Raw genomic sequence first — 119,063 nt, forward strand, 5'->3', positions numbered from 1 at the left:
CAGAAGAGACAGCAGTTCACTGGCGTCACTCTCTCAGAGTCCAACCTCCATGGCCAGCTACTGGTCCAGAAGAGTTGCTAGTGTTTTCTTAGAAGCATTGATGAGCAGCGAAAGACTGAGACTGCCCTACTGGAGCAAGTTAGATGCGGAAATGAGAGAGAGAGAATGTGAGTAGGAGTAGAGGAAATTTGGTGTATTATCCTCTTAATACTATGTTTAACAGTGTCATTTCGTATTTACGGTTCCGACCCTTTATTTATAATCATTGTTTAGGGCATGTTATGAAGATGATGATGCACAAAGGTAAAAAAAGTGGGATAGGTGAGAGAGAAGGAGGAAGATTGTGCATGGGAATCCGGCTGTTCTCGAGGAACTGGTCTAGGTTTTTGAATGCAACTCGCAACGCAGCGCGAGTGAAAGTTTGAAAATGGGGCCTCTCCTTGAGCTCAAAATTCCACTTTACTGTCATTGTAAGTTCTGAGGGAATTGAATGCACGCACCAATGAAGGGTAGGTACCATTTTCCTGGCCAGTATCGCCTTTTGACTTTTGGATCCCTATACCCTGAATTCAACCTCTCCTTGCTATCCATTAAAATGATCAAGGACAAGAAATAAGTTCCAGGGGTAATTCAAACAAGTAATTTTTTTCTTCTCTCTCTTTTGTTTTTCAGCAGACCCGTGACAATGATGTTCTCAACCGGGGGAAAAAAAGAGTGTGTATATAAATATAAACAACACAGCATTATATATAACGGACTTAATTCGGTTGCTTTAAGCTGAATTGACGTATTGGCGGATACACTTTTATAGCAGCCGTGAATTAACAGAGCGGAAACTTTGCTGTGTTTTTGGGTGAGCTTTTCGAATGAGCTCTCCGTTCGGATTCGCTTTGGCCGCCATCAATGTCTACCTTCTAATTAGTGCATATGTCGCTATTTAATGCTAATATGATACTGAAAATTTTTCACGATAAACCGTAAGGGAAGGCAGTTTGCAACGACACTCGGATACGTGGATATTGTGTTCTTTAACTGTTCCGCTAGTAGATCCTCCGACATCCCTTCCCATGCGCCGAAGCTGGCCATTGGAGTGACCAGGACGTTACAAGATTGTTTGAAAATAGGCGAAAATATTCATGTTTTGCTTATTCATGCCATAAATCGCTGCTTGGTTGGAATGTTCTGGAGAAAAGGGAGTGGTTGATGAAGGAAAAACAGTATTAACGACGAAGGTGATGAATGGAGTGTCGCGGGCACAGCCAAAAGGCTTAAAAGGTCCGAATGATGGTGTCAGTTGTTAGCGCAGGGGACGACACGGAGCTTATTCACCTACAGACTGCCCAGATAGGAAGGGCGAGTAGTTACCAATCACCCAATATTCGGTTGTTTCTTTTCATGAACACCGGGACGGGACCCCATGACAAAAGAAAAAGGATAGAAGAAAATGTTAAAAAAATCATAAATATGAATCTGCAAAAGAGCCTTGCAATGATACGGTTGCCTCTAAAGTCGTTATCTTTATTGATACTCGGCACTCACTTTTTCAAGAAAAATAATACTCCTTCCATTCTTTATTATAAGAGACATTTGATGCTTATGACATGTTTCTATATATAAGAGACACTTAAAAGTTGTCTCTACTTTTTTATGTTGATTTTCTATTTTACCCATATTTATTGTCTCCAACTCACACTCTCTCTCTCCTTCCCATTTCTCTTTCTTTTAAAAATTTACTATTGTTCTCTCTCATGCTCTCTCTCCTTATTAATGAGGGCATTTTTGAGAAAAAAATTATATTTTTTACATATTAATTGTTCGTAACTAATTTTAACTGTTTTTTTATCGACGTAATTCGGTTATTCGTCTCTTATAATAAGGAACGGAGGGAGTAATAATTAGAGCTCACTAGTTTTTTCCTCCCCCGAGTATTTGGCTTGTGACTTGTGAGTAAAGCCAATATTTTGGGCACAAATAAGGGTGAATCACGGAGGAGTTTTTTGGGTTGTGAATTATTGTATTATGTCGTAAATTGAGGAAAGAAATGAAATGTTGGTAAAATGGTCAGTGTCACCGGGATGGCCGCCACATAAAGAATAAAGATGGATCTGGGAACGTTGCATGATATATATAAAAGGATAACTCATCGCAGTGTGCATGGACATTTTTAGCGGAGCGTTCATACTCTTTTCGTCTGCAACATGTAAAGTGCAGCTCTGCAACCAATCTAGTTTGAAGTATTTGGTAGGATAACAGGAAGGAAGTTAGGAAGGGCCCACTTTAAATGAGTGAATTTTTCTGGCATGACCAAACTTGGACTTGATGTGTATGTTGTGAACTGAACTTTTGAGAGGGTGGAGGCGAATATGCCCGCCATAAATTATGTTGACAGAATCGCACAACCTTCACCAACAAGGAGAGGTTGTTCTTCTATTTGGATCCCGCTCTCTCTCTCTCTTTCGTCTTTGCCTCGTCGGACGTGGTTGGTTATTTGCAGCGGGGGCTCGCCTGGAGCCGTGAACCATCATCAGAGACTGTGCAGACACACTGATGTGTGCGACCGTATTGGGATTCTGGGGAGACGTTACGACACAGTGATCGAGGCCAACTGTGGGTGCCATGACTGCCGAGCATTAAGACTTGTTGGCGCACATGCCACTGTGATGGCCTTTTTGACTATGTGACTCCTTGGTGGGGCCCCCAGTTTGACTGTTCTCCACCTCCGCTCATTTTTTCTCGGCTTTGGCAGGGTCTGCTATCCAGTACTGATTCATTAATGAGTATACAAGGCCAGGCTTAGCACATTTCAATATACGCATCGCACTCGGGACAATATTATTATTATGATCATTAGAGAATAAAATATTCGCCCCCATTATATTAAGTTCATGCGCGGTCCCCAAACTTGTCCCCACTGTTCTCGCCCCTCCTGCTCACTTTATCAATTATAACCAGAGGTAATATATATACATAAGGATTAATGGCTTAAGATTGCTCTCATTTTGTTTAGTCACTCAAATTTTAAACTATAAATTTTAGCCTCTCATGATACAAAACTGTATAGGTTTTTATTGCATTTAAGGAACCATGTGTTTTAAATGAAATGAAATTTAAGGAATTAAAAACTATAATTTTAAATTTAAAAGACTAAAACTAAAATAAAAAGAATCAAAATGTGTATTAATCTTCTATTTAAAATTAAACCAGTACAACATTTTTAGAATGTATGTTTTACCAAGAGCGAGGGGCATGCACTTGAACATGATTATCGATCAGAAGTTTCGCCATTTATAAATGATCAGCAATATAACTTATAGAGACCATACAATGCGCGGGCCCCGTACAGAGTCAATTTGTGCGGTCTTAATTTTTCTTACCGAATAAACACAGCATGTTAGAAATTTTCAACTTTATGTTGGATTAATACTTCTGACACTTGATATTTTAAATATTTTTTATTTATTCTTTTTTTTTTGTGAATATTTTATTAATTTATTCAATATCATCTATTGTCTTCAACTTTTAAAATGACAAACAAGTACTTCACCAAAAAAATAAATAAATAAAATGACAAACAAGTAGAAATAATTTTTGATTTGCACAGGTTTTTTTTTTTCCCCGTTAACGTCTCTAGATAAGAGCGCCGTTAGTTATGAAACAGGCATTCAACAGATTGGGCGGACGCCAAGGAACCAACAAACAACCCATACGCACACCTCGCGTTCAATCGCTTTCCACCTATTTTTTTCACCTGACGTTTGTTCTTCTTGGGAGGATACCAGGGGCAAAATTGGAATCTCAAAGGAGGTGTTTATATTTTTTTTTTAGTAGGATGGTATCGCTGCCTCAGGGTATCCCAGCACAACCGGACAAACTAATTCCAGGTGCACTCGCAGGTATCGAGCCCGTGACATGGTAGGGAAGGCGCCTTGCGTTCCCGTTTGCGACCAGTCGGACCCGACCCTTACAGGCAGGAGGTGTTTATATTTAGTGTGAAACAATGTTTCAAACAGGACTGTCTCTGATAAAAAAAATTCATGTACATAGAAAAAAACAAAAAATTGTTCACGCATTTCCTTCTTGTTTTTACGAAGAGCGCAATTCAAAATGGAATTAATATATAAAAATTAATTCTAGGGTGGGATTTTCACAAGTTTGAATTTTCTGGAATTTTTAAAAAATAACATGTCAGAAAAATGATTTAATAAGGAGAAGAAAAAGTAAGTGAATACTATGTATACTTTCATCTTTTTGTGTATTTTTTTTTTCAAGAAAAAAATCTTCGAGATTTTGAATGTCAGTTAATTAGGAGTTTTAGTAGCTACAGGTAACGCAATATTTTGCTATTCAGAGCACCATTATTGTAGATTTATTTTTAGATAGTAGAGATTCGTCTTATATTACAAATGAAAGGCCAGCCGAAACTGTTAGAGAGGGGATCATCAATTTCAGAATAAAGAACAAAGAATAGTGGGGTATTATTTGAAAGGGGACGGTGAAAGTACAGAATAGAGGTGAAACGCAGGCCCTCATGAAATGACTGTTCGTCCATCCCGGATCGTTGCCATTTCATTATTTATTTATGAGAAAATGGTAATTAGGTCCCAAGAGAATTAAATACAAAAAAGTCTTTTGAAATTATGAAATTATTTTAGAGTCTCAAAAATTTTTTTGCATTAATTTTATTTGTTTACTTACCAAATTAACCTTTTTTTTTTTTTAAGTTTACATTGACAACTGAAAGAGCAGTGGTTGACAACTCAGGGTGCAAGGATTGACAACCATCGCGGCTAGTTTGACAACTTATGGTGTGATATGCTGAGAAAATGTGTTGTCAAACCAGCCGCGATGGTTGTCAATCCTTGCACCCTGAGTTGTCAACCACTGCTCTTTCAGTTGTCAATACAAAGTTTAAAAAAAAAGGATAATTTGGTAATTAAACAAATAAAATTTATTGCAAAAAGGTCCCTTGGGATTTAGAATAATTTATGATTTTAAGGGATTTTTTTACATTTAATTCCTTTAAGTGGAACCTAATTGCAATTCTCCCTTTATTTATTCGTGCTTACATGAATCGTTCATACACGCCTCAAAAAGACAAAAGCTGACAATAATTAAATTATTATATTTTTCAATTCTTTGGGGTCTTAGATTCAGTCGCATATGAGTCATGACCAGCTCCAATGTTCAAATCTATACGTTTTCGGAGCCCACATGCTGCATGATTTGGTAATACGCAGTAAATACAGTTTTTATTTTTGAAAACAAATGGACAAATACGCACAGTACTACACCAAATTAAATGTGGAGAACGCAACATATCTTCTGTGAATCATGCTCTCTCTCTCTCTCCCTCTCTGAAGGCAGAAGCTAGTTAATAAGATTGTGTTGATCAGGATAAATATAATATCTCAATTTTATTTGTGCATTATATTTACCTTATAGTGCATGATTAATAGGAGTGGTTTTTAATATAAATAACTAAAAAAAGACATTTTTTTGAATATCAATACACATACTTTTAGAAATTATTAAATCAACTGGTTTTTTTTAAGCCATGTATGAATTAATTAATTAGCTAGTTTTTACATTTATGATAAGAGGAAATAACATGCATGTTTTAACAAGTTATCCAAACACTCCCTGCAATCCCTTTCATTAAGCCGTATTAATTACTGCTATCGTGTTAAAGAAACAAGTTAAATAAATTAAAAATAATAAGTTTGGATTACTAGTGACTGAGTATTATAATGTGGAGTCATTATTTATACGCAATCAGAGGTTATGTCAACTTTTAAACCTCGGAGGGTTGAGGTTGATTCACGACTGATTCCGCTGCGAAGGACGGGGCCAAATAGGAAGGAACAAAAATGGACGATAATTGCTACTTTTCCGATTCTAATTATAAGACCCAATTGACTTATTTGAGTAGATTAAAGAAGCAAGTTAAGTTGGTTATTTATAATAAATAAGTGTTGTTATTCCTAAAATATCTTTGCTAATTAAGTATATTGGCTAAAACTACCATTATTAGAAGGATTGTCTTGGAAAAAAAATGCATAAATATAAGAGAGAAAATGGATTGGGTCTTATAATAAAGACCGGAGGAGTAGTAATTAAGGGAGCTGAAATTATTTCACTTTGTTCTGTTCTCCCATTTCGATGTATGAATATTTCTATATTACTCCCTCGTACCTGCCAAATCCATCTTTAGAAGCCGACATTATCACTTGAGTTTAATTTTACGGGCTGGCCAGATGAGTTCATGACAGTGGGGAGCCAGCCACATCAAGGAAGCCTCACAATGCACAACTATGTTGTGACCCTTGAAAAAGAAAGCATTAGGCATAAAATAATCGCCTCAACGGCCATCCGTTGTTTCTTTTAATAATTAAATCACTATTCGTCGTCTTCTTCTGGAATTGTTCAAATCAGTCCAAAGGCAACATAACCTCCTCTGATCCTTTCAATTAATCATACCAAGTCATCACATATAATCTCCTTAATTAATCTAACCACATGCTGAAATCAAATCTCTTATACATAAATATTTACATATATATATATATATATATATATTGCTTGCTGACGTCGACAGATAACCAGAGGCGGCCTCTGTCAGACCCTGTCTTTTAACCAGATTCACACTTGCACCGTAAAAATGGAAAACGGCGGCACTAAATATTTTTAAAAAGGAGACAAAATTTAAGTAAAACACTAGAAATTTTCTTCGTAGAAAGTTTCCCTCTGTTCATTCACTCCGACCAAATCCAAGGCCACTTCATCACGTGCCTTGGCTCTCTATAAATACCCTTCCGCCATACAGAATCTGTCGCACCATCACATCTGAGAATTTCATACAGTTCCTGACATCTGAAACACTTTCATTAAAATCTGTTCTGCAAGACACAATCCCTTTGTGCCGAACCATGAAGCGACAAACGAGGACGTTCATCCCATGTCTGCTGATATTAGCAACAATCATGTTACAATACTCAACGTCAACCAAAGCTGATCATGAAGTTGGTAATTAATGATCATGCATATATATATATACACACACACCATTAAATCTCCCTCTGATCTTCCCAATTCTTGGGTTAAGCTCCAATTACGTCGTCCATGCATATATGCATGCCTGGATAATGTTTGTAATAAGAGTTTATGTAAATGATGGAACAGAGTTCAGTTACATAGAAGGGAGCGCGAAGGGGCCATCACGATGGGGAGATTTGAAACCAGAATGGGCAGCCTGTAAGCACGGAACAATTCAGTCTCCTATTGATTTGTTGAGTCGCAGAGTGAAAGTGGTGTCCGCCGGCTCAGAGGGCCTCAACAAGGCCTATAAGCCTGCCGCTGCTTCAATCCTCAACAGGGGCCATGATGTAACGGTAAACACATTCATCACAAATCCAAACTCTATTTATTACACTCACTTTAATTTTCTCAAACACACACACACACACATATACCTACGCGCACGCATTGCATGGAAACCTATACACGAGCATCTAATAATTATATTGCTATTCGGGAAATTGCAGGTGAATTGGGAGGCTGATGCCGGTTCAATAGCAATCAATGGGACCCATTTCTTTCTCCAAGGAGCCCATTGGCACTGGCCTTCCGAACACCTCATCAACGGCAAGAGGTAGGCTCCCCTTCTCTCTCTCTCTCTCTCTCTCTCTCTCTCTCATATGTTCTTAATTCAACCTAATAATTACCTAACTTCTGTTTTGCTTTTTAACTGATTAATTTCCAATGTGGATTTTCCAATGATTAGGTTTGACTTGGAGCTGCACATGGTTCATCAGTTCACACAGCCAGATGGCACAAACAAGACCGCTGTGGTTACTGTTCTCTACAAGCTTGGTCGTCCCGATCCTTTTCTATCCAAGGTATATAATATACATGAGTACCAATATAACGTGTCAATATGTCAGTATATATGTATATCTTACGATCGTGTTGAAATGCAAATGAATATTGTAGTTGGAAGAATACATAAAGGCGATCGGAGAAGAAGGAGAAGAGAAATCCTTGGGGGTGATTGATCCGTCAGAGATAGAAGTGGGCCGAGACCACTTGTACTACAGATACATTGGATCACTCACCGCCCCTCCTTGCACTGAAGGTGTCATTTGGACTATTTCTAACAAGGTATTTCTATTCATATCCTATCAATTGTTCCCATTTATTTCAATGCATATATTATCCTTCTCTTCATCATATATTGCTATCGATCGTCTCTTAGTCTCACCACTTGAAATTGCTTGTCTCCCCATGATCAGATCGGGACTTTTTCGAGAGAGCAACTAAATTTACTCGTCAATTCAGTCCAATATGTAAGTATATACACATATGCTACGTATTGCATTAAGTTACTGACTAGTAGTTATTTGACACTATAACAATCATGTACTGATTACGTCCTGCGTGTGTTCTGTGACAGTACGCGAAGAGGAACGCAAGGCCATTGCAGCCTCTTAACAATCGAGAAGTACAATTTTATGTCCCCGGCTACAAATATTAATAAATCTCATTATTGATTTCCCGTATTCCTTACATTGTTCTTGTACTTGTACTATACATTCATGTATTTTCCGCTTTCAAAGCAATAAGTGCTGTAAAACCCTTTGTTGCGAAGCACATTACTGATTCTTTATTAATATTTCCGGGTGTAAGTTTATTATTGTGTTTCATTATTATTTTTTTTATGAATAATACAAAATTCCCTTCATATTATTTTTCCCCATTTACATTTATCCGTATTTTATATATTAAAAATCAAGCCTCCCCCATTATAGATGAAGAACGCCGAGTTAACAAGCGTCTAACCTTTCTGCAGCGAGTCCTTTGTTTGGATGAGCCGTGATACACAAGTAATTAGCCTGGGTGTATTTTTTTTTTAAAATTAAAAGCAAAACAATTCCCTACATGCATACTAACAAATAAAAAAATATATTATACAGTCCACAAGTGAATTAGAAAATTAATCATTTCCTACGCTTTGGTAAATTTCTGCACCTATTTTTTCTCACGCTCAATCTTGCACATCCAGATAAAAAAAGCTGTGAATTACTCTTTTTAAATGGTACTAACGCAACCAAGACATTGAATTTTGCAGCAATTAATAAGGAGCAATACTAACATTCAGAAACACTAAAAGTAAAATATATAAAGCCCTTTAAGTGATTTCAGTGATTGTGGAAAGCGCATCCAGAGCCCTTTTTCGTTGTATGGGCTTCCGTTTGAATAAGGATCGGAGTCCAATTATGATACGCAATCAATGCTCATACACCCACCAAAACAACCCTCGGCTATGCATACAGATTCCAAACTACAACAAGGGAGGATTGCAATGCCACGAGCCAAGTCGGGTGGCGTAACAAGTGAGGATGTGGGGTGTGGCGTTGGTCGTTATAATTTGCATTGTCTCCAAAATCTTCTGTATACCATGCTCCTTCGCATCGTTTTTAAAAGCCTTGCTAAACTAACAGGGTTAGATATAACCGAAAAAGCTAATCCCTTAAACATGACAAATTAATATTCAAATCTTCACTACGATATTTACGTGCAACCAAAACAAAAGCCTCGTTGACTATTGTCATTAACAAACTTCATTGAAAAGATGTTCTGATTTTTTATGACAAATAAAATAAAAGGTGACATTTTTAATGAAGCTGGGAACGTTGCTTGGTGTATAAAGGATAACTCATAGCAAAGGAAAATGCAGTATTCTCATGCACATGTTTAATGGAGCGTTCATATTCTTTTCGTCTGCAACATGTGAAGTGCAACACTGCAACCAATCTCCATTAGTCTTTTAGTTTGAAGTATTTGGTAGGGTAACGGGAAGGAAGGGCCCACTTTAAACGAGTGAATTTCTCTTGCTTGACCAAGCTTGGATGTGTATGTTTGTTGTGAACTTAGCTTTTGAGAGGGTGAAGGAGAATATGCCGGCCAAAAATTAAGTTGACAGAAAGGCGCAGCCTTCACCAACAAGGAAGGAGAGGTTGCTCTTCTATTTGGATCCCTCTCCCTCTCTCTCGTCTTTGCCTTGTCGGAGGTGGTTGGTTATTTGCAGTGAAGGGCTTGCTTGGAGCCTCGAACCATCATCAGAGACTGTGCAGAGACACTGATGCGGGCGACCGTTTTGAAATTCTGGGGAGACGTTAGGACACAGTGATCGAGGCCAACTGTGGGAGCCATGACTTCCGAGAGAGCATTGAGTCTTGTTGTCGCACATGCATCGCTTTTTTGACCGCGTCGCTCCATGGTGGGCCCCCCACCTTGACTGTTTCACTCCTCCTCTCATTTTTTCTCGGCTCAGGGAGGGTCTTCTCTCCACTTTCCAGTACTGATTCATTAGCCCCCTGACTTTTATAAGTAACAACTGTTATCTCTCTCTTATTTTTAAATATAAATAACATTTACAAATTATTTTAAATTTTTGTAGTAAATTTTTTATTTTGTTCCTATTAATTATTTATTTTAATATTTAATATATTTATTGTCTCATTTTTCAGACCATTATCTCTCTCTATCACACGTTCTCTCTCTTTTATAATTCTTTTTATTATAATAATAATTTTTTTTTAATACTTTCTTCCCCTTATAGATAAGGATATTTTGAAAAAAAAATTTCTAATTTTTATTTATTTATTATTTTTAACTAATTTTTTTTTATCTCTGTCTGGAGTCCTATATTGTCTATACTAAGCGACCGAGGGCGTAGTGTATATGGCCAGGCCTGACCCGTTTCAATGTACGAATCACCCTTGGGATAATATTATTACCATGATCATTAGGGAATAAAATATTCGCCCCATTATATTAAGTTCATGCGCGGTCCCCAAACTCGTCCCCACTGTTCTCGCCCCTCTTACTCTCTTCGTCAACATATCTATAGGGTTTCTACTCAAATACACACTCACACACACACATATATATATATAAGGATTAATAGCTCAGGATTGCTCCTATTTTTATTTTAGTCATTCAAATTTCAAATTATAAATTTTAGCCCCTCATGACCCAAAATTGTGTAAGTTTTTATTACATTATAGGAATCATATGTTTTAAATGGAATGAAACCTGAGAAATAAAAAATTATAATTTTAAATTTAAAGGATCAAAATTAAGGGATCAAACTGTGTATTGATCTTCTATTTAAAATTAAACCAAAAAAACCTTTTTAGAATGTATGTTTTACCGAGAGTTAGGGGCATGCACAGGAACATGATTGTCGATAAGAAGTTTCGCTATTTATAAATGATCAACAATACAACTTATAGAGATCATACAATGCGCAGGTCCCGTGCAGCTTCAATTTGTACTGTCTTAATTTTTCTTACACAATGTTTGGTTCAATTTAGGCGATTTTATCAGGGGCAACAAAAATTATGGTTTTTTTTCTTTGTTTTCCCCGCTTCTGAAGACGCTTCCTCCCTCTCTGTTTTTTTTTTAAGAAAAGAAGCCCAATAAAAGATGGGAACGCAATATTTCATCATCTTTCCAAACCCTTTCAACCAAACACGCCATTTACAAGTTCAATCACCCTGTATAGCTAGTAGCAAAATGGACCCTGCTCATCAGCGTAAAGCTTTGACATGCGGCTTAATAAAAAAAATAAACACGGCATCTTAGAAATTTTCAACTTTTATATACATGAATTTCTTAATATTTTAAATATTTTATTGATTTATTCTTTCTTTTTTTGTGAACATTTTATTACTTCCTTCGATATCATCTATTGTCTTCAACTTTTAAAATGACGAACAAGTAGAAATAATTTTTGAGAAAAGTAACCAGAAGAGACTAATGGCTTATTTGATTTGGTTGTTAGATCCTGTTTGCACAGGTTTGTTTTCTGTTATCGTCGTTAGTTATGAAACAGGTATTCGACAGATTGGGCGGACGCCAAGGAACCAACAAACAACCAATGGGCACACCTCACGTTCGATCGCTTTCCACCTATTTTTTTCACCTGACGTTTGTTCTTCTTAGGAGGATACCAGGGCGAAATCGGAATTTCAAAGGGAGACGTTTACATTTAGTGTCAAACAATATTTTAAATAAGAATGTCTCTAATAAAAAAATACATATACATAGGAAAAAAATAGACAAAACAAAAAATTATTCATGCATTCCCTTATTGTTCTGACCAAAATGGAATTAATACATAAATATTAATTCTAGGTCGGGATTTTCACAAGTTTGAATTTTCTAGGATTTTTAAAAAAATAACATGTCAGAAAAATGATTTAATAAGGAGAAGAAAGTAAGTGAATACTACATGTACTTTTATCTTTTTTATGTCATTTTTTTCCCAAAAAAAAATCGTCGACATTCCTATGGTAATAAATTCTCTGTTGAATGCTAGTTAATTCAGAGTTTAGTGGTTACAGGGTAAATGCAATATTTTGCCATTCAAAGCACCATTATTGTAGATTTAGTTTTAATTAGCAGAGATTCGTCTTATATTACAAATGAAAGGCCAGCCGAAACTGTTAGGGAGAGGATCATCAATTCAAGAATAAAGAATAAGGAATAGTGGTTTTATTTGACGGGGGACGGTGAAACCCTCGCTCTCATGAAATGACTGTTCGCCCATCCCGTATATATCTTTGCCATTAGCACTACGCAATCACTTGATTACTTCATTATTCATTTATTTGTGCTTACATGAACGGTTCATACACACCTCAAAAAGACAAGAGCTTGCGATAATTAAATTATTATATTTTTCACCTTTTTTGGGTCTTATTAGATCAGGTCGCACATGACCAGCTCCAATGTTCATATTTATAACTTTTCAGACCCCACATACTGCATGATTTGGTAATACGCAGTAATTAAAAAAAATAAAACTGCCAAATACGCACAGTAGCACACCATACTTCCCATTACCCCAAAAAAAAAAACGTGGTCAAATTAGATGGGGAGAGCACGAGACATCTTCAATCAATAATGTACTCTTTCTCTAGGGTAGAAGCTAGTTAAAAAGGTTGTGTTGATGATAAATATAATATTTCAATTTCACTTGTGAATTATATTTATATTCCATTGTACGATTAATAGGAAGAGTTTTTAATATAAATAACTAGAAAAGAGATATTTTATTAAAATCAAAATACATTAAATCAACTGGTTTTTTAAGCCATGTGTGAATTGATTAGCTAGTTTTTTATATCTATGATAAGAGGAAATAACATGTTTTAACAGGTTATCCAAATAGTCCCTCCAATCCCTGTTACTAAGCCAGATTAATTATTGTTATCATGTTAAAGAAACTAGTTAAATAAAAAGAACAAGTCTGGATAACTAATGACTGAGTATTAGTATAATAATAATGTGGAGTCATTATTTATACGCAATCAGATATTATGTCAACTTTAATTTTAAACCTCGGAGTGTTGTCGGTTGCTTATTGACGACTGATTCCGCTGCGAACGAAGGGGCCAAATACGAAGGAACAAAAATAGACTTTGTAACGTAACTCAACAAAGCGCCCATAATTACTTCACTACTTCGATGTGTGAATATTTCTATTGCTCTCTGGTACCTTCCTGATCCATCTTTAAAAGCCGACGTCACCCCTGAGTTTAATTTTAGGGAGAATTATAATAATATCCAAAAAAAATTAATTACTAAAAAATCCTAATAACAGTTTAAGCAGCTTATAATGATAAGTTTTGAAATAAAAAATAACAATTTATAGGACTTGTTTTATAATTATTTTTTTCTTAAAATCTTATTATAATTCTTTCTTAATTTTATGGGCTGACCATATGAGTTCATGGCGGGGAACAAGCCACACCAAGGAAGCCTCACATTGCTCAACTATGTTGTGACCCACCAATAGGAGTTGGCTTTAGCGGAATGGGTTAGTCCCTCACAACGTGGAGAACTAAAGTTCAAATCCCCGTTGAAAAAGATACTCACATTTAGTATCCGACAGTGCCTCGAATAGGATTGTCTCTACTAAAAAGATGACTATACTTTAACAAAAAAAACTAGGTTGTGACCCTGCACCAGAAAAAAAAAACACACACACACACTCTATGTTGTGACCGTTGCGAGAAAAAAGTATTAGGTATAAATTGATCTCCTCAGTACTGTTCGTCGTTTTCTTCTGGAATTTTTCAAATTAGTCCAAAGGCACATAGCCTCCTCCTTCCAGTTAATCATACCAAGTCATCATATATAGTCTCCTAATTAATCTAACCACATGGCCCAAATCAATTAACTTATATATATACTCCTCCGGTCCTTATTATAAGACCCAATTTGACTTTTTATTTGGTCCTAATTATAAGACCCAATCCATTTTGTCTCTTATATTTATGCATTTTTTTCCAAGATAATCCTTCTAATAATGATAGTTTTAGCCAATATACTTAATTAGCAAGGATATTTTAGGAATGACAACACTTATTTATTATAAATAACCAACTTAACTCACTTCCTTAATCTCCTCAAATAAGTCAATTGGGTCTTATAATTAGGACCGGAAGAGTATATATATATATATATGTATGTATGTATATTGCTTGCTGACGTCGATCGATAACCAGAATGAGCACAAGACAGCCTCTGTCAGACCCTTTCTTTTAACCAGATTCACACTTGCACCGTAAAAATGGAAAACGGCGGCACTAAATATTTTTAAAAAGGAGACAAAGTTTAACTAAAACACTAGAAATTTTCTTCGTAGAAAGTTTCCCTCTGTTCATTCACCCCGACCAAATCCAAGGCCACTTCATCACGTGCCTTGGCTCTCTATAAATACCCTTCCGCCATACAAAATCTGTCTCACCATCACATCTGAGAATTTCATACAGTTCCTGACATCTGAAACATTCCTTTCAAATCTGTTCTGCAAGACACAATCCCTTTTTGCCGAAGCATGAAGCGACAAACGAGGACGTTCATCCCATGTCTGCTGATGTTAGCAACAATCTTGTTACAATACTCAGCGTCAACCAAAGTTGATCATGAAGTTGGTAATTAATGATCATGAACATATACATACACACACCATTAAATCTCCCTCTGATCTTCCCAATTCTTGGGTTAAGCTCCAATTACGTCGTCCATGCATATATGCATGCCTGGATAATGTTTGTAACAAGAGTTTATGTAAATGATGGAACAGAGTTCAGTTACATAGAAGGGAGCGCGAAGGGGCCATCACGATGGGGAGATCTGAAACCAGAATGGGCAACCTGTAAGCACGGAACAATTCAGTCTCCTATTGATCTGTTGAGTCGCAGAGTGAAAGTGGTGTCCGCCGGCTCAGAGGGCCTCAACAAGGCCTATAAGCCTGCCGCTGCCTCAATCCTCAACAGGGGCCATGATGTAACGGTAAACACATTCATCACAAATCCAAACTCTATTTATTACACTCACTTTAATTTTCTCAAACACAAACACACATATATATTGCTACGCGCACGCATTGTATTTGCATTGCATGGAAACCTATACACGAGCATCTAATAATTATATTGCTATTCGGGAAATTGCAGGTGAATTGGGAGGCTGATGCTGGTTCAATAACAATCAACGGGACCCATTTCCTTCTCCAAGGAGCCCATTGGCACTGGCCTTCCGAACACCTTATCAATGGCAAGAGGTATAGATTCCCCCCCCCCCCCATATATTCCTAACTCAGCCTAATTACCTAACTTATGTTTTTTTTAACTGATTAATTTTCAATGTGGATTTTCCAATGATTAGGTTTGACTTGGAGCTGCACATGGTTCATCAGTTCACACAGCCAGATGGCACAAACAAGACCGCTGTGGTTACTGTTCTCTACAAGCTTGGTCGTCCCGATCCTTTTCTATCCAAGGTATATAATATACATGAGTACCAATATAACGTGTCAATATGTCAGTATATATGTATATCTCACGATCGTGTTGAAATGCAAATGAATATTGTAGTTGGAAGAATACATAAAGGCGATCGGAGAAGAAGGAGAAGAGAAATCCTTGGGGGTGATTGATCCGTCAGAGATAGAAGTGGGTCGAGACCACTTGTACTACAGATACATTGGATCACTCACCGCCCCTCCTTGCACTGAAGGTGTCATTTGGACTATTTCTAACAAGGTATTTCTATTTATATCCTATCAATTATTCCCATCTATTCCTATGTATTATCCTTCTCTTCATCATATATTGCTATCGATAGTCTCTTAGTCTCACCACTTGAAATTACTTATCTCCTCAGATCAGGACTTTTTCGAGAAAGCAACTAAATTTACTCGTCAATTCAGTCCAATATGTAAGTATATATACATATGCTACGTATTGCATTAAGTTACTGACTAGCAGTCATTTGACACTTTAAAAATCATGCACTGATTATGTCCTGCGGGTGTTCTGTGACAGTACGCGAAGAGGAACGCAAGGCCATTGCAGCCTCTTAACAATCGAGAAGTACAATTTTACGTCCCAAGCTACAGATATTAATAAATCTCATTATTGATTTCCCGTATTCCTTACATTGTTCTTGTACTTGTACTATACATTCATGTCTTTTCCGCTTTCAAAGCAATAAGTGCCGTAAAACCCTTTGTTTCGAAGCACATTACTGATTCTTTATTAATATTTCCGGGTGTAAGTTTATTATTGTGTTTCATTATTATTTTTTTAGTGAATAATACAAAATCCCTTTCATATTATTTTTTTCGATTTACATTTATCAGCATTTGATATTAAAAATCAAGCCTCCCCCGTTATAGATGTAAAACGCCGAGTTAACAAGCGGCTAACCTTTCTGCGGCGATGCCTTTGTTTGGATGAGCCGTGATATACAAGTAATTAGCCTGGGTGTAGGTTTTTTTTTTTAATTAAAAGAAAAACAATTCCTTACATGCATACTAACAAATAAAAAAATACTATACAGTTCACAAATAAATTAGAAAATTAATCATTTCCTACGCTTTGGTAAATTTCTGCATCTGTTTTTTCTCACTAGTTTTCTTCAATTTTTTCTCACCCTCAATCCTGCACATCCAGATAAAAAAAAAAACTGTCAATTACTCTTCTTAAATGGTACTAACTCAACCAAGTCATTAAATTTGCAGCAATTAATAAGTAGTAATACTAACATTTAGAAACACTAAAAGTAAAATATATAAAGCCATTAATTGATTTCATTGATTGCGAAAAGCATATCCAGAGCTGTTTTCCGTTGTATGGGCTTCTGTTTGAATAAGGATGGGAGTCCAATTACCATGTGCAATCAATGCTCCCCCGTCCACCAAAACCACTCTCGCCTTTGCATATGGATTCCAAACTACAACAGGAGAGGAATGCAGTGCCACGAGCCAAGTTGGGTGGTGTAACAAGTGAGGATGGGGGGTGTGGCGTTGGTCCTTATAATTTTTATTGTCTCCCAAATCTTCTGTATGTCATGCTCCTTCGCATCTTTTTTAAAAGCCTTGCTAAACCAACAGGGTTAGATATAATAAGAGAAGCCAATCCCTCCAACATGATAAATTAATATTCGAATCTCCACTAAGATATTTATGTGCAACAAAAAAAAAACTCGTCTATTATCCTGAGATTAACAAACTTCATTGTGAAGATGTTCTGATTTATTATGACAAATAAAATAAAAGGTAGCAAAAACTTTTTTTAAAAAATTCTGATTTATTTAGACAAATTTAACTTTCGGGTTTTCAAGACAACCGAAAATACAATTTTAAACATTTTTTCTTATTCAAAACAAACAAACAAAAATACTGTCTTGACATACTCTGCGTATCAGGGAAAACAGAACAAGTTTACTCCCCTCTGCCTATAATTTTCTCAAAAAAAGAGAGAGAGAGAGAAACTCCCGATCGCCCGGTCAACAGGCTTTCAAAACCGAAGAGGAGAATTAATGAAATTCATAACCAGCAAGACCAACGAAGAGGAGATTCTCCAACAATTTTTTGCTAAAATAATCGTTCACAGGCCAAATTCAGTGCCCAAGTCATGAGAAATGGCGCGCAAGTCCCTTATTTTGTCCACATTGATGGGTTAAGCAACATTGAGTTTTGCCGGATCAATTTTAATGTGACTTATCTCGAGATTCATGCAAACACGCGATCAACTCTAGTTAAATTGACAGATTTTATCTTTGAAGAGCAAATTAAAAAGAGAGCGAAATTATGATAAGTTGCACTTACGTAACTTGATCAAGGAATTTAAGTTAGTGAGCGGAGCATCAGTCCAACTACTCTTAAGAACTAAATCATGGCTTTGTCATCACTAGCACAAGAACATTAACTAAGCCACTTATTTTTATGTTATTCCGGGCTCACAGTAAACATAACAGCCCTAAACTATTTGAAATGAGCAACCAGATCGTGATGTAATCACTGCAGCACGTCTTCAACGTTGGATGAACATGATGAAGCAGGTCCACCTTGCGTCAGTCTGGTGTTGTAGGATTTACATTTTAGACACTTATGCGCCAAAACGTGAAAGCTCACCTCTGATGTTTCCCCACAATCATTGCACAGAATCCAGACCTAGCCATACCCATCAGAAATTTCAGAATGTTAGGTGATAACACCGTTGCAACTAAACAGAGGCGCAAAAAAATACGAATGCTTACCATCTTATTTTGATATATATCTGGCATAGGTGTTGATGCAACCTGAATAAGTTGAAACGTTCAGAAAGTATATGGCTCTTTCCAGAAAAACTGTAAGCATATACATATCAGGATATATAATTCTGACAACATTATAGGTACCTCATGATCCAGTCTCTCCCACACGCGCGACATGTCACAAAAAGATTTTGAGCAAACAGGACAAGAATACCTGCCAAGAATTTTTGTCAGGATGAAGCAACAGTGCTTAAACATATATACAACTACCACTGTATTCTATATATCATTTCGGTTGCAGAACTCACTGGAAATGCCGCGCCATTTCTTTCACACATTCCAGATGGATAGAGTGACAACATCGCAATACAGTAATGTCTTTTGTGGTGTCAAAAAGAAACTGCACGTTGGAAAAACGGGTGACCAAATGATTGGTGTTAATGTACCATACAGGATAAAGGAATATATCCATCCAAGATATCGGGGCCCTGCCCTTCTAGGTTCTAATTTTACCTCAAAGCAAACAGGACAATTCTGATGCATGGCTTTTTCCACACAACGGTGTGAGTCCTTTAACAGTGTTGAATAGCAACATCCTATGGACAAATAAAGATCATGATAACGCACTTAACAGTCATTTTGACTATGAATATGAATATCGAAAAGAAACAAAAAGGGCTCATCTCTCCAAGGGAAGTAATTTCGAGACGTATTCAGACACTGACCACATTTGTTGCAGTGGAAAAAATTCTCCTCGCCCCCAATTCTGTGCATATAAATAGAATGTCAAGTAAACAACTGATTAATTGGAGATGAAACTTTAGGCAAGAAACCGTGGAAAGTAAAGAATCAGGGCTTGGCATTGCTTGGACCTGCAGATGCCACATTCATCGCAATGGTACTGATTCTTTGATACCTAGAGTAAACAAATAATACTTCAGTTATTATTAAAGGTCTTGAAAGGAGACCCAGGATTTCAGAAATAAAATGAGGCAAGAAACTAACATCGTCATCAAAAAACTTGCACTTGGAGCAGAAGTAGTTCCCCATGCAAACACCGCACTGAATGCACATCTGTTGAACCTGCAAAGTGAAAAAATATGTCGTGAAAGAGGGTTAATGAATTTATACCAACAGTCTCTGAGATGATGTATCTTTCAGATAGACTCTTACATCTTGCTCGGTGCTACACAAGGAGCAGATAACCTGAAAATAATGGCACAAACACTATTTCCAGTCAGTGCTTCTTTCTCGAGGTTCAAAGATTAGGGATAATTAATTAAAAGTGGTAGGAAAGTAAAAAGGGGGAAAAAACGAGCTAGCATTACTTTTATTTTCGTCCTCTATCTTTTAAAAAAAAAATCCCAGCATTTAATATTCTTAAAAATAGTTAATGTTATTAACCTTGCCAATAGGGTCAGATTAGCTGAACAGAATATATCCAAGTTAAAACCTCATCAATTGCGTTTCTGTATTTCCAAATTGAACTCCTTAGCGACCATTAACAAAGATCATGATTCATGCATTGAAGATTAAAGCGCATGCGGCATACAGCACGGACCCAAAATGGAAAGCTCAAAGTCTTCGCTTCAACTTTTCTATCACGGCCGTACAAATATTAGGAGTATATTTATTATTGGAACCAGTTTCAATGCTTTGATGATTGGCACCCTAAACTCAGATTTGAAACAGATTTAAAATTTTTAATTAATTATTTTTAAATTAAAAAAATTATTTTTTGAAAAAAAGATAGTTAATAAATTACCATTCCATACATATTAACATAATTATTTTAAATAAATACAACAAAAAAATCAAATCTGGAGCATTCAAAGAAGATATGAACGACCCAAATCTATAAGCAAAATTTATTATTTCATCTAATACATGGAGTATATGGAGCATTAATAGCAGAAAAAAAGAATAATATAAGATGCGAAGCTTAGAGCTGCGTACTCTCTTTAAATCGTGACGAGGAAGGTCATGGCGCTCAACAGGGTCCAGTTCAATCGAATTCTGTTGAAAAAGCGGAGGAAGCGTATATTCGAACATTCATCGAGGAAAACAAGAGTTATAATTAGTTTCAGGAAATATAAAATCAACATTAGATAGCGATAGTTCAACAACATCATATACAAAAGCAAATAATTCGAGAGCTGGGATGGAACCTTAGATTCATTATGGCAATGTCTGCAATCGAATATTTCATTGCAACAGGGTGCTATTATCTTGCATCTCCTTCTATAGTGCGAACACCTTCAAATTCCAACGCCGGTGGAACCTTAATTAGTTTTTACCAGCGATTTTCTCGAAAAGGAATCAGAACTCTTCAATGCATGGGAAAAGTTGTAAATAAGGGAGGGGGAAAAAAAGATACCCGTGACGGCCACGTCCTATGTCAGAAAGAGAGCCGTCATCTAGTTGAGAAATCCCCCGGGCTGACTTCTGCGGCTCCACGATGCACTCCATCATCCCAGACTCTGCTCTTGCTTTCCGCTGAATCCCTTAAAAATGAATCATGAGTAAGATTAGACGGACGAAGACAACACGACACTGATGAGAATGGAAGAAAATAAAAAGAAAAGGGATGGACCCTAAACCGGAAGTGAAAGGACAATTCAGACGGAAATGAGAGTTGCGGGGGAGGCTGAAGGCAGAGTTGACAGGCGCCAAGGGAGGTGTCTCTCCAGAGGGGAGAGAGGGGAGAAGGGAAGGAAAATGCTGGTTGCGGGAAAATATCATAGGCGGGAGGTAGTGAAATACCGAAAGAGCCCCTACGTTCCTTTCTAGCCCCCCACTTTCCTTCCTTGCAAGTGAGGACGAGACACGCTAGCGCTTTAGCCGGCCAACTTAATCATTAATGTCAAATACATCAATTATTAAACATGACTTGCTATCATTAAACGCTCGCTTACGAAGCGTGACGATGCCAGAACGAAACAATGACCACTCACGTCCTTTTTAATTTTTGAATTGGAGCACTTGCGGTATTTTGCCTGCGCAAGCTTAATTTAAAATCAGTGAAGGCCCAAACTTCGTATCATGATAGTTCCTCTAATACCTATTCCTTTTAATTTTAAAAAACACAAATCAACACGAGGAAATCTTTATAGCTTAATGTTGAGAAAATTATATATATTTTTTATAATATTCTTAATATTATTGAGATGTGTTTTTATTTGTTTAAGTATTTGTTTGATAATGCTGTTCAAAAGTATTCGTTTGATAATGCTCTTAGATGTTTTAAATTTCGGAATTGCGAATTCTCTGACTCTTGAATACAACATGGAAAGATCTTTGAAGAGGATTGTTATCTTGTGAGCAATAATATTTATTAAAATCATGCCATTCAAATCTCCAACAATAACAAGCTAAATTTAAAATTGAAATGTACTTAAAACTTACGAGCATCTATTATCAAGACTGGTAAATGGTTCATGCTTTTTCAAATACAGTATATAATTAACTATTGAGAGTATTTTGTAATTTACAAAAACTAAAAGCCACGAATTTGGGTTGAATACGGCAAAAGTACGCTACATGTAGATGCCCGGGAACCTTGTTTTACTCCTTAAATTTTTAACACGCCGCCATACAGATCGACAAAACACATGTAAATAGCATGTTTAAAAAAAATGACCATGTGAGTCAACCAAAAAAAAAAAATCAATAATGAAGTTTGGAAGGAAGGAAAATGGCCATATAAATGGAATCAATTGAGAAATGCATGAATGATTGGCCACATCAAGAAAGATCTTCAGTAGCACTCGTATCAGGCCAACTACTGTTCATTTATTTTTAAAAATCACAGATAACTAGTTTTTAAGTTATGTAATTTACATGGCTGTATATTAAATTTTTATATGAATTTTACACCTATACATTGAGCCTCATGTGATGATTATATTGATTTTTATTTTCTAAATTAAATTACATCTATTAATTAATTAATTTTCTAACTTTTACTAACATGTTCATGTTCACAATTCATTGTAAGGAAAACCTTTATCATTTACTTCCAGAACTCTTTTAGGGGAAATTATGCTCTGCTGCTGATAAGTTACTGTCTTTGTGTGTTTAAAAAAAAAAAAAAAGGAGGCAAGAGACAATTTTATTGTGAATAATACAAAAAAGTCCCCAAACCCTAAAAGCAAAAAGGATTAGAATAAAGGGCGGTGTTGCTGTTAACAAGACGTTAATGAGGCGGGGAGCAATAATTGATGAAAGAAAAGACGGGTCCAGCACAAGAAGTGGATAATGAGAAAAGAAACCAAAAAGTCGGTGGACGGCGGTACATCAAGGGGAGATGTTGTGGGCCCAGCTGGGGACGTGGCAGATGATGGGAGCATGAGGATCAGGAAAACCTTTTCCAGATTCGCCGTACAGTTTTTGTTGCCAGTCTGGATCACAGCACTGCCAATAATAGTTTGACACGTGCACATTCACATGCACTCCTCTCTCCTCTTTCCGTCTTCGATTTCCCCTCTGTCGCTCTCCCTGCGTTCTTCCTCGGACAATTGTGAGGTCTCAAACAAGCGCAGGGATCTTGAGTCCAAAAAAAAAAAAAACAAGCGCAGGGATCAAACTTGCTGAATTACAGATTTTTAATTTCGTTTTGCCCCCAAATATCATCCTCATTTAGTTCTTTTTTAAGCCCTCACAATTTCACCTTCTTCTTGAGCCTTTCCTATTAGCCGATGGCGAGCCTCGGGCAGACGATTTTCACACAAAAAATTAAACTAAAATAAAAAACGATTATAAAATGGATTCAAAATGAGACCGACCAGCAATTTTATACATCTTTTTCCTAAATTATTTCGCATTTACAATGCGTTTTGTGCTTTTTTCTTTGTTTATGCGCGTCTAATTTATCGCTGCTGTTCTGGAAAATCTGGCACCCACAAATAAAATATCATCGTTGTGTTACTTCTAGATTTAAGTACCATGTGATTGATTTGTGCAAACGAAATCTTTGCACCTGGCTGCAAATCAGTGAAAATGAAAAATTTTAGCGAAGCCTGGTCCAATACCAAAAGGAAAAGGATGGGAGACGACGTCGCTCCATGGCATTGGTGAGCCCACCTAGTAGGCTTTCAGGGTCCAGTAATAAAGGCCGATCAGCCCATACGAACGTGCGGAATCATTGCATAATCGTGGAAGAGCATTACACTTAAACTAGGCCCGTTATTTTGTTTTGAAAAGGCCCATAATCCATCTTGATTTTGGATCCTTGTAGCAATGTCGTCCATTATTATTGCTCTGAGTATGTTTGCTTAAAAACTAAGAAATTATTGAAGATGACGTGGATTCGGTGGCATCGAATTATGAAACCATAATTATGTTTTTTTTATGAGTGATTTTGAGAAAAAAGAAGGAAGAAGAGGAGAAAGATGTGAGGTGCATGTGAGGAGGTAGGATCAGCCAGACCAGAGAGCATGGGCGTGAAATAGGAAGGGGCCACCGTGATAGTCACACAGCGCTCCTATATTTTTCAACAACAAAATTAGTATGAATTAAAGGCAAGAGATACGAACACAGCAATACAATCACGCACAATTAGCCCCTATCTTTTTCGCTATTTTCTTATTCGTGCGGACCTAACCCACATGCTCTCTCTCCTTTCAGTCCCTACTCCAGACGAAAGCGAGTTTGGTAACGCCATCGATATGTTTATCTGTGGTTCTCAACAACTCCTTTATCATAATAATCTTCTCCTATTGCCCCTCAAACGCTTGCCTTTTTTAATTCCCCATTTTTTGTCCTCTATTCTGATTGATTCACCTAATTCTTAATTTATCCCCCATTCCTTCATCTGTTGCCCTGCATACCAATGCCGTCACTCAACGCTGCACCTATATGAGGAGGTTAGGCCGGTTTGGAGTGTTTGGCAGTAGTTGTCTTCCTGGTCACAGGCCATGGATGCATCATTCTGGCTCCACGATAATGAAGTGGCCTCAGTGGTCACTGTAAAACAACTATTCTCACACATGAGGAGTTGGAGTTAGGAGTTCTGTTTTTTTGTTGTAAAGGTCTGAAATCAGGAGGGGGAGGCGTGCGTAGCGGGAGGTGGCAGTTGGGAGAGAGTTATCATAATAATTAAGGGATTCAAGACAAACATACGCTTCAGTTATGGTACTGGCAGGGAATCTGAGGTATTTGGATGATGTGGGTGAAATCCAATAGCTAAAAAGCAAAGGTGGACCCGAGCAAGCACCAGCACAAGAGACAGGACAGCAAGGCTCGTCCAAATCATAAAAGCGAAAGAGGTCTTTGATTAGTTGGGGTGCTGTAATTCAGAGTTGTTTCACGTGCTCTCTGTTCCTTAGCCCTCTCAAGTCTCAGCCGCTCATCGTTTATCCTCACCAATAATGACACAAACTCCCTCTGAAGCCATCCACCGTGCCCATGGATCAGGCTTCCGAGAGGAGCCGACGAGCACGAAGCGACGATCAGCAGGCTGAGGATTTCAGATTTATGTGTCTATTTTGTTTACCTGATCAAATGGATATTTTAATCCAATGAAATTGTTTCTAATTACAGTAAAGGGCCTCGTCTTTTTATGAGATTTTAGAAAGTGAACGCGGGCGATGCCATTAATTCTATTATGGGGTCTGTGATTGTTATTTTACCTCATCATTATAAGCACGGAAATGTTCCCACCAGTTTTGGCTTTCTTCCCCTGCCTTCTTTAATATGGCTATCAGACAGGGCTCAATATCTAAAGGTGGTGATGTTTTATTGTACTAACTACTGAGCACTCAAGTCTCACCCTCTTTCTCTGAAGTCCCCACTATCGGAATCCAATTTGTCATATTTGTTGGTAGAATATTTAAGGTTGGAGCATGGCAACTGGACATATATGTTGTTGTTTAACGGATTTGAAGATTGATGCATTGCGCTGTGTCATTTAATTAAGATGTTTTTGTTCTAGCATCTTCGCAGTTTTTGCTAACAACTGCGAAGATGCTAGAACATGCTCTCATGAAACTGCCCCACACTCCACCCACCCTGTCAGCTTCGGGACTCATCATTCTCCTCTGCATTTTTTTTCTTGCCTGTCCCCATTTTATTCTTAGAAATCCCTTTATTACTCGTGGTTCCTTTAAACCCTCATTTTGACCCCACTAGAGTGTTTTGTTCCTCTATCCTTTTCCTTTTCAGGCGTTGTGGGCTCATTCTCAATTTTTAACGACACCCTCCTTTAACCCTTCTAATTTCACTCTTTTATTGACCCGGTTCCCACTTCCCACCCATATTTAGGTCCTGCGTTAGAAATTTCTTGTAAATATGCATGTTATATTTATATCTATAAGCTATCCTAAACAGACTCTTGTCCCCATTTGAAGAAAAACATTTACAATTTTTAAACGAGGCGTTCTGTCACATACATCAAACTTCTTTTTCTTTGGACCTGTAGCGGAAATTCTGGTCCCCATTTGAAGAACAACGTTTACTCTCAAATTCTTAATTCTATTACAAATATCAAACTTCTTTTTGTTAGGATTTTGAGATTCATACGCTGGTTTCCGAATGCTTAACGAGAAATCATAAGTTATATTTCCCCTATAAAAATTACAAGTCTAGTTTGAGGAATTAATAAATTCAGTTTCTTTCTTTCCCAAAACGAAGAGAAGATTTGAGAAGGGGGTGAAAAGGAGGTGATATCATACACGCAGACCTGCGTTACAGTACATCATCAGTGCTGCACAATAAGAGAGAACCAAATCCTTCCCCGTCATCACGATTCAATCAAGATCAACGCCCACCAATTCAACGCATAATTTAAAAAGAAGAAGATGAACAAAGATACACAAGTTTCAGATACAAAGGGAATAAAAACCACCCCCCTCTAATCAGATATTCGAACTCGTCCGCGAGTTTAGTAGTCTGTGGTGGGGAGCTGCTCGTGGCTGTGGGAGATGAACACAACCTCGTAGATGAGGCCAGCGAGGCCACCGCCGATAAGTGGCCCCACCCAGTAGACCCAGTGGTTGTCCCAGCTCCAGCTCACCAACGCTGGCCCGAATGAAACTGCCGGGTTCATGGATGCCCCATCGAAGGCCCCACCCGCCAGAATGTTCGCTCCCACGATGAAACCGATCGCGATGGGTGCGATTACTCCCAAGTTGCCCTTCTTCGGATCAACGGCGGTCGCGTACACTGTGTACACCAATCCGAATGTCATCACTATCTCGAACACCACCGCGTTCCATACTCCAACTCCAGCCGACAGTGCAAAAGCTGGTGTGCTCTGCCATGCAGCACAGCAAACCCAAACAAAACCGTTATTCTTGATCATATGAACTATAAAATTAAATTAAATAACGTGTAGTCCATCTCCTGTTAGTTACTATAACCGACCCTCACAAGACAAGTACTGATGGATGGTCTTACCAGTCCCCCGGTAACGAACTTGAGGAGCAAGCAAGCAATGGTCGAACCGAGAAGCTGAGCGATCCAGTAGACGATGCCACGCAACAAGGTGATGTTGCCTCCGATGAAGGCTCCGAAGGTGACAGCGGGGTTGACGTGGCCACCGGAGATGTTTGCACCAACGGAGACCGCAACGAACAGAGCGAAGGCGTGAGCGATGGAGGCGGAGATGAGCCCGGCAGGGGTGGTGGCGCCGTCGCTGGTGAGCTTGTTGAAGGCCATGCCGGCGCCTTCGCCGGCGAAGACGAAGATGAGGGTGGAGATAAACTCAGCCAACCCGGCCTTCAAGGTATCGGGATGAGTGGCCTCCTGGGGCCTACCGACGGCGATGTTTCGGATCGGCATGATACGGGGCGTGTTGAGAAATCGGACAGTTTGGGAATAGCAAGTGCTGGTTGCCACTTCTCAGCCGGGGGGGTTTGAGGGACGACTCTTTATATTGAGAGTGTCCAGGGTCAGAAAACAGGCGATAGCAGGTTCCGGTAAACCAAGAAACAGGAAATGGAAAACGAATTATAGTGTTGGGGAGATATTGTTATTTGGCGACAGGCTGGGAGCTGCTAAATTTGTAATACTGATGAGTATTAGTTGTAAGCTTGTGATTATTCGGGACTTTTTTTTTTTTTTTTGCCCTATTTCTTTGGGTGTGAGGGAATGCGGACTGGGAGTGAGTCCCCCAGTCGTTGCTGTTGATGCCGCGAAGCAATTCGGCGGAAGGCATCGAGAGGGCGACACGTGCCCAACATGGATAAGAGGCACGTAGTAGAGAGGGATTGAGGGCCGGGGTTGGAAGTTTTGTCCGGTTTTGGCAAATTGCTGGGGCCTGGAAACATCGAAAGAGGCGGGATCGCATGATCCCTTTGGGATGGATGGTGAATGGTGCGGAATGCAAGGACCAAATGGAATGCGTCCATTTAATATTTTTGTGCATCTTTCCATTCAATTTTCGTTCATGAACATTTCACAATAGGAAAAAAATGATATAAATAGAAGTTAGGATAAAAAATTTCAGAACAAAAAATGATGTTTAATCTAGTATTTTATAAATATTATCAGATGATTAAAATGTTTTAGTGTCAGATTTTAAAAAAAAAATATCAAACTTGTTATTGTTAGCATGTTTCTTATCATTGATTGTTCAACACTTGTCAAATAAATAATGTGTCATTGCTAATATATTTTTTATTATTTGTTATTCAATACTAGTTATTACCAATTCACAACTTGTTAGTAAGGTTTTTTGATATAAGGATATTTTTTGTATTTAACTATATTTTCAAAATACCATATTAGATATTATTTTCTCCTCTTAAATTATGCTTAAATTTAAATATTGCAATTCTCAGCTTGTTTTTATCTCATTTTCCCTTCACAGTAATCTGTTCTTATCTACTACCAATGAATCAATTTTCATTAAAATAAAGGGCATTAATGTTATTGAATAGACAGATACCTGAAATATGAGATCTTGTTTAATTTGTGAGTTATATATATTATTTTTCTTCAAACCAATTTATCCAAATTTATAAGATATTTTGAATAGATTTTTTTTACTACAATATTTTTAATAGATCATATCAATGAAATAATTTATATGAATTAGTTAAACAGTTTTTATATCAGTAATGGAAGAGTGTTTAAATTGCTTACAAAATACAATGTATAACGGGAAGTGTAAATGAGATGAGGGGAGAAACGGGTCAGTCCTTTTGGAAGTGACCCACAGGAAAAGCGGCTATCATTAAGCAAAGCCGGACGGTCACGTGGGTGCTTTTTTAAAAATATTTAACTTCCGCCTCAAGTTTACACTCACGTCAAAGCAGTCCTTGTGGATTTCTCGCAATATACACGCGCTTGGTCAGTTCGTAATTTCGATATATAAATTCTAATTGTGAATATTCACAATTCTCTGAATTCTGAAGATTTACACAGGCAACTAGCTCGTTAACTTTAAAAAATGCCAAACTATATAAAACCAGAAATCTTGTGCCTCCCAAATATTCATATGACCTTTTTCCCCACGGATGAAATAAGGTAAAAGGATCAATTTTTGTCAGTAAAATATAAAGCAGAGATGGAAGTAAAACGATAAGGATTGGCGTGTCACATGGACATAAATACTTGATAAAAATACCTCTGGCTACTTTTGAAAAGTTTTCATGTTTGTATCACACGTCGGTTGTCATTTTTTATTATTTTGACCGTGTTGGCATGATGACCAGAGGATTGGCCTTGGATGCTTTTTGGTTTTACAGGGTAAAACAATGAAAGGCAACAGGAGCAATCAATGATTAAAGAAGCGGACCGAACCGGACGGTTGGACCTGTTGAACCGTCACCCGGACTCGTTAACGGCTCGGTTTGGACCAAAAAACCGTTCACATAGTTGAGCCGGATTGGACCGGAGTTGAGCCGTTATTAAGCCGGAAACCGGAGTTGGACCGGAAATCGGAACGGTTTTCGGAAAACCGGACGGTTTTTTAGCCTGACTGAAAAATACTAAAAAAATTTTAAAAAATAGAAGAAAAATAAAAAATTGATCCCCTTAAATATCCTAATATATTTTTAGACTATTTATAACCATAAGTATTATTTCATTGAAAATTTCATATATTGTGGTGTTAAAATCGTGAGTCGCTAGTCTTTTTATTTCGATATTTGGTCTATCTTTTAAAAAAATATTTTGATTTGAATGAATTGATAATTTGTAATATCATTAAATATTTTAAACATACATAAATTTAAATATATAAGGTTTTAGTCCATTTTCAATGATTTCATTATAATTTTAGATTATTTAAATGCATTTCTAAATTATTTAATAATTTGATATTTTTCATATATACTAATTATATGTATATAATATTGTTTTAAATTAATGATTGCGTCACCGGTCTAACCGAACGGTCCAACCGATCCGACCGGTTGAACCATGACCCGTTGATCTTTCCGGTTTGATTTCCGGTCCGGCTTTTAAAACATTGGGAGCAATCAATTTCGTGATATTACAATTAGTGCCGATTCGGGTTAGTTCAGTTGAGGCGGGTGCTTCCTTTCCTGCAAATTTAAAATAAAGACAACATTCGTCCATGAAAAGAAAGCACAATTAGAAGTTTGTCGGGGGAAAAAAATTGTGGCGACGATATGGTTGATTAGGTAGAAAAGCTCTGTCTCAGGCCAAAACAAAAAAAAAAAAAAAACAGAGAGGAAAGAGACGGAAACAGAAGAAGAGAAAAAGCTGTCAAGCTAATTAATATAATGATGAGTGGTGGATAATGATTAGGGCACGATCAAATTAACTAAATTATCATTATGGTGTATTTAATACTACTCTCTTTAATAGCCAGCTTATCTACATTTTTTAATTCGTTTCCATTGATATTGGCCCGGACGTGGCATCACACAACTCTCTTCTCGTTAAATCGTGGGAACAATTGAGTATCTAATGATTACCGGAGAGTTGCCATGCATGGCCCTTCCTCCTGGCTGGGAAATTCTATTCTAGCATTGGATGATTGCTATTTAATCACCTTATCTTTTTTCATAAACCCATTTATTTAATACAAGGCCAATTATTTGTGGTGTGTAACATGCTATAACATGGGTTTTATGTTGAGAATTTGAAAAATATTAGATTTTACAAGTAAACTTTATTAACATCTCACTCTTTGATCCATATAAATATATAAAGACAAAATTATTCATAAATCTGAGATATGAAAATTAAACTGAAAAGAAATCTCAAAAAATCCATATTTGCAGGTTAAGCTATATCATGTTTTAAAATTGATGAGTTGCATCATTAACAAGCTGAACTTCCAAAACTTAATCCTCGAGGACCTTTTTTTTATATTTAATGTTTTTTTACTTGAGACCTGTAGCTAGATACATTCACATACATATGAAGGCACATAGGGTTGGATTACATTTTTATATCTAATCATGAATCATGCGAATAAGACGCACCCTTCTTTTTATACTAATTTCGATAATAACGTATCATAGACTGACTTTAAAATTCGAGGAATCAGCAGATTATTTTCCACTGGTTATATGCTGTCCCTACCGAAGTTTGTTGATAGTTCAATTATCGGGAGGAGGAGGCGTTTTCAGGCTCTTCAGTCTTCATCATGAAATGTCTTTGTTTCAGATTAAAAACCATCAACTTGGGGAAAACAATAAAAATTACAAAACGTGATCGTTACCGGATGATGCTCTATAAAACGTAACAAAACAAATATTTATGGAAAGTGAGAGTGACAAGAGGGATATCCGCCAGCATATGCTTGCTCTTCCTCTTCTCGTCTTTTTTTATCTAATTAAAAATAAAATGGAGATTGTGTAGTGCCAGGTCAATGAAAATTATCCACTCGACAGCTCCAACAATGCATCACGGTGATGGCTTCTCTGGTATGTGATTTTGGCATTTTGCATGACCTGCTCAAATTAAAAGATCAACTTAATCATATATAGTTTATTAGTTAAAAAAAAAAAAATGCCGTTGAACATAGTATTGGGGAGAAGTGGAAGAAACCACCATTTCCGCGCTGTCATACGTGAGCCAAAGGGCGATTAGACGTATAGTTTATTTTGTGGTTGATTTAAGTGACTTGTAAGATGCTGATTGAGATAATATAAATAATTGAAAACTATGTAATAACAATATTAAGAAAGGGATTTGTGTGCGCCCATAAACATAATAGAGGAGGAAACAAAGGCAAGAGGGGACTGTGCGTAATAATGGCAGGGGAGGGGAGAGGACCACGACGACGGGGCTGCCTTTTACTTAATGCGGCACAGGTAGAGTTTGTCTTTATGCGTAGACATGATGCACAAAATTCTGTCTCACAAGTCACAGGCCAGGCCACATGTTAAGATTCCATGAACCCCCATTTTTAAATTCTATTCAAGAAAATGAAGAACAATTGCTCATCAAGGGTTAAAAAAAAAAAGCGACAGCCAAATTTTGTGGCTGCTGGGATTCGAGCCCAGGTCTCCACGGCCACAACGTGGAATTCTTACCACTAAACTACAGCCACATCTTGAGAGATGCCTGAAGCAACACTTTAATCTTGCTTTTATGTTTCCCAATCAGCTAACAAAAATAGCTCGGGGCGCCCTTACTACGTCCAGAAGTTTCTTAAATGAAGCAACGGAATCTTCCGATCGGTGGATGGTAAGGATATGATGGCTCCATGTTGTTTGCCATCACATTTAAAATAACTTATAAAACTCTTTTCACATGCTTACATTATATTCTATAAATTATAATTAAAAAAATATTTATGAGTTATCCTAAATGAGCCCTATATTGTTCGGTTCTTCGGATTATTTCCAATCTTTGTTGGAACAAATTTGGACTGTAGAGGATTTGCAACTCCGTGTTGATCAGCTTCATCTTCACTCGACAGTAAAATATTTTCATTTTTGACCCATCGCTGATCCAATAAGTAGGAGAATTAAGGAGAAATTACTTACTTTTTTTTAATCATGTTACCATTTTTAAATTATGGTTAGAATCACGCTTGGTTTTGACGTAATAGTTTATGAATATTCAGTTTCTACGTTTTATTAATAGAAAATATGCAATTTATAAAGAGTCCTAATATTTACCCTTTGGAAAATCTAATTGCCGACGCCGCTTGAGCAGCAGGGGATCAGAAGGAGGGAAGGAAGAAGATAAGCACGTAATCCTGAGGCAGTAGTCGGCCACGCCTCACATTAAAAATAGAAAATCTGGTGAACGTTAGCTTATTATTGTTGTAAATTCTGCTCAGAGTCTGATTGGTCAATGCCCCAACACAATGCAATGCCTATCTGACAGCTGTACGAAGCCCGTCGCCACATGGGTAGTGGGGAGCGGGCCACCACGTGATAAGTGGGGTCCATCCCCTTCGCTTTCACCGCATCATTAGGGATCCTCAATCCTCCTCCCTCCATCCCTCCCACATCTAGACTGCATGTGCACGGGTCGCATACGATCACTTTCCCACCGGCCTCACCTAAGCAACGCCGCTCTATCCTCAGTCCTCGCTAGTCTGTTGGCATGACATCTCAATTTTTTATTATTAACTTTTTATTCTTAATATAAAAACTAATTTATATTTAATTTAATTTTAAATATAAAATTTTAATTTATTTTATCTCTCATATTTATTTTTTTTGCAAAGATCATTTTTATAGCGGTTACGTATGTTAAATATTTTATTAAATAATAGTTTTAGTTAATACATATTATTAGTAAGAGTCTTTGAGAAAATATAATATTTAGTTATTACAAATAATTAATTTTATTAATATACTCAAATTAATTAACTAGTTTTTATATTGAGTATAAAAAGTAATATTGATTTTTTGAACCTCATATTTTTGTTATTATTTGATAGAAAAGGCTTTATTTTATTTATGATGTGAAATGAATCCACTACTGTTGTTGGTCAACGGTGAAAATGTGAAGTTCCCATGTGCTGGGTAGGAAACAAAAGGCAAAAGTAGAACCAACATGGAGCGGTAATAGGGACATGGCTTCCCATTAATTGATAGCTACCGGCATTGGAGTGCCCATCCTCGACGAAGGGAAACTATAATCTTTGCTAGAATAGCTGTGGTGGGAAAATGAGTGTTTCCTTCATAAAATTGCATGTTCAACAGGTGATCGTGTCTTTATCCATTTAGAATTTAAAAACTACGCCGTCCTTACCGGCTCAAGATGTTTGGGTTGGATTTTGATATTTTTAAAAACTCATCACGAAACATGCTCTGGATGTGGACCCGATCAATCCAGATGGATAAAGAAAAGCCCCGAAGGCACTCAAGTACAGGAAGGCACAGCCAACATCAACCCATGATAACTGTTCCATTTTCTCCACTCTCACCTGGAAACTCATCCAGGGAGGAGTTTTGGACGATGAATTTTTGTTAGTTTCTTTTAAAATCTTCATTACATTATCCTGTCTCCCAATATTAATTTTTTTTATGCACTGCATGTTTTGTTAACTAGTTAATATTATTTTTAGCTCCTGAAGTTTGATTTTCAATTTTTAAAATTTAAAATCAGTAACTAATTAGTCCCTAAAGATTTGATTTCATTTTGGTTTATCTAAAATTTTACGGTCCTTAAAATAATATTCAAAGGAACAAAACTATGTTTTTTTTCAAATTTCAGCCATCAAAACTAAAATGAGACCAAACTTTAGAACCTGGAAATAATATGAACCCTTTATTCAAATCATATATTCCCCAAAGAATACACAACATCATCACCCAAGTCACCCGATATCATGACTTATTTTTGCGATACTACATATTGGAGAGTGGACAACTCGCGAGGCGAGTCCCCCCTCTCAGGGACCAGCGTGAGGTTCGGTTCGGTTCGATTCGATTCCCACTTGGGTGAATATCAAAGAATTCTTCTAATTTTCTCTTAATCTCGATCTTGTACGCTGCTCTTGACTTCCTTCATTCTTCCTTTCTCTTTCTTTCATTTACTCTCTTTTCATTTGAAGACAATTACAATCAAATCAACGCCCACTACGCACACCAAGCAGGAATTAAACTCATAGCTAACTTTCAGTCGAAAAAGATTTGATGACGCTAATGGCATCAGGCCAACGGCATGTGCGTGTGTGCCTACGTGTATGAGCGATGCATTATATTAATATACTACCCCTGTATCTAATATAAAAATTAATTAACTAATTTAAATAAATCATTCGTCACGTATATGAGTTGATTTTTCCAACTTACATTTAAATATTGCTGTTTTTGAGTGAAAACCCCTTTAATACATGTAATCAATAACAATATTTTAGCGAGTAAGTTATAAATTTGGAGAGAAAAACAAATTAAAAATTTATATTTAGTATCAAATTAAATTCTCAACTAGTTTTTATATTAGGCATCTAAGGTGGTAATATATTTTTTGGCAAAGGTGCATTATCATGTACTATTGATATTATCTTTTAATTTAATTTCGTTTAGATTCGGCCGGCTACCAAACTATGTTTAGATTTAGACGTCTCTCCCAATATCTCCACATCTCCTTCTTCGTGTTCGGTTGTTTCTCTCGTTTTGCTTTCCCATGTTGTCTAATAGAGGAGTGAAGGAGTCCAAATGAGAACAAAGAAAACAACACTTCTCCCAATCCCAACGACCGAGTCCTCAAAATAAAATAGTTCGCTTTTTTTTTTTTGGCCTGAAAGTATTCAACCTAATATGTAGTCCTTTTCAGTATTATATTTAGTATCAACTAGTTTTTAATGTATGTAAAATTTTGGAGCATTTTTCTAATAATACTCCATATTCTAAGTTTAGATTGCTAATTACTATTAAGCAAATAAAATTACACCAAACGTTATATCAGAATACATAGTATTATTAAAAAAAAACTTTATAATACTGAATACACTAAAAATTAGTTCCAAATATTGAGCACCACTGAAAAAATAGTGTTAGATGTAAATTCTATTTGTTTGACAATCAGATTGACAGGGTCTTCCCCGTTTAAAAGAATGGATTGTTTGAATATCATATCAAAATTTCCCATTCAGTACGTTTTATAAGAAATATATTTGATACTATGGGAGATTATATGATTATTTTTGTCCGTAAGAATAATAAGAGCCAAAATTTGTGTATTTAATGAACAGCGGCGTTAAAGGGTGAACGGGATAAAGAAGTGGGGTTTGTACTGTAAGTGGTCAAGAATTGCTGCTTGAATGAGGGCGGGAAGGGTGATGATGGAGAACCGTCCAAAAGGGGGTTTGCTTTCGGCTGGGGAAATCAGATGGGCGACGCATCGTCTGGAAAAGGATGGAAGCTTAAGGAAACGTGCATTTTGGACGCAGCAGTCTATTCCCCGGGCCTAACCATAGATATCTCTCCGCATGGGCCCATTTTCACTGCCGCAATATCAAGCTTAGCCACACAAGTTCCATCAACCCCTCCCCCTCCCTCTTAATATTAAAATTAGAGCGATTTCTTTTTTCTCTCTCTGATTTTCTTTTCAATAATGCACATGATGTCTTGAGCTAATGACAGAAAGCAGTTTGGCGGCATTCGTTTTCTGGATTGTTGAAACTAAAACGGCAGCGAAGGCAAGGGTGAAATACTTGTTTCCTGCGAGTGAATTCTGGAGTCGTAAAGTGGAGCAGTGAAGCACGAGGCCCTGCCAATTGAAGATATTGTTCCGATTTGTGGGCCTCCCCTTAAGCCATACTAACATAATCTTCAACCCATACCTTCCCATCCACGTCATAACCATCCTCTCAATGTCTCTGTGATGGATATGAAGAGGGTCTTACGTCCAATACCAATACTGAAAAAGTCTCAATGTGAAGGGATTAATTACTATTATTAGCAGTGGATACTTCTTAAGAAAAAGGTTAAATCTCATACGGTGTATGAGCGTATGTAGGCAATACGCATATCTAGTCCAACGTGCATGCATCTTATCAATCATAGCAGGCGTATGCGGTTTAACACATGGTTATTTTAAAAAACTATTACTTGCAGAGCTTTACGCCTATAAGATACCGCTCGATTTAATTCATATCAGTTAGACGTCTATGCAGCTTTCAAAACTAGGGTAATGAAATACTACCTCTGTTTTAGAATATAAAATTTTATTTGATTTTTATTTTGATCTTAAATATAAGATACCAATTCATTTGGTCTCTCATATTTATATATATATTTTTTCCTAAAATAGTTCTTCTAATAGTGATAGTTCTAGCAAGCATAGTTGATTAGCAAGGATATTTTAGAAAAGATAACACCTATTTATTACAAATAACTAAGTTAACTTTTTTCCTTAATGTCCTCAAAATTAGTCAACTAGCTCTCATAATTAGGACAGGAGGTAGTACCAAAAACACAAAGCGGAGGTGAGAGTTTTATATTCCTAATTGTGTACCGGCACACTGGAACAGACAGTAGAGCTTTTCTTTTTTATATAACCACATAATTCTTTTTTTTTTTTTCCAAGCAAAGAATAAAGCGTTTTTTGATAAAAAGTGCAATTTGGATCTGAAGCCGTCGGCCTTAAAAAGTTTGGACGTGAAGCCCGGCGTTGGGTTATTTAGCGCAGACCGTGTGGATAACCGAGATATCATATAAGAGGAGAGTATTCAGATAAACGAGGCCCTTGGGGCTTATTGGGCCCTGAGTCCTGTACCAAAACAACACTGGGAGTCTCTTCCTCCCTAGCGCGGCTCTCGCAAATGCCTCCATGCATTCCCTGCTCCTTCCAATTTTGTTCTTGCCAACGCTCGTTTCAATTATTTGACTTAGTTTACTTAATTTTGAAAAAAAAAAAAACAAGAAGAAGAAGTTACTCGTTATTGTTTCCTGTTAAAATGATCCATTTTTACTCCGTTGACAAAAAGAAAAAAGGTTATGTTAAATGAGACGTTGTAGAACCCAGAGTATCAAGTTTGGGTGCAGGACCATGAGCGTCGGCGGATAAATAAATAGCGATAACTACAAATTTACGTTTTGCCTGAAGTTTTGGATGAATTACATAGAATATATGTATATCTTAAGATCAAAACAAGTGGGTGACATTCGGAAGTGCCATATCACATGTTTGTTTCACCTGGCTACGGCAAACAGGGACAAATAGACCAAACCTGAAATATGGGTGGAGTTGGCACAGGGTCGTTATCCTTGGAGGACTATCCCTATGCGGCCCTCCCACTCTAAATTTTTCCTCTCATCACTGACGCAATAATGGAGATGCACGTTCATTCTTTTCTCACGAGTAGAATATTCGTCTGCTTCCTCTAAATCCCATTTTAAAATTAATTTAATTTCAATTCATAAATATCACATTTGTTAAAACAGTACATGGGTGATTTTATATGTCCGAATAATAATAAGTGGACAGACATGTAAACATCCAAAGTTTAAATAAAATATCCTGACCTGAGATCTCAGCCTGCGACATTGGATTAGATCTGCAGAGGTTGGAAAAACCACTGCAAGAGAGTAAGGAAGAAACCTCAGAAGTTGTTCTGAACATACAATTGCAGTGTATATATGGAGGAGACAGATGGTAATGTTGGTGTGGGAAGGCTGTGAATATATTATAAGGACCGACAGGAAACAGTACTATGCGGTCTTGTCATGTGAAGAAGGAAATTAAAGCCATATATGTGTTGTCGCTCCATGATCACGTTTCATCTGGTGGCCTCCCTTCTGCATATATTTTCTATCCATATGAATAATTAATTAGCTAGCTAGCTAGCTTGCGCTAGGTTTTGCATTTTTCACGGAGCTCCCAACTGCAGCAACGGAGTGTGGAGGTTACAATATGGTATGTTTTTTCACGCTTCATGTGAGTATGTCTGCTTCATGCTCCTACCTTAAGCAACACTACTGTTAGATGCCGCCGCCACGCTTGTTCGTTTACTGTCTGTCACTTCTAGAAGAAAGCGATGGCAGTTTACATACACACAGCGAGTAGTTTAATTCTCATTTCTGAAAACCACGTTAAACCTACTGCCTCATCACCTAAAAGTGCGTCATTATATATATTTTTTCCAACGCATTGACTGTTATCCATCATGCCCTCAACAACGTCTCCATTTAATAATTACTGTATTTTGCATGGTCATACGTATAAAAAGTTAAAACTGATCCAAGTTCGATCGGTTCCATTTAAACTGTATAAATTAAACGTCATCATGACGTTCTAAAGTTGCTGTTGAAACACGTACTTTAATTTGAAACATGGGTATCCCTTTCTAAAGCTTCAAAATTTTAGTGCTGCTCCACCACTTTAGCTTGTGGCGAATTATGATTCACAGTGCATGCCTTTGCACATTCATATATATATATGTGTGTGTGTGTGTGTGTGTGTTGCGAATCTTCATCTTGACCTTCCTAATGTATATCCAGATACACACACACACACACACACACACACACCATCTTTTCTAATTATGAAAGAAAAGCAAAGAAAGGGTTGCTGTGTTATTAAAAGAGTGGCACCCTGCATGTGATGAAGTGTGAAAGTGGATTATTGTGGGAAGCTAAAATAATGGAATGCATGTTATGTGCAAAACATAAGGTGTTATTCGCACCGGCCAACTCGCTTTGTGTCTTGTCTAAGCTTAAGCAACATTATTTCTCGCATAATGATTGACCACTACATATAATATTAGAAGGTGGAGAGGTAGTAGTAGTGCAGGGAATTAATTCTTGCGTTAGTGATGTATATACATAGTAATTAACAATAAATCAAGTAGAATCGCCAATAATTGAAAGAACAAGAACAGAGAGAGAGAGAGAGAGAGAAGTGAAGTAGATGCTTTGCTTTGAGCGAGTAACAGCAGGTAACCTACATGTATAACTGATGCTGGCGTTTCAAGTTACGTGCCCCTCACAACCCCTAACACATATAGAACTCCTTACGCTAAGAATCTCTCTTCCCCTCTAGTCCTCACATACTCTATACCTTACACCACCAAACCCGCTACGTACCACACTCCACCACCATCCAATTCCATCCCTATATCTCTCTTCCTTCCTTTTATTTTATTCTTTTCATTTCTTCTCCTACGTATATATTATATTATATTTAACGTAGCCTCAACCCTAGCTAATAATTACTTGGGCCTCTATATACGAAACGAGTAGTTTCACGCGGTATTAATTTTTATTTTAATTTTATGAACAACAAGTTGACCATTATAGTAGAAAATACTCTTTTAGTGTGAGAGCCTGCACACAGTTCGATCCAGTTCAGATTTCCGTGATGGAGGCAAAATTGTAAAGGCTAGAGTCTGTGTTGGATGAGGAAGACAGAGTCGTAGTCTCAATATGGTGCATTTACCGACACCTAATGATTGGTTATAAGATCTTGATAGAGATCATAATAATCAAATAATTAGCGTGATTATTGGGTTTGTATATATTGTCCAGTGAGGACAATCACAAGTGGTTGGGTCAACCGCACATGAACTGCCTGATTAAGTGTGTCTAGTAGCGTACTCCATTTATAAATTATACACATGTTCATCAAGCCATGGAGGCAATTAATATTAATAATATCTTAATTAATGCTAGACAAATCTCCTATCACAAGTCACGGAGGATCTCTTCTCCAACTTAAAATTTCAACACTACTTACTCTAGGAGGTTGTTGGTGATTTGCTTTTTAAAACTGGTTAATTTAGTTGAATAAGCTGTACTAAAATCACCAATAGGAGCGACGAAGAAAGGCAAAAAGGTGTACACAAAGGAGAATTAAGAGGAACACCAGCAAGAAAAGCAAACAAAGGAGATAAAAAAAGAAGCATATGATGAGGAGGGTGAAAGTTGCGAAATTCTGTGGTTCCAGGCTTGCAAACCAATCCTCCGTGAAAGGAATCGTTGGGAAAAAGTAATGGGTTTGCTTCAAAGCCAACCGAATCTCACTCGTTTCCTCGCCTCATCATACTTAACATTGCATCTCTCTCTCTCTCTCTCTCTCTCCTCTCATTACACACCTGTATCATTTTCCTTATATATAACTTCCAAGGTTGGAAACGCAACTCTGGCATGCCTAAACACGCTCATACTGTTCACGCCACCCATTAGTATATATCTCTATATTATTCAGTTATTAAGTCCCACTCTTATCCTTTGCTTCTTCCATCATCCACACCTGACCCCAGAAGAAGAAGAAGATCTAGGAGAAGAAGAAGGAGAGACGAGCCTTAATTATGGAGGTCACAGGCCAAGAACTTGTGGTGTGGAAGAAGGATCAAGCCGGCCAAGTCATGAAGGGCAAGCGCACCAAGCGTTCGAGGCTACCTTCTCCACTCAGGCTATCCATGGCTTCTTCTTCCTCCAGCGCCGGCAGAACCAGCACCGACGACAATTCCGGTGGATCATCATCAGTAGTAGATATGGCTACAACTTCAACTGATCAATTAAGGGTTAGCACAGAAGAAGAAGACATGGCTAACTGTTTGATCCTTCTGGCTCAAGGCCATACCCGTGACGAGCCCTCTTCCCACCACAACAACAACAACGATAAGGCTTCCTCCGGGCTATACGTTTATCAGTGCAAGACCTGTGATCGATGCTTCCCTTCGTTCCAAGCACTTGGCGGACACAGAGCCAGCCACAAGAAACCAAAGCCGAACAATTCTGAAGAAAAGCTGCAATCAGTTGCATTTGCGAACGAAGAGGGTCATGATCCTTATGACCCCACCGGCCCAAGCTTCGTCCTTTCCTTGCAGATATCAAATAGGGCTTCGCACAGCAGCAATAGTAACACTAATAAGTCGAAAGTTCATGAGTGTTCTATATGTGGGGCTGAATTCACCTCTGGGCAGGCTTTGGGGGGTCATATGAGGCGCCACAGAACGTTGGTGAACAATTCTGCGACGTGTACGACCAGCACCGGGAATAATAATTCTCAGCTCCAGGAAGCCAACAAGCCCAAGAATGTCTTGAAGTTGGATTTGAATCTTCCGGCACCAGAAGATGATCACAGAGAATCCAAGTTACCTTTTCAATCTAAAGAAAATGTTCTTGTTTTCTCTGCATCTTCTTTGGTGGATTGCCATTATTGAATTTCATCTCTGTCTCTGTGATTTAGTTAATTAACCTCGCCAAGAGAGGATCTATTATTGTCATTACATACCTTATTATCATTTTTTATTCGCTGATCAACTTTGCATACAGTTGTTGGTTCTTTCCATTCTTTAATGCTTAATTGATTTGATTCCCATAGCACAGAACTGACAATGTTTACTTGCTGGGTCTGTGGCTTATAACACTGTAGATGTACAATTCTTTTTTCATTCCTCTCCCAATTGATAATTGTGCCTGGGGGGCTCGCGGCCTGTCATTAATTGGTTCTGCTTCCAGACATATTTACGGTAAATTAAACGAATATTCTTAATCAAATCCATATATTTCCGATCCGGGAGACCTGTCACATATAATCAGCCCAATGTTCGAGACATCTTTTCCGTAATTTGCATGCTTCAAGCCTTCAACTTACTATATATGGTTTTCAATTTAACATCTATGGTAATAAAGGCATGGGTTTAAACCATCCAAGTTTTTTTTTTTTTGGTTCAAAAAACCATCCAAGTTTGATAAATGAGTCAGAGTAAGTTGGGTTGGACCAAATCAAAGTAAAAGAACTTGCAGCTTAGAGACCAACTTTAAAATCTCATCAACTCGTCTGACGCAAGATTGGTAACGTTTCACAGTTGAAATATATACATGAAACCAGTTAAATCAACCAAGATGAGGTGACCCCGCAAACACTCTTGATGCTGCTTGCAGACCATGGAACTGGCAGTAATTTCCACCTAATCAGAAAAGGATAAAATTATTAATTGCGCCAGGTTCTGGTTCTAAAAGTAATTTTGTGAGGCTCCCCAGCCACTATTTGGTTCTCTTTTTAGGTATGCAACTTATAGTTTCATGCTTCTAAGGGGTAACGAACCCCCGTTTTCATATTCAGTTGTTTTCTGATCGATGTGGTATTTAAATATTAACGTCCTTCTCACAGCAGTTCTTTTTGAGAGATGCAATTATTTATAAATTAATCTGATAAATGAAAATCAGTAAAAATGAAGGAACTACATAAATAATACTCTTCTGGTTCTAAATATAAGATTCTTTTTGTAGTGTAAAGGAGTCCTAAATACGAAAGAGGTTTTATATTTAGGATCAGAGGAGTAATACTATGTACCCTCCTCAATTTTTGTCATCTCTCTTTGAAAAAGAAAAACCCATGTCGCCAACTGCTGTTAAGGGACTTCCTCAAGAAAAGGTACAGGATGATTCATCTCTTTTTATAATGTTTGAGGCATACTATTATGGACAGCAAATATTCATGATGAAAATTTTAGATATCAGCATGTATAAATTTAAATACACGCCAAGTACTTATACCCATTTTCATTCTATGGAGATGAACCAGATTTTACAGTAATTTTTAGTAAATAGTTGAGGCTACAGATTGGGAAAAAACGCCATGCTTTTCTTGAGGATAATCCGTCATGACTTGTATTATAATTTAATTAAGTACATGTCTTTTCGTATATATAACGTCTGTCAGCGAATGATACTTTTTATAACTTGTGAAGAACATATTAGCTCTGCTCTTTTTGATACAAGAACTAGTTGATTAATTTAAATGGATTAAGAAAATAAGTTAAGTTAGTTGTTTGTAATAAATAGGTATTATTTATAATTTCTAAAATATCATTATTAATCAAGTATCATTTGATAAAATATTTAATATATGCAACTAATATGAGGACTATCTTGAAAAAAAATGGATAAATATAAAAGACAGAATGAATTAGGGTTTTATATTTAGAACCAGATTAAAAGTCAAACAAGCTTTTATATTAAAGATAGGAGGTAGTACTCCTCCAGTTCTTAATATAGGACCCAATTCTTAAGTTGGTTTTGATCCTAAATATAAGACCCATTTCTCATATTTATCAGTTTTCTCTAAATTACCCCTATAGATACTCCCTCAGTCATAATCAAGTAAAAGAGGAAGAAAGGGTATTAAGAAAGATAATTATGGTGTTTTAGAAAAAATGTCACTTTTCTTATAATTAACTAACTTACCTAATTTCTTTAATATAATCAAATTAGTTAAATGGGTCTTATATTAAGGACCGGAAGAGTACTTTATTATAAATTTTACATTGTGCATCGATCCCGATTCTTTAATCATATATATAGATTCGTCAAATACAGACTTAATTGCTTTGATGAAATTTTGCGCCTACCCAATTAAATATCTATTTTGAGTTTTGACCGACTAAATTAGTTTAGAATATCTGTATATAGTATAAATTATAAATTTAATAATCACCCTAAACAAAAATTTATAAATATTACATGCAATATGATATAATTACGTTTGAAAATTATAATTTCACCCATTACTTTAGAACATTAACTCGATAATTTGTCCTTTAAAATATTAATTATGCGTTATCTTATCTTACATGTGGTATGGACAGTGAAATAGATGTAATTTTGTGAATAAAAATATTATTGGACCTTTAAATAAAGAAGTTATAAAAATAATTATTATAATTATTGTCAAGCGATGACTTGAAAAATATAATAAATATTCTAGATATTTCACCAAAAGAATATTTTTTTTAAAATTTTTTGGTACAGTACCTGATTATTAGATTTTTCTGGAGCTGAATGTACCTGATTATTAGATTGAATTTAATTATTACGCCGGAAAAACAACTGTAGCCCCCTAATGTGATATTGGCATGGCTCATGAACATGAAGTGAAAGGGACTTTCCCCGGGGCTGTGGCCGTCAGCCTAAACGGTAAAACGACATATTGTTAACACCGTTTCATTCTGAAAGCGTAATTCCACTTGTGCTTGGTGGGGATGTTCAAATAGGAGCGCCGGCCCCGAGGATCCCCCGTAGGCAGGTAAAGAGTGGCCGGGCAGAATGGCGGTTCCGGGTAGGCGCAATGGCCTAAACGACGACGACGACGACAACTTCGAAGATGACAATGCCCTCTTTGAAGAAAATGGCCTATTGGAGCTTGATGAAATTGATACGCCTCCTCATCTCCGCGACCTAGCTGTCGCCTCTCAGTTTGGTGACCTCGATAACCTCCGCCTTGCTCTAGGTTCCCACTTCTTGCCTTAATCTCCTCTGCTGAACTCTGACCCCCTCTCACCTGTATTTTTCCTTCAATTTTTTAAAGTGATGTTTCAACCTCTTCTAATTTCTGTTGCTTGTTCAAGGTGCAAACTAATCCTCACGTTCCGCTCTCCAATAACTGAGTTATAGCTATTTCGATTGTGCTTCTTTTGGCTGCTTTTTTCAGTCTGCGAATTCCTCTGGACTCCGTTTTATGCTTTTATCATTCTTTTTTTTTGAACTTTTTTTTTACGTGTGGTTCGTTTAACTTATTGATGTTTGAAATATGCTGGCGGCTGATGCAATATGATAGCTATTTAGCGATTCTGATTGTTCAGGCGAATATATTTCTTCATGACCGAAATGCGTGCCCCTATATACTGCTGAGTGCCTAGCGACATAAAATTTTCTCGAATAGTATTTAATGGGTTTAAACTGCATGAGCATAAGTTTCTTGGGCGGATATATTTGGTGTGGGCGGTTCGTTATCTTCCATGTTGGTCGACACAATATTGGCAACGAGGAAAAGTAGGGGGGGGGGGGTTTGATTATTAGCTTAGTATGGTTATGCCTTTTCATATGTTATAATTTGAAGGTGTTGGAGTGTAAGCCTTTAGGCATCAGAGTTGAGTGGAGCGAAATAGTTGAGTCTGTTAAGAGTTGTCTATAATATACTTATTGTTAAAGGACTTAGTGTTCTTAACTGATGATCCTTTATATAGTTGTATATCAGATGATGGAGAACATCTATTATTGGAAATGAAGTTCTTAATTCTAAAGTCTCTCTCTGCTCTTCTATTCTTTCTATTCAAATTCTCTCTCGACCAATCGGTGGTATCTATTGACCCACTGACCCAAGGCTGAAGCCGTCCATTCCTAAGTCTACCTGACGGCTGCATGACATGGATGATAAATTGAGATTATCGTCAGAACAGAACATGTCGACTATGGTAGATGGTTGAATGTTTACCATAGAGTGCATAGGATTTCGTGAGAGGCATGCAACAGCTCTGAGAAGATTTGTCAGGCCTATCTATGAAGGCTTAATGTAAGAATTGAGGCAATTAAGGCAGAATGGAAGTGCTATAGAGCATTAAATAGGTTTTTTATGATCTTTCATTCAAAATAAAGTTGTATAAATATTAATTGATCATTTGTTTTATAGCTAGATTGTAGGAGGACAGTTCAAGATGTGAGATAATTTAAGCTAAGAACATTATTGGACACCATGAGAACGGCAAATTACAAGAATTCAGTCGTGAGTCAACAAATAGAAATGGAGGAAGGAAGAGTGCAGCAAAGTTACTATTGAGGAGTGGCGACACTTTCGGCAGCCAGGAAAAACAAGCTGTTGATATTGGAGAACACAGGGCAAACCTGTTTTATTTCTGTCATGAGAAGTTTCCTTTAGGACATGAACGTGTTCAATATAAGATGCTATTGTGTTTGATGGAGATAAGAGAAGATACAGAAATGGAAGAACAAGCAACTATAAAATAGAATGACAGTGGGAGGCGCAACTGTATTGGATGCTACTTAGGTCTAATGTTATGGTTTTCAAAGGATGTATCCTTTTTGTAGTAATGATGGTTGTCCTTGAGGACTAGGCTTTCAAGGGGAGGGAATATTGATAGGAATCAGAGTAGATAGGAATAGTTAAGTCTGTTAATACTTATAAATGAAAGACTTATTGTTAAAGGAGTTAGTTATGGTTAATGAACTATTCTTGTCTTACAGATGAAGGAGAATAGGTTACGATTGTTAATGAAAGTTCTGAATTCTTGGTGTAGCTCTTTTATTTCTTACTCTTTCCACTTCTCATCTCTTTCTACCTATCATCAAGATGCTCATTCACAGAAAGAACAAATTCCATTGAAAGTAGATGTGAAATACGGAGATTTGATTTAGCAGGGGTATCCTATTTTTTCTTTAGTGATTGAAATCAGAATTAGATATCTCATTCTGCCTCGACTGAAGAAAGAGTTGAGCTTATAGGTTAATTGGTCGCTGCAGCCAATAGAAATTGCAGAGTTATTTTTTTTATTTCTATGACATCTATAAATCCAGTAGAATGTTGGATCATATTTATGCTGGTGCTTACACTCATTCTGCATAATTGCAGATAACTTGACTGGAAGTATTGATGAACCTGTAGAAGATGGGGATACCGCTCTACATCTGACCTGCTTATATGGCCATTTATCGTGTGTTCAGGTTTGTCAACCTTGCTTATTCCTTTTTCGATATGTCATTGCAAAAACTTTAATGGATAACTGATAAATGTTTCAATTAAATGCAGCTACTTCTGGAAAGAGGAGCGAACATGGAATGTAAGGATGAAGATGGTGCTATTCCATTACATGATGCTTGTGCAGGAGGTAATATGCAATTGTCTTCAAGTGTTAATCTGACTCACTTCACTGGAATGTTATTATTATTATTTTTATAAAACTCTTTTAACGACCATTTCAGGGTATGCTGAGATAGTCCAACTGCTACTTAACAGAGGTGATAATGGCAATGCAGAGCATATAAGGAGGATGCTTGAATCAGTTGATTCAGAGGGTGATACGGTGAGTATTTTTTCCAAAAGCTCGCATTTAAGCTTCTAACTATCAGCAGTATAGTTGAATCAACTATAAAATTGTGTAGTCTTGATCCTCTACATTTATAAAGATTGCAAATATTTTATGTACTAAGAGATAGAAAAGATATGATGGTAGTCAAAATGAGATGTTAGATGATTGTAGGGCACCCAATTTTAAAAGTGTATTATTATGATTGTTGTTGTTATTATTATTGGGTGCTTCTCACCATAGAATGGAGGGCGAGGGTGAAATTCCTCGCTTTCGGCGGTTTGGATAAAATAGATGGGTCTCAGTCCTCACTTCACCTGCGATATAATATTGCATCGGTTTCTGATTTGCTCTTCATCATTATCTTGTAATTGTTTCTGCAGCCTCTCCATCACGCTGCTAGAGGCGAGCATGTTGATGTCATTAGGTTATTGCTGTCTCATGGTGCATCTCCCACAAAGACCAACTTATATGGAAAGGTAAAGGTTAGGAGAGTACAAGAAATTTCCTTTTCTACCCTGCATCATATTCTGAATATTATTGTTGTTGGCCCCCAAAAAAAAAAAAAAAAAACTGGATTAATTTTCGCTTGGCAGACCCCAGCAGAATTGCCTGACCACGGCACAGACGCAAGGAGATTGCTGGAAGCCGCGGCTGCTAGTTCCATACCATCTCACTAGCAGTGTGATTGGTGTGACGCGTTGAGATTCATGTAAACAGATATTCTAGTTTTGATGTCGATCCGTTAAGCTATTGCTTGGATAGTGCTGGAAATTCAAAAGTGATACTACAGAGAACACGTCAGTTCCTTTTTAGTTTTTACCTTTATGCTGATTTCAGACGATGATCGTATTTAGGCCAGATTAGGAAAACTTAGATGCGTGAGCTTAATATTTCAGGTTAGCTTATTCAATCATAAGAATATGTGAACTTTTTGTTCCATCTCAATAATTCAGCCGCTCACTCCCTTCGCTGACGCCGTTGAAAAATCGTGAAAAAATTTAGGACGGACTGAGTTTTTCTCCCTTAATCTCATTTTGGGACTTGGATTCTTTTATCGATGCATTGAACGGCTTAATCATTGAGACTCGGAAAGGGACAAAATTTCACCCGCAATTTATTTTCAAACCAGATTTTGGGGCGGGTGCTTTATATAAATCTGGAAGCAAGTTATCGTAGTTGGACATCTTGTATGGTTCCTGATCAGGCCATGCAGTATAGTTCCTGATTGGTCCGGCCTTTGAATCCACCGACTTCATTTAGCACTAGATCTCCCGTCACCGCTATTACCCGAACTGTGGAACACGCATCGCGATCACAGGTATGAAGTATCCTGGGGTTTTCCATCACTTCCTCTTCTGCTAGACAAATGAAATAGAGTGAACCAATCTCTTGTCTCGAGAGCCGTGTCCTGTGAATCGGGGAATGGAAGAATCGAGATGCTTGTCCGTAGGCTGAAGAAAAATGCAAATTTGATGAGATTGATATTGTAGATTCAGCAAATCGGGTAAATTTTTTAAGAATAATATAATGAGAACAGTTATGAAAGTTCTCTGAAATTTAATTAATCTATAGACAAAAATGCAGCTTCAAGAAAATTTTCATAATAAACATAAACGTCACCTCCAGTATTTGAAAAGAAAGTCGAGACAAGTTAAATTTATAATTTGTTATAGGACGTAAATGATACGTGAATGAAAATTTTTATTTAGCAAAGAAATCAATATTATATATTGGTTAAAATATAAGTTTAAAAGAAGAACAGTACGCAGTTATGCACTGGAGCGTAAGAAATTACGAAAGTACTTTGTGCGAGACCGTGGTATACACTGTTGCGATTATGACTAACGTCTGGCATTAGGCTCTGAATCTCATATATTGTGCAGCCCTTTAAAGAAAACCAGAGACTGCCGTCGTGACCTGAGCTTGTAGGAGTAGGAGCAAACGCGGCCTGTGGGTAAAGTCAGTTTCTTTGTGCGAAACCCAAAGCGGGGTGTCTGCGTGTGAACTGGTGTCCCTATTCCCTTGGGGACAGAATAAACCCGACAAATGTGAATGCATTTTGACACAAGTACAGTAGGGACAACGTCGGACAATGAAAGCCACCCTGTCACTGTCCCGTTGCCAGCCTCATTCGTCAGTGTCCCCACCCCCTCTTCAAAAAAAAAAAAAAAAATCTCTTCACCTTTTTAGTCTCGGTCTCCCATTATGCTCTCTGTTCTCTTCCATGTTCTTCCTCAGGCCACCTTCCTTTGTTTATCAACTTTTCTTTCCTTTGCAGGCCAAAGAGGCGCTGTTGATGGCAATATAGAAACCAACTCCAGTTATCGATTGCTCTGTTTGGACCATCAGGATATTTCCCGAATCATCCACATTGATACCCTTTTGATCTCAGAGACGGGCAAAAGTTGGCTTTGTTTGGGCCCAAGAATTCAATGGTCTGTATCATCGATACAGACATGAACATTCAAAGGACAGCTATTTTTGAGGTCATTTGTCTTTTTTTAGGTATTACGTTCAAATGTTGGGACGAAAAACGCCGAGATATATATCTTAGGAAAAGATGTTGCTGTTACCGCATGAGATCATGGGCTGTTTCTTCTCCCAGATTCAAAACAAATCCTCACTGGAGAGCAATATGCCTGTCACTATTATGATATCTTTATAAAATGTTGATTATTTTATTCATAGGTCAATTACTATATAATAGCGACTTCTTTATTTCAAGGTATATTGACCCAGAGTTGTTTGTTATAACTGATTATAAATCCTCATATTCACTTCTGAAGTTGGAAACAGTTAATTAGTGATCTCTCAATAATACCTTGAAAGAAGACAAGGAAATGTTTGGGAAGCACAAAGAATGTAAATTAAACAATAAAAAAGCGAACAGCTGTCATGAAGGCACCAATAGAAAGCATCGTAGAAATGAGGACAAGGACAAGGCCATTGGGACCTTTTCTGCCTTATCCCAGGTTTGGCCACCACAGTCTGTCACGCTCTGTCTTCCTTTTCTTTCGTTTTTGTTTTGCATCAGATTTTGGTCGCTGTGATATAACGTAAGCTTAGTATTAAGCTCTCATTTGCTCTCTCCCTCCTCTCCCTCCCTCTAGAGTTGTGACTTTCGAGTTGTGTGAGAGTTCAGCCTCACGGTAAAACGACTTTGATAATGGCAGTAGCAAGATCACGCAACGATTACGACTGCCTTATCAAGCTCCTTCTCATCGGTGATAGCGGCAAGTTATTCTTTTTTTTTTTTTTTGTTTTATCCTTCTTTTCGATTTTTGGGTTAAGCTATGCACTCTAGTTTAAAAAGTTTTAGCTCGTAATCGTTTGTTAACTTGTGGGTTAGCTGCTGATTGTTATAATTTTGTGTAATGATTTGGTTCGTTGTGGTGGTGAAAAATTTAAGATAAATTGTTTGGGTTTTGGTCTCTGTTTCATACAAGAATCAAATGGAGCTCGTGTCTGTTTTTCGGTATTCTTTGCCTAATTGACTTATCGGAAAAGTTTAGATTAAAAATCCAGCAAGATGGAACCACCGCAGAATTTGCCAAATGTTATCTGTAAATGTTTTGTCTGTTATTTGTGGTCCTTTGACTCAACAGGACCATCCACATGAACTTCGCTGTTTTCTTCGCTCCTTGTCCAAATCCAATGATTTGAATAAGAGCACCAGAGCATGCTTAATCAACGGCTTTTTTCTTAATACAGTAATTATATTTCAATTAAGTACGACGACGAGAGAGAGCCCTGTATATATAATAATTATTTATTGTTGCGCGAGATTTGCTATTTCCACCATTTATGCAGTTTTATCTTTGTGCTTTGAGCTAAAGCTATGCAAGTTTCCTCGTTTCCTTCAGCAGTGAGTGATGTTTGAGGCCATTTGAATTGCAGGAGTAGGAAAAAGCTGCTTATTGTTACGTTTTACCGATGATTCTTTCACTACTAGTTTCATCACTACTATCGGGTACGTATGCAAAACTTTCCCAGAAGGAATTTCTTTCAGGGGATTTCGGAAAATCACAAAACATGCATATATGCTTCATGGTCTCCTGAGTTATCAGTGCCTGTTTCAGGATTGACTTTAAGATTAGGACAGTTGAGCTTGATGGGAAACGCATTAAAATGCAAATATGGGACACTGCTGGTCAAGAACGTTTCCGAACAATAACCACTGGTACTTCTTTTAAATGACATTATTGAAGCTTTCTATCGTTGCTCCACAAAAAAGGATGAAAATTCGGGTTAAATTATTTCAATTTGTTTCTATAAGCATGATCAATTAGCTGATATTGTTCATTGCTTCTTATAGCTTATTACAGGGGCGCCATGGGAATATTGCTGGTCTACGATGTAACAGATGAAACATCCTTTAACAGTATTAACCTAACTAGCTCCACCTGATTTCCTTTCACTTGAAGTTTAGTTGGCTCGAATTACTGAAAAGGATTAAATAATGATGATTTTTTTTTTAATTATGATATGTGTAGACATCAGGAACTGGATCGTGAACATCGAGCAGCATGCATCTGATAATGTTAACAAAATTTTGGTCGGAAACAAAGCTGACATGGATGAGAGCAAAAGGGTACTGATTGGAGCATGTTTAGACGTGGGCTCTGTTATTATATCATAACTTACGTTATAATGTCCTTTGTAGGTAGTCCCAACATCCAGGGGCAAGGCATTGGCTGATGAATACGGCATCAGATTTTTTGAGACCGTGAGTAGAATGTGTACTAATTTAACTCACCATTTGTACAATTTGCGTCTTGCTAACATTTAATTTGCATAGATTTTGATTAAGCACTAGTTCTGGCTATTGGGCATTGCTTTCTCAGTACTTGTTATTAATAAAACATTCGTAAGCAGAGTGCCAAGACCAACTTGAACGTGGAGCAGGTCTTTTTTTCTATAGCAAGAGACATAAAGCAGAGACTTTCAGAGGGTGATTCAAGAGCGGAGGTGCATTTTATTGGTTTCCTTAATCTTCCCAGGAAAGTTATGGATTGTTTTTCCCAAAATTACTTTTGACTCGTCATTTTATTATGTAGCCTCAATCCATCAAAATCAGCAAAGTTGAGGCGGTCAAAGGCTCATCTGCTTCTACAGCTTTGTTACAGAAATCAGCATGTTGCGGCACATGATTTCTCCGATGTATCAGCACTTTCTCGAATACCTTATATCCCCAGCAGTGAGCTATGGGATGCTAAGCAAGTTCATAGTTTATAACGTTGTGATTCCCTCCTAAAATACAAGGAGGAAAATTTTCAACGCTTCAAGATTTGGTGTGACTGAACTGTAGTTTAGAATTGATCACAGTATTTTTTTCCCCCGTCCAGCGGACTGATTTGACGTGCTCATATTTGATGCTGTGGGGACCATCTGATTAAGTTTCGAGATGCGTAGTAGGATTTCTATTACATTGTAAGGTTTGTAATTTCGCATGACTTTGTGAAGGCAGAAATTGTGCAAGTGCCTCGTAATTTAATTTTTCCTGTCGGTGTTTGGACCACAGCTCGTTATGCAGCCAAACGTTCTGTTTCTTGAACAAAGTTGCATGCAACAGAAACTGTGAACTTGAAGGTGACATTGAAACTGAGAGATCAATCGTATTTGCACTGGCTTTATTGATCTCGACAAAATACAGGCAAGAAAACAAAGAACGAAAGAGCAAACAAATTTACACCAGGCTAAACAGGTGTAATTTGAGTGGCAGTTTCCACATTTCGGCGGTACAAGAATAAAGCAACTGAAAGACAACGGCAACAGTAAGAAACTAGAGAAGAAGCTTACATATACATTATATGTCCAAGATGCGCTTGTCAAGACTCAAAGTCCACAATGCTGCATTTTAGGAGCAACAACTACCATGTTGCTGTGCTTGGGGTTCCTGTTTCTGCTTTAATACATTCCTTTTTACGGTTGATCCTTCTTCCAAAAGACTAGGAACTTCCATAATCTACGAAAATTTTCCAAACTCGACGTTTTTGAACAGGGCAAAAAATGATATGCAGTATAAAAAATTTAAAGAATTATGTCAATTCTCAGGACAAATGGCTAATTATTAAAAACCATGCACATATGCATCCGTTTATTTCTGTTTCAAATATCATGTCTATTATCTTATAACTATCAACAAGCTTAGCACGTTCAAACATCAGTTATATGAGGTAAAACACCCCCCCCCCCAAAAAAAAAAAGGCAAAAGGCACAAGGGCATCTAAAACTGTACCTTTAGAGCAAGTTCTTCAAAGCATTGATCCACCTTTTCTCGAGTTTTAGCACTGCATTCGAGAAACAAACTCCCCAACTCTTTGGCAAGAGCTAAGCCCTCTTCCTTGCTAACAGCCCTTTCAGAATCCTAAACAGAGAGAACCCATAAAAGAAAGTAAGAAACAGAACACATCAGAATCCTTTCAGACTTTTCATAAGTATGTACACCGTTTAGTCTCATAAATGCAAACTTACTCTATCAACTTTATTTCCAACTAGCATTTTCATGCAATCCTGGTTAGTGGAATAGAGTTCCACTTCTTTAGACCATACTTCAGATAAGTTTGTGAAGGTATCTCTCCTTGTGACATCGTAAACTGAGTGAAAATTGGAACACTCGTTAAAAAGCACTGACTAAGAAATTCCAAGTACGTAAATAAATCTTAAACAGGACATGAAAGGCAATGGCGATAAATCTGAGAATGTAACTGTTAGAAAGATAACGCACATCTGACCTCAATGTCAAAAGCAGAAAACAGCATAAATTTTTTTTAAAAAAAGCGAATATTATAAATTTATAATCCTTTATAGTGCGTAAGAGTCAAGACAGAGTTCAACAGTAGTTGCGACAAGCAAATTTTCCGTAAAGAAATTATAGAGAAGCCTTTAATGCAAAAGAACAAGCATACCGAGAATAATTCCTTGCGCTCCTCTATAATAGGAACTTGTTAGAGTTCTGAACTTTTCCTGCCCAGCTGTAACAGATGAAATCTTATTTTGTGAGTCGATACAGCATACAGCTAATGGAGTTATATATGCTAAAGAGAAAGTGATTTATCAGAAGACCCAGGCTATGTTATGAACTGAAGAAAGGGACACACTCCAGTCTATCCGTTTGCATCCAATTCGCTTGGAGCCAGAAATTCCAATGCAGAGCTAGAAGGTATAAATTTGTGAATCTGAAGCAGAGGAATTGACTATACCAGTGTCCCAAATTGTCAGTTTCAATCTCTTCCCACCTACTGTGAACACCTTGATCTTGAAATCAACACCTACACGCGATGAAGAACGAGGCAAACATCATAACAGTTTTAACACGAGATCAGACAAGAAGTCATTCTGATGACAAAAAGCAAAATCAGAGCGAAAGCGTCATTATATGCGAATTCCGTGGGATACGGAGTGATAAAGTACTGGAAGAATAGTTAATTTATAGAGACAAAAAACGTCAGATGGCCAGAATATTAAAGCAAATTCAATATCAAGAGCCATTCTGAGTTATTGCAGCAAAAATAAAATGTAGAAATCAGTGAAATTCGACGGATGAAATAGTGAATTGCAAAGAGCGGCTTCCTAAACTCATATAAATGGTCAGCAACTCTGCAAGTGAAACCGATTTGAAAATATGCCAGTTCAATAGTAGTTTGCAAATCATAGATCAGCAACCATCAGATATCATATAACTTGACAAGAATAATCTGTGAGAAATCCAGTGCTAGCATCGCATTATGTCGGATGGAACACGAATGAAAAGTAATAATACGCTTCCTCTTGTTTAGGTAAAAAGAATTTGCCGGGAACCAAACACAAGGATAAAATTGAGCTGAATGAAATGAAGTAAATACCAATGGTGGGCGAAAGATCTTCAACGGAGCCGGAAATGAAGCTGACGAGGAGACTACTTTTTCCCACGCCGGAATCGCCGATCAACAAGATCTTGAAAGAGAGATCGTGGCCACTGCTCTGACCTGAGGACGAACTCATTCTCTCTCTTTCTCTGTCTCTGCGTGATGATGAAAACTTTTTTTAAGGTAACGTGTCTATCTCTCTCTAAAAAGTACGGCGAAAGGAACGTATAATTAGAGAGAGTCAGCGAGAGGGGAAGAGAGAAAAGTTACTCTAAATTGCAATGTAATGCAACGAGGATGAGGTATCACCTTGGCATCTTAGTTCATTTATGAATGTGGCGATGCAGAGAGAGAGAGAAGTTAAAGAAAACGGCTATGTTGGCCCGAGTTGAGGAACTATCAGTTGACACACCAACGTGTTTATTCTTTTCTTTATCTCGTGACGCTTCTTTCGTTATTATTTTCCCACCTCTTTTGTTTTGGATGCCTTTCTCCTGAATCCCAGGTTCTTGTCTTTTGGATTCTTTAACGTCGTTTTCTCCCCAAGCTATCCTCTCTGGCTAGAATATCTCCTGGATGGGGATCACTTGAAAAAAAGGGGAAACATATTCGAAAATAAATCAATAGTTGCAGACCCGCCACAGCCATGACATTCATGTATTGAGCTTGGCTGGTGTTTTTTTTTTTTTTTTTAATGGGGTTGGGTTAATGCATCTGTATGGTTATGTAAACATGACTGCACGAAGATGAAAAAGAAATGGCCTGGTAAATGGGGGAACACTGATACATATGAAAGGGACTGGTCAGAAGGGATCAATGTACAAGGCTTCGTGTGCCTGACCAACAGTGGCCTTAATTTCACGAACAGAGTGGGAAAGACAAAGGGATGGTGAAGTGGCGCTGTCAATTAGAAATAGCAAGCCAAAATGGGTCCAACTGGGTGGCCACCCAACACAAAACGGCAATGTAAAGCTTCAACATTGAGCCGCAAGTCCTTGTCCGCTCCCCTCGCAACTAGGAGTGGAAATAAAACAGGCGGTTTGTTAGAGGCCTGTGGCCTGACCTGACCTATTTAGATATCAGACCAGACTTAAGGGGTGTTTGGGTTCCAACCCAAACCATGGTTTGGGAAAAAATCACCCAAATACCCTTAAAAAAACTAAAACCATGGTTTTGGGGAAAAGCAAAATTTTTTTGCTTTTGAAAAAAAAAGGGAGAGTGTGAGAGCCTATAAGATATGTATCTTGTTATTTTTTTTATAAACATATTTTTTTATAAATATATTTAATCTTATATCTTATAAATATATATACATATTAATTATTTATTATATTATCTTATTATATATCTTATGTATTATTAATTATGTTAATAAAAAATATATTATTAACAATTTTATTCCTTCAAATTAAAATATATCATAAAATATATTTTTCTGTAATTATCATATTAACTTATGCCTTTTTTAGTAATTTGTATATGTAAAAAGTGTTTCTGGTAACAATTATCCAAACACTCTCACTTCTCAGAATCACTTTTTCACAAAATCTATTCTTCAAAAAATCTATTCTTTCCAGAATCTATTCTCCAGAAGCTATTCTCCAAACCATGGTTTGGTTATATCCAAACACCCCCTTAAGCCTGTAACAAGGCCTGTTTATTTTATCAGACCAGGCTCAGGCCTGATAGTAAGCCTATTAGGCCTGTCAGGCGACCAGAGCCTGTTATCTTTTTTTTGAGGTTAAAATTGTAAATTGATAGGAGGGAATCTGCTATTCTGATTGGTTAATTAAGAAAACTCCATCCACATAAACGTGTTATCTAGAGCCTATTGCATGCTTCATTTTATTTCTATTCTCTATAATAAAAATAATTGATGTATGTATAATGACACATATTTGAACAGAGAAAGAAAACATAAGTGCATTAAAAAAAAGCATCATTCATTTATTTGATCCGTGCTTTTCATATTAATTTTATATAGAATATATATATAGAATTGACCTATTATGTTTTAGACCGTATATATGTGTGCTCAATCTAATTCTTATTATAATAGTTACTTAATTAATTTAAATAAATAAATAAATTAGAATAATTGTAATATTTTTTTAAAACAACCATGTGTAACAAAAGGATCAAATATCATTTTGTTAGTAAATTAGTTTGAATAAATGATAAATTTAAAATATAAAAAGGATTAAGGATGTTTCATATTTTAAACTAGATCTAGTTATCAACTAATTTTTATACTAGAGATGGGATGAAGTGATATTTTTATATCAGAGTGAAATTATGTTTTCTAATAATTTTTCATATTAGATTTTTTTTTGGGCATAAGGGGAAATGTTTTACAAATTGTATTAATTTGATAATTTCATATTTTTTGTTTGTATTTTAGATCAATTAGGTTGAATTATTGTAATTTTGAATTGATTTATGTGTGTTTAAAATTTGTTAAAAAAATAGGCCTCTTAACAGGCCACAGGCCAGGCTGATTAAAATGCCTTTTACAGGCCTGTTAAGGGTGAGGCCTGGCCTGACCTGGCCTGTTTCCACCCCTACTCACAACACATTCCTCTGTTTCCCACCCTCCAAGTTTCATAACATATGCCTTCCCCTCCCACTTCACCTCCATTTGTTGCCTCTCTCTTAACCAGTATGAACCAAAATGACTTAACTGTTTGATAAAGAATGCCAAATTACTAGCCTATAATGTGGCGTGAGATGATGATTACCAGCTAATAAGATTAGGATTTGTATCACTTTAATAATAAAATCCTCACAGATCGTATCGCCAAGCAAGCATTTTGTTTACGGAGTTGGACATCATTTGTGGCCCAGTGCGTAGTAGTAGGACAGCTCCAACCTTGCCTTGTCAGTTCCTCTGCACCACGTATTCCGTGTTTTATATTTTTTTTTCCTTCTAATCAGAGCATTTTCAAGTCGACTAATTTCTATTAGACTGCTAGCGTCATTTTTATTTGTTTATTTATTTTCCTTCATTTGGATCTCCATGCTCCGTATGATCTGTGGCATTTGCATGTTACATTCTTTATGGATCAAGTACAATGTGCATGTGAATCACTGTAAATCTCATTGATGTTGGATCAGGCTGCATTAAAGAATTATACAAAGCTCAGAAAACAAAAAAGAGGACGCAATGATCTATGGTCTGTTGCCTTGTCCAGGAGGAATGGAAATTACAAAAATTAATTATGATTTGTACAATTAAAAGATCATGTAATTCAAAACCATTGATACAATTTTGATTAGTCACATCTGGTCATAAATCAGAAAACAAAGTAAAACGAAAGCAGAGCACTCGGCCCCTGACATCAGGGTTCATGGGAAGAGTGCTTTTGATAATTTTTTGACGACCCTAAAAATTGCAAATGGCAAAACGTTCTTAACTCATTCTTTCTGTCGAAATAGGATATGAGCAATTAGTCTTTGGTCCTGCATTGGACATTCTGAACCAACCTATAGTCACATTTGGATTATTTTTAGGAATGTATTGGTTTCCTTTCTTCACATTAATACTCTCTTTATTCTTATTATAAATAGTCATTAACAACTTTATACAACTAAAAAATTTGATTAAAAAGTAGTTAATGATCTTTAGATTCAAAACCACACCTAATGATATTTGTTTACTAGAACAGTTTCTTTTTTTTTTTCCGTCATGATAACAGTTTATTTAACCAATTAGATGCTGATCAAAAAATAATTTAAGAAAACAGGCATTGAAAAAAAATTAACATTTTTTATTGCTAAAGCATAGGCATCTTTTTATTAGAGGCAATCTTTTTCAAGACAGTATCAAGGTATAAAATGTGGGCACCTATTCTATCAGGATAAAATTAATGCTTCTGAAAAAATAAATTATGAAGATGTTTGGGTGAAAATCAAAATATTATTTTAAAAATAATTTTACAATATATGCAGTACATATGTGAAAATTTTTTATCTTGACTCGTGTAAAAATACTTTTTAGAAGTGATGTTTTTGACCTAACCAAACACCTTCTAAAATTTGGGCCATATTTTAGTACACAGGGAAAAAAAAAAATCTCCTTGTGGTTTCGTCGCGTCGATGGAACAACCCACCCGGCCTTATTTTATTTTTATTTTTCCATCTCCATCCTTCATCACGCTTGGGTCCGCCACCATCCTTCGTGTGTTCGCGACTGCTCGTTTCCGAGTCGTGACGCCGGAGCAGAAGCAGAATGGATCGAGAATGGGGTTCAAAGCCTGGGAGTGGAGGAGCCGCCTCCGCCCAGAATGAAGCCATCGACCGTCGAGAGCGGCTTCGCCGACTTGCGCTCGAGACTATTGATCTTGCTAAAGACCCCTATTTCATGCGCAATCATCTGGGGAGGTCTCCTCTTTACTCCTTTTCTGTTTATATTTTCGCTTTCTAGACTTCATTGCCTCTGGGTTCCTGGGTGTTCACTGGGTTTGCTCAATTCTGTGGCTGCAGCTATGAGTGCAAGCTTTGTCTCACATTACACAATAACGAGGGCAATTACTTGGCCCACACACAGGGTAAGCGGCATCAGACTAATCTGGCAAAGAGAGCAGCTCGTGAGGCCAAAGAGGCACCTGCTCAGCCTCAGCCCCACAAGCGTAAAGTCTCGGTTCGCAAGACAGGTAATTCTTTCTTTGAAATGTATCAAGAAGTGCACTTAGTTCTGTGTGCAAGTTTTCGTAATGCTCTTGGTTTAAGTTTAACCGGGATTTCCGTCTTTGTGGTGTGGCAGCATTTCCCGAGATCGGAATCTTTCTGTAGTTTGCGGAATTTTTGAGTAGAACTTCATTTGACATCGATAAATTCTATATCAATAATGACGTAATTTTATGTACTTCCTCGGTTTTTTTCTTTTTTTTCATAACTAATATAGCCAGCTCTGGTTTCTCCGGCCAAATTTGGAGAAACATTATCCTCACGGGGCGACAGCTCAAAATAGTACTAACTCTGGTCTTAATATAAGAACTATATAGTTGACTAAACTAGTTAAGATAGTTATTTGTAATAAATAGGAGTTGTCTTTCATGAAATATTCTTGCTAATCAAGTGTATTGGTTAAAATTATCATTTTACAAGGACTATCTTGAAAAAAATAGATAAATATGAAAGATAAAGTGAATTGAGGTCTTATATTTAGAACCAAAATAAAAATCAAACAAGCTCTTATATTAAAAACCGGGGGTCATAAAAAGATGTCACGTGGATTCAGTTTTGATTCGTTAACTTCCGTGTAGTTTCTGAATAGTGCAACCATAATCCCATGTGGTTAGAGGTTATCTATGTAAATAACTGCTTCATAAGAAATGCAAAAAGACATGAAACGGATTAGTACTAGCTTTAGAGCTCTCTATAAACTAGTTAGAAGTATCGCATTTGACGTAGTGCATTCTTAAGGTAGTTGGGAATTTTGTAGGGTGTCGATCTCATTTCTAATTCTGTCTCCTCTCGTATGAAGTTTTTAGAAGCTTTCATAATGCTGTTAGGACCATCTAGAATCTAGATTTGTAAAAGCTACTTGTATGCTTGTGAGAGAGGCAGGGAGGCAGCTCAAAAATGATCTCTTTGGAATTCCAACCATGTCATTTTTCCAAACTCCAAATTGATTTAATATTTTAATTAACCTGAAGGTGCTCATAGAAAAGGCAGACAATTATGACACAGTGCAGGCTGTTAATTTCCAAAGCATCCCTATCATTCATTTTTCCATCTTTGCATTTCAGTGTGGTTATCTCTCATGATGTATTGCCTTTCTTTTTTCCCAATTACTAGTAGCTAAACCTAAGAACGTGAAAGGTGAGTAGTTTGGCTTAGAGTCCCTGCATTGCTAGCTTGTTAGTCAGTCCGGAATCAGATTGAAGTACGCTTGAGTGCCTGTAAGAATCTGAAACTTATTTGAGCTAAGAAAGTTTCAATTTTTCAAATCATCTCTATAAAAAATTTGGATGAATCTGTAAGTACACATAAAATGATTCCATGATGATCTGCTTTGGTGAGCATAAATGGCTGAATCTGTTGAAAATTTGCCATTGCCATCAATTACTGGGATTATTTTGTGCTTATAATCTGTTGATTTTGTAGATACTCAAAGGATTTAAGAAAGCTCTTATTTTTGTTGATTTAAGAAATTTGACTTCTTTACCGTTTCAATCAACAAAATAAGTAATGGATATTCAATGTGTTTGCACTTTGCAGTCAAGATTGGTCGGCCTGGGTACCGGGTGACTAAGCAATTTGATCCAGAGACAAAGCAAAGATCTCTTCTTTTCCAGGTCTTCTTTTGTATTATTTTCTTCTCTTATTTCCCTTTTTCTTCACTGAAACTTTCTAATAGATAACCCCTTTGTTCATTTGGAACTCAACGTAGATTGAATATCCTGAGATTGAAGAACTCACAAAGCCAAGGCATAGATTTATGTCTTCTTATGAGCAGGTGGACTTTGATTTCATTGACTTGAATGCTTTCAAAAGCTTATCCATCCTTGTCTTTTTTTCTTTCTCGGAACTCATGATGATTGACCTCAAAATTGCACATTTGTCCTCCGGGAATAGGGAAAATGATATAAAAAAAAGTTGGAAATTGCAATATTTCGGTTCAAGCACCTAAGACTTCAACATTTGACTACATTTGCAAAATACCAAATTAGGCACCACTTCTTCCTTTGGGATTTTGAACTCTTAGGTGTCTGAATTGAAATATTGCAATTTCTAATTTCTTTTTATGTCATTTTTCCCAGGAATATATGTACATATAGGTTACAGTTTCCTTTTCTGCTGATAAAACCGCGGACTAATCTTTCTCTCTTCTCACATGTTCATTCATAGAGGGTTCAACCCTTTGACAAAAGATTTCAGTATCTTTTGTTTGCAGCTGAACCGTATGAGATAATTGCTTTTAAGGTAAATCAATCCTGCCATTCTGTATTCGTAGAATTTTGGCATTTTCAAGGATTTGAGACTGATCAATCTTCATTTTTAGGTGCCCAGCACAGAGATTGACAAGTCCACACCAAAGTTTTTCTCGCATTGGGACTCGGACTCAAAAATGTTCACGGTCAGTGCCATCACTGTATTGGTTTTTACCTAATAAGTTGATGACATATCTGCTTCATTCAATAAGGACGGCTTAAACTGCACCCTTATCCCATATCTCCCCCTTTTTTCTCGAAGGAAAAAGAGAACAAAATGACAAGAAAACAATAGCTGATGATTTATGAAATCCAGACGTAGCAATTAGCTGTAGACTTCAAGCCAATGATGCATCAGAACTAACTGAAAACTGATGATTCAAAAGGGCGAAAACAAAAAGTTATTCAAGCAATTTAGTACCCAAAAAAAGGTGGGGTGAGGTTAATCTAGGGTCTTGAGCAGTTGATTTTTGGTTTTCATCATCTGACTTGGAAAAGTTTATGGTACTGGCTGCAGTTGCAGTTATATTTCAAACCCAAGCCACCAGAGGCAAACAAACCACAGCCTCCATCTACAGCTAATGGCACAGCGGCACCTGGTGTCCCACCAAGGCCTGTGCCGCCGCCTCCTCAAGCTCCGCCACCACCTCCTCCTCCACCACAAGGACTACCTCCTGGTGCAGCTGTTGGAAATCCTCCTAGAGCCCCTCCACCTCCTATGCCTGGATCATTGCCGCCGCCTCCTCCTCCCATGTCAAATGGCCCTACACCTGCACCTCCTGGTGGAATGCCACCTCAACCCCCTGTTGCGAGCGGCTCAGCAGCTAGTTTCAACATGGGTTCTAGGCCCCCATCAATGCCACCGCCCCAAAACTATTTAGCCCAACAAATGCAGGGCCAGGGTATTCGTCCACCTCCACCACCTCCTAGCATGGGATAGAAGATCTCATGTCATGTTAAGCGGGATGTCTTTATCCACTTTAGCGGCTAACGTAAAAGTTGGTTTCCAAGAGGCTTGTTAGCTTAGAGGCTAGGCTTTATAAGCGATGTAATTTATTTTCTTTGCCTTTTATTGACTTTGTTTTCAAATCAAGATATTGTGGCATCTAGTTTTTATATATTATGCGTTTGGAGTGTGCCCCAAATTGATGCGAGCACATGTACGTGGCTTTTCGAAATTAATAGGAAATCAACAAAAGGAACGTCTTTCTTTTCTTTTTCCTTTTCCTTTGTTCTTTTTCAGATGCGGGGCTATGGTTTAATGGCATTTGATAGGGGGAAATTAAATTTACGGAGCATGGCACTCGTGCAAATCCACTGCCAGGAAATTTCTTCAATCCTGAGGCATGTTTCTGCATCGAAAACTCATTTTTCGAGGCCTTTTCATTTGGGGGGAAAAATCCTTTTTCGTGTCATGCTTCTAATGGGCTGATCGGTTAGTATAGTTGTTAAATTTTCCAAAAACATGCTTGCATCAAGCTACCTGTCACCGTTAGCTTTGTTCTTTTTTTTTTTTTGGGGGGGGGGGAGATTAAATATATTCTTCTTCTTCTTCAACGGTAAACACGGATGAAAATATCAGACAAATGTGTAGGACACGAACAGCTACGTGGCAAATACGCCATTATGCCACGGGCCCAATAAATATATTGAAAAAAGAACCAGTAAAACAAATACTTCCAACTAACTAGATTGGATCTAGCGGAAGGAGAAAGATAGTGCCTCAAATAATATTGTCTATAAACAAAGAAGATATATGTATAGCCAAAAAAATACAAACACTTCAAACTGAAATCATAATAGAAGGTTGAGTCCTTCTCCGCATAGGTCCGGTGCTGAAGACTACACAGCATGGCACAATATGCAGTAGCCTTCAGCCCCAAGTGGACAAGCGTGCCGCTACACCATCAGCTTCGTTCTTACGCTCGCGTGCTTCTACATATTGTAGTTATGGATTAGTCTGTCTTTTTCATTTTCTTTTTCATTTTTTTTTGAGGGGTGGGGGGTTGGTTTGTTAAAACGGGCATGTCAATCTAAAATGGCGTGAGGGTTTTAGAAGTAAATGATTAGAAATATGAAAATACTAGTTGTTCCCAAAAAGAGAAGCTTTCGCACATGCTGCCCGGATGGCAAGGGACTCTTGTAATAATTTATGGTCCAAACACTACATAATATCTCACTCAGTATACCTGATTCGCTTGTTTTGAATGATTTTAACGTTTGTATTTTAAAACAGTATGATGCCTGTTTGATCGTCTTTAGAATTCCGAATGATGAGTTTTTTGTTGATTAGCTTAAGCTTTTGAGAGAAGGCGCCTGGTCCTTATTATCTGTTATTTCCAATAAAAAGCATTAAATACATAAAATCTTTTATTTTTATCCTTATTAAAGATAGTATTAAAAAGTAGTATATTTTCTCCTACCTATTGTTCTTTTCAACCTTACTATAATTAACGGGGACAGAATTGAAAATATATTAACAAGGATACAAATAACAAATAAAAAGGATTAAAACTCCTCCCTACAAATGACAAATAATAAATATCAGAGTGGCGATCCCTTGACTTTCCTTTTTTCGAAAGTTTTAAGAACTTTTCAAGGTTAATGCTGCATCTCTATTTTGTCTGCAAATATATTTATTCTTTTGACTAGAAAGAGAATAGTAATGAGAAGAGAAGCCGGGGAGTGAATCAGTCGTTCATATCATTATTTTCTAAATCGAAATTTAAAATTTTTTTATAATCTAAATTTAAATTCTAAAGTTTTGGGTATTTAAATGTAATTTTTGAAACATCTTTCCCATAACCCAACTTATTGGGCTGACGTGAGGCCCAGAGTGCTGTTTTGGGCTCATGCAGGATAGATTATAAAGGGTAGGCAAGGAAAAGACAAAACAAAAAAAGGGTAAAGGCCTAAGCCCTTCGCTTCCCTCCGCAGAGGCATAAACCTCGCAGCGCAAGGGAGAACCCGGACAACGCAGCCATGGTGAAAGCCTACCTGCGGTATGAGCCGGCGGCATCCTTTGGGGTCGTTGTGTCTGTTGAATCTAATATTACTTATGACAGTTCCGGCAAGCACCTCCTGGCTCCGGCCCTTGAAAAAGTCGGCGTTTGGCATGTGCGCCAGGGCATCTGCACCAAAGAGCTTACTCCTCCTGCTTCCCGTGGTCCTTCTCTCGCTGTCACCTCAATTGCTTCTTCCACCTCTTCTCTGGTAACAGTAACTGTTTGCCGCTTTCTGTCTTTTCACCATGTTTGCTTACTGTGCGGCATCGAAGCAAATTAGTCGTTTGTTCTAGATAGTGTTTGAGCTGTCTTGGCCCATGGTAAATCATTTATTTTTCAAGTTGAACCTGCATTTCGTTAAATAATGGATTCTCGTGAAAGTGGGCAACTATGGCTAGCTAAAGCTGTCAGTTGGGAAGTATTTGGCTTTTTTTTAGTTAATTAAAAGACATGGATTTTTTTGCTGACTGTCATTTCTCAGTTTGTTTAATTGAAGTAAAACACATTTTGCTCTAGAAACCCCCTATAAAGGCTAATTTGTACTGTTGAATTCCAAAATATTCTTGAATTCGAGTACCTGAAAACGGCGTGATTTTTTGTTTGCAGATAGCTAGCGGTTATGCAAATGGGAGCGTAAGAGTTTGGAATCCTGAGGTGGGAACATGTGAGACAACCTTAAACGGACATAAGGGAGCTGTGACTGCTCTTCGCTACAATAAGGCTGGATCCATGCTCGCGTCTGGCAGCAAAGATAATGATGTTATTTTATGGGACGTGATTGGTGAGACAGGGCTCTTTCGCCTACGCGGTCATCGGGATCAGGTTTGCTGCAACTTCAACTTAAACCCGTAAATGTGGACATTCTGCCTTCTATTATCGGTTAGCTGCTTACCTGTTTTATGCTTTCTCCTTCTCTAATATATGTCCCCGTTCTTCTGAGGACGCGAACCAAGAAAACACTAAAACTAAATTGATGTGTAAAAATAATTTTTTTTCTTTCCAAATATGCCCTCAATTAAATGTATCATCGGAATGTGAATCCTGTTGTAATTTTGATTCTCTATAAGGGTGTCTTGGGAAAAACCTGTTAACTGCATCCAAAATTCTGAACTGGGACTTTTGTTTAGGACAACAAATCTGACATACGAGACTTATTATTATTTAGTAGAGTGGGCGGGAGTAATTTGTACCACCTGAATTCATGATGAGTTTTCTTATTCTGACTTACGTTTATTTTCTTCATTTTAGGTTACTGATGTTGTTTTTGTGAGTTCTGGAAAAAAACTTGTTAGTTCCTCCAAAGACAAGTTTTTGAGAGTTTGGGATCTTGATACCCAGCACTGTATGCAAATTGTTAGTGGTCATCATAGTGAAATATGGTCCATAGACATTGATCCAGATGAAAGGTACTTGGTCACTGGTTCTGCAGATAAGGAACTTCGATTTTACACACTCAGGCATGACTCAGTGATTGATCAGTCTATAAATGGATACAATACTGTTGGCAATGGAGATTCTTCAATCCAGAACAAATGGGAAGTTTTAAGATATTTTGGTGAAATTCAGCGGCAAAACAAGGATAGAGTTGCAACTGTGCAATTCAACAAGTCAGGGAATTTGCTAGCTTGTCAGGTTGCTGGAAAGACAGTAGAAATATACCGTGTATTAGATGATTCTGAAGCAAATCGGAAGGCAAAACGTAGGCTTCACCGAAAAAAGGAGAAGAAACATGGCAAGAAGTCACTGCAGGTTACAGAAATTGAGGATAGGCAAAATGAGAATGCAGCAGGAGATAATCCTGTTACAACTGAACAACCTAATGAAACAATTAACCCTACTGTTACCGTACCAGATGTTTTTAAGCTGCTACATACCATAAGAGCTGGCAAAAAGATATGCTCGATTTCTTTCTGTCCAATTACTCCTAAGAATTCTCTGGCAACTTTGGCTCTGTCTTTGAATAATAATTTACTGGAGTTCTATTCCATTGATAATGGTGCAGCCACAAAATCACTAGCTATTGAGCTTCAAGGGCACCGCTCAGACATTAGAAGTTTGGCACTCAGCTCAGACAACACTCTTTTGATGTCAACCAGTCATAATGCGGTAAAAATTTGGAACCCAAGTACTGGTTCTTGCTTACGAACCGTTGATTCTGGGTATGGACTATGCGGTATAATTCTTCCCCATACCAACTATGGACTTGTAGGGACTAAAAGCGGAAGCCTAGAAATTATTGACATAGGAAGTGGCACTTGTCTTGAAGTAGTGGAAGCTCATGGTGGTGCAGTGCGCTCAATTGCTGTCTTACCGGATGAGAATGGTTTTGTCACAGGAAGTGCAGACCATGATGTGAAGTTCTGGGAGTATCAGTTAAAGCAAAAACCTGGCCAAGTGCGTTCCTCATATCATTCATTTGTTTTCTTTTATTTAATTTTTTTTAATGGCATCTTAATACAAAATTTAAACGTCTTTTGTAGAAGTGGTTTAATATGTTATCAAGCATAAACAAAAGCCCTTGCTATTCTTACAGCATATGTTTAGCCTGTTATTAAGCACAGCGCCCCCCGGGTGGGTGTGTTTCAAGTGTTTTTGCTTCTCTTGCTAGGTGTCATATATCTCTAAATTGTTCAAACTTTAGACATTTCATATAATCTCAGGTATATCAATCGCCATGCTTGTTTTATCAGTGACACTTATTTTTTTCCCCTTTACTTTCAGGCTAGAAAGCAACTTAGTGTGTCAAACGTGAGGACTTTGAAAATGAATGATGACGTTCTTGGGGTTGCAATAAGCCCTGATGCTAAATATATTGCTGTTGCCTTGATAAATGATACCATAAAGGTCAGATGGCTCAACCTTATCTCAATTTGCTTACATATATCTTTTGATTGTGCTATGATTTTCACTTTCTCTATGGTCATTCTCATATCTGTTGGTACCTCAATTATGCAACATCTTACATCTTCCCACACCTCCCTCAGGGACAATGATAGTGTGCGTATGTCATAGAACTTCATATCAAGTCCGAGAATTGGTAAAGATGAAGATAAGCAAATTTAATGGATTAGAGATCTAGGGATGTGTCTGTGAACCATATGAAGATGTCACTCTCGTTGTCTATCTATGGATACTTTCATACTTTCACACTAGTAATGAGTATTCAGTACTGCACGGGCTATGAAGTATGAACATCTGGTGTATCTCACAATTCTTGCATTGGCACTATTGCATTGTCAAGCATTTCTTAGTCGTCCTGATGAGTTTATTAATTTGTTTTTTCAGATTCACTTTGTTGACTCATTCAAACTCTTTCTTCCCTTATACGGCCACAAGCTGTCTGTTCTATGTATGGATATCTCATCAGATGGAGAACTGATTGTGACAGGCTCTGCTGATAAAAACATAAAGATTTGGGGCTTAGCTTTTGGTGACTGTCATAAATCCATTTTTGCACATGCTGACAGGTGTAACACTATCTTTCATGTCATTTTATATGTTTTTTGTGGTTGAGACTTCACTTGAAAGTTTCTGATGCAATTTATATGGTGTTACAGCAGTGAAATTTGTTCCCAAGACACACTATGTGTTTAGTGCTGGGAAAGACCGCTTGGTAAAGTATTGGGATGCTGACAAGTTTGAGCTACTTTTAACTCTTGAAGGACATCATGCAGATATTTGGTGTCTTGCTGTCAGTAGTCGTGGCGATTTTGTTGTCACTGGATCTCATGATCGTTCTATCCGCCGCTGGGATCGCACAGAAGAGCAGTTTTTTATTGAGGTATACTAGATTTGTTTGGGCTTGGGCTACACTTTTTAATGCAGGACAAAGGGTCTGGCTTATAATTGGAAGATAGATGCAATACAATGTTGCTTGTCTAGTGCAGCAAAACGGCCTTGAGTGTGATTTGAAGATAGATTCAATGTTGATCTTTTCAGTATAATTTGTTTCACCTCAATAAGATAAATCATTTTAATGCAGGAAGAAAAAGAAAAAAGGTTGGAAGAGATGTTTGAGGCTGACATAGACAATGCATTTGAAAACAAGCATGTGCCCAAGGAGGAAATTCCAGAGGAGGGAGCTGTGGCTGTAGCTGGGAAGAAAACCCAGGAAACCCTTACTGCAACTGACTTAATTATTGAGAAATTAGACATAGCTGATGCTGAACAAAAGCGTATTGCCGAACATCAGGTATGGTGCATACTTACCTTGTGATGAGCGTCCCTCTTGGAGAACCCTTCTGGTCGAAACTGATGCTTGCTGATAGACTCTGGCTCAAAGCATGCATAATTAAAGATAAAAAATGGATTGTACATTTGAACAGACATAGACATGAACCAGTGCTATGATATTTTATCCAATAGGGTATGAATATGGTGATACACACTAAAGAAATAAAGACTATCTTGTACGGTAATTCTCATAGTTCCAAAAGTAATTGAAATATTTTGTGCAGCTTAGCTCTAATTTTTATTCATCAGAGTCGATTACTTAAATAGGAGGAGGAGAGAATAACTCTGATCAAATCACCTGCATCTCCTGAAATCATGAATATTATAAGTTAATATCATAACAAATCTGAATAACAACAGAGCAGATAAGGAAAAATAGGTAAATCATTGAGTTGGGCCTATTAGTGATGACAGGCTCACTCCCAAAGCAGTAATACATGTGCTGGTGTTTGTGTGTATGCATTCCATGATATTTAATAAACTAAAGCAGTAATCGATATCTCCTGATTTGGTCTAAACTTAAATTTAGTAATATATGAGATGAAACTTCATAGTAACAGATTTTATGATCATTTGGTTAATAATGAATAATATCTAGTTAATAGAGTTCATCTGACTTTTCTGATGCACTGTCTGTTGTTTCTACTGTGTTTGACATAGTTGTGAGTCATTACTAAGTTCAGTTGATCATTAGGAAGTTCCTCTCAATTACAGTTTGACATCTTTCTGCTTTTCAGGGGGAGAAAACTAGCGGCGAAGTTGCTTCATTTCAAGCAAATCCTGTTATGAATGGGCTTTCGCCTTCTGATTATGTTCTAAGTGCATTTTCAGATGTTCACTCCAGTGATCTAGAGCAAACGTTGATGGTATGCATGGGACATACACATTCATCCATTGTTGTACTCAAGTGGATTGGGCTATGGGTTTTGGTTCCTTCTCTCATCTGATTTACGAATCATGTTGGGCATTGGACTTGGTTGGAGCAAAGCTGCTTTGATTTAAAAAGATGATTATATTGTTTTGAAGCACCGACAGAAAAATCTTAAATAGTTTTGATGTTTGACTAATCAATCTGTATTTTTTTTTAAAAAAAATTTTGGGGAGTGGAATCTGTATGTTTTGTTAATTGCATATATTTATTGGTTTTGCCGAAGTACTGTACTGATTATTCTAGGTCGTTATCAGCAGTTATGCAAAATTAAAGGAGTTTGAAACAAATATGCATGACTTCTGCAATACCCAAAAAAAAAAAAAAAGAAAGAAAAGGTTTAAACATTTAGGCGCTGCACATTTTTTATTTCTCTTTAAAAATTGATTTGACTAGCTTCTGTCATTCTCACAGTTCCTTTTAGTTTGGGGAGTCATGTCTTCATCTATGAATAATTAACAGCTAATAATTATCAACTTTGATAAGAGATATAAATCATCAGTTAGCCTGGTGTTAGTGAAGGGTCTCAGATTTAAGGAGTTTGACCTTTCTTCTTTATGGGTTACCTGAGAGATATGAAATATAAGGAGATTGGCCAGCTTTTTGGGTGATTGGTACACTCTCCCCAGAATGTTTGTCATGCATGGCATTTTGTTTCATCTTTTATTTTATTGTAGATTGCGAACAACTGGTATTGTCTAACTTAGTTCAATTTTCTTGTGCAGGCTTTACCATTTTCAGATGCTTTGAACCTCCTATCATACTTGAAGGACTGGATATCATACCCTGATAAGGTATTTCCGCATGCATTGTTGCACTAAAACTCCGTGTCCTAGCCGATGCATCAATTCCTTTTAACATTTTTAAAATTGGAGTATTTTATTATGGCTTTATCATTGCAGGTTGAGCTTGTTTGCAGGATTAGCACTCTCTTGTTGCAGATACATTATAATCAGCTGGTTACTACTCCAGCCGCTAGACATGTGTTGACAGTTCTTGGTGACATTCTTTATAAAAAAGTCAAGGTATGTAACAACCCCCCCCCCCCAAAAAAAAACTGTTACGAAAAAAATATTTACAGTTTTTGGAGTGTTGGACAAGATAGACTGGAAGCTGTCATTTTTGGTACTTTGAAAGTTTTTGCTATCTGAACTCTTAATCTTGAGGAGTTATTTGATATGCTATGTTGAATGACGGACAAAAGATCTACTCCATCATGGTACTGTCTTGTGATCATCAGTCTCTGTTTAAGTTATCCATCTTTTCAAGTTTTTCTATTGCACTAGAGTAGTTTTTTAACACCTGCTCCAAGCTTTCTTAGTAAAATATTTGTTTACTGTTGACTTTTCTTGGTGAATAGTACGGGGAAAATGCCCATTTATTTTTGTTTGCTATTACCTTATTTCCAGTGGAAATAACTGAATAATTTAGGCGTTCTTCGTTGATTGACAACTTACATTGATTGCGTATCAGGGATGTAAAGATACCTTTGGTTTTAACCTTGCGGCCATGGATCATCTCCAGGTTTGTCTCATAATCTGCGAATCTTCTGCACACCAGACTTGAAAAAAAGCTAATTTAGTTTAAAATGATCTTTCAGCAAATGATGGCTTCAAGATCAGATGCCATCTTTCGTGATGCAAAATCAAAACTACTTGAAATACGTGCTCAACAATCAAAACGTGAGCAGAGGTATGATACTGGAGAAGTGAGGGGGAAGAAAAAGAAGACGACATCGAAGTGATTCGATCGTTCGGACTTGTTGATGATGACAATCATTGGAATACTATAATCGCGCTAAGGAGAAGTGACCTCTAAGATAAAACCTACACGTCTGACTGATGAGGCATTACTGACGATGCAAAGCCACATTGTCTCAGAGTACCCTGGACGAGAAGAGAAGGGGGTGAAGAGGGATGGCTTGCCTTGTGTGGCTCGTGAATTTCTTGGTTGTTTGCGAAAGGGGTTCGGTCATTTTGTTCCATCTCCAGATGATGGATTTTTGTAATCTTGGTCCATCATGTTGAGAAGCTGACATAGAAGTACGAAGAGGAGGTACCGGTTAGGGTGGCCCACATATAAAGATGTGTTATGGTAAAATTTTATTGCCTCTGCAAACGATAAATTATCAGGAATTTTAATTTCTTTTGGGCATTGCAGGAGTTTTAATTTTAATTTCATTGTATACCGAACATAATTATCCCAATGTTGGTGTGTAAAAATTAGCAAGGGTTTCATAGGAAAATTTCAAAGATTGTGGAACATTCGTAAGCTAATTGAACTATGGAAGGGCCGAGTTCACTCATAGGCGTGGTGTCTCCGCACATGTAGTTAACCTGACGTATTGACTACGGTTCTTATTCCTCGAAATTTCCTTCCAGATGTGTAAACAAATTGATTAAATTCTGTCATTGAGCATTAAGTATAGATGGTAACAAATTGAAAATTCTGGGAAAGGGCAACAAACTGGTTGCTTTTGACATTGATCTAATCGGTACAACTAACAAGGTCTTGCCCTCCCTGGCGAGGGAATCTCATCAGAGTAGCATCGGACTAATTCCGATGATCTCAGCAAGTGCTCTAATTTGATGCGCAGCCTTAAAGTAGCTACCTACATACTTGAAAATATAACAATTATGTACAAACAAAGGCCCGTGGTTGAGAAAGGTGGGATATTGGAGTGAATTCACTTGAAGTTTTTTCCTTGGTAGGTCATCCCAAACTGCCAATTCTCAGGAGTGACGTGCCACGAAGTGGAACACCTTCCATCACTTGTTCTAACTCGGAAGCTCAAAGACTCTCCCAGTAACATGGCATTTGTCTGCCACTTCTGACCCCAATTCCTGCTCATAACTGTCCATTTCACCTTCTTACTTCCCTTCACCTTCACGCCCACCACATCCCCTGCTCCTCCAACATTCGACAATGACACCAAATAAAAATAAGGATTCCCAGTTATGCTGAACCGAATGCCTCCTTGCCTCTTGCATGCTACCCTGCATTTCCAATTCATTTTCAATCACAATCTTGCCTAATTATCTAAAGCAACGACAAGGAATATCCACATGTTAATGTAATCACCTGCGGTAGTTGATGGGGACAATGCCACCTTGGTACTCGGCGATATCGAGATAAGCAGGCTTGGCCAAGTCGAAGTGCTCGCCGGGCGGGTTGCACCATCCTCCATTGTCACTTGCGAGGTTGAAATTGGGAGGGCAATAATCGGTGGCCGTCACGAAAATGGAAGGTTTTATGTGCTTACACCATGGTGAATTCACGCATCGGATTTCGTAGCATGCACCACATGTGAGTCCATCCTTGTACAGAACTTGGCTTAATGCTGCTGTCTGAAGTCCATATCCTTCTTTCTCTACATCCTCGTACCCACATGCTCCTCCTGCCATGTTGTTCTCAATAATGTCAAAAGCTTGAAGAGGTTAATTATTAAATATAATTTTAACGATCCCATATATACATGATTTAAATGCATAAGCTTGAAGAGGTTAATTATTAAATATAATTTTAAAGATCCCATATGTACATGATTTAAATACTTAATACTTATTAGCGATGTTAAAAAAATATACCATACGTTCCGGAGCCTCCTTCATAGAAAGTGGCATGAGCTTGCCTCCAAGGACTGGGCACAAAACGTGGCTGGGAAAGAGCAATCCTAGTGCCCCCTCCTACGTGTTGAGAGGGATTAGCGTCTGCATGAACGTGAGGAAGCCAGAGAGCAATGATAATGAGAAAGAGCATAAATGAGGCCAAGAGGGTTCGCAAAGGCAATGCCATGTTGTGACCTTATAAATTTAAGAGATATTGGCACGGCCTTTAGGGTGGGGTCTTCGTTTTACTTTGAGGAATCTCTCTCTGGTTCGTGAATTTTGATGCTTCGATACAGATTTTCTGCGTAGAAAATCATGCATGGTGTGAGGAAGAATATATGCGAACGCAGATTTAGGTACGTTGGTTATTTGGGTTGGTGAATTTAGTGTGTCGTTCTGACTGTTCCAGCTTTTTTCTCTCTGCCCCTCCTTGCCAAAATCACAAGAGCCACTCGCTCTCTTCTCTTTTACCAACCTTAGCAATTCATAGAATAGTAGAATACAGGTTGCCATCAACTATGAACAAACCATCAATCGTTTTATTTCCAGGATTGTGCGGAATAACTTTCTTATGCACGACGTCGTTATAACGGTTAAATTTATCGCAAGATGAGAACAATCTTAAGTTTGAATTTAAAATAATCATAATGAATCATTTCTAAAACCATCCCTTAAGAGTTCTCCAGATAAGAGTGTGGATAAAAGCTTATAAATAAGAGTTTGGAACAAAAAATTTCGTCATGAAATTCTAAAATTTCGTGACAAAGTGTTTCAACAATAAAATGTAAACAAGGACGGTTCATCACGAAAATGTAAGCAACGATTTAATCAATAGCAGTTCGAATAGGTCAGATCGAATAGATGAATATAGATATCGATACTTACACTCTCCAATGAGAAATTCTAATAAATAAAAATTAAAAAAAATACTCCTTCGCAATCAAAATTCCATTGAGTGACGTGAGGATAAAGTTGCATGTGAATATATGTTGGAAGTATATAAGGTCAAGTAGCATTTGTTTAACTAAGCACTTTATCCTTTTCAATACAGGAAAAGAATCAATATCAATACCAATATCAATATCATATCAACATAAAAATGTGATTCACAAATCGTGAACAATACACTTCATTGCATAAAAATGTTAAAAACTATTAAGAAAACTAATTCACTAGCTCCTATAGTTCATCTCAATTTTAAATTAGATGGAAAAAAATCTCAAATTTAAATTAGGTTTCCGCAGTTTATTTTATTAAATTTAGTCCTCATATTGTAATTCATTATAGTCATTCATCCTTAAAGTGTAAAATTTAAAAAAAAAATCATTTTAATTTATAAAATTACATGAATTTTATGAAGCCTTGTTCATTTCATTTAAGACTATTTTAATACCCGTTCATTCTTATAAAAGAAATTTCATGAAGTCTACAAATTAAATTTAACCAATGAAACAATAAAGACTTGGTCCAAACAAAATATATATATATTTATATCAAACTTAAAATTGAGGTAGACTAGATTAATTTTCTTGAGCATTAATAATACATTTTATCTTGAGGTAGTAAAAATGATATATTTAAAATTTGAGCACAAATTAACAAATAAATATAGTTCACGGAGCTTTACTAGATAAAAGATAATTTGTTATTATTAACTTACCCATTATTTTTCAATGTATTATGAGAAGTTGGCCGAGTCCACAACACAAAAGGAAAACTATTGATACAAGCCGAAGAACGAAAGCAACGATTTCTCACTTGCCCCTGACAGTATCACTATCTTGGTTTTGGACCACAAAAGTCGGAAGCACTGATACTTTATTCAATGTGATGAAATCACCGAAGTCTAATACTCTACCTTTTTTTTTTGTGGTCAAAATAATACTCCAGCTTGACACCCGCATCAGACTGATTCAATATATGTGTATGAGATTCTTATAAGCGTCCTCGTGCTCTGAGAAATAATTAATTTCAGCCTGCACATGAAAAATCACATCGCCCATTATAACTAGCTACAGTTTAACTACTATAATCTTGAGACTCTTTTTTCCGCTTTATACATATCAAGAGCAACTGAAGTATGATTAAACTCTTTACAGTTATGTAGTACAGAAAATTAAGGACATGGAGACAAATTGATTGCATAATCTGCTGCCCACAGACTTAAACTGCAGGTAATATCCTTTTTTATTTTATCTTATAAAACTTAAATTTAAGACTTATGTGACAAATAGAAAATGCCCCATCAGGAGCAAGAACTTTTAGAACCATAACACATGAAAAGCAGCATATTCGCTTCCAAGACATTGAGGGCAGCAGAGAAGTCTTCTTAAAAGTCAAATAGAGATGCAAAGAAGCAAAGACGCCCACGTTAAAGACCAAAGAATTTAATCAGGAAGGGCAACCGCTTAAAAATTATCCGTCACTATATTCTATATTACTACCTCCGGTTCTTCATAAGAGTTGGTTTGACTTTTATCTTGGTCTTAAATATAAGACCAATCTATTTTGTCTATTATATTTATCTATTTTTTTCTAAGGTAGTCCTTGTAATAGTAGTTCTAACCAATACACTTGATTGGCAAGGATATTTTAAGAAAGACAACACCTATTTATTACAAATAACTAACTTAACTAATTTCATTAATATACTCAAATTAGTCAACTAGCTCTTATATTAAGGATAGGAAGTAGCATATGGATTTACTAGCTATTAATTAAGAAGCAAGTAAACCCCTTGTACGTACCCTTCGAACTGCTTTTATTGCAGTCAGCAGCTTTTCACCAATGAATTCCTTAAAGATGTCATCATCTTTATCAAGAGCCTCCAGAGATTCAGAAAGTGTAATCGGCAGCCTCTGAAGTTTTTCTGCATAGCCCTCTGGATCTGTATCTGGTACACGCAAAGTATTGGGGTAGGTAATTCAGCAAATTAACGAGAAACAGAATAATGACAAATTGATCCAGAATCTTTTTTTTTTTTTTTTTGGGGGGCGGGGTGTGGGGGAGAATGACATTCGGTAGATTTAAATAACATTCAGTTTATTGTGCACATCACTTGTGCCCTAGTGGTACCCGTTACTGTAAATATCTATGACACTCAGAAAACAAGGATACAACACTTGATACAGTTGTAGAGCAGATAGCACAAACAAATGTACAGTAGGTCTAGACGCAGTTGTCCTGTCTACTCTCCCTCTTTTTGTCGGTTTAAATTCTTTTTACAAAAACAAGAATAATTGATTCAAAAGGATGCAAATGTAATTGACCCAAACGATAAAACAAATGAAAATAGAAAGAAAAATCATTGGACGAGAGAAAGATGCAAAAATGATGATGGCAAAATCATTGCTCTACTGGTAGGATTGTAAAGGCTATCAGTGCACTGCAATAATTAAGTTGTAGAAAGAAAATTGAATAGTTTTCACCTTTCTTTAACTACATTTATTGACTTCGGGAAGCTAGAGAAAATAACATTATGTAACTTGGGTACCCTAGAAATCCAACCTTCCTACCAGAGTCAAACAACAATCTATAAGCAAAAGATATGAGATATGCCCGCCTTCTATTAGATACTAGTCACAAGACAATTACATGCACACTGAAAAAACCCCATCTCAAAGATGCTTCTTTGATTACCCAAAATATTTCAGTGTCAGTCAGTCAACAACTTTTTTTGATGATAATTAAAACTTGCGAAAAATATTCTAGTCACACCATGCATGATTAAAGACCAAATGATCTTACCAACAGGTTCAGGAAGAGAAAGATGCCTACGAAGCCCATCAATTCCAGCAGCAACTATGGCGGCCAAGCCTAGATGTGGGTTCGCAGTAGCATCGAATGATTTAATCTCAAAGTTACTCACTTGACCACCAGGAATTCCAGGCGGAGATGCGGCTCGCAGTGGGGCTTCTTTATTTTCATTTCCCCAGCATTTGAATGCACCGCTCCATGTATTGGGTTGTAGACGTTGGTAACTACAAGGAACAACGATTGATTGAGCAATGATGCAGGATGAGACAGTCCATGCAACACGATTTTAAATACACAGGGATAAAGAGTAGACATTGCAACCAACAGAGATTGACATTTCCCCCCTTGGTTGGTTCCCTTTTTGCTGGTTTATTTTTGAGAAAAATGTGGTCAATAAAAATTCCTACATACACATCATACAAATAAACTGCGACGACTATTCGAAAGCATGTAACTTAAGATAACTTCCACATTCCTGAAGGATAATTCATATTTTGAATTTCCGAACAGATTTCCAAGTAATTACTCATCATAAATCAAACTAACCTTTACAAATAAAGACCAATGGAGTCCTAAAGAAGGATAGAGAAGGCGCCAATTTTCTATGATTAGTACACATGATCAAATAAATCATTATAAGCTTCATCTCTGTAACAAGTGGCATGGAATCTGAAAGTTCACAGGCTCAAGTCCCCACTTCAGCAGTATCACGTTTTAGTCATATTCTGTTTTTCCACTTTCATGGTCCACATGCAAGTTACAGAGGATTAGACTGTCTACAATTGGGCCCACTTCCAACAATCTGATCATCTTTTCTAGTTCTTAATCAACCATGTAATAAGAGATAGCAAAATTATGACCGTACTGAAATTTCAAAAATAATCATGATAAGATAATGATGGACTGCTATTAGGAAGAGCAACCTGTTAGGATGAGGTGCTATAAATGCACAAATTGAAGAAATGTGATGTAGAACTCCTGCCATGAATTTCTTTCCTATAGCCGATATTCCATATTTAGACGATGTATCCGATGCCATAAATGCATTTTGACCATTCTGTGACAGGCTAAGATGCACGTGAGCTCCAGAGCCAATGTCATCCAAAAAGAACCTTCAATATCACAAAAGAACAATGTCATGCGCACGCAAAATATATATTACTCATTATTCACTTGAAGCAACCAAAGACAGTTCAATGGCTGTAGGTATTTATTACATAAATAAAAAGGCTGAAGTAGAGGGCCTGTCTCTAGCCCCTTTGCTTTAACATTAAAATTCAACGCCCTCCAAAATAGAGCGGCAAGATGATTATAGTTTCTCATATAGAATTTCCACTCTTACTTTGGCATAAAAGTTGCCAACAGCCCATGCTTTCTTGCAATTGACTTGATAACCTCACGAGTGTAGATTAACTGATCCGCAGCTTCAGTACAGGTCGAATAGCTCAGAATCACTTCAAACTGACCTTTTCCAGCTTCTGCATGTACCTTCAATACATAGAAAGAAAGAAAATAATTAGAAGATCAAGGGCCATTGATTACAACCTCAGGAGAGGAAATTGCAGGAGACCTACAAGAACCAACCAAAGGACAATTTAAGCATTGATTTGGCACATGCCGTATGATGACAATCCTTCCCAGAAGACCAGAACCTTGGTTAGGCACAGTAATCTAACATGCTCCATGTTTTAGACGGAGTAGGAGGCATTGGTTCAGCAATGTGGATATTTAGTTTGGAGGTATCTTAGGATCTTAACCATTGTACGAAGATATTGTAAGGCCTGCTACAAAAGGCCAAGTGAAGTTGGGGCTTTCGCACAGTCAACTTTTTTATTAGCAAATATATAATAATGTAACTTGGAATAATGCGACATGTGGAGTGAAGCCGATGAAGAAGCTTGACCAACCTAAATGCATGGTAAGAGGAAATTCAATATCTATATCCTCTTTCTGCATATACAACTTACAGTATAGATGCGACATGAAAAGGGCAAGAATAGAAACCAGGACTTGATTCAAGATGCGTGCAAAATGACATGATTACAGTTTAGTCAAAAATGGAAGACAATCAGAGATGTTAATTGAAATGATAGAGTTGTTATTTATTTTATCATTCAATGATATAATATTCAGAAGTTAGGGTCAGTAATTGGATAATTGGGATGTTTAGAATTTAATTCGAAATTTGCATAAAGGCATTTGATGTTAGGGATGTATAACACCATATCAAGATATCCTAGAAGGACTAAGATACCAGGTATCACCAGCATTTCTCCTTTAGGTTCCGTACATAGGCCTCCAGCACATCTTGCCCTCATTTTTATGATAAATTCATTGATATGATGACCTGACTTAAGAGTTTCGCTATCTTATAATCTTTCGGTTCCTGTCCCACATCACTATATTATACTTGACTCAGGATTCAGAGAAAATTCATTTACCTGATGTTTAGAAAGTGGCCAATATAGATCGCAAGGACAAGAAGTGATTTTACATTTAAAACTTATTCGTGCTCCAACAAACAAAAGTTGAATGGAACTGTTCGTTGTAAATGTGAGCAGGTAAACTCAAATTTCCTTCCTCTTCCCTCGATAACTTTTCAATAAATAATGAACTAGATACATACTTCAAATCATAAGCTAGACGCTTTAGATTGAAATGCAACACTCAGACTCATACAACAAAAGGTTTTCATCGTATCTACATATGTAATAGATGATGCTGTAAATTCCTTTTACCTGTTCCACTAAAATACCCAAGGAATGAAGAGCAGCAATGACTTCCTGAAATACGGGGGATGTCGCATCGAATGCTGACGTGGAGGAGTAATGAGTCGAGTCAATCGGCACCCATTCTTCTTTCCCTTCCCTGTAAAGTTTTGTTTGTTTTAATTCACTTATTTAATCAACTGTGATGGTATAATTCAATCATTAATCAGAAAAGAGTATAATTTTAGTACCTAGTTACACTCTTCAAGAGATAAAATTCATTCTCAAACCCCGTATTCACTACCTGGAAACATAGGTTCAAACATTAAACAGCAGTCCGTAAAATGGGCCAAGTGAGTTAAACAAACCAACCTTTCATGGCTTGCAAGTTAAACAGGCTAACTCATTTAACTCACCTTAATTTAGTGGGTTGAAAATCAAACCCGGCTCACACGGGTTAAGTGGACCAACCCTCTTAACTCACCAAAAAACATTAAAAAGTTCAAAAATTAATACGTCTTCCACCGTTTAAGCTTCCAATGTTTATCACCATTTTTTTTTTTAAAAGGGAAAAAATATGTTCAAATATCTTAGGTCATTCTAATGTCTTAAACCTCAACAGTATTTGAATCTCATCTTGTGCATGTAGTGTCGCCATCAACACTAATATCTCCTTCTCTGCCATGCACATCAGTATCTTTTACAATAAAATTTAAACAAAGTATTATTTAATTAGTAATATATAAAATCAAAAGAACAATAAGTAAATAAAGAACGACTACCAAAAACACGTCTTAATAAATTACCAATGTCATTATATTCAAAACCACGTAGATACTTGAACATTGTCTAAAGGAGGGAACTTCTATACTTATTCAAAACTCGAGAGCCAATACTAAGTTTATTCACCTAGCTCCCTTGCTGGCCGTTTAACTTACAGGATAAATGTGTTGGATTCATAAGATCATACTCAAAAATATTTCTAAAGAAGTCTCAACTCGATTCAACAAATTTGCAGGTTAAATAGGCCATCTCATTTTGATGGCTCCACATCACAATTAAGACAAGATTTAAACCATACCAAGTCAAATTCATGTTTCAGAATCTTTAACACTCTTCTTAAGGCCTCCCTTGGGCAATATTCCCATGCTTCACCTCCTTTAGTTTGCAAATTACACAAAACCATTTCCTCTTGCTTGCTCCTGTCACAGAAGAGAGTTGCATCAGTTTAATAATTCAATTGTATATGCTCAACGCAAAATAACTGTGCATATCACGAGTTGCCGGCTCTTTGAATGTTATTCTTCAACTAATGTATCAAAAGTTGGCCAAAGAAACCAATGTATCGATAGAAAAGAATAAAGACCCATGGTTGAACTCAAAATACTTGTCATTATCATATTACTGCCTCTATTTGCAAAAATGTTACTTTTGCATTGCGAATTTCATTATCTTAGACTTTCAAAATAAATATCAGATATAAATATTAAAAAAAAAAGGCACAATTTTGGGTGAAAAATTCGAAACTAAACACAATTTGCAAGTACCAGTTGACTATAAAATATAAAAAAATCCCATCAAGAAAGAAACGGAGTACCAAGGAATTCTGCTTTTTGTAGACAAATCAGGCATTATGGTTACTTCACCGACTGCAGTCAAACCAGACCCTTCTACTGTTGTATCAAGATAAGAAGGTACTGCTACAACGCCGCTTGCCAAACCAACCCCATGCTCCTTAACGACATCATTGAAACGCTTTCCCGGAACAACCTGAAACAAAAATTGGCAGCATCTCATGAATAGCACAAATAATAGAAGTTCCAAGCAAAGTCAAAACTAAACTTCAGCAGATCTTGAAAACAAGTTCCCAAATACTATAACAGATACTATTCATTCTGATGTGAGTGATAAAAAGGGAAAGCATGATGAAACAATGAGAATGTAGCGACTATCATGAACACAAATTCTGCTCGTTGATGATCCTAGCATCGATTGTGCATGTTCACCACTACTATTGCACAGCAATGAGAATTCATCACGTTTCTTAATTTGCTTCTTTAATCATGAATATATTTTGATTTATTTTTTTTGAAGAAAATTTCAAATAATCCCTGATAGTGTGATAGCCATCACAATATTGTGCTAAAAATTATTATGTGCTACTTGTATTTTATTGTTGAGTATATAAGCATAAAAAGAGCTGGACATGAAATTCACTGGAAGCTATTGGAAATCAAAATCCAGAGGAAGGACACTTTATTAGTAGGGCCATGTCTCTAGAAGAATTTCCCTAAGATCATGATAGTATCTAATATTTAAAATTCTTCTTACTCTCACTACTAGCTATGTGGCTGTTACCCACTTTAAGGAACTGCATCAATCTACCCTCAAAGTCACTGATTAGGTGAACACATGATTACTTATTCATGAAGGGAATAAGAAGGAAAAGAAAAATTGCTGCACTTTTCTTAAAAGATTCTCGTTCTACATTAAGGATGTGCTGCAATTTTCTTTTGAGATTCTGGTCCCACATTAATGTGAACATGAACTGTGGTTTCAATTTTATAAGCAATTTACTTTTAAAATGTTTATTCAAATGCCTTATTTCCCTCATCATGCAAAAATTCAAGAATTCTTCCTTTTTCAATGATTACTTGTACAATTTATCACAGATGTAGCTTAAGGAAGAATATTTTAGATACTTACTTGTCCGAGAAGACATCTATTTCAGGAAATGTTAGAATCGCTTAAACAGGCAATAGCAGAGCTGACATGTGACACCATGATGCTAAATTATGGCAAACTTTTTCTTAAGGATAGTTAGATGACTTTACTTTCCTCCCAATTATCGAAAACAGGAATTTTCACTCTTAAACCAGACGGAACAAACAAGTGGTATAAACCTAGTTATGAGGACCTTGAACAGTTGACTTTCCTTATCAATTTTTTCCAATTGCTAATATAATCATGAATTTCTTTCTCATATTACAATATCTACCTTTCTAATTCAACAAGTAAACATATGCAACTTTCTCCTCAAGTTCCCAAATGAAAGGTCCCCATGTAGGACAGGAACAAGAAGAGGATAGAAATAGGCTGACGTAAACTCACACGGCATCTATGCTGTCCAGAAATATCAACCCACATGAGACGAACAAGTGACAATTCAGCCTCTAAGGCAATATTTGACTTTTGGGACAGGATGTTGCGTGAAGTGATAGTACCAGTAGCTGATTTAATCTTGTAAAAGTGGATTGCATTTCGTGCAAAGATGTCGTTAGCGGCTTCCACAGCCTCAGGAATTGAGAGATCACCATCAATGCATGCATCCCGTAAAACAGAGAAAACAACTTCACGAGACTTCTTTGCACCTGTAAAATTAAATTTTAAGTTTATTTCAATCAACTATGCTTTGCAATCAAGTATTGTGGCAGGGCCGAGATTGTTGGTTATATGCATAATATTATTCAGATGAAATATGAAGGAGATCTAATTTGCTTTTGCATGTATAAATAGGCAGCATATTACATGTAAGTTAGCAATGTTCCTAGCTTGTGAATGGGCCATATTTTTTTGGACAGCACCACTACACACAGCAAAGGGTATATTTCATGACTATGCACTATTTTATCTAGCACATCTTACTGACTAACATTCTGACTCAAAAATTTGATTCCGGTTTACTTGAAGTCAATTACGCTCCAACAGTCCAACCATATTGCAAATGCCAAATAGCTGATGACCTGTTCTGACCAAGGACTTCCTTAATTGGGTAAGTTTAAAGAGCTTGGAGATGGGGTTAACATCTACTCCTCCTCAAACTTGAAGAGGGGGAGTCCTAGTGATTGCAGTCACTAGGCTCAACTCTCCTTGACATCATGTCCAGATCTCATAGGACCAAGTTTTTCATTTTTAGCTCTCTGATTTTCTAAGATATCCTCTAATACTTGTTATATCTCTTTAATTAATTTATCTCGTAGGATTCTAGTGGTTGATTCATGGGCACAGCACCTCTGTATGTCCTCCACCTTTTCACTAATAAGACATTAATTCAGTTCTCAATCTGTAAGTAAGCCACCAGCATATGTCTCCTTTTCAAACCTCTGGTCCTCATTTATGTATGCAGGGACCATAATATTCTGAGGAGTCAAGAAATATTCCAAGAATCAGGATAAATGTTGTGGCAGGAAAGCAGTCAACAGGCATCTTGGCAAAACAATGCTAGATGGCGCTAAATAAAAAAGTGGTTAAAACAAAACAATTGTTCTAGTAACTGTGTACATAAAGAATAAATGTTAATGATGCTAACCAACCTAAGTAGAATGTTTCAGGAAATGCATAGCCATCAGTACTGAACATCACCTGCAAATTATTCACGCAAGACATTAAATTCACCAGCACAGACATAAAATACAACTCCACATGCCATATTAACACGTTCGTGCCAGTTCAGCGTGTGTAATAACATAGCCAGTATTAAAAAGTTGAAGTTTCAATTTTAGAAGTAAAGAAGTTTTTACAAGGTAAAAAGAGGGTGAAAAACGCAAGCAGCAAAGAAAGAAAGCATTGCTTTCTCACTCCATACTCAGACAAATTAACATAAAAGTTAAGAGTTATAATAATTGAAGCTACATACTATAGATTATGTAGTATAAACTTCTAACACTAGCTCCATGTGTCGCACGTGAAATTTGTTTCCTACCAGTGCATGGCAACACTTATTTTCTACGTCCATGGCACAGTACTTTCATATTATTTTTTGAACTTTGTATATTGTCACCTTATTTATTGGAGCCAGCTCCAATAGCTCTTTAACTGAAGATATCATTCCATGAACACTAAGCTTTGGAATTGCCAACCCAAAATCGAGGTACACCTGAAGGAAAAAACTGTATATTATCCTCAAGGCCAAGGAACCTGGTACCCAAATTAGGTATATGCTAATATAATTTACTGAGTCATCTAACATTTACCTGGGAGTAAACAGAGGCAAGATATGATGCTTCCCTGGAGAATGGATAGGATGCATGTAAAAGAACTATACGGCACTTGGAATATCTCTTGTCCTCAAGAACTGCACGGAGATGAAGAGGATTGGATAGTCGCATATCTAGATCTGTATCTCCAAAGCTACAAACAAAAATCAATAAATAGCATATTACGTAAAAGTGAAAGGTATATTGATTGAGAGACCTAATCTCAATTTAGTAGTATGGGTGCTTAATAGGGTATTCAAGTGGATTGGTTCTCCCATCCCACTTGACTCGCAGGGATGTTCAATATGATATTAACAGAGAAGCAGTAAATAACAGAGGAAACTGCAACTTTGACGTAAACAAGATTTTTGGTAAATCCTAGTAGTGGACCAGGCATGGACCACTGCATTTCCACAACATTAATGACGTACTGCCAAATGCAAGACAGTGCAAGAACCCTTATTAACTGAACTCTAGTTATTTACAAGAAATTTTAATTAACTCAGTTCATACTTACTTAGAAGTAATTATTTGGAAACCTCAAAAAGCTACCAGTTTTTAAAGCTCATCCATTCCCCCAAAAATATTTAGCTAGCAATCATAGCACATGTAGAAGCGCATCAGACAATTTAAGAATTATCCATTACCCTGTGTGTATCTGCATTGGCAAGTCATAAGACTGAGCAACTTCCAAGCTTTGCAAGAAGATGTAATCAATAAGGTTCTTGTTTGTTATACGGAACGGCTTCCCAGCTGAAAATAAGGAATTACAGCTAAGACTATCCAGCGTTACGTTAAACTGAAACCAATTCATATACTCTACTTACCAATTAGCACTTCATTGAGACCCTTCTCTGCATCCTTGTTGGTCACTTTTGTATTGATTTCAAGACCGCTACGATATGCAGCAATGCTTTTCAATCCAAAGATTTCACTAGCAACCGTAACAAAAATGCTAAGGAGTCCAGTTAAACCAGTGAATAATTTCGCAACTATATACCAATTAAGAAAAGAAATTGATATGCAAAGGATATGATTTCAACTTTGAGACAAATGCTTCAGTGAACTTATCCAATGTCCAATGAGATCCATGTGGCAACACCTAAAGCAACATGAGTTAGAAAGCCATGAAGTCAATACCAAACAGAACATTGGCCTATGGCTTAGCGACAAATAGTATGACTGCAATCACAGATACAAGAATGGAATACAAACAAAGGATGAAACCAAATTTCAATATTTCATGTATCTGGAATGAACGAATCTGTGAGAGTAATTCGCTAACAAAATTGCTGTTTCACAATGCTCCTTGCACGGTACCAACAGCAACACAAATAAAGAACAATATAGTGCCTAAAAACAACATAAGATGCCCAACAGTTATGCAATTTCGGATCAAAAATGGAAATCTAAGTTTCTCACTTCATCAAGAATTTTCTCGGCCAACCGTTCAACTCTTAAGATTCTACCAACAAGAGGTGTCAAACTCTCGTGCCACTTTAAATCATGCTTTTTATCCAATTCTAACCCATCGTCAATGAGTATGGCGGAGATTTTTGCAGCTTTGAAGCACTTAGAACAGATGGATTGCAATCCAGAAACTCTTCGATATTCTTCAACACTTTGCAAAGAACATTGGCATCCATAGAGTTCAGCAATTTCTCTTACACTTCTCTGTCATTGCATAATTTGAACACAAATCATATGTCAAACAGAATAATTTGAAAATTCTCGAGCAAATTGCATTCAATAACACTTGACTTTAGCACATATAGATTGTGAGGTAGAACTGGGAATTAAACCACAGATGCTGCATGGCATCAATTTGACAAGAGATTGGTAAATACTTCATGCAACATATTCCATTGAATGAAATCAATCATTATTCTGGGTACTCATGAGTGGGTTTGAGTTTCTATTTGAAACACCATAAAATACAGTAACATGCTAGAAATCCTGAAGCATGGCTCAACAGGAGTTGATGCAGCGAAGTGAAAGCAGAAATCATAGCATAATTCAGTAATTACTTCCAATAAATTTACAGAACATGCTAAAGCTTTGTTTCTTGATCCTTTTTCCTTCAACCACACTTCCAAATATCATTTATCTCTGGCAAGAAAGTCCCAACCTCAGGTCATCAGTTTACTACGTCTTTTGGTTTGATTAGCTTGATATCACGATTGCATAGCTATGTTCTCAATAAGAGGAAAGGAAATTGTAAAGAAATCCTTGTGCCGCCCACACTTTCAAGCAATTACAATCACGTTGACATCCCAATGTCAAAACCAAAAAACCAACTGGAATGTAACATGCTATTTACAGCTATCTGTTTTACATATGTACTCAACATCGTGCAAGCTGGTAGGGAAATACGTAATTGACTGACAGTACACAGATGATTCAAGTTTTCATTTTAAGAGGGTCACGCTCGAGAATAGCAGAATAAAAAATTATCATCCATAATTGTTCGAGGTCGATCATTTCAGTTGTTTCGTATAATGATTGTGGTTCGCCTATGATAACAACTGATTCAGAAGCGAATTGTTTTTAATGGAACAGGGGAATTAATGAAAGGAGCCCTCTGTTCCTTTAGAAAGTCAACTCGTATTATCACTCAAATAAATCATTTGAGGATTTTTTTTCCTTCTTATCAGATTTGACAATGTGAAAGCTAAACCGGTCAGATCCGGAGCATGAGCTTAGAGCAAATGGCGACGGTGGTAGCGAACAAGGAGAAGAGAGTGAGGAAGAAGTACCTTGTAGGATATAGAGTGGGGTGCGAAAGAAACGGCATCCCCGTAGGCTTCAGAGAAGGCATGGATGAAAGCGAAGTTGGAGTTCAGCTCAACTATGTTGTGAGCGTGAGCGTCGATGAGCTCGACCTCCTCTACAGCTCTTCTCAGTTCTGCAAAGTCCATATCTTCTGCGTTTGACTGTTGAAGAAAAACCGCCTCCCCCTTTCCGTTTTTTCTTGATAGAGCTCGTCCCACTCTCTCTTCTAGTTATCTGTAGTATATTCATGTACATATGGACACGCACACTTATACATCTCCATATTACATACACGCGCGTGTCGAGTTACTTGAAGTCAAGCCACGTGAACTACAGTCCCATATATTCGTCATTGGTTGGCCGCCATCGGAGACGGAAAGAAATGGATAACTTCACGTATTTATTACTATTACATTGCTTTTATTACGTTCCGTATATCTCACATTCCACTTGAAAATTTTGATTTTGAATATCCGGCGCATTTTGCTGACTTGGTCTATTGTCTTAGGCCATGTTTGGATTTCCGTTTGGAGGGTAAAAGCTCATAGGAAAATGTGAAACTGAGATTTAAGGTTTTTTGGGATTCAAACTGCTGTTTGGATAGATTAAGATGCCAGCTAACTTTTGAGCCAAACTACCGCTGCGTTCCAATGCTCAATTTGTAACTTTCAGAGCATTGAGGAAGGTGCCTTCAAGCCTTTTCCAAGCTTCTCTCTCTGTCAGCCTCACCCGCTTTCTCAATTTCATCCACCATAGCAGGAACAGGGAACTGCAGTGGCTCCAAAAGAAATTTTAGTAGAAAAAGAATTAAAACCTGAGACAAACACTAATAAAATCCCAAACTAGAGAACAAATAAATTTTAATTTATATTCATATTTATCCATTATATATGTTTAATTATCTTGGTAACAAATATTTCTATTTTATAATCTCACAAATAAACTATTTTTATTTTATCATAATAATTTTAGGTATTTTTTTAAATATTATCACATTAAAAACATAAAATATCAAACACTACTGTTTAATAAATCCACATCTTTTTAGTCATTTATAGCTAAACTAATTTTTTTATTAATCATCCAAACAACTTTCAACTTTTTCAACTGACTTTTTAAAAGTAACTATCCAAACATATCCTAACTGACTATTTCTAATCTCAGTTATAAAAGTCAGTTGTGTTAGAAATCAGTTTTATCCAATACCATTCTAAACAAACCCTTAATTTTCAGAGCGGCGGGGTGGACACTGTTGCTGTCACGGGACACGTGGCTCCTTATAGGAGCGTCGGGTGGAAAGCAGAAGCTTGTGGAAGGATCGTCTTCCGCTGTTTATTTTCCTCATGTAAATTCCGATTGATCTGTTGTGACAGAGACAGTGCATTTATAAGGAGTTGTCAATATCAACGAACCAAAATTTAAGCAGCATTCGCAGTTAATTGAAATACTCATGCTTTAATTAATACTTAATATAAAAGATAAATAACTAAATTTAAGAATATTAGAAAAATTAGTTAAATTAATTATTTATAATAATTGATATTTCTTTAACTAAAATATTTTTATTAGTCATGTATATTATAGTAAAAATATTTTAACATGTACGGTTAACATATGAACTACTTTTAAAAAAAATGAATAAATGTGAAAAATAAAATATATTTGAGTCTTATATTTAAAATTAAATTAATTCTTCAACTAGTTCTTATAATTAGGATAAGAGGTAGTAGTATACTAATTAACCTATAATTCACAGGTTCAATATAAAATCAATTATTAAAATATTAAGCTAGTTTTCTTGGGAAGAATTGCTATGAAGTCCTAAGTTAAAATTATCAAAAAGTCCTAAGTTTATAATGTGTTTTTAAAAAATTCCTATTAATTATAAGGTATTTTCATCTAAGTGTAATTTCAATGTATATGATTGAACGAGAATAATTTGAGAAAATCAATGCACATTTATTACAAATAACTAATTTTTTTAATCTCACTGAATTAGTTATCTAGTTTTTATATTAAATACCGGAGATAATAATAAATAATAAGTTAACAACTGTTCACTTGCTATTATGACTTACTAATAATTATTTAACTAGTTTCTTTAATTTCTTTAAATTAGTTATCTAGCTTCTGTATTAAGCACTGAAGATGGTAGCAAATAATAAGTTAACAACTGTTCACTTATTGTTAAGACTTAATGATAATTATTTTATTTTCTTGGATGGATTTGAATTATAACAGAATTTTAGTTGTTTAAAATATGAAATTTGGTTTAATTTCCCATTCTCCTGCCTGATGTGAATACGATTTTATTAGGCGCACGACTAAAGTATATATCGCAAAATCAAAATGCCAAATTATCTACCGTTCAAATTTAACCATAATTTTTGCAAACCAAATTTAATCATAATTAAATCTATTCACAACGTAAGACCAAACTACATGAATTCCATTCCAATATTGATATACATATCATTAAATATTTCCATGAATATAGAAAATAAACCATAACTAAAAATATTTACTAAATTAATCTGGCCCATCGATGGGGCTGATTAACGGTTGATAAAAGATAAATTGAATAGAACGCGCCTAAACGATGAGTAGGCCCTTGACTTTCGAAAAATGGAAAGTGGTTCCCCATAAGCCAGTTCATGTTTCCGTCTTTAGGAAAACAAACAATTCCAGAGGTTCATCTGACTAGATAAAAATAGCAAGACTTGCCAGAAAAAACCAAAACTCACCGGCAAAAAGAGCAAGGCCGGCAAATTGGCTCAAGAAAGAAGCAGGGCCAAGCCCCAGACAGAAACTAACAAAGGCCAAGTGTAAATCTCGTCAGAACTATACTTGAAAAATTAAAACTGCTAAACAAAAAACCAACAGGAGTTGGACCTACCGAAAAGATTTAGTCCCTCACAACATGACGAATTGAGATTCGAATCTCTATTGGAAGAAATGTCTACATTTAGTACCCAACAGTGTCTTGAATAGAATTACCTCCAATAAGAAAATACATATATTTTAGTAGGAAAAAAAAAGTAAAACAAAAGTTAAAAACCTTACAGTTCGGGGAATGGAAGAATTATGGGAAAAGAAGTCATCTTTAACGTTATCTCTGATCACTCTGCCTAATACATTTTCGTATACCAAAAACCAAACTGACAACTTTTTTTATTTATGCTTGTTAAAGTTTTTCTCCCTGCATATTTATAAATAATTGTCAAATCTCTCCTTTCTTTCTCTCTTTACAAATTTGACAATCAAACCGAGCGATTGAAAGCGACTAATACCGCCCAGTTATTTAAAGCTCAACAACCAACCATATGCGGCTATGCAGAGTTTGGTCAATGCAACTTTTGGAGCCCTGATCTGGCCTCCTCTATGAAGGAATGCCTTGCTTAGGTTGCATACTAACCTAGCTTTATAATATAGCCTCCACTAATCGTGTTGTATTGGTAAAACAAAAAACAAAACAAAAAAAACAGCAACTGCAGTGAAGATAAGAGGAAAAACAAATACAGAGAGTGGGTTTTAAAAAATAAAGAGAAAATAATGTACGGATGCGAGTGTAGCCTCTGCATGTGTTTTTATACATTCTATCCTTAACAAAATATTTTAAAAAATTAGTTAAATTAGTGTGTATTAATTTTCCTAAAATAGCTTATTTAATTTTGCCATTATAATAATCTCGTGATGAAAATATTTATATGTTTAATCAACGAGAATATTTCTAAAAAAAAATTATATATTTGGAAGACAAAATGGAATGTAGCATTATATTTAAGATTTGAGAAAACTGTTGAAAAAAATTCTCATTAAAATATTTGTTGGTTAAAAGTATTTGAAATTTGTTTAAGGATTAGCAACTCATTTTCAATGGAATCGCACTCGCTGAAAAACGAGTTACGTTCAATTCAAATCATTTTAAGTGGAAAAAAAAAACTTTTTTAAATAGGACTCTTCAACAACTTTTCGACAACTTTTTTTATTTTCTTTTTGTCTTAAATACAAAATCCATCTCGACACCGTCGGATTATTAACATTGACTTTCATCCCTGCCCCATGGGTGAGTTTTATAGTCAAGCTCCCTTCGACCTTTACACTTAAGGGTCAATCTCCGTCACTTTTGTACCTCTCCGCTATCTTTTGGGAGGCCCACGCTCCCACGCTCTATAGAAACTGTTACTTGAAATATGCTCTATATCTAAGAGTGGAAGAGCGTTTTTATTTAAAAGTCACTCCTTCAAATTCAAATGCAAGGACATCAAAAGTTGAATGCATGATCCATAAAAACTTACTTAATGCTGGCCAATGATCAGTTGTAAAGGACCTGGTTCATATCCACGGACGAGACAGGACAACAAGTTGTAATATATGAATCAAAAATTCAAAACCCTGTATGCGCGCATCTTCACTGGCTGGGGTTCTAGTAAAAAAAAAAAAAAACGGACAAAGAAAAAGAAAACATTTAGTTGCTGGATTTGTATATGATGGGCCGGGCCTGCAGCTCATGTTTGAGATCAGCCCAGAGATATTCACACACACACACGCATTTATATATATATATATATATATATATGCTTGGACAGTTGGGCTCGATCCAAAGAGCACTGAAAATTAAAATAAAAAAAAACCACGAATAAGAGTTATTTGTTCACAGTATCGACTTACTGTTCAGGTTGATGACTGTGTACTTTGGTCTTTAACAGTCGAAAAAAGCACTTAGATTAATCTTTGCATGAGAAAAAGACAATTAAATACCCTAAAACTTGTTAAAAGACAAGTTTGTATAAATGGATTTCAAAATTTTAATTCATGCCCCCTGTACTATTTGAAAATTTTCAAACCTTGTCAAATTATACAAGTGTCCTTCACTGTTTTTTTTTTCCAAAATATTGTCACCTTAGCATTCTTAATCGGTTTCTAGCCAACGGAGCTCCAACACCGGCTATCCCATTAGTGGCCAACTGCCAAAGCTTTGACAACATATCATTGGGACGTTAGCAACTACTCTTTTTTAATTATTGACTACGTTTATTTTTATAACTCTGATAACTATTCTTGTTTAATTACTGACTACTCTAGCATTGTGATTGACTGCTTTCATTTTTAAAATTTTGTGACTACTCTTGTTTAGCTATTGACTACTATAGTTTCGTTATTAACTACTTTTATTTCAAAAATTCAAAAAATGTATTAAGCATTGTTAGAGATTTGGTGACTACTTTTTATTCAGTTATCTATTACTCTTGTGTAGTCAATAGTTATACAAAAACAGTCACCGAAACTTTGAAACAAAAGTAATAAATAGTTAAGATAGAGTAGTCAATAGTAATATAAAAATAATTATTGGGAGTAAGGACAATATTACATTTTACAATATTTTAAAATTTTAAAATAGTATAGGAGGTCTAATTTGAGATTCTAAAATTCATCAATCCTAATTCGTTTTTTAGCATTTTTGAGGATATATTAGTTTCTTTTTCCCTTTTCATCATGAGATGACCTTTATTCATTGCATGATCACACTATATTTTATTGGATATTAGCCGAAAAAAATATAAAACCGTATATTAACACATTGGCTCGTATTTTAAATAAATAATAAATTCACACAGGCCTGCACCAACATTTACTAATATTCCTTATATTTTTAGATGGAATTTATACTTAACTTATAAAATTAAATGAATTTATATATTGGGAAATGCCTCCTAAGCAAGCATGCAGACGTGTTTTGAATAACCGTATATACATATTTCTTTAGTTCTAAGTATAATAATTAATTATTTTATAGTATAAATTATATTATAAAATAAATCTTATATATTTAGAAGGGAAGGAGTATATTGATATTGATAAGCATAAAATGGTTGAAAAAATCGATGAAGCATATTGGGGACCCGTAACTACCTTGGTCCGGTAATCTCCACGAAATAGCGTCAGAAATTTCATAGTGACGTGACTAACCCCGGACTTGAAGCTTTAATATCGTAGGTCAGAAGCTTGAAATAACATGACGTGGCTGCCAGTCCACCACACCTAGCCTTGCCAGCACAAGCAGTCTTCCCACTAAATGAAGAAGCAATCACGGTTAATGAAGACATGGTTGAACCGCACCTAGCCTTGCCAGCACAAGCAGTCTCCGGTCGCCCACCTTTGTTTAAGTTTCCATGGTTGGACCACACGGATTATCAGGCCTAACAATGAACTTGCATACTCATTTAGACCCCACTGAAAGGAAAAATCGAGAGAGAGAGAGAGAAGGGCGAGATTATTGATTATCTACAGGAGACGGTCGGGAAGTTCCAGCGCTTGATATTTATCCTTTAACTGTTACTCGTACGTATTGTTTCTTTAAGCAGTAAATATAACGTGTTTTACATAAAAATATGAATCTTACTAAAAAAGTATATAAATTAGCACTAGCTCTCTAACGGTTGAATGGGCAAGTGGAAAAGTAGCGTATATGTATATATGTAAGCATCTGTATATACACACACCTCGTACGGTGAAACCAAGGCAATTTGTTCGATGATAAATGATATGCGCAACAGCAAACGGAAAGATCGCGACGATGTTAATTGACAGGGACGAATTTCCAGTAGTATATAATACTAACTCTATTTTCTACAAATTAAATAAGATTTTATAATTAGAACCGGATCAGATCGAAGGTAGTATAATGTTACCACCTGACCTAGATGTCTCTGTAGTTTCGCCCCCGGTGAAAACTACCAACAAGCATTGATCTCGACAACTTAACGTTTTTTTTGGGAGGAATACATGAAATTATCATTAATGGGCCATTTCCATGGTTGACGGTGTGGAAAACCAGCTATTTTTCCAATATTCGCAACGTGCACGGCAGGATAGGGCTCCACGCATTGAATTCCCATCCCCACTATTCGAAGCGACGCAGCCTATACAGACAGAGCCGAACTTGAGCCATATACCTCCCATCAAAACACACCACAAATTTAGCCCACCAATACATACACTGCACCTCTTATCATGAATCCCCTAGTTGTTTTGTGCCTTACTCTGGCCTTCCTCCTCTATGGTATGACATATATACCACACTCACCACATTAATTGGCTAAGGGTTTTCATAGATAGAGCCTTTCCATTCCTCTCCCTTCCCCCTCCTTATTTAATTTTCAGCGAATTGAAGTTATTATATACATGATGATCAGTTTAATTTGTTGAAACTGAGCATCTATGTATATGCCCAGCTCCGTTTTTAGTTTGTTTTTATTCACATAATATAGTTTGCTTATCATGATTAAGCATGCATGCACTGAAGGAATATTATATGTGACGATTAATCTGGGAGACGTGGTTTTGTGCAGGAGGAAATGCAATCACCATTAATTTTATGAACACTTGCCAATTCACGGTATGGCCCGCAACCGTAAACGGAGGTTCAAGCCCTGCACTGTCCACAACCGGATTCGAGTTGGCGAGTGGAGCATCTAGATCCGTGGACGTCCCTTCACCATGGTCGGGCCGATTCTGGGCTCGGACGGGATGCTCCGGTGGCGCCGGCAACTTTAAGTGTGACACGGCAGATTGTGGCTCCGGTCAAGTCGAGTGCAATGGCAAAGGAGGAACCCCACCGGCAACGTTGGCAGAAATTACGGTGGCACCGAACGGTGGCCAGGACTTCTATGACGTGAGTAACGTGGATGGGTTCAACTTGCCGATATCTGTGGCTCCACAAGGCGGCACCGGCGACTGTAAAGAGTCAAGCTGCAAGGCGAACATCAACGCGGCGTGCCCAAGTGACCTAAAAGTATTTGAAACGTCTTCCTAGTTATATCGCGAATCTTTTAGATAAAACTCTTAAAGAATTAGAGGGTCTGCGATTTGTGATTTGATCAAAATTCTTATTTTACAGATTCAGAAAGAGGAACTGTCATTCTATCCAATCGAATTGGGATGCCTTGTAACAGGCTCCTATGAGAGCGTTATTGCGTGCAAGAGTGCTTGCGTAGCTTATAACAAGTCTGTGTATTGCTGCACCGGAGAGTACAGCAGTTCAAGCACATGCAAACCCACCACCTACTCCCAGTTTTTCAGCAGTCAGTGCCCTCAAGCTTACAGTTACGCTTACGATGATCTCAAAGGCACCTTTACTTGCAACGGCGGACCTAACTACGCCATCACTTTCTGCCCCTAAGCAAAGGAAAATCGGAGCTTCGTTACTCCTCCACCGTGTGGGATAATAGTTATGCAATTGCTACGTCCAGTAATAACATGCGCTTATGTGTGCATGCAGATGAATAATAATGTAGTTTGATTTGATGATATTGTGCTATATGTGCACAATTGCATATGATGAACTCATCATATAGGTATATGGGAATAATAGAGTTTCATGGGAACAAAATCAAAGTAAGTCGTTTTTATAATTAGCGATATTTGATGATTTGTCAACGCTCATGAACGCAACTATTCTAACTTTGAAGCCATCGACTAGATGTGTATATTTTATCACATGCCATCCATCAAATATATATTATCACAGTTATAGAAAGAAATTAAACAAATATAGGTTTTTTTTTACAATTTCAATAAAAATATATTGCCTCTAATCTTTAATATAAAAGCTAGTTTGAAATTCAATTTGATCTTAAGTATAAGATCCGAAATCCACTTTATCTCTCATATTTATCCTTTTTTCTAAAGGTAGTCCTTGTAATAGTTGTACATGTTAAATATTCTAACTAATACACATGATTAGTAATGATATTTTAATAAAAACAATAGATATTTATTACAAATAAATTAATTAATTAATTTTTTTAATCTACTCAAATTAATCAACTAATTTTTATATCAAGAGCGGAGGTAATGTCTCAGAATCATTTAAAAAGCCAAATATACAGCTGGCAAAAAAGGGAAAGCCAAAATGAACAGAGAATACATGTGACAACTGTGAAAAGAGATGCATTTCAGTAGCTCAATGGAGACGACGCTTGACTCAATTTCACACACACACACAGAAGATATACATGTGATTTTTTTTCATACACTGTGATAAATCATCCTTAAGAAATTCACTCATACCTTTCCTTACAGAAGTCTAGGTTTAAGAATAATACGTACTGAACGGAGAAGGGATATGTCTTTTAAATTTTTTCGATATATAGTTTGATACATCTCAAGTTATAATCTAAATTTAACACCGCAGTTCGAATTTAAAATCTGAAACAGAAAAGTTTAAGAATCGCGGATTTATTTTAATCTAATGCACATCCTTGCAACTACATGACATAACTATTTTTTCATACTTCTTATCTCTAACAGATGTTCCGATATTATTAGCAGCGGCCGAACACCAAAAAAAAAAAAAGGATTTTCCGGTATTAGCAATGTACAGGGCATTCCACGTACTTAAAAAAAAAAAGAAGAACAAAAACCCCGCCTATATACACCGGTACCTAACAAACTTGAAACTATCTCATCAAAACAGAGAAAATCCTCTCAATGAATACTCGAGTTGTTTTATCCCTTATTTTGCCCTTCCTCTTCTATGGTAAGTATCGATAATGTGTATATCTTTCTTTCATGTAGCTCCCTTTCTTGTGTATACACCTTCACAACATTGGCAAATTTCCAGCTAATTGGAGTTGATGTACAAGTACAATATTCACTTGCACAATAAATGTTTTATAAATGGAAAGTGCTCCTATTTTTTCTTTATTTTTAGAGAAGTCATGGCATTTGTCAGTTTGAAACTGATGAGCATCTATATGCCCAACCCTATTTCTATATATTTTACTTGATGCCATGCGTTATATAATTACACACACACGGAGATTGATCTGCAAGACGTGGTTTTGTCACTTTTGTGCAGGAGGAAATGCAGCCACAATGACTTTTACGAACAAGTGCCCCTTCACCGTGTGGCCAGGAACCCTAACCGGAGCTCCCAACCCTCAATTGTCTACCACCGGATTCGGGTTGGCGAGCGTGGCAACTAGCTCAATAGACGTGCCTTCTCTGTGGTTGGGTCGCTTTTGGGCTCGGAACAGATGCTCTAGTATGTTCGGAAAATTTGTTTGTGCTGTCGCAGACTGTGGCTCCGGTGAAGTCAGCTGCAACGGCGCGGGGGGCGATCCCACCGGCAACATTGATAGAACTCACGATGGCAGCGAACAGTGGACAAGATTTCTATGACGTGAGCACTGTAGACGGGTTCAACTTGCCCATGTCCATAGTCCCACAAGGCAGCACCGGAGACTGCAAAGTCTCAAGCTGTCCGGCGAACATCAACAGGGTGTGCCCGGATCCACTAAAAGTAATCGGGTCGGATGGAACAGTTACTGGCTGCGAGAGTAGAGGTGGTAATATGGTCCAACCCGCAGGTTGCAGGTTGGCCTGTGACGAGTTAGGGTTAGACGGTGCAAGCTAAAAAGGTCCCGTGTAATGGCAGGTTGGCTTTTAGTCAACCCTAACCCGCCATAGTGGGTTGAATGGTTGGCCTGTCAACTCGCCTACTATTTTTTTTAATTTTTTTTATTTTTAAAATATTTTTTCTTATACAATATAAAAAATATAATAAAATTTTTATCTTTTCTTTAAATACTTGATTAAAAACACAAAATAAATAAATGATATAGGTTTTTTTTTAATTTTCTAGATAGAATATATAATATAATAATATACATATAATGATTAATAAAATTTAAAAATACAAAAAAAATTACAGGTTGGCTCGCGGGTTGTGGGTTAGATGGTACAGGTTGAAAAGCGTTGTTTATTGGCGGGTTGAGTTTTAACCAACCCTAACCTATTATTTTTTATGGTTTGATGGGTTGGACCCACGAGTTTAATCCCATATTACCAGCTCTATGCGTGAATGCGTGCACGGCTCTCAATGAGCCACACTATTGTTGGACTGGAGATCCTAACACAACACCCAATACACTCGAGTTTTCAAGACGCAATGCCCTGATGCTCATATGTAGGACCAGGACCATTACTTGCTTCAGCAGGCCCAACTATGCGCTGGTAAAAAAACAAAGAGCAGGCCCAACTATGCCATCACGACCTGTCCTTGAATTAATCTCGTGAGCCAAGGGAAGTCGAAGCTTTATGGGGGGGAAAAAAAAAAACTCGTTCACTATGTCATAATTATGTAATACTCGTATATCTATGCACAATATATTATGTATATATGCACGTGTGAGAATTATAACACCCTTTTTGGCCGCAAGACACGTTATATAATGAAAATAAAAGAAGTCTCTAATTACTTTTGAGCCATCAGTTTTATAAAACGTGCCTTGTCAGATAAGAACACAGAGAAGCATACGTACATGTGTGTGTATATGAAAGTTCTTTGCGTCTTATAGTAATTTAGGGCAAAGAATAATTCAAAATTTCCTTATATATATATATATATATATATATCCGAGTCAATTACTCATTTCTAGTCCTATTATTTAGAAGAAAATATTTTTATCCTATTTATACGTCATATTATTACGGATTTTATATGAACGTGCAATTTCGTTCTTCATTTGTTATTGTATTGTGTAAACTTTTATTGTATTAAAAATTAAAGTGAATGTATTAAATAAAAGAAAAATTAAAATGTCATTAAAATTTAATACTCTATAATGTTAACTAGATTGAAGACTTTTCCTACGTGGATTTTTCCTATGTAATTCCGATTGTTCTGTTATGACTTATGACAGACACAGTGCATTTATAAGGAGTTGTCAATATCAACCAGCCAAAATTTAAGCAGCATTCGGAGTTAATTGAAATACTCATGATTTAATTAATACTTAATATAAAAGATAAATATTGATAATATTAAAAAAAATTAGTTAAATTAATTATTTATAATAATAGATATTCTCTTAACTAAAATATTTTTATTAGTCATGTGCATTATAGTGAAAATATTTTAGCACGTGTAGTTATCATATATGAACTACTTTTAAGGAAAAAAAATGAATAAATATAAAAAACAAAATAGATTGAAGTTTTATATTTCAAATTAAATTAAATCTCTGACTAGTTCTTATAATTAGAATCGAATGTAGTGGTATATGAATTAACCTATAATTCATTGGTTCTCTATCAAATCAATTCTTAAAATATAAGCTTTTTTTTTTTGGAAGAATTGTTATGAAGTCCATGTAAAAAATATAATTATTAAAAATTCCCAAGTTTATAATGTGTTTTGAAAAATTCCTATTAATTATAAGGTATTTCCACCCAGGTAAAGTTTCAATATAAATGATTGAATAATGATAGTTTAAAAAAGTCAACACATATTTATTATAAATAACTAATTTAATTAATTTTTTAATATCTTTAAATTAATTATCTAGCTTTTATATTAAGTACCGGAGATAGTAGTAAATAATGAGTTAACAATTGCTCACTTACCGTTGGGACTTACTGATAATTATTTAATTAATTTTTTAAATTTCTTTAAATTAGTTATTTAGTTTTTATATTAAGTACCGAAGATAGTAATAAATAATAAGTTAACAACTATTCTCTTGTCATTTGGATTTACTGATAATAATTTTATTTTCTTGCGTGGATTTGAATTATATCAGAATTTTAGTTGTTTAAAATACAAAATTTGGTTTAATTTTCCATTCCCCTACGTGATGTGAATACGATTTTACCATGCGCACAACTAAAGTATATATCACAAAATCAAAATGCCAAATTATCTACCGTTCAAATTTAATCAAAATCTTTTGCAAGCCAAATTTAATCATAATTAAATTCCAATATTGATATACATATCATTAAATATTTACATGAATATAGAAAATAAACCATAATTAAAAATATTTACTAAATTAGTCCAGCTCATCGATGGGGCTGATTAACGGTTGATAAAAGACAAATTGAATATAATGCGCCAAAACGACGAGTAGGCCCTTGACTTTCTAAAAATGGAAAGTGGGTCCCCACAACGCGGTTGATGTTTCTGTCTTTAGAAAAACAAACAATTCCAGAGGTTGATTTGGCTAGATAAAAAGTAACAAGACTTGCCAGAAAAAGCCAAAATTCACCGGGAAAAATAGCAAGGCTGGCAGATTGGCTCAAAAAAGAAGCAGGGCCAAGCCCCAGACAGAAACTGACAAAAGCCTAGCATAAAACTCGTCAGAACTCAGAACTATACGTGAAAAATCAAAACAGCTTAAACAAAAGGACCACAAGAAAAAGTAAAACCGAAGTTAAAAACTTTACTGTTCATGGAATGGTAGAATTATGGCGTACCACAAGAAAAAGTGAAACAGAAGTTCGAAACTTTTCTGTTCATGGAATGGGGGAATTATGGCTTGCTTTGAAGGACTCGAAAAGAAGTCACCTTTAAAGTTATCCCTGATCACTTGCCTGATGCGCTTTCGTATACCAAAAAATAGACCGACAATTTTTTTAATTTATGCTTATAAAAGTATTTTCGTCCCTTCATATTTATAAATAATTTTCAAATATCTCTTTTCTTTCTCTCTTTACAAATTTGATAATCAAACTGAGCGACTGAAAACAACTAATACCGCCCAGTTATTTAACGCTCAACAACCAACCAGATGCGGCTATGCACAGTTTGGTTAATGCAACTTTTGGAGCCCTGATCTAGCCTCCTCTATGAAGGAATGCCTTGCTTAGGTTACGTACTAACCTGCCTTTGCAATGTAGCCTCCTTTAATCGTGCTTTATTGGTAAAAAAACAGGAAGTGCATTGACGATATAAGAGGAAAAACAAATACAGAGCATGCGCTTTTAAAAAATAGAGAGAAAAGAATGCACGGATGTGATTATAGCCTCTGAATGTGTTTCCATACATTCTATACTTTACATTATAAGAATTATATAACTAGTTTAAAAATATTTTAAAAATTAATTAAATTAGTGTGTGTTAATTTTTCTAAAATAACTTGTTTAATTATGTGCATTATAATAATCTCATGATGAAAACATTTATCATACGTCTAGTCAATAAGAATATTTTAAAAAATATATATTTGGAGGATAAAATGGAGAGAAGTTTTATATTTGAGGATTAGAGGCCGTATGATATTATATTGGGAAAAATGCTGAACAGATTCTAATTAAAATATTTATTCGCTAAAAGTATTTGAAATTTGTTTAAGGACTAGCAACTCATTTTCAATGGATGCGATTCTTCTTCAGCCTTATACAACTTATCCTTAACTATGTATTAGACAAAAACATGCTTGTACATAACTGAAGATACCTTAAATATGTCTGGGAAAAAAAATCACACTCACTGAAATACGAATTACATCCTTCAGCTCAAATAATTTTAAGCAATTTTTTTTAAACAGGACTCTTCAACAGCTTTTTTTTACTCCTCCAATACTAAATATAATACTTATATAAATTATACTATAAAATGAATCTTATATTTATGATCGAAATAATATTTTTATTAAGAAGTCACTCCTTCAAATTCAAAAGCCATGTTTCAACCTGCTCAAAGAATCTTGCCAGGCAATTTTTGACAGAACAGTGGCCATTGATCTTAGACGCAATAAAAGAGTTATATTAAGTACTCTTCCCATATTTAATGTAAAACTTTTTTAACTAATCTGATTAAATTAAAAAAGTTATGTAGGGTAGTTAATTATAAGAAATATGATATGTTTTTACTTAAGCACTATAATTATCTTTTATAATATCCTTCCCTCTCCTATCTAATTGTAGTTAATAGAGTATCCATAGGCTTAAATTAAAAAATATAAGAAATATGTAACATTTAAGATTAAATTTAACTGAACAATTAGATCATATATTAAGAGTCAGAAGGTACATTAAGATAGAAATTAGCTCATTCTAATATCTGGCTTTATGTTCACCAGATTCTGTGATTAGACCGAGTCATCCACTAGACTCTTCGAATACTCACTCCATATGTTACATCATATATCATTTCTCGCAGAATGCTTAGAAGTTAAATGCATGATTCATAAAAACTTACTTAAGGCTGGCCATTGATCAGTAGTATTGGACCTGGTTCATATCCACGGACGAGACAGGGGAGGAAATTGTAATAAATGAATCAAAACTTCAAAACCCCGTATGCACGTATCATCGCTGGTTGGGGCTCTAGTGAAAAATAAACAGACAAAGAGAACGAGAACATTTAGTTGCCGGACTGTATATGCTGGGCCGGGCCTGCAATGATTGAAACTTGAAAAGATGGGCTGATGTTTCCAGACACACATGCTAGGACGGTTGGGCTCGATTCAAAGAGCACTGAAAAATAAAAACAATGAAGAAGAGTTTTTTTTCCGCCCCACAATATTGACCTTCTCTTCAGGTTGATGACTGTGTAATTTGGTCTTTGACTATGAAAAAAACACTTGGATTAATTTTTGTAAGGAGATCTCCTTTATTCATCGAATGATCAAACTATTTTTATTGGATACTGGCAGAAAAATATAAAATCGTATATTAACATATTGGCTTGTATTTAAAATAAATAATACAACTTCCAATCCTTAATATAAAACTTTGTTTGACTTTCATTTTGATCCTAAACATAAGATCCCAATCCACTTTGTCTCCCATATTTCTGCATTTTTTCCTAAGGTAGTCTTTCTAACAATAGTAGTTCTAGCCAATATACTTGATTAACAGGGATATTTTAGAAAAGACAACACCTATTTGTTACAAATAAATAGTTTAATTTCTTTCCTTGATCTTTTCAAACTAGTCAACTAGTTCTTATAACTAGGATCGAAGGTAGTAAATTCATATAGGCCTGCAGTAACATTTACTAATATCACAAACATTCCTTATATTTTTATATGGAAGTTATACATAACTTATAAAATTAAATGAATTTATACATTGGGGAATGCCTCCTAAGCAGGCACGCGGATGTGTTTTGAATAATCATACATATATTCTTCTAATTCTAAATATAAGATCTATTTTATAATACAAAATTGTAATACAAAATACATTGTATATTAAAGATCGTGAGAGTATATGGGTAATGTGTAAATTGTTTGAAAAATTTGAGGAAGCATGTCAGGGACCTGCAACTACCTCGGTCCGGTAATCTCCACAACATAACGTCATAAATTCCTTAGTGACGGGAATGACCCGGGACAACTTGAAGCTTTTAATTATATCGTGGTTCGTGGGTTACAAGCTTGAAATAATATGACGCGGCTGCCAGTCTACCACCCCTAGCCTTGCCAGCACAGGTAGCCTTCCCCACTAAACGAAGAAGTAATTGGAGTCAGCAAAGACATATAGCCGCCGGTCGCCCAACTTTGTTTAAGTTTCCGTGGTTGAATCAGACGGATTATCAAGCCTAACAATAAATTGGCATTATTAATTTAGACCCCACCGAGAGGAAAAATCGAGGAAGACAGAGGGCGAGATCATTGACTATCTACAGGAGTCAGTCAGGAAGTTCCAGCGCTTGACATTTATCCCTTAACTATTACCAGTACATATTATTTCTTTACACTATAAATACTATAAAATGGATTTTATATTTAAAATTAGAAGATTATATAAATTAGCACTACCCCTCTAACGGCTGAAATGGCAAGTGGAAAAGTAGCATATATGTGTGTGTATACATGTGTATATACACACGCCTCGTACGGTGAAACCAAAGCAATTTGTTCGATGATAAATTATATGCGCAACAGCAAACGGAAAGATCACGACGATGTTAATTGACAGGGACGAATTTCCAGTAGTGTATAATACTACCTCCGTTCTCTACAAATTAAATGTACGAGCTCTTATAATTAGAATAGGATGGGAAGTAGTATAATGTTACCACCTGACCTGGATGTCTCTGTAGTTTCGCCGGCCCCCTTTTTGAGTGGAATACATGAAATTATCATTAATGGGCCATTTCCATGATTGGCGGTTTGGAAAACCAGCTATTTTTTCAATGTTCGCAACGTGCACGGCAAGATATATTAAATTTCCATCTCCACTATTCGAAGCGCCGCGGCCTATATATATAGCCCCGAACTTGAGCCATATATCTCCCATCAAAACACACCACAAATTTAGCACACCAATACATACACTGCACCTCTTATCATGAATACCCGAGTTGTTTTGTGCCTTACTCTGGCCGTCCTCCTCTATGGTATGACATATATACCACACTCACCACATTAATTGGCTAAGGGTTTTCATAGATAGAGTCTTTCCATTCCTCTCCCTTTCCCCTCCTTATTTAATTTTCAGCGAATTGAAGTTATTATATATATGATGATCAATTTGTTGAAACTGAGCATCAATGTGTATGCCCAGCTCCGTTTTTAGTTTGTTTTTATTCACACAATATAGTTTGCTTATCATGATTAAGCATGCATGCATTGAAGGAATATTATATGTGACGATTAATCTGGGAGACGTGGTTTTGTGCAGGAGGAAATGCAATCACCATTAGTTTTAAGAACAATTGCCAATTCACGGTATGGCCCGCAACCTTAAACGGAGGTTCAAGCCCTGCACTGTCCACAACCGGATTCGAGTTGACGAGTGGAGCATCTAGATCCGTGGACGTCCCTTCACCATGGTCGGGCCGATTCTGGGCTCGGACGGGATGCTCCGGTGGCGCCGGGAACTTTCACTGTGACACCGCAGATTGTGGCTCCGGTCAAGTCGAGTGCAATGGCAAAGGAGGAGCCACACCGGCAACTTTGGCGGAAATTACGGTGGCACCGAACGGTGGCCAGGATTTCTATGACGTGAGTAACGTGGATGGGTTCAACTTGCCGATATCTATGGCTGCACAAGGCGGCACCGGCGACTGCAAAGAGTCAAGCTGCAAGGCGAACATCAACGCGGCGTGCCTAAATGACCTAAAAGTAACAGGCTCCGATGGGAGCGTTATTGCGTGCAAGAGTGCTTGCGTGGCTTTTAACAAGCCTGAGTATTGCTGCTCCGGAGAGTACAACGATCCAAACAAATGCAAACCCAGCACCTACTCCCAGTTTTTCAGCACTCAGTGCCCTCAAGCTTACAGTTACGCTTACGATGATCTCAAAGGCACCTTTACTTGCAACGGCGGACCTAACTACGCCATCACTTTCTGCCCCTAAGCAAAGGAAAATCGGAGCTTCGTTACTCCTCCACCGTGTGGGATAATAGTTATGCAATTGCTACGTCCAGTAATAACATGCGCTTATGTGTGCATGCAGATGAATAATAATGTAGTTTGATTTGATGATATTGTGCTATATGTGCACAATTACATATGATGAACTCATCATATAGGTATATGGGAATAATACAGTTTGATGGGAACAAAATCAAAGGAAGTCGTTGTTATAATTAGTGATATTTGATGATTTGTCAACGGTACGGTCATGAACGCAACTATTCTAACTTTGAAGCCATCGACTAGATGTGTATATTTTTCCACATGCTATCCGTCAACTGTACTATATGTACTATCACAATTATATAAAGAAATTAAACATATGAACTTTTTTTTTTAACAATTGATGCGTCAATAAAAATATATTACCTCTGATCCTTAACAATTGATGCGTCAATAACTATTATAAAAATAGTCATTTATAATAGTTACACTTATTAAATGTTCTATCTAATAATACACATAATTAGTAATGATATTTTATAAAAGATAATACAAATTTATTATAAATAACTAAATTAATTTTTTTAATATATTAAAATTAATCGCTAACTTTTATATTAAGACGAGAGGTGGTATTTCACAATCATTTAAAAAGCCAAATAAACAGCTGGCAAAAGAAAAAGAAAGCCAAATGAACAGAGAATACACGTGACAACTGTGCAAAGATATGCATTTTAATAGTTCAATGGAGACAATGCTTGACCCTATTTCACACACACAAAAGATATACATGTATTTTCTTTTTTTTTTTATACACTGTGATAAATCATCCTTAAGAAATTCATTCATACCATTCCTTACAGAAATCTGAGTTTAAAAATAATACGTACTGAACCCAGAAGGGATATATATTTTTAAGTTTTTTCTATTTTTCTTATAGAAAATATAACAGATATAGTTTGATAGAGCTTAATCATCTCAATTTATTGTCTGAATTTAACACCGCATTTAACACCGCAGTTGCTGGTTTTTCATCCTTCTAATCCCTGACAGATTTTCCGATATTATTAGCAGTGGCCCAGCAAAAAAAAAAAAAGATTTTCCGGTATTAGCAACGTACAGGGCTTCCCACGTACTCCCAAAAAAAAAAGAAAAGGACAAAAACCCTGCCTGTTTATATCGTACCTCACAAACTTGAAACTGTCGCTCAACAAAACAGAGAAAAACCTCTCAATGAATACTCGAGTTGCGTTATGCCTTACTTTGCCCTTCCTCTTCTATAGTATGTATCAATAATGTGTATACACCTTCCTTTCATGTAGCTCCCACATGCTTGTGTATACACCGCATTCACAACACTGGCAAATTTCCAGTTAACTGGAGTTGATGTGCAAGTACAATACTCATTTGCATAATAAGTGTTTTATACATAGAAAGTGCTCCTATTTTTTCTTTATTTTTAGAGAAGTCATGACATTTGTCAGTTTGAAACTGATGAGCATCTATATGCCCAACCCGATTTATTTATATTTTACTTAATGACAAGTGTTACATAAATACACACACATATATATGGAGATTGATCTGCAAGACGGGGTTTTGTGCAGGAGGAATCGCAGCCACGATTACTTTTACGAACAAGCCCCTTCACCGCGTGGCCAGGAACCCTAACCGGAGCTCCAAACCCTCAATTGTCTAAGACCGGATTCGGGTTGGCGAGCGGAGCAACTAGCTCAGCAGACGTGCCTCCTCCGTGGTCGGGTCGCTTTTGGGCTCGGACCAGATGCTCTAGTACGTCCGGAAAATTTGTTTGTGCCACCGCAACGTTTATGTGGGTTGGTGTCATTTTGAGTTGGGATTGAGTTATAATAGATTCGTTAAATCGCGGGTGTTTTAACTTTAATTCGAATGAGAATAAAGAAAAGGATGGGGAAATATGACATCATTGAATGAGGTGAGCATGACGAAAAAGGAAGCAGAATTCCTCGGGGTAGGGTTAGCATTTTCTGCCCACCCACCCTCACTTTCCTTCCCTATCCCTCCAGTCGGTGTCTGCTTATCATTCCAAGCACCCTTGAAACCATTATCAGTTCGTAAGAAAGATGCTACCTCCTGTAGAATTAATTAACTAATTTAAATAGGTTAAAAAAATAAATTAAATTAATTATTTGTAATAAATATGTATTGTCTTTTCTAAAATATCTTTACTAATTAACTGTATTGGTAAAAACTATCATTATTAAAAAGATTACCTTAAAAAAAAGAACAAGTATGAAAGATAAAATATATTTGAGTCTTATATTTAAGATTAAAATAAAGTCAAATGAGATCTTATATTAAGAATTAGAGATAGTATTACAAGTTCAAATTTTGAAAAATATATTTATTAAGAACATGCACTTTAATCTTAATGTATTTGACCTGATAAATGTTAGTCTTACATACAAATTAATTTATAAAAAACTCTGACTTTACATCAAAAAACCATTATTAAAAGGAAAAACTACAAATACAAACCCTTGAATATGTAAAATTACAATTTGAGATCCTGGATTTGGAAATAGCAAATAAGAATCCAGTCTCACTTTTGCAAATATGAAATGTAGGTGAAATATATGAAATGCCTCTCAACCAAATGATAAGTTGACTATGAGAAATGACAAGTGCAATTTAGTGAATAACAACTTTAGTAGACCAGATCAAAACTTAGCTGAGGGTATGCGAAATGACGAGTTAATTATGAAAAATTATAAGTTTACTTTAGTAAATGATAATTTTAGCAGACCAAATCACAATTTGGCTGAGGGATATTTTAAACATTTCACCTACATTTCATATTTACAAAAGTAGGACCTACTCCTTATTTGCTGTTTTCTAAATTCAAAATCTCAAATCATAATTTTATATATTTGGGGTCTTTATTTGTAACTTCCTCTGTATTAAAAAGACCTGATCATTTTTTTAATTAAAAGAAGAGAAGGTCACGGTCACGGAAGCACTTGGCGGTGGATCTGGCCCAGCGTCTGTGAAGCGAGTGGTATACACCATCATCGGATTATTTTATTACCCAAAGATTCTAATTCTTGGTACGGACGCCATCCCGGTGCTGTTTCCTCACTTAATTTCTAAAATGTCATCTTCGACCTCTACAGATAATTATCGGATCCATTTTGTCCGGAGAATAAAATTGCGAGTAGTAGTATTTCTACAACTAACTTAATTCTGCTATTAAAATACAACGAATCCATATACTCCTCCGGTCCTTATTATAAGACCCAATTTGACTTTTTATTTGGTCCTAATTATAAGACCCAATCCATTTTGTCTCTTATATTTATACATTTTTTTCCAAGATAATCCTTCTAATAATGATAGTTTTAGCCAATATACTTAATTAGCAAGGATATTTTAAGAATGACAACACTTATTTATTATAAATAACCAACTTAACTTACTTCCTTAATCTCCTCTGTAGGAAAATGGGCCAGTCCACCCTTGGTGGATTGGGCCCAAGCCCATTAAATTTGGGGCTCTAATGCAAATAACATAACCTGTGGGTCTTAAATAGTTATTTGCAATTTTTCCTTCAGAATATGGATAAGGACAGACGGGGCGGTAGTTTTATTTTTCAGAGAGATAGGATCAGTTTAAAACAAAACTGATTTATTCAACCGCTTTTCAACTTCTTCCCGCCTGCGTATCTCCTCTCCTCTTCTCCTCCAACAAACAAAAAAGTGCATTTGCTGTGAACGTTGATTCCTATTCATTACTGTGATCGGAATTCCGCGCGTGGCTACCTAATCTAAGATTACTCGGCACTTCAGGTATGCCCGAATACCATTATTGGTATCAGAGCAAGGTTCTATTTCTTCCGCTGCCCTGTTTCATCTTCTGCGTTGTTTTTTTTGTTTTGTTGTGTGCCTCACGGTTGGCACTTCATTCCCACTTCAGTGATTTGCTCCCAGATATTAAGCAAATCTTCTCTTTATATTCAGCATGATAGTTGTTTATAATGATTCTGTGTTATTAGTTTTTTTTTCCCGCTTCCATGAACGTCGGATGTGAGAGTTTTTTTTTGTTTGTTGTCTCCAACAATTATATGATAGTATTCTGCATGGGAGATGACCGAAAACAATTAAAAACATCTGAAAAACGGTAGAAACGTAGGTTTGGAAGCATGGAATTCATCATGAGAGAGACCCGTTTTCGCACAGTGAAGTTTTTCGTTTTGGGTGTCTGAAAAATGAAGGTTTTAGGCTTCAAAAATTATCCCATTGCATAGAGCTCGGAAAAACGAAGAAAATGACACCAAGAACGCGAAGAACGGACGTCGGACGGAGGACATATGGGGGAGAGAACAATCCGGGTCCGACGGACCCGACCCGCGACGGAAACCGGGTCGGTCAGACCCGGCTGGAGGTTGAAGACAACCTCCAGCCCCCAAACGACGTCGTTTTGACGTCGTACACAAAAAAAAAAAAAAAAAAAACGAGGCGGGGCGGATGCGTTGGTTGGGCTGGCTTGGTCCGGATCCGGATAGAACCGGACCAAGCCCAACCCGAAAAAAATTTAAAAAAAAAAAACAAATATAAAAATATATATAATGATTTTAAAAAAAAAAAAAAATCCCCAGAATTGCCACGTGGCGCGTGCCGCCACGTGGCACACCTCATAGACACGTGGACACCACCACCTGAAAGGTGGTGGCGCGTTCGGGCCTTCGTAACGGCGCGTGTCCTCTTCTGCCGGACCCATGGCGGCGCGTGACGTACACGCGCCGACAGCGAGAGTGGGCGAAGTTTTAAAAAAAAAAAAATTCGCTAACTCTTCCTTCTAGGGGCGCGTGTAGGCGCGTGAATGGTCCAATTGGGGTGTGGTTTGTCTCTAAAAATCCCTAAAATTAGGATCTTCATTTTAATATATATTTTGATAATTTTAGAGACAATTTAGGATCCATTTATGAGTATTTTGGTGCGTTTTCTGGTGTTTTTATGTGGATAAAAATTCCAGAATATTCAAAATAATTTATATTATTTTGTTCTAGGTGAAAATGGAGCAAGAGGCTTCTAGTGGCACTGAAAATACCGATCATGGTTCATTGGAATACTCATTCCTAGGTGATGGAATTCCAGAATATGAACCTGAGGATGAGGATCCTGAGGAGGACCCTGAAGAGGTTCCTCAAGAAGACCCAGAGGAGTTAGTGGCTTCCGGACCTGAGTCGGAAACTATGTTCCCCACTGAACCTCTCCCCATTGAACCTCAATTAGTCTATAAAGATTCACTGGATCTCCCTAATGAAATTGAAGTTGAGGAAGGAGAAGAGGTGAACCAACCTTTGACCCCCGCATTAGCTATGAGTATAGCTGAGAGAGATGCAGCAAAACTGACAAATATAAAAGGAATCAATGGCGTGCTCGCCAATTACATCCAATACATGACCGATAAGAAGAATACAGAATTCTACCTTAAAGTCATAATGGAGTACATAAGAGCAATAAGGGTTAGAGGCGGACCTAAAGGCAAACCCATAAGAAAATCTTACTGGATTTGGGCCATAGAGCTAGTATCCTCTTTTATGAACAAAAAACGCAAACTCAGGAGCCTAAGGAAAGCAATGCTTGATTACCTTTATGTGCATATTAAATAATGTAATATTTACATATGCTTTATTAATATTTGTTGTATTAAGTTTTTTTTATGGTTTCATGCATTGTAAACAGACTAAATATGTTGTTTCATTTAATGAAATTACTTGAATTGTTGTTATATGGTTATCTTGTGAATAGTATGTGTATGCTTTTTATAAGTGGGAGCTTTTAGAAGATAAGACTTCTAAGAGTCATAATTTTACTTTGAAGTGCTTATATAAAATCCTTGATAGGAAATAATGTTTGTTGCTTGTATCTGTGTGATGGGAGGTACAAACGTATGCTCTTGATCATGGATCTTGCAGCAACATTACTTTCTGATCAAGGATGATATAAGTACAAGACATTGTACACTTCGCTGTGCTATATATAACTAAGATGTTCTATGGTACATCTCTTTTAGAGAAAACGTAGAATAATGTGGGATAAATTTGCTTCAGAACTGAAAATGGCAACCAAGAACATAATTGCTGAGCTTAATAAGGGAGAAAAGCTCAACGGGGATAACTGGGACATATGGCACCGAAAGGTTCAATACATCTTGGAGGAACAAGATGCGGTTGAACCTTTAACCACTGCAATGGTTGAACCTGAAGCTGGGAATACGGCCCAACATAGGAGAGACCAAGAGGCTTACCTAGTGTGGAAGAAGAAAAACAGCATAGCAAGAATTACGCTTCTGAGTGCCATGGCTGATGACATTATGTGCGAGTTTGAGAGGCACAAAACTGCACAGGCTATGTGGATAGCGTTAAAGGACAAGTTTGGTGGTACTTCTACCACTAAACTTAGAAGGTTGACGATTAAGTTCGACACCTATAAGCTCAAGCCAAACAATCCAATGAAACAACATTTGAGAGAGATGGCCAACATGATCAGAGAACTTAAGGAAGCAGGCCATGTCCTGTCTGATGAACAGCAAGTACAGGCTGTTATCAGATCGCTTCCTGCTAGCTGGGAACACATGAAAGTCAACCTGACCCATAATGAAAACATCGTTACTTTTAACGATGTAGCCAAACACTTGGAGCTGGAGGATGAACGTTTAGAGGCTTACAAGACCTCTGGACAAGCTTATTACACCGAGGATGCCGGTACTTCCCAATCAAGGCCCGATTCCAAGAAGGGCAAGAAGTTTCAAAAGAAAGGGAAGAAGGGTGGTCCTCAATCCAAAAAAGGAAAGAAGCAATTCAAGAAGAAGGGAAAGAAAGGTGGGAAGAAGAAGCTAGACCTGAAGAAGGTCAAATGCTTCGCCTGCCAGAGAATGGGCCATTTCGCACGTGACTGTTCAAAACAGGCTGAGAGCGAAAAGGTATTAGTGGATTATGTGAATTCACATGTTTCATATGTTTCTAGTACTGTTTTTCTAACAGAACCTGTTTCTTCTTCTTGGATTATAGACTCAGGCTCCACAGACCACGTAACCAGGGATCGAGGATCCTTTATCGAGTACCGTCGGTTGCCGTATCAAAGCAAGTGGCTTTACGTTGGGAACAACGCGAGGATCGAGGTTAAAGGTTTGGGCACCTGCAAATTTACTTTGCGTGGTGGGAAGACCTTGATACTCCATGATGTACTTTATGCTCCTGACATCCGGCGGAACTTGGTTTCTGTATTGTGTCTGTTAGAATTTGGGTTTAATGTAAACTTTCATGGTAAAGTTGCAGACATTTTTAGCAACTCTGTTCTTTATGGTTCAGCTTTCCTGTTTAAGAAGTTCTTTGTTTTAGATATTGTTGGTGATTTCAATAGTAATGAATGCTTTGCTGTTTCTTCGAATAACATTGACATAAACACCTGGCATGCTAGACTAGGACACATTAATCAAAATAGAATGATTAAACTAGCAAAAGAAGGATTGTTGGGTGCCATTCCCAATATGGAAATGTCACTATGTGAGAACTGTCTAGCTGGTAAGGCAACAAGAAAGCCTTTCGGTAAGGGAAAAAGGGCTGAAACTCCATTGCAATTAATCCATTCTGATATTTGCGGTCCAATGAGTGTGAGGGCAAGACACGGAGCTTGGTATTTTATTACCTTTATTGACGATTTTTCACGATATGGTCATGTCTATTTGATCTCGCATAAGTCTGAAGCTCTTGAGTGCTTTAGACGATACATAAATGAGGTAGAGAATCAAATGGACAGTAAAATTAAAGCATTACGAACTGATCGAGGTCGTGAATATTTATCTGATCAATTCAAACAGCTCTGTGAAGAAAAAGGGATAATCAGACAACTGACTATCCCTGGCACTCCACAACAAAATGGGGTTGCTGAAAGAAGAAACAGAACTCTTTTAGACATGGTTAGGTCAATGATGGCTCAAGCAAACCTGCCAATTTCTTATTGGGGTGATGCTTTGTTAACGGCAACCTTCATACTTAACCGTGTACCCTCAAAATCAGTCGCTTCCACACCCTACGAGTTATGGACAAAACGCAAACCAGATCTAAGCATCTTGAGACCCTGGGGGTCAGCGGCGTATATCCATGATGCTTCTCATAAGCATGGGAAGTTGGGTCCCCGAGGAAAGAAATGTATCTTCATAAGGTACTCTGAACAATCAAAGGGATACGTTTTCATAGGTGAAAACGAAGATGGAACCGTGACTGAAATAGAATCAAGAGATGCAATATTCATTGAGACTGAATTTCCTAATAGAGGAGATGTTGACCGTACCGTTTCTCTTTATGAAACACAGGAACAAGACAGTACAGAACAAATTGACAAACCAGAATCGTCTAGGTGTGTCAATCTGAGTGGGAGCCAAGAAAGGTCAACACCAAGACCTGAACAAAGAAAAAAGGATAAGCAAAAAGCTCCCGTCAGAAGGAGTAACAGGGAAAGTGTTCCCAAAAGACGCTTTCAAATAGAAGGCGAATCTCTCTTAGTTACTCCAGAAGGGGATGATGAGCCCCGTTCTGTACGAGAAGCCTTGTCAGGTCCTGCGAAAGATGAATGGATGAAAGCTATGGAAGAAGAAATGGACTCAATGAACAAGAACCAAGTTTGGGTGTTAGTTGATCTTCCAAAAGGGCGTAAGCCATTGGGAACAAGTGGGTTCTCAAAATTAAAAGAAAAGTGGATGGATCAATTGACAAATACAAGGCTCGATTGTGGCAAAGGGGTACACGCAACAGGAAGGAATAGATTACGAAGATACATTCTCACCTGTTGTGCGTTTCAATTCTATCAGACTTATTTTGGCAATAGTAAACAGTTTAGATCTAGAATTACATCAGATGGATGTAAAAACCGCATTTCTGAATGGTGATCTGGATGAAGAAATCTATATGGAACAACCATTAGGTTTCATTGAAAAAGGAAAAGAAAATAAAGTTTGTAAACTCAAAAGGTCCATTTATGGATTGAAGCAGTCATCCAGACAGTGGTATTTGAGGTTTCACAAAGCGATAACCTCATATGACTTCCAAATGATAGAGGAAGACCACTGCGTCTACATTAAGCGGTTTGAGGGTAATTTTGTCATATTATCCTTATATGTAGACGATATACTATTAGCCGGAAATAGTCTAGATTCGGTGGTGGCTATTAAAGAATGGCTTTCGTCGAATTTTGAAATGAAAGACATGGGTGAAGCAGAATACATACTTGGAGTTAAGATCCAAAGAAATCGTTCAAAACGAATCCTCTCTCTTTCACAAGAGAATTATATCAACAAGATTCTTGAGCGATTTAACATGAAAGACTGCAATCCCATGAGTACGCCCGTTGCCATTGGAGTGGCTTTGAGTTCTGACATGTGTCCCAAAACCGAATCTAATAAAAAGAAGATGGAAAGAGTTCCATATGCCAGTGCTGTTGGTAGTCTGATGTACGCAATGATGTGTACAAGACCAGACATCTGTTATGCAGTGGGACTGGTGAGCAGATTCCAGTCTAACCCCGGTGAAAAGCATTGGAAAGCAGTGAAGAGGATCTTGAGGTACTTAAAGGGAACTTCCAATTATGCACTGTGCTACGAAGGAGGTGACCTGCGTCTTGTTGGGTACTCCGATGCTGATGTAGGCGGAGATGAAGAAGAACGAAGGTCAACTTCAGGTTATACCTTCTTACTCAACAATGGCGCCATATGTTGGAGTAGCAAGAAGCAAACGTGCATTGCCTTACATTCGATGGAAGCTGAGTTTGTGGCTTGCACTGCAGCAGTGCAAGAGGCTTTATGGCTGAAGAGATTTATAGAACACCTTGGATTTGGAAACGAGAGTACCAGTCCAGTGATGGTATACTGTGACAATACTGCAGCCATAGCCTATACTAAAGATCCTAAGTATCACAGCAAAACCAAGCATATTGACATCAAGTATAATTTTGTTAGAGATTACATAGCACAAAAGATTGTTACTGTACAATATATTTCAACCAAATGTATGGTAGCAGATCCTCTGACAAAGCCAATAGGCGAAAAAGTTTTTAAAGAACATGTACAAGCCCTTGGCATACGTAAAGTGTAATATGAACGCTTCATTAATGAAATTGTATTTCGTTATCACTTTATGTGTTTGTCCGAAAGTATACAATGTCTAGTATGTCGTACAGGTTAAAAAGGGTTGACTCTCTCACACGGGCAACCGCCTTTGACACTCATGTGGAGTGAACAAAGATGAGACATTTGTGTTCACCAGTAAAGCAGCAATGAATGCTGATATGGTAGAGAAGAAACACAAACTTTATGTCGCCTTGACTAAAGTGTAGCAAGTCAAGATGAGATCCACGTTGATAAAGTTGGATCGAAGTTTGGAATCCCACTTCCATAATACCTGTAGCCAGACAACAAACTCTTCAACATCGACGTCATAACAATAAGCAGAATTGAAGAATTTGGGTTTAGATACTGAGTGTGTCTGGACCTAAGTCTGTACGGTGTTAATAATAAATCTAAATCGACATACGCTCTTATAGTAAAAGAGTAACACCGTAGCATGTGTTTCATACCACATGTGCTGAAAGAACCGCAAAAGGGAAGCAAGTGAAAGATCCCTGCTTCATTGCTGTGTGAGTCCCAGGGAGGAATTATCCTCCTATTGGTGTCCTTTGACTTTGACAATATCATGAAGATATGTTTCAGTGACTGCTACTTTGGCATATGTCCTATGGTCATGATTGATGCGATCTAAGGTAGTATGCTAAGAAAGCGACTGATTCATTTCAAAGTGATGTTTGGGCGAAAGGAAGATTGACTGTGATATACACACCTATGCTAGTGTCTGTGACATGTCCCTTATGAAATTTTGTGGTCGTAAGTGTGGATACTAGACATAAGAGAAAGGTAATCTGAGTCAACTTTTGACTCAAGAGGGATTAGATTTACCATGAAAAAGTGTATATAAGTAAATCTAGGACATCTGAGGCATAATTTTTAAAATTCACGCTACACAAAAGGAGAAGGTAACTTGTGCTGGTCCTATAAAAGGATTTCTAGTACAGGCACCTAAATGAAGACGTCATGCCCACGCGGTCACGGCAAAGCACTAAGTATGAAACTAAGGGGAGGCGAAGAGACGAGACCCTTGACATCTAATCCACCAAGTGTGAGTGGGAGATGTAGGAAAATGGGCCAGTCCACCCTTGGTGGATTGGGCCCAAGCCCATTAAATTTGGGGCTCTAATGCAAATAACATAACCTGTGGGTCTTAAATAGTTATTTGCAATTTTTCCTTCAGAATATGGATAAGGACAGACGGGGCGGTAGTTTTATTTTTCAGAGAGATAGGATCAGTTTAAAACAAAACTGATTTATTCAACCGCTTTTCAACTTCTTCCCGCCTGCGTATCTCCTCTCCTCTTCTCCTCCAACAAACAAAAAAAGTGCATTTGCTGTGAACGTTGATTCCTATTCATTACTGTGATCGGAATTCCGCGCGTGGCTACCTAATCTAAGATTACTCGGCACTTCAGGTATGCCCGAATACCATTATCCTCAAATAAGTCAATTGGGTCTTATAATTAGAACCGTAGGAGTATATGATTTATACCACAGCGGGAAGCTCCCATAATTCTTCAATTACGGCAATTGAAATAACGCATTTAGTAATTGACTTCCACGAAAGAAAATGTTTACTTGCTCTGCATATACAGAAGAACCGTAATAAGTTGATGCGGAGAGGAATGCTATGGACGACAGTGCGAACGATGGGGATGTTTTTGGGATATATCGGCACGAGTTGAATGAAGGGGGCGGGTTATTAGGAGATGCGAGATGCGAGAAATTGGTTGGGTTGTTCTTAGGTGTCCGTACACGAGTCAATGAAACTTCCAGGAAGCACCACCGACATGATATAATAATATTATTGATATTGATTATTGTTAATAACAGTGGTATTTTTTTTGGAAAAAAGGAAAATAATGCAAATTGGGAAAAACAGAGATGGGATGTCAAAGTCAGCTGCAACGGCGCCGGGTCGACGCTGATAGAACTCGCGGTGGCAGCGAACGGTGGACAAGATTTCTATGCTGTGAGCAATGTAGATGGATTCAACTTGCCCCTGTCCATAGCCCCACAAGGCAGCACCGGGTGTGCCCGGATCCACTAAAAAGTAATAGGGTCGGATGGGACAGTTATTGCTTACAAGAGTGCGTGCTTGGCTTCCAATGAGCCACAGTATTGTTGCACTGGAGATTTTAACACGCCAGAGAAATGCCCGCCCATCCAATCCCCTCAAGTTTCAAGGCACGGTGTCCTGATGCTTGTAGTTACGCTGATAACGTTAAGACCAGCACCCTTACTTGCTTCAGACACGGTCTGTTCTCGAATTAATCTTGTGAGCCAAGGAAAGTCGAAGCTTTATTAAAAAAAAATTCGTTCACTGTGTCATCATTATATGTAATACTCGTCTACCTACGCACAATATATTATGTATATATCCACGTGTAAGAATTATAACACTTGTCTTGGCCGCAAGAAACGGTATAATGAAAATAAAAGAAGTCTTTAATTACTTTTGAGCCATCAATTTTATAAAACGTGCCTTGTCATAAGAACACGAAGAAGCATACACACGTGTGTGCATATAAAAGTTCTTTACGCCTTATAGTAATTTAGGTCAAAGCATAATTCAAAATTTCTTTATAAATATCCAATGCCAAACATTTTGAAGAAAAATAAAAAATATTTTGTCAATTACTCATTTCTAGTCTTATTTAGAAGAAAATATTTTTATCCTATTTATACGTCATATTATTAAAGATTTTATATAAACGTGCAACTCTTGCTTCACTTATTATTATACTTGTGTAAACCTTTAT

General features: G+C 36.8%; 14 protein-coding genes, 1 non-coding gene and 2 pseudogenes across 18 annotated transcripts; 11 read left to right on the plus strand and 6 right to left on the minus strand.

Annotated features, from left to right (window-relative positions):
• Positions 1-6,926: 6,926 nt before the first annotated feature.
• Positions 6,927-8,530, plus strand: LOC114733803 (alpha carbonic anhydrase 7-like). The gene is made up of 7 exons (XM_028921303.1): positions 6,927-7,023; positions 7,180-7,388; positions 7,542-7,648; positions 7,781-7,895; positions 7,990-8,157; positions 8,289-8,342; positions 8,450-8,530. The coding sequence occupies exons 1-7, from the start codon at positions 6,927-6,929 to the stop codon at positions 8,528-8,530; spliced, it is 831 nt and encodes a 276-aa protein (XP_028777136.1).
• Positions 8,531-14,908: 6,378 nt separating this feature from the next.
• LOC114733826 (alpha carbonic anhydrase 7-like) lies at positions 14,909-16,481 on the plus strand. The gene is made up of 7 exons (XM_028921328.1): positions 14,909-15,005; positions 15,158-15,366; positions 15,531-15,637; positions 15,742-15,856; positions 15,951-16,118; positions 16,240-16,293; positions 16,401-16,481. Exons 1-7 carry the CDS (start codon positions 14,909-14,911, stop codon positions 16,479-16,481), a joined length of 831 nt encoding a protein of 276 aa, XP_028777161.1.
• Positions 16,482-18,150: 1,669 nt separating this feature from the next.
• Positions 18,151-21,321, minus strand: LOC114733797 (E3 ubiquitin-protein ligase RZFP34-like). Of its 2 annotated transcripts, none has more exons than XM_028921289.1 (13): positions 21,209-21,321; positions 20,993-21,111; positions 20,784-20,871; positions 20,572-20,631; positions 19,789-19,821; positions 19,621-19,698; positions 19,488-19,531; positions 19,341-19,381; positions 19,129-19,211; positions 18,924-19,015; positions 18,760-18,829; positions 18,619-18,660; positions 18,151-18,532 (listed from the first exon to the last, which is right to left on the minus strand). In XM_028921289.1, exons 2-13 carry the CDS (start codon positions 21,085-21,087, stop codon positions 18,377-18,379), a joined length of 882 nt encoding a protein of 293 aa, XP_028777122.1. In that variant the 5' UTR covers positions 21,088-21,111; positions 21,209-21,321; the 3' UTR covers positions 18,151-18,376. The 2 variants fall into 2 exon arrangements, with proteins under 2 accessions (XP_028777122.1, XP_028777124.1); XM_028921291.1 differs by having other exon boundaries at positions 20,993-21,119; positions 21,209-21,320.
• Positions 21,322-26,250: 4,929 nt separating this feature from the next.
• On the minus strand, positions 26,251-27,471 carry LOC114733824 (aquaporin TIP1-1). The gene is made up of 2 exons (XM_028921326.1): positions 27,010-27,471; positions 26,251-26,866 (listed from the first exon to the last, which is right to left on the minus strand). The coding sequence occupies exons 1-2, from the start codon at positions 27,391-27,393 to the stop codon at positions 26,495-26,497; spliced, it is 756 nt and encodes a 251-aa protein (XP_028777159.1). The 5' UTR covers positions 27,394-27,471; the 3' UTR covers positions 26,251-26,494.
• Positions 27,472-32,014: 4,543 nt separating this feature from the next.
• On the minus strand, positions 32,015-32,086 carry TRNAH-GUG (transfer RNA histidin (anticodon GUG)). Its single transcript has one exon. It is a non-coding gene; the product is annotated as a tRNA-His (tRNA).
• Positions 32,087-35,083: 2,997 nt separating this feature from the next.
• Positions 35,084-41,771, plus strand: LOC114733809 (zinc finger protein ZAT5). Its single transcript, XM_028921309.1, has 2 exons — positions 35,084-35,095; positions 40,718-41,771. The coding sequence occupies exon 2, from the start codon at positions 40,754-40,756 to the stop codon at positions 41,609-41,611; it is 858 nt and encodes a 285-aa protein (XP_028777142.1). The 5' UTR covers positions 35,084-35,095; positions 40,718-40,753; the 3' UTR covers positions 41,612-41,771.
• A 2,681-nt stretch (positions 41,772-44,452) lies between these two features.
• Positions 44,453-48,240, plus strand: LOC114733813 (poly [ADP-ribose] polymerase tankyrase). Its single transcript, XM_028921313.1, has 6 exons — positions 44,453-44,682; positions 46,819-46,910; positions 46,996-47,074; positions 47,169-47,269; positions 47,656-47,751; positions 47,869-48,240. The coding sequence occupies exons 1-6, from the start codon at positions 44,499-44,501 to the stop codon at positions 47,950-47,952; spliced, it is 636 nt and encodes a 211-aa protein (XP_028777146.1). The 5' UTR covers positions 44,453-44,498; the 3' UTR covers positions 47,953-48,240.
• A 2,066-nt stretch (positions 48,241-50,306) lies between these two features.
• Positions 50,307-52,774, plus strand: LOC114733812 (ras-related protein RABE1c). The gene is made up of 8 exons (XM_028921312.1): positions 50,307-50,508; positions 51,173-51,245; positions 51,355-51,455; positions 51,591-51,656; positions 51,769-51,866; positions 51,939-52,001; positions 52,151-52,243; positions 52,333-52,774. The coding sequence occupies exons 1-8, from the start codon at positions 50,442-50,444 to the stop codon at positions 52,423-52,425; spliced, it is 654 nt and encodes a 217-aa protein (XP_028777145.1). The 5' UTR covers positions 50,307-50,441; the 3' UTR covers positions 52,426-52,774.
• A 91-nt stretch (positions 52,775-52,865) lies between these two features.
• LOC114733811 (ras-related protein RABC2a) lies at positions 52,866-55,450 on the minus strand. Of its 2 annotated transcripts, none has more exons than XM_028921310.1 (7): positions 55,432-55,450; positions 55,120-55,277; positions 54,478-54,546; positions 54,184-54,249; positions 53,750-53,871; positions 53,514-53,642; positions 52,866-53,240 (listed from the first exon to the last, which is right to left on the minus strand). In XM_028921310.1, exons 1-7 carry the CDS (start codon positions 55,437-55,439, stop codon positions 53,133-53,135), a joined length of 660 nt encoding a protein of 219 aa, XP_028777143.1. In that variant the 5' UTR covers positions 55,440-55,450; the 3' UTR covers positions 52,866-53,132. The 2 variants fall into 2 exon arrangements, with proteins under 2 accessions (XP_028777143.1, XP_028777144.1); XM_028921311.1 differs by lacking the exon at positions 55,432-55,450 and adding an exon at positions 55,393-55,410 and having other exon boundaries at positions 52,961-53,240.
• A 3,813-nt stretch (positions 55,451-59,263) lies between these two features.
• On the plus strand, positions 59,264-63,273 carry LOC114733808 (splicing factor 3A subunit 2-like). 2 transcript variants are annotated; one of them, XM_028921307.1, is made up of 7 exons: positions 59,264-59,502; positions 59,605-59,774; positions 61,345-61,421; positions 61,517-61,582; positions 61,975-62,049; positions 62,129-62,203; positions 62,575-63,273. In XM_028921307.1, exons 1-7 carry the CDS (start codon positions 59,351-59,353, stop codon positions 62,995-62,997), a joined length of 1,038 nt encoding a protein of 345 aa, XP_028777140.1. In that variant the 5' UTR covers positions 59,264-59,350; the 3' UTR covers positions 62,998-63,273. The 2 variants fall into 2 exon arrangements, with proteins under 2 accessions (XP_028777140.1, XP_028777141.1); XM_028921308.1 differs by lacking the exon at positions 61,517-61,582.
• A 1,714-nt stretch (positions 63,274-64,987) lies between these two features.
• On the plus strand, positions 64,988-72,547 carry LOC114733807 (WD repeat-containing protein 3). The gene is made up of 12 exons (XM_028921306.1): positions 64,988-65,270; positions 65,669-65,884; positions 66,311-67,456; positions 67,784-67,906; positions 68,348-68,529; positions 68,612-68,843; positions 69,045-69,254; positions 70,033-70,161; positions 70,949-71,017; positions 71,126-71,248; positions 71,697-71,747; positions 71,824-72,547. The coding sequence occupies exons 1-12, from the start codon at positions 65,040-65,042 to the stop codon at positions 71,965-71,967; spliced, it is 2,856 nt and encodes a 951-aa protein (XP_028777139.1). The 5' UTR covers positions 64,988-65,039; the 3' UTR covers positions 71,968-72,547.
• A 362-nt stretch (positions 72,548-72,909) lies between these two features.
• Positions 72,910-74,018, minus strand: LOC114733839 (expansin-A9-like). Its single transcript, XM_028921340.1, has 3 exons — positions 73,811-74,018; positions 73,305-73,620; positions 72,910-73,219 (listed from the first exon to the last, which is right to left on the minus strand). Exons 1-3 carry the CDS (start codon positions 74,016-74,018, stop codon positions 72,910-72,912), a joined length of 834 nt encoding a protein of 277 aa, XP_028777173.1.
• A 1,435-nt stretch (positions 74,019-75,453) lies between these two features.
• LOC114733825 (protein fluG) lies at positions 75,454-88,242 on the minus strand. The gene is made up of 18 exons (XM_028921327.1): positions 88,028-88,242; positions 86,694-86,945; positions 86,306-86,373; positions 86,099-86,214; positions 85,919-86,024; positions 85,269-85,425; positions 85,076-85,171; positions 84,609-84,657; positions 83,407-83,666; positions 81,893-82,065; positions 81,377-81,497; positions 80,547-80,599; positions 80,326-80,455; positions 78,930-79,075; positions 78,511-78,699; positions 77,579-77,811; positions 76,579-76,724; positions 75,454-75,807 (listed from the first exon to the last, which is right to left on the minus strand). The coding sequence occupies exons 1-18, from the start codon at positions 88,187-88,189 to the stop codon at positions 75,745-75,747; spliced, it is 2,520 nt and encodes an 839-aa protein (XP_028777160.1). The 5' UTR covers positions 88,190-88,242; the 3' UTR covers positions 75,454-75,744.
• A 6,815-nt stretch (positions 88,243-95,057) lies between these two features.
• On the plus strand, positions 95,058-96,518 carry LOC114733827 (thaumatin-like protein 1b). Its single transcript, XM_028921329.1, has 3 exons — positions 95,058-95,106; positions 95,396-95,838; positions 95,944-96,518. The coding sequence occupies exons 1-3, from the start codon at positions 95,058-95,060 to the stop codon at positions 96,223-96,225; spliced, it is 774 nt and encodes a 257-aa protein (XP_028777162.1). The 3' UTR covers positions 96,226-96,518.
• A 1,017-nt stretch (positions 96,519-97,535) lies between these two features.
• Positions 97,536-98,463, plus strand: LOC114733828 (thaumatin-like protein 1a; annotated as a pseudogene).
• A 6,616-nt stretch (positions 98,464-105,079) lies between these two features.
• LOC114733841 (thaumatin-like protein 1b) lies at positions 105,080-106,393 on the plus strand. The gene is made up of 2 exons (XM_028921341.1): positions 105,080-105,180; positions 105,465-106,393. Exons 1-2 carry the CDS (start codon positions 105,132-105,134, stop codon positions 106,139-106,141), a joined length of 726 nt encoding a protein of 241 aa, XP_028777174.1. The 5' UTR covers positions 105,080-105,131; the 3' UTR covers positions 106,142-106,393.
• A 983-nt stretch (positions 106,394-107,376) lies between these two features.
• Positions 107,377-118,575, plus strand: LOC114733829 (thaumatin-like protein 1; annotated as a pseudogene).
• Positions 118,576-119,063: the final 488 nt, after the last annotated feature.

Source organism: Neltuma alba, unplaced genomic scaffold, assembly GCF_004799145.2.
Source record: "Neltuma alba isolate B1F8T4 unplaced genomic scaffold, ASM479914v2 tig00013032_pilon, whole genome shotgun sequence".
NCBI lineage: Eukaryota > Viridiplantae > Streptophyta > Magnoliopsida > Fabales > Fabaceae > Neltuma > Neltuma alba.

Coding starts and splice junctions, on each gene's coding strand:
- LOC114733803 (XM_028921303.1), top strand. CDS start 6,927: ATGAAGCGACAAACGAGGACGTTCATCCCATGTCTGCTGATATTAGCA. Junction 7,649..7,780: donor CACCTCATCAACGGCAAGAG/GTAGGCTCCCCT, acceptor TCCAATGATTAG/GTTTGACTTGGAGCTGCACA. Junction 8,343..8,449: donor TCGTCAATTCAGTCCAATAT/GTAAGTATATAC, acceptor GTTCTGTGACAG/TACGCGAAGAGGAACGCAAG.
- LOC114733826 (XM_028921328.1), top strand. CDS start 14,909: ATGAAGCGACAAACGAGGACGTTCATCCCATGTCTGCTGATGTTAGCA. Junction 15,006..15,157: donor CAAAGTTGATCATGAAGTTG/GTAATTAATGAT, acceptor ATGATGGAACAG/AGTTCAGTTACATAGAAGGG. Junction 15,638..15,741: donor CACCTTATCAATGGCAAGAG/GTATAGATTCCC, acceptor TCCAATGATTAG/GTTTGACTTGGAGCTGCACA.
- LOC114733797 (XM_028921289.1), bottom strand. CDS start 21,087: ATGATGGAGTGCATCGTGGAGCCGCAGAAGTCAGCCCGGGGGATTTCT. Junction 19,532..19,620: donor GCAAGTTTTTTGATGACGAT/GTTAGTTTCTTG, acceptor TGTTTACTCTAG/GTATCAAAGAATCAGTACCA. Junction 19,382..19,487: donor GATGAATGTGGCATCTGCAG/GTCCAAGCAATG, acceptor TTATATGCACAG/AATTGGGGGCGAGGAGAATT.
- LOC114733824 (XM_028921326.1), bottom strand. CDS start 27,393: ATGCCGATCCGAAACATCGCCGTCGGTAGGCCCCAGGAGGCCACTCAT. Junction 26,867..27,009: donor AGTTCGTTACCGGGGGACTG/GTAAGACCATCC, acceptor GCTGCATGGCAG/AGCACACCAGCTTTTGCACT.
- LOC114733809 (XM_028921309.1), top strand. CDS start 40,754: ATGGAGGTCACAGGCCAAGAACTTGTGGTGTGGAAGAAGGATCAAGCC.
- LOC114733813 (XM_028921313.1), top strand. CDS start 44,499: ATGGCGGTTCCGGGTAGGCGCAATGGCCTAAACGACGACGACGACGAC. Junction 44,683..46,818: donor TAACCTCCGCCTTGCTCTAG/GTTCCCACTTCT, acceptor GCATAATTGCAG/ATAACTTGACTGGAAGTATT. Junction 47,752..47,868: donor AGACCAACTTATATGGAAAG/GTAAAGGTTAGG, acceptor TTCGCTTGGCAG/ACCCCAGCAGAATTGCCTGA.
- LOC114733812 (XM_028921312.1), top strand. CDS start 50,442: ATGGCAGTAGCAAGATCACGCAACGATTACGACTGCCTTATCAAGCTC. Junction 51,657..51,768: donor AGATGAAACATCCTTTAACA/GTATTAACCTAA, acceptor TGATATGTGTAG/ACATCAGGAACTGGATCGTG. Junction 52,244..52,332: donor AGGGTGATTCAAGAGCGGAG/GTGCATTTTATT, acceptor TTTATTATGTAG/CCTCAATCCATCAAAATCAG.
- LOC114733811 (XM_028921310.1), bottom strand. Junction 54,547..55,119: donor AGATCTTTCGCCCACCATTG/GTATTTACTTCA, acceptor CATCGCGTGTAG/GTGTTGATTTCAAGATCAAG. Junction 53,241..53,513: donor TTGAAGAACTTGCTCTAAAG/GTACAGTTTTAG, acceptor AAATTTTCGTAG/ATTATGGAAGTTCCTAGTCT.
- LOC114733808 (XM_028921307.1), top strand. CDS start 59,351: ATGGATCGAGAATGGGGTTCAAAGCCTGGGAGTGGAGGAGCCGCCTCC. Junction 61,422..61,516: donor AAAGATCTCTTCTTTTCCAG/GTCTTCTTTTGT, acceptor AACTCAACGTAG/ATTGAATATCCTGAGATTGA. Junction 62,050..62,128: donor ATGAGATAATTGCTTTTAAG/GTAAATCAATCC, acceptor CTTCATTTTTAG/GTGCCCAGCACAGAGATTGA.
- LOC114733807 (XM_028921306.1), top strand. CDS start 65,040: ATGGTGAAAGCCTACCTGCGGTATGAGCCGGCGGCATCCTTTGGGGTC. Junction 65,271..65,668: donor CTTCTTCCACCTCTTCTCTG/GTAACAGTAACT, acceptor TTTTGTTTGCAG/ATAGCTAGCGGTTATGCAAA. Junction 67,907..68,347: donor TGATAAATGATACCATAAAG/GTCAGATGGCTC, acceptor TTGTTTTTTCAG/ATTCACTTTGTTGACTCATT.
- LOC114733839 (XM_028921340.1), bottom strand. CDS start 74,018: ATGGCATTGCCTTTGCGAACCCTCTTGGCCTCATTTATGCTCTTTCTC. Junction 73,621..73,810: donor AGGAGGCTCCGGAACGTATG/GTATATTTTTTT, acceptor ACAACATGGCAG/GAGGAGCATGTGGGTACGAG. Junction 73,220..73,304: donor GTCCCCATCAACTACCGCAG/GTGATTACATTA, acceptor TTGGAAATGCAG/GGTAGCATGCAAGAGGCAAG.
- LOC114733825 (XM_028921327.1), bottom strand. CDS start 88,189: ATGGACTTTGCAGAACTGAGAAGAGCTGTAGAGGAGGTCGAGCTCATC. Junction 85,426..85,918: donor CCAATGCAGATACACACAGG/GTAATGGATAAT, acceptor TTTTGTTTGTAG/CTTTGGAGATACAGATCTAG. Junction 77,812..78,510: donor ATAGCACCTCATCCTAACAG/GTTGCTCTTCCT, acceptor TGTTCCTTGTAG/TTACCAACGTCTACAACCCA.
- LOC114733827 (XM_028921329.1), top strand. CDS start 95,058: ATGAATCCCCTAGTTGTTTTGTGCCTTACTCTGGCCTTCCTCCTCTAT. Junction 95,107..95,395: donor TCTGGCCTTCCTCCTCTATG/GTATGACATATA, acceptor GGTTTTGTGCAG/GAGGAAATGCAATCACCATT. Junction 95,839..95,943: donor CGTGCCCAAGTGACCTAAAA/GTATTTGAAACG, acceptor CTTATTTTACAG/ATTCAGAAAGAGGAACTGTC.
- LOC114733841 (XM_028921341.1), top strand. CDS start 105,132: ATGAATACCCGAGTTGTTTTGTGCCTTACTCTGGCCGTCCTCCTCTAT. Junction 105,181..105,464: donor TCTGGCCGTCCTCCTCTATG/GTATGACATATA, acceptor GGTTTTGTGCAG/GAGGAAATGCAATCACCATT.